At 43.9% G+C, this 144179-nt stretch overlaps 1 non-coding gene across 1 annotated transcript; it reads left to right on the top strand.

Annotated features, from left to right (window-relative positions):
* The first annotated feature begins 67510 nt into the window (after positions 1-67510).
* On the top strand, positions 67511-67583 carry Trnaa-cgc. The gene has a single exon. It is a non-coding gene; the product is annotated as a tRNA-Ala (tRNA).
* The last annotated feature ends 76596 nt before the right edge of the window (positions 67584-144179 follow it).

Below are 144179 nucleotides of genomic sequence, written 5' to 3'. Positions count from 1 at the left end.
TTGAATACTGCTCACTGGTGTGGGACCCGTACCAGATAGGGTTGATAGAAGAGATAAAGAAGATCCAATGGAGAGCAGCGCGCTTCGTTACAGGATCATTTAGTAATCGCGAAAGCGTTACGGAGATGATAGATAAACTCCAGTGGAAGACTCTGCAAGAGAGACGCTCAGTAGCTCGTTAGGGGCTTTTTTTGATGTTCCGAGAACATACCTTCACCGAGGAATCAAGCAGTATATTGCTCCCTCCTACGTATATCTCGCGAGGAGACCATGAGGATAAAATCAGAGAGATAAGAGCCCACGCAGAGGCATACCGACAATCTTTCTTTGCACGAACAATACGAGACTCTAAAAGAAGGGGGAGCCGATGGAGGTACTCAAAGTACCCTCCGCCACACACCGTCAGGTGGCTTGTGGAGTATGGATGTAGATGTAGATGTAGAAACTGAGAAGGACATAGATGAATGTTTTATGTTTATGCATAGCTACAGGCAAGAGAATGGACGTACTAGATTTAGTATTGCTCTTATGGTATGGTGATAGATATCTGATATGTGTGGACTCAAGTAAAGGCGAAACCAGAACATTTGAAAATCTCGTCGCCTCTCCGGTCACATCTAGCCTAACTCAGGACAGGATGGATTGACGTGATCTAACAGTAGAATGTTCGAAGTTTTCCTATTTTTCCCCCTTGAACTGCATCACAGTAATAAAGATTTCACAGGACCACAGACTGGAGTAATTTTGGTTTTATTTTACCAAAAAGTACTTCACCCGTGCCAGGCTCGTTCTTTAGTTTTAATGCTCGCCTGGTGAATGCTGCGCTGGTTCCCAGCCTCTGCCTCAGAAAACACGACACAAAAAAACTTACAATACGATAACACACAGAACAACGGCACGCCAGGGCGGCCGAGCGGTCTGGAACCGCGCGACAACTACGGTCGCAGGTCGGAATCCTGCCTCGGGCATGGATGTGTGTGATGTCCTTCGGTTAGTTAGGTTTAAGTAGTTTTAAGTTCTAGGGGACTGTTGACCTCAGACGTTAAGTCCCATAGAGCTCAGAGCCATTTGAACCATTTTGAACAGAATAACGGATACACAACTTGCATACGGCTTCCATCCCTTGGGTAGACTGAGCGTCAGAAGACAAAGTCAAACTAAAAATTGAATTTGGCAAACTATGAAAACAGCGGACCCCTTAAGGCGTGATAAACGCTAGGAAAGAGAAACAGAGACAGAGGCAGGGAGAGAGAGAGAGAGAGAGAGAGAGAGAGAGAGAGAGAGGCAGGGGCTGGGCAGAAGTCACTAGAAGACTGAACCAGGAAGCAGGAAGACTTTTGTAAAATTTGTCTATCGTACAACTTTGTAATACACAAATAAAATCATTTAAATTCACATAAAATCTCTTTAACACACACAATATTATCACTGTGTTCTCACGTGTAATCGCACAGCCGGGAAGTACGGCGCTGTGAAACCTCCAGCATCTTGCTACACTACACTTTTCTGTATAGCGATTACAGTTATATATACTGATACGTTGACAAACTAGAATCGTAAAGAAAGGGATTAGATTTAGGATGTACGGCAATTAAAGAGACACATTTTGCATAAATGAGCTGGTCAAATTTACGAAACATTTAGTAATACTTATTTCAATTTTGGCGTTCAGTATGGGATCTTGTATAGGCATGTGTATTCAAATATAGAGATATTTAAACATGCAAAATACGGCGCTGCGCTAAGACAAATCTCTGACGCAGTTGTTAGATCGGTTACTGCAGCTACAGTGACAGGTTATCAAGATTTAAATGAGTTTGAACGTGGTGTTATAGTTCGCGCAAAAGCGATGGAACATCTCCGAGGTTGCGATGAAGTGGCGATTTTCCCATACGACCGTTTCAAGACTGTACCGTGAACATCAGGAATCGAGTAAAACATCAAATCTCCGACATCGCTGCGGCTCGAAAAAGATGTTGCAAGAGCGGGACCAACGACGACTGAAAAGAATCGTTCAACGTGACGAAAGTGCAAACCTTCCGAAAACTGCTGCAGATTTCAATGCTGGGCCATCAAAAGCGTCAGCGTGCGAACCATTCAACGAAACATCATCGACATGGGGTTTCGGAGGCGAAAGCCCACTCGTGTACCCTTGATGACTGCACGACGCAAAGCTTTACGCTTCGCCTCGGACCCGCAACACCGACGTTGGACTGTTGATGAAAGGAAACATGTTGCCTGGTCGGACGAGTCTGGTTTCAAATGGTATCGAGCGGATGGTGCGGGCATGGAGGCAACCTCATGAATACATGGGCCCTGCATGTCAGCAGGGGACTCATCGGGCTGGTGGAGGCTCTGTAATGGCAGTTGGAGTGATATGGGACCCCTGAAACCCTAGATACAACTCTGACAGGTGACACGTACGTAAGCATCCTGTCTGATCACCAGCATCCGTTCACGTCCATTGTGCATTGGGCAATTCCAGCAGGACAATCCCCCCCCCCCCCCCCCCCCCCAGGTCTAGAATTGCTACAGAGTCACTCCAGAAACAATCTTCTGAGTTTAAACACTTCCGCTGGCCACCAAAATCTCCAGACATGAACATTATTTGAACATTATTGAGCATATCTGGGATGTCTTGCAACGTGTTGTTCAGAAGAGGTCTCCATCTCCTCGCACTCTTACGGATTTATGGACAGCTTTGCATGCTCGAGGAGGCCCTACACGATATTAGGCAAGTGTACCATCTTTTGGATCTTCAGTGTATTTTGAGTGTCCACTACAGTCAAAGTTGCTAAGATTTCCTGTGAGTCATCAGTCTTCTGAGTGGTTTGATGCGGGCCGCCACGAATTCCTCTCCTGTGCCAATCTCTTCATCTCAGACTTGCAACCTTCTTTCTCAATTATTTTGTATTGCAATCTCTGTCGTCCTCAACAGTTTTTACCCTGTACCGCTCCCTCTAGTACCATGGATGTTATTCCGTGATGACTTAACAGGTGTAGAACCATTGTCTCTTCTTCTTGACACTGTTTTCCGTATATTCCTTTCCTCACCGATTCTCCGGAGAACCTCCTCATTCCTTACCTTATCAATTAATCAAAAACAGTCTTAATCGCATTTATTATTATTATACCGCCAAACTAGTTTCCTGCCGTTATGTAGACAGGAGTGACACCACCAGCAGTCGACCAATGGTGTAAACGCTCAGAAGATGACCCCATACGTCGGGTTGGCACCGGTTGGTCGGTATAATAATAATAAATGCGTTTCAGACTGTTTTTGAATAATTGATTAATCATACTAATCGCTGCTTCATCTCCGCAACCATGTTGTTCAAACACGTTACCTTATCAGTCCATCTAACTTTCAATATTCTTCCGTAACACCACATCTGAAACGCTTCGATTCTCTTCTTTTCTAGTTTTCCCACGGTACATGTTTCACTACCATACAATGTTGTGCTGCAAACGTACATTCCCAAAAATTTCCTCCTCAAATTAAAAACTATGTTTGATACCAGTAAACTTCTCTTGGCCTGGAATCCTCTTTTTGTCCTTCTTGCCCCGTACGTCACTGGTTATTTTGCTGCCTAGGTGACAGAATTCATTAAGTTCATCTGCTTTGTCACCATCAATCTTGATGTTAAGTTTCTCGCTGTTCTCATTTATGCTACTTCTCATCACTTTCGTCTTTCTGCGATTCACTCTCAATCCATATTCTGCAGTCACGTATACACTTGTCTTCCATTGTTCAGAGCAGTGGAGTAGCCCAGCAGTCCTCTCGAACAACTCTATCATTCCTTGCTTTTGCGTCTTCCACAGAAACAGAATGTGTTTACCTCAATGCACTTCTCACGTCTGGGAACACGCTGAAGTCATATGCAACAGGACTTGTATTCTAAGCTTTGTATCCTTTTTAGTTTGGCAGTGATCAGTTATTTTGCTTCAGAAATAGCCAAAATCGAGTAGTGCTTTCAGTGTCTCATTTCATAATCTAATTCCCTCAGTATCACTTGATCTAATGCGACAATATTGCATTACCTCGCTCTACTTTTGTTAATGTTGAACTTATAACTTCTTTGCAAGACACTGTCCATTCCGTTCAATTAATCCTGAAAGTCCTTTGCCACATCTGACAGAATCTGAATGTCCACGGCAGGCATTTTCCAGTCGTGTAAAGAGGGAAATGCGGGTTCGAGTCCTGGCCCACATAAATCTCCATTGGCCGTTATACAGTTGGAGGTGAGTCAGATTCGAAGCATGCGATTCTGTTAAAAGAAATCTTTGCCAAACAAAGATCGCTGTGTTCGTCGTGATATCCAGAGCGCTGTACACAATGGGTTCCAGGTTAACGCCGTATTCCTTTAAGTGCAGAGGACATTCCATACAGTTCCGCGATGTCGTTTAGGGAACAAAATACGGGCTCATCGAGTGTCGTACCATATATGCGATAGGGCTGAGAGCGTCCTAGCACATAGAACTGAACGTGTAGATATTTAACCGAGCGAAATCATTGTACACTACTGGCCATTAAAATTGCTACACGAAGAATAAATGCAGACGATAAACGGGTATTCATTGGACAAATATATTATACAAGAACTGACATGTGATTACATTTGCACGCAGTTTCGGTGCATAGATCCTGAGAAATCAGTACCCAGAACAACCACCTCTGGCCGTAATAACGGCCTTGATACGCCTGGTGATTGCGTCAAACCGATCTTGGATGGCGTGTACAGGTACAGCTGCCCATGCAGCTTCACCACAGTTCATGAAGAGTAGTGACTGGCGTATTGTGACCAGCCAGTTGCTCGGCCAACATTGACCAGACGTTTTCAGTTGGTGAGAGATCTTGAGAATGTGCTGGCCAGGGCAGCAGTCAAACATTTTCTGTATCCAGAAAGGCCCGTACAGGACCTGCAACATGCGGTTGTGCATTATCCTGCTGAAATGTAGGGTTTTGCAGGGATCGAATGAAGGGTAGAGCCACGGGTCGTAACACATCTGAAATGTAAGGTTCACTGTTGAAAGTGCCGTCAATGCGAACAAGAGGTGACCGAGACGTGTAACCTATGGCACCCCATACCACCACGCCGGGTGATACGCCAGTATGGCGATGACAAATACACGCTTCCAATTTGCGTTCACCGCGACGTCGCCAAACACCGATGCAACCATCACGATGCTGTAAACAGAACATCGATTCATCCGAAAAAATGTTTTACCATTCGTGCACCCAGGTTCGTCGTTGAGTACACCATCGCAGACGCTCCGGTCTGTGATGCAGCGTCTAGGGCAACCGCAGCCATGGTCTCCGAGCTGATAGTCCATGCTGCTGCAAACGTCGTCGAACTGTTCGTGCAGATAGTTGTTGTCTTGCAGACGTCCCCATCTGTTGACTCAGGGATCAAGACGTGGCTGCACGCTCCGTTACAGCCATGCGGATAAGATGCCTGTCATCTCGACTGCTAGTGGTACGAGGCCGTTGGGATCCAGCACGGCGTTCCGTATTACCCTCATGAACCCACCGATTCCATATTCTGCTAACAGTCATTGGATCTCGACCAACGCCGAGCAGAAATGTCGCGATATGATAAACCGCAATCGCGATAGGCTACAATCCGACCTTTATCAAAGTCGGAAACGTGATGGTACGCGTTTCTCCTCCTTACACGAGGCATCACAGCAACGTTTCACCAGGCAACGCTGGTCAACTGCTGTTTGTGTATGAGAAATCGGTAGGAAACTTTCCTCATGTCAGCACATTGTAGATGCCGCCACCGGCGCCAACCTTGTGTGAATGCTCTGAAAAGCTTATGATTTGCATATCACATCATTTTCTTCCTGGCGGTTAAATTTCGCGTCTGTAGCACGTCATCTTCGTGGTGTAGAAATTTTAATGGCCAGTAGTGTAATTGTCAGAAAAACAGCTGCTAGGCTGAGATTCGTTGAAAGAATCTTACGAAAATATGTTTCAAGGGCTAAAGGAGTGATTTGCACAAAACGTGCAGGACCGAGCCTAGAGTATTGGACCCTTATCAGTTTGGATTAACAGATGAGATACGGAAGGTCCACCGAAGAGCGGCACGTTTCTTCTCGGGATCGTCTAGTAATTACGAGAGCGTTACGCAGATGCTCAGCAAACTCCCATGGCTATCGTGCAAGAAAAGTGTCATGTATTTCGGAGAGGTTTACTGTTAAAATTTCATCGGTGAGGAGGGCAATATATTACTGCCACATACATCTCGCATAATGACCACGATGGAAAGAAAGAACCAGAGGACTTCGAGCTCATATGGAGGTTAATCAATATTCGTTGTCCCCACGCAGTATTGGCGAATGGGGCAGCTAAGGGCAGAAATGATACTGTCAGCAGAGGTTCTCTCCACCACACACCATAAGGTGGCTTGCGGGGTATAAATGCGAATGTATATGTGATCGGCAGATGTCATTGTCTACATCTACATCTACACGGATACTCTGCAAATCACATTTAAGTGTCTGGCAGAGGGTTCATCGAAACAGCTTCACAATAATTCTGTTATTCCAATCTCGTACAGGGCGCGGCAAAAACGAACACCTATATCTTTCGGTGCGAGTTCTGATTTCCCTTATTTTATTATTGTGATCGTTTCTCCCTATGTAGTTCGGTGTTAACATAATATTTTCGCATTCGGAGGAGAGAGTTGGTGATTGAATTTCCGTGAGAAGGTTCCGCCGTAACGAAAAACGCCTTTGTTTTAATGATGCCCACCCCAAATCCTGTATCATTTCAACGACACTCTCTCCCCAATGTCGCGATACTAAAGAAGGTGCTGCCCTTCTTTAAACTCTGTCTATGTACTCCGTGTTCCGAGCACAGGGCTCACAACCCGAACCACACGCCACTTTTAAGCACTAATGTAGGACTGGGTCGCTTACTTTGATTGCACATAATTCATTAAGGTCAATCCAACACATTTATTTGAAATAACATAAATGAAATTACATTTGAATCTGTCTGACATTAAACAGGAATAAAAAAAAAAAATTTCAATATCAGCTGATCTAGTGCGTGAAGCGCGAGTTAAGCCAATAACCAGATTAACTAAACAATTCTCCGTAATTCAAAGAAAGAGAAAAACCAAATAGAATCAATACACCTCACTAACAAATATCCAAAAAACCTTACAATACTACTCAAAAGAATACACTGAAGTGGGGAGCAGTCATTCACCCGACAGAACACTTCAAAATGAGTCAATAACACAGCTGCGTGCCCCACAAAACTGCTATACATTAAATACACTTCGTTTGACGAATAACAAATACTCATTAACATTACGTCACTCCTGTTTGAACTGCAGTGCCCCAATGAAACAGGCACTTATTCTGAAAAAACAATTTTTTTATGTATGTTTAAATTAAAGCCTTAAGGAATTCCAAAAAATGTCCAATCCCTTTCTAGGCGGAGGCTGAGCCAGAAACACAGAATGCCGCAAAAACACAGTTTTGCTGTGAAATCTTACAGGACACTTGGAAGCAGTAACAGACAAGGGGCACCCACAAATAACACACAGGCTAAGAGTCAGGCTGGGAGCACATACTACGAGAAGTAGTTCACACTATGCTCACCACAAACTGTAGACATTCCGGCCGAACATCCGCTTGCGGTGGCTGCCAGAAGGACGAAGCAACCAACAGGCCCACGCCGTGCTTCTCACACAGGCACCTCAATTTGTACAAACATCTAGGCCAACACCAACTCCGGACTCCCCTCTCACTGCGAGGCTTGGCACAGTTCATATGAAATGCCTTCCAGGCAACCAGTAACCGCCGCAGGAGTTTCACGATTAGTTAACAGACATCACACGTCGTGTGCTTACGCCCGAGCCTCCACTCCGCCAGTCTCACCGGCCGCCCCAAACCGACTGCCTCTCGCCGTCCCGCGCGCCCCAGCCGAAAACGCGAAGATGTTCATGCCCGGGACGCGCCAAAGATAACAAGCCGGTCGCTGATGATCGACCAGCGATCTGGCTCACTCCGTCAATCCTATTTAGTAAGGATCCCACACCGTGCAGCAGTATTCCGAAAGGGGACGGACAAGCGTGCTGTAGGCAGTCTCCTTAGTAGATCTGTTACATTTTCTAAGTGTCCTGCCAATAAAACGCACTCTTTGGTCAGCCTTTCCCCCAACATTTTCTACGTGTTCCTTCCAATTTAAGTTGTTCGTAACTGTAATTCCTATGTATTTAATTGAATTTACGGCCCTTAGATTTGACTAATTTATCGTGTAACCGAAGTTCAACGGACTTCTTTTAGCACTCATGTGGATGACGTCACACTTTTCATTATTTAGGGTCAATTGCCAAATTTCGCAGCATAGATACATTTTTTTCTAAATCGTTTTGAAATTTGTTTTGATCTTTTGATGACTTTATTAGTCGATAAACGAGAGTGTCATCTGCAAACAACCTAAGACGGTTGCTCCGATAGTCTCCTAAATCGTTTGTATAGATAAGGAACAACTAAGGGCCTATAACACTACCCTGGGGAACGCCATAAATCACTTCTGTTTTACTCGATGAGTTTCCGTCAGTTACTACGAACTGTGACCTCTCTGACAGGAAACCACAAATCTAGACACATAACTGAGACGATATTCCATAAGCACGCAATTTCACTACATGCCGCTTGTGTGGTACAGTGTCAAAAGTAATCTGGAAACCTAGAAATATGGAAGCAATTTGAAATCCCTTGTCAATAGCACTCAACGCTTCGTGTTAGTAAAGAGCTAGCTGTCTTCCACAATAAGGATGTTTTCTAAATCCGTATTGACTGTGTGCCAATAGACCGTTTCCTTCGAGGTAATTCTTAATGTTCATTGTTTTTGTTTCTACTCCTTGAATTTTAATACCTTTTCACAATTTCTTCTTTCTTCCCTTTACTGCTTGTCCAGAACAGAGATCGAGTAACAGGTCAGGCAGTAAATACAAATGCGTACCAGTAATGGAGCGATCGTTTGGCATTATTGGCCGAGTTACCCTTTCTGGGTTGTTCAGCCGCCAGCTGCAAGTCTTTCTATTGGACATCACTTCAGAGATTGGCGAGTTCGCAGAAAATGAGACGAATGACTAGGACAACACAAACACTCAGTTCCTAGCCGATAAAAGGCCCTACCCAACCAGGAATCGTACTCGGGGCCCCCGCGGTCTAGAGGCAGCGACGCCACTCAGGTATGTGTAGGAATTTCCGCAAGCTCGTACCATCAGACGGGGAGATTCCAGCTAGCAGAGCTGCACAATGAGGATAACGTACTGTCTTGACTTTCCACCTTGCACAATCGCTGAGCGCTCATTTAAGCTGAGAGGCAGTCATTGGAAGATCGAGCCGCGAAGGCAAAGAGAGGTGTCCGACTGGAACAGCAGATGTGGCGGCCACTCGGTAATTACCGGCGGGGTTCTGTGTAAATTCCCTTCCCGGAAGATCTCGGCGCCTGCAGCCTCGCCGGCCTAAGAAGAAACGCAGTAAGGCTCCGCTTAGCCGGAAACCCTCCCCGGCGGTTTTTCTGGTTCCAGTTTCCCAGCGCTCGCACCCCCTTCTTCCACGTCCCCCCCAAACTCTGCCCTCGTCAATGCGCCCTTCGCTTTACCAGGAACTACAGGTAACCCGCCCTGTCGTTTCCGGAAGGCAGGCGAGCAGCGCAGAAATGAAACGTGCCTTCCCGCTCTGTTCTCACGCTACACAGTATAGCACTCCGTCAACGGCGAGCACATCACAGTACCTCAGATCAACGCATTCTTGGTGCGATGGTTTCCCTGTGTTCTGAGACGCAGTTATATGCGGTAAGAAACGCTGTGCTTCTTGAGCCCGTAAAGGCTTACTCAACATGTCATAGCTGTAAAACCCTTACAGGTTATAGGTTGACCCTTCCATAGAAGATAAAAGCAACCAGCCACTTTTTACAATGCTATTTATTTATTAAAACAGCGCGGTTACCGGTTTCGAACCGACAGGTTCATCTTCAGACGGCTAGTTCGCGTTTTACATTAGCTTTCGCCTTTTGTTTCCCCATGTGACTCATTTCCTTGGGGTGGTGGTGCCGATGAAAAATCCGCGCCCTCATGTTCTAGTGCATACTACGAGCGGCGTTTGAAAAGTCTGTGCAAAAATAAAAACTACTTACCTGTTTGGGGTAAACCTTTTTTATTTTTCGACATAGTCTCCTTTTAGACTTAAATATTTCGTCCAACGCTCTTCTAACTTGTTGATCCCTTCCGAATAATAGGAATTGTCCAATTCTGCAAAATAGCTATTACCTCCTCGTTGGAATAAAATCTGTGTCCCGCCAGCCATTTTTTCAAATTGGAGAACAAATAGTAGTCCGAGGGGGCCAAGTCTGGAGAATAGGGGGGATTTGAAACCTGTTGGAATCCTAATTCCATTAATTTTGCGACCACAACTGCTGAGGTGTGTGCTGGTGCATTGTCGTGAGGGAAAAGGAGTTTTTTGCGGTCCAATCGCCGGCGTTTGTCTGGTAGCTCGGTTTTCAAACGGTCCAATAACGATGAATAATATTCACCTGTAATAGTTTTACCCTTTTCCAGATAGTCGATGAGGTTTATCCCTTGCGAATCCCAAAAGACAGTCGCCATAACCCTTCCGGCCGAAGGTAACCCATTGTTTAGATTGTTGTTTGGCCTCAGGAGTATAGTAATGTATCCATGTTTCATCCACAGTGACGAAACGACGCTTAAAGTCCTGCGGATTCTTCCTGAACAGCTGCAAACCATCCTTGCAACACTTCACACGATTCCGTTTTTGGTCAAGCATGAGCAATCGAGGAACCCATCTTGCGGATAGCTTTCTCATGTCCAAATGTTTATGCAAAATATTATGTACCCGTTCATTCGAGATGCCCACAGCACTAGCAATCTCACGCAGCGTAACTCGGAAGAGTTAACTCACCATATCATGGATTTTATCAATGATTTCTGAAGTCGTAACCTCCACAGGGCGTCCAGAACGTTCAGCATCACTTGTGCCCTTATGCCCACTCCGAAAATTTTGAAACCACTTATAAACTGTTATAATCGAAGGTGCAGAGTCACCGTAATATTTATCAAGCTTCTCTTTAGTCTCCAAAGGCGTCTTGCCTTTCATAAATTAATGTTTAATCACCAAACGAAATTCTTTGTCGTCCATTTTTTGACAGTCACTCGACTTCCTTGATTCACACGAACGCCAAACACAAAGAAATAGTCCAATATGGCTGAAACTTGGTGTGCGTTCTTTCCAAAGATGCTACTAACTAAACCTGTCCTCCATACGCGCCGGTGGTGCCATCTCTCGGACTTTGCACGGACTTTTCAAACGCCCCTCGTACTTATGATCTTGCAGCAGCGAAACTTGTTTGATGCACTTGTTTATGTATATGCATGCACATAATGCAAACGCCACTCACTCCTCACGGGTTTATAGGCGCATGAAATCACAGTGTAAGAACGACTTTCTCTCTGTCTTTCTCAATATCCTGGCGACGTGCAGGAAGGTGAGTCTCTTTAGATGAATCCCTCGACCACCGCAACAAGATTTACCGTGTAATTTAAGGGTAACGAATGCCTCTAGTTCCTGGATGTTCAAGTTCAGAAGAAACCTGATGGCACTCTGCGACACGGAGTGCGCAGGAGATGACGCTGGTGCGCAAAAGGAGGAACATACAGTAGTGGAAATCAGTATAAAGGCATGGTTACTTGCAGGAAAACCAACAGTATCGGTTGGAATAGTTGTGCACAGTGTATGTGCCACTGTGTATGAGATCCAGTATACTGACAAACGGAGTCAACTGGTATCGCATTTGATGTTAGTAGTACGGTACATAACAAGACAGTAAGGATTCAGAGGGTGAAGTTCAGTACAAAGGCAGTTGGCTCTGTGCGGTGTTATCGAGTGCGTATGTCCCTCTACTGCAGACAGAAAACACACATCGTGACTGTGCTTCTTGTGCACATAAACCACGACTGTGACAATGCCACGCAGTAAACTGTTATCATGTAATGAAAAAAGGAAACATCGGTAAGTACAAGGAACTGCTGCTCTCTAATCGCCAAATTGCCAACAGGTTGCCGGCCAGAGTGGCCGAGCGGTTCCAGGCGCTACATTCTGGAACCGCGCGACCGCTACGGTCGCAGGTTCGAATCCTGCCTCGGGCATGGATGTGTGTGATGTCCTTAGGTTAGTTAGGTTTAATTAGTTCTAAGTTCTAGGGGACTGATGACCTCAGATGTTAAGTCCCATAGTGCTCAGAGCAATTTGAACCATTTTGAGCCAACAGGTTGAACTATTCAAGTATAGCGATCGATAATTTCGTTCGACTGACGCACGACATGGACAGAACGGAAAATTATTGGTAAAGTAGAAAATTACTTATGTGCAAAGCAAGGGCCACAAACCGTTATTCTTCTTAACTTGTTGCTGATTTACAGATGCCAGTAATTGGCTGACGTGTGCGACAAATTTCGTCACATGATAGCGACTGCAGAAACCCACTTTAGCACTCAAACATAAACAGGCTAGGGCCGGATGGAAGTTTGCTGAGGAACATATTACACGGGAGAAAGTGATCTTCAGCGATGAGAAAAAGTTTAAATTAGATGTCCAGGGTGGATTTCAATTATGGCGTGTTCTGAGAAAGGAGTAGCAGGTAAGAGTGAGCGTAAATTTCAATGGTGGAAGTCTTGTGACTTCAGCGCTAAAGCTAAGTCACGCATTGCTTGGCTGAACACTGGAAAGAATTCTGAGATGTGCACTGAGTTGGTAGAGACAGGATTAGAATGTATCAGGACTCAGGGGACGAAATTCTACTGTTTCAACAAGATAATGCATCTGCGTATATTTTTGCTACAACAAAAAAGTGGTTTGAAGATAAAGATATCAATGTCTTGCCCTGTCCCGCACGTGGTCCGGATCTGAACTCCGTGGAAAACCTTTGGGGAATACCTGCAAGGTGTTTTTATCGCAATGGAAGGCAATTTTAGGCCGTCTGTGAACGTAAAAGAGCGATACGAGAAACGTGTGCTGCGATTTCAATGCAAGAACTGCAAGCCCTAACAAAATCAATGCGGAGGAGAATTTTTTCGGTATTTAGTTAGAACGGAGGTTGGACATAGTACTTACAATGCAGTAACAAAACAGGAGCTTGAGTGCCTTTGTATCAATTTCCATCCAGGAAATGAATTCAAACGCCTTATTTTGCTTCTAGTGTTAGGAAACAAACTATGTAATTCCGTCATCGCTGTTTATGTCTTATGTGTCTCTAACAGTTCCATAGTAAATTCGATAAATGTATGCTTCAGACATTGTACTATTACTTTCGTGAAACCCTGCCTTTATAGTGATTTCCACTACTTTAAGTGATGATAACAACTTACCGTCAGAGCTGGACCGCCTAAGAACGACTTGTACTTCAATCGGCTAAAGAAACTGCCAACTCTCTGGGCGCACACAGACGCTAGGGCAAGAGAACACAATGAGGAAACAATTAACGAGAACAGAGGATTGCGTTCCAGCGGTGGGCGCTCGTGCAACTTCGGCAGGCACCGACCGAGCTCTGTGGAACATTGCGACTGGCCTACTCCTTATCACCTATTTCGTCCAAATTTATGATGTATGTCGGGTTTCTCCAGAAATAAAAGTGACGGAGCTCGAAATGGCCCAGCGTTTGGAAGAAGTAGCATTTTCAGCGCGGGTCGGGCGCGGTACGTCCCGTACTGCATAGCTTCCAGGCAGTACATTACGGCAGTCGCAAGGTCGTGGACTCGAGTCCCTGTAAAAGGTGTGAAAAGGAAAGGCAAAGGATAACTTGCAAATAAATATCCAGCATGGGATTGTAAGGTGTACACGAGAACTTCCTACACTACTGGCCATTAACATTGCTACACCACGAAGATGACGTGCTAAAGACGCGAAATTTAACCGACAGGAAGAAGATGCTGTGATATGCAAATGATTAGCTTTTCAGAGCATTCACACAACGCTGGCGACGGTGGCGACACCTACAACGTGCTGACATGAGGAAAGTTTCCAATCCATTTCCCATACACAAACAGCAGTTGACCGGCGTTGCCTGGTGAAACGTTGTTGTGATGCCTCGTGGAAGGAGGAGAAAGGCGTACCATCACGTTTCCGACTTTGATAAAGGTCGGATTGTAGCCTATCGCGATTGCGGTTTATATCGTATCGCGACATTGCTGCTCTCGTTGGTCGAGATCCATTGACTTTTAGCAGAATATGGAATCGGTGGGTTTAGGAGGGTAATAAGGAACGCCGTGCTCGATTCCAACGGCCTCGTATCACTAGCAGTAGAGATGACAGGCATCTTATCCGCTTGGCTGTGCAGCCACGTCTCGATCCCTGAGTCAACAGATGGGGACGTTTCCAAGATTTTAAAAATGGTTCAAATTGCTCTGAGCACTATGGGACTTAACTTCTGAGGTCATCGGTCCCCTAGAACTTAGAACTACTTAAACCTAACTAACCTAAGGACATCACACACATCCATGCCCGAGGCAGGATTCGAACCTGCGACCGTAGCGGTCGCGCGGTTCCAGAATGTAGCGCCTAGAACAGCTCGGCCACACCGGCCAGCCGTTTGCAAGACAACAACCATCTGCATGAACAGTTCGACGACGTTTGCAGTAGCATGGACTATCAGCTCGGAGACCATGGCTGTGGTTACTCTTGACGCTGCATCACAGACAGGAGCGCCTGCGATGGTGTACTTAACAACGAACCTGGGTGCACGAATGGCAAAACGTCATTTTTTCGGATGAATCCAGGTTCTATTTACAGCATCATGATGGTCGCATCCGTGTTTGGCGCCATCGCGGTGAACGCATATTGGTAGCGTGTATTCGTCGTCGCCATACTGGCGTATCACCCGGTTTGATGGTATGGGGTGCCATTGGTTACACGTCTCGGTCACCTCTTGTTAACATTGACGGTACTTTGAACAGTGGACGTTACATTTCAGATGGGTTACAACCCGTGGCTCTACCCTTCATTCGATCATTGCGAAACCCTACATTTCAGCAGGATAATGCACGACCGCATGTTGCAGGTCCTGTAGGGGCCTTTCTTGATACAGAAAATATTCGAATGTTGCCCTGGCCAGCACATTCTCAATATCTCTCACCAATTGAAAACCTCTGGTCAATGGTGGCCGAGCAACTGGCTCGTCACAATACGCCAGTCACTGCTCTTGATGAACTGTGGTATCGTGTTGAAGCTGCATGGGCAGCTGTACCTGTACACGCCATCCAAGCTCTGTTTGACTCAATGCCCAGGTGTATCAAGGCCGTTATTACGGCCAGAGGTGGTTGTTCTGGGTACTGATTTCTCACAATCTATGCACCCAAATTTCGTGAAAATGTAATCACATGTCAGTTCTAGTATAATATTTTTGTCCAATGAATACCTGTTTATCATCTGCATTTCTTCTTGGTGTAGCAGTTTTAATGGCCAGTAGTGTATACACTATTAGAAACGTTTATTATTTTGCAGTCGACCATTTACAAGTGCTTGGGTGATATTAATCATAGAAACAGGAGGCGCAGTAATTTTCTCGCCATCTCGTACGCCTTGTAAACACGGCTTTTTAGAGTCATCTGGTTGTTCCCTATAGAAAAACAAACGTAGCTTACATTCACACAACGTTCTCTCTCATCGGACTGTCTGTCAGCAAACTACGCCTAACGAAATCCTGTACATTTGAATTAAAGTCCCGTCTTGGAAAGTTATTTACAGAGTCCTCATGTGCGTTTTAGGTGTATTTCAGTTTTACTCACTGCATTTCAAAATTTCTTCTGTCTTTCCTTTACTGTTTGCTCAGAAGGGAGACCTAGCAACAGGAGGGCAGGTAGTAAATACAAATACGTATTATTTATAGAAAGCAGTTTAACTAACGTAAAAGCTGAAAATTAAAAATAAGTTTCCGACCGTGACTCGACCCCACGACCTTCGGATCGCCGTAGTGTACTCCTCCGCTGCGCCAACCGCTGCCTAGAAAGTACGCTAACATACACGGGTCATACCTCACCCGATCCTCGCCGAAAATCATATTTTTTTTTAAACGCCATCTGGCGCTCTCACTTCTGTTACTTTCATTTCTAGCCAAAACCTGCATAGCCTGGACCAAAATATGGACGAAATCGGTGATGACGAATAGGCGCGGCATCCTTGAAATAGAGATATCAATCCCGTATTCCTTCTGGACAGCGTGGAAGATAACTTCGGATTTGGTAGACCTGGAATTCCGAGCGAATAAGGATAATCTTACATCGAACAAACGTACTGCTGTGTCTCCCTACACTGAAGTGAAAATTACTCGCAACGTAAGACTCTGCCAGGAAAATAAACTCGCTCTGAGTGAGCAATGGTTAACGGGAAAGCACAAGTTCGATTCAAAAAAAGACGTGTGTTATCTGCATAGCGAATGGTTTTCGGTACAGCATCATTAATGATATAATCGAGATACGAGTGTCCACGAATATCATTAACCGAGATAATGATTTTACCCTCAGCGCAGCTTGGCAACCAGCCTTCGAAGTAATAGCACGGGAGAGGCAGCAGTCTGCAGCGCAGAGAAAGAGGTGTTGGATCGCGGACGTGAGTTGGTAGCTCCGTAAACTGGCCTCCGGTTGATAAACTGTTGTTGCGAGATTTAGATGCTAGCCACCAGTAGCTATACAGAATGATTTTGCTAAACGGGGTCGAAGTACAGGCAGCTATACCTGAGAATAGAATGAGCAAAAAAGGACAAATGGACACATGACCGGAAATACGTTCCAAGGCAGGTACACCCATTTCAAAGTTGTCATTGAAGATCATTGACGGTGTACGTTTCACACATGAGAGTACATCAGAGAAGCTGCAATGTTCTGTCTGTACCCGAGCAGCGGCAAGCACTTTGCGTCCCAATTTCATTAACAATTAGAACATATTTTTCATTCTGAAGCTGGTAACAGGGTAATTCGGTATGGAAAATGTTGTTGGTATCATAAAACACGGTCACATACAAAAATCTATCTCAATTTATACTTGACGAGCCCAAATTTGTAGATTTCAAAAAGGCCAACGACTCATTTGATCGTGAATCTCTTTTTCAAATTTTAAAGGAACAAGGGCTAAATAATAAAACTCTAACACCGATTAAGGAAACTTTAACAGATCCTAGCTCTAAAGTTAAGTTCATGGGAGAAGTTTCTGAACCATTTTATATAAAGACTGTTGTTAGACAGGATGATGTACTCTCCCCTTTACTGTTTAACTGCGTTTTGGGCAAGATAATTACAGAATGGAGAGAGCAAAAGCCGAGTCAAAATATAGATCAATCAATCAAGTTAGGTAGAAGTAAGAATAGATTGCCTCGTCTTTGCAGTTGATCTGGCGATTTTAACTGGGGATATTACCACAGTTCAAAAACAAATTTAACTTCTTAAAGAAGTTGCGGAAAAAGAAGGACTATAAATGTCATACGAAAAAACGGAATATATGGCATGCAACTAACAAGCATCAAAGCTTTTGAGCACGAAGTATGAAAAAATAAAAAGGGGTCCTCAATTTAAATACTTGGGGGAAATTATACCACAAAACGGTCCGGAAAAAGCCGTAAACGAATTTCGCCGTCAGGAAATGACAACTGCATTCAAATTAACTCAAAATATTTGTAATAAAAATCACTTTCTAAATTCAGTAAACTTAGGCATTACAGCACAGTAACCTAACCTGAATGCCTTTATGAAGCAGAGACTTCAATTTTAGATAGAAAGAGGGATATTGAAGAAATTCAAAAGAAAGAAAGAAAAACTGATAGGAAACTATTAGGCCCTAAAATTACTGAAGTAGAAACTTACAGGCTGAGAAGTAATAAGGAAATAGAAGAATACACATACGAACATAGTGACACAAGAAAACGAAGACTTAAATTTTATGAGCACAGTAAAGAAATGGTACCCACTAAGTAGACAAAACAAACAGTAGAATTCTGCGTAAACAGAAGTAAGGTCAAATCTGAGCCAATGAAATGGGTCGCTGCAATTGAGGAGGATCTTAAAGTAGTCGGTACAGCTCAAGCAGACGTTACAGATAGGAAAACTTTCAGACAAAAGATATTTGATTGGAAAGTTGCCAGAAGGAAATTAGAAAACGGATTGGAACACTGTGGTCTCATGAAAGAAAGACACTTCATTCTGAAATGTAGAACGAATTTGGACACAAAGGAAGGCCAACCACCAAAAGCGACATTGATTAATTGTACCTCGCGTGGTCCTATTGGGCCCATACGTGAATAATGGATAATAGTAATATAAAACGGTGACTGGCAGTATGGTGGTGTGTGTAAATTGCATATATCTCATTATTAACTCGGTTGCGATTTTCAATGGATTATGAGAGTCTGGAGTGCGTGGAATATACAGACAGAGCGACAGGAAACTCTTCGGCCGTGCAGATCGGTGACCGGTGCACGGGACCCCATCCTGGGAGGCGTAAGATTGTGGGAAGTGGCATCGGACGAGAACTTACACGTGCCAGGAAGCATTGATCTCCCGCAACGACTGCTGATGGCGCAAGTTCCGGCCTCGGGCTTTCGGGAGCCATGGACAGGGTCGGGAGCAAACTCTGGCCACGCTGATGACTTTGGTGGGAGAACGTGCGGTTGGCGTGAAGAAGTGTGACGTCAGTTTGCGGCGTTGAAATGATTGCTTTTCGGTAGTAGTGCAGAGTTTCATATTGTCACTGGAGGCTGGAACATACGCGTTATTTTTGGCGGGGTTCTCTGTTGGAGGGAATCCTCATGGTTGGACCGCAATGGTTTGGCGACTGGACTCGCTTTTGGTGGCGAGGCATATGCAGGGCGTAAGTATGAGCTAAATGAGAAACACTTGCTGATAAGATGTGAAGGTCTCTGCACCCGAGGAGTACTTACGGGAGCCGGCCGAAGTGGCCGTGCGGTTAAAGGCGCTGCAGTCTGGAACCGCAAGACCGCTACGGTCGCAGGTTCGAATCCTGCCTCGGGCATGGATGTTTGTGATGTCCTTAGGTTAGTTAGGTTTAACTAGTTCTAAGTTCTAGGGGACTAATGACCTCAGCAGTTGAGTCCCATAGTGCTCAGAGCCAGTACTTACGGGTAGGATGCGGAAGTGCCCATATCGACTTGGCGTAGCAGTGCGGTAGAGGGGGCTCCCTGTTTTTGAGTCCTGTTCAGGTGGCTGACGATTCTGGCTTCGCGAAGCCAACTGAATGTCTGCAATGCGCAGCTTGGCGCATCTAGTCTTACTTATGGTGAGCGTAACTGGCAGCACAGACAGAGTACTTAAACTGGTTTCACACCTGTGAACTTCAGGACGTTCGTCTGTCTCGTCTCCTTTGCTCTGGTAAAGAATGTATGGTGTTTCGGATTTATAATCACAGACTTTCTTTCACTGTTCTGATCAAGCATTATGGGATTTAATAGTTGTCAGTTATTATCGACAATTGGGAGAGAGTAAATTATTACGAGGGCAAGAAGTAATAACTCAAAGAGGAATGACTCTGCTTTCCATTTAATCTTACATAAATTTTGGTAGAGCTAATTATCAAGGCCAGCTGCGTTGCCACAGCGTAACACCCTTTCCCAAGTGCTGTCGGGCTTGGCTAGCACTTGGATCAGCCACCGTCCAGGTCTGCCAAGTGCTGTTAGTAAGCTGGATGCACTCAGCCAGTTGAGGGACTACTTGATTGAGAAGCAGCGGCTCCAGTGACGAAACTTGACAACAGGTGGGAGAGTCGTGTGCTGACTGCATGCCCCTCAGTATCCGCATCCAGTGATGCCTAAGGGCTGAGGATGACATGGCGATCAGTCAGTACAGTTGGCTCTGCAAGGCATGTTCAGACGTTGTTTCCTTTTTTAATCATCATTTGTTTTGATTATTCATTAATCTAACAAATAAGCTTATGAATAAATGTGAATATTGAGTTAAATCATTGTATCTGTTGGACTCCTTCACATACATTAAATTGTAGGCTTCTAATTTATATCCTGGAAGATATTAGCAATCAGCTCAAAATCATAAGCAACATGTCAGATAGTGTTAGTCATAGTGATTTATTTGTTTTGCAGTCTAAGAGCTATGCCCAGGGCCGTAATTTTCGCTATCCATTTAACTTGCTGCAGAAGCATTTAGAAGTTAGTTCATCAAGAGGTGGCCAGCCCACAGTTACTTTGGGACGGTTCATTTGCGGAGTTTTGCAGATCTCCAGACTCAAGGTGGCACTGAGCTGGAGCACCATTATACAGCAACCACATTCCCTTGTGTTCTGGCGTAAGTTGTCGCCAGTACACCGATTGGCAAAGGTGTAGCACAAAGATCATTTAGTAGGCACTGGATCGAGCGCGCCTATCACGAGAGAGACCAGAGACAGACTTGCAATCAACATGCCACCAACGCCCTCTCGACCGCAAGTATTTAGCCGCTGCCACTGACTGGAGGGCGTCACTAACTCAGTCACTTGGCCATTAGCTCAGTCACTGAGTCACTGACAGACTACCTCACACTCCACTTTGGTGTCTGTCATTCACTGCATCGAAAGGTTTTAGGAAATATTCGGATTCATAAAGGTCCAAATAAAGTAGGATTTGCCAGGATTCCGCATCCTTTTAATGATGCTATTAAGCTGATTTGTAAGGAGCAGCCTATTCCTATTATATCTAATTATTTATTTTATTGTTTTTCTCTTGTTTTTAGTTTAAATATTTCTTTGGCTGTTTGAGTAATTTTTCCCTACTTAACTGACGTGTTCTTTCTCTTATGGTTTTTTTGTTATTTTTATGTTGTACTACATTAGGTGTTTATACTGTTATGATTGCTGGTTGGTCTTCTAATTCAAATTATTCTTTGTTAGGTTCCCTGCGCTCTGTTGCTCAAACAATTTCTTATGTAGTTAGATTGTTTTTATTTTATTATCTTTAATTATTTTGATTGGTAGTTTTAACATGTTTGATTTTATAAATTACCAGCTTTATTGTTGATTTATCATTATTTCTTTCCCTTTAGCTTTGGCTTGTTTTGCTTCTTCTTTGGCTGAAACTAATCGGACCCCTTTTCAATTTGCTGAGGGTGAGTCTGAATTAGTTTCAGGGTTTAATACTGAATGTGGTGCAGGTGCTTTTACTTTAATTTTTTTGGCTGAATATACTAGAATTGTTTTTATGAGAATATTGTTGGCTCTAATTTTTTTAGGTGGTGACTTGTATTCTTTCATATTTTTATTAAGCTTGCTATTATATCCTTTTGGTTTATTTGAGTTCGAGCAACTTTACCACGATTTCGTTATGATAAGTTGATGTACTTGACTTCAAAGAGTTTTTACCTTTATGTCTGAATTTTTATTTTCTTTGTTGGTTTAAGGATTTTATTTATTTCATTTATTTTGTGAAATTTTTTGAGAAAAGTTAATAGAAGAGTTAAACTTCTAGTTTCAAAACATAAGCTTTTCCTAAGCTAATTAACTTATTTATTTTATTCCTTAATTAACTTGTCTCATTGATTAAGAAGTGCATAAAGTAGATAACTGTTAAGATTTTTCCTGTTATAATGTGTGGTTTTTCAGCTGGTCACTTACCAATTCATGTTAGTAAGCATATGACAACTATTATAATTCAGAATAGAATTTGATTAATAGGGTAAAACTGAATACCTCGGAATGGTGTTTTGTTGTAAAATGGTAAATTTATTAAGAGTGTAATTCATAAGAATAGTGCAATAATGCCTCCTAATTTATTAGGAATTGATCGTACAATTGTGCAGGCAAATAGGAAATGTCATTCTGGTTGAATATGAATTGGTGTTACTAATGGTTCAAAATGGCTCTGAGCACTATGGGACTTAACTTCTGAGGTCATCAGTCTCCTAGAACTTAGAACTACTTATACCTAACCAACCTATGGACATCACACACATCCATGCCCGAGGCAGGATTCCAACTTGCGACGGTAGTGGTCGCGCGTTTCCAGACTCTAGCACCTAGAACCGCTTGGCCACTCCTGCCAGTGTTACTAATGGGTTGGTAGGTACAAAATTATCTGGGTCTCCTAGAAGGTAAGGATTAATTAGGCATTAATAATGATGTTATTAATACAAATGTGATAGAATCCTTGAAAGTAAAGTATTGGTGGAATGTAATTTTTTAATATCTCCATTAGCCCTAAAGGGTTATTAGACCCTGTTTGATGAAGAAAGAATAAGTGGATTGCTGCCATAGCTGCAATAATAAATGGTAGTACAAAATGAAATGTAAAGAATCTATTTAATGTCGCATTGTCAACAGCAAACCCTCCTCATACTCATTGAACTAAGTCTGTTCCTACGTATGGAATTTCTGATAATAAATTAGTAATTACTGTTGCACCTAAGAATGATATTTGGTCTCAAGGTAAAACATATCCTATAAATGCAGTTGCTATAATTAGGAATAGAATTACTGTCCCAATTATTCAGGTGTGTACATACATATAATATGCGTAATAGATTCCTCGACCTACATGTAGGTTAATGCAAATAAAAAATATAGGTGTTCCATTTACGTGTCAAATTCGAATGATTCAACCATTATTTACATCCTGGCAGATGTGTACCACACTACTGAATGCTATTTCAATATTTGATGTACAATGTAAAGTTAAAAATAGTCCTACTACGATTTGAATTACTAAACACAGCCCCAATAGGGACCCAAAATTTCATCAAAATTAAATATTTGTTGGTGCAGGTGAATCAACTACGGAATTGTTAACAATTTTAATCAAAGGGTTTCTTAATCATAAGGATTTATTCATTAGTAAATTATCTTACATTACAAATAGGGCCTTTGTTGATATTAGTGATTTTAACTGCTGCTAATGGTACAAAAATAAACAAATTAATATCATTATTGTAATAACAAATGTTGGTCTGTTATATAATTTTTCTAAAGGTACTGTTATTTCTTGATAATTGATTGAGTTATCTATATTTATAGTTTCAGTATTTTTGAAGGAGTCTATAAATAATTATTATGTTTAAAATAATTTGTGTTGATATGATAAAGACCCATATTGTTAATGTGATGATTATAGTAATTGATTTAGGTTGAAATATTTCATTTGATGCAATCCTTGTAATATAAATAAATGGAACTAAATACCACCAAGAAATGTTAAGAATAAAATATATGATAAACAATAATTTTCCGTTATTGTTCCTGTTATTAATCCAACAAGGAAAGTTTGAAGAATAATGAGGATTATTATTGATATTGGGTGTCTTAATTTAATAAAATTACAATTTAATACATTTAATAGTGATATAATTATTATTTTAATCATTTCAGGGGATAGTTTATTTAAAATATCGGTTTTGGGGACTGACGATGGGAGCTTTTTCACCTCTGAAATTTTAAAAGTGGGGTCTAGACTTATTTCCTGTTTACAAGACCAGTGTTTTTTTAAACTATTAAAACTAATGTTTATATTCTCTAGTTTTACTTCTTTATTGGTATATTTTGACGGTGTTTATGTTTTATCTTCTAAATGTAAGCATTTATTAATGGTTCTTCTGAGATTGGAATATATTGTGCTTTCTTTATTTCTATTGATTATTGTTTTTTGTATTGAATTGGATTATGATTATCGTTATCCTGTTATTTTGTTAGTTTTTTCTGTTTGTGAAGGGGCTTTAGGCCTTTCTATTTTGGTTTCAATAATTTGATCTTGTGGTAATGATTTTTTAAATTCTTTTGGTTTGTCTTTATGCTAAAGTATTTATTTATAACTTTTTTGATCCCTCTTTGTTTATTAAATAATTGTTTATGGTTGGTTGATGCTTTAACATTCCTGTCAAGTTTTGTTTTTATGATTTGTGTATATTCATATGCTGATTTGAATATAATTAGATATTATTTTGGTATTGATTATATTTCTTTTAGTTTAATTTTGTTGAGTTTTTGGATTTCTTCTTTAATAATTACTGCTAGAAGTTCAGTTTATTTCAGATCTTATCATTCTAATTTTTTGTTTTTATAGTTTTGATTTTAATAATTATACTTTATTGTTCATTTGCTAGACAAAGTCTTGTTTATTTTTATATATTTTTTAAGCTAGATTGGTTCCTACTTTCCTTTAGATTTTAGGTTGGGGTTATCAACCTGAGTGTTTGCAGGCTAGTGTTTATTTAACTTTTTGTACTTTGGTTACTAGATTGCCTTTGTTGTTAGTTTTGGTTAGGGTTTATGATATTTATAATACTTTGTATTTTCCTTTATTGGTTGATTTCGGTTCTTATTATTTTATATTTTATATTTTTATAATTTTGGCCTTTTTAGTTAAGATGGCAATATTTTTGGTTCATTTATGACTTCCTAAGGCCCATGTAGAGGCCCCTATTTCTGTTAGAATAATTCTTGCTGGTGTCTTATTGAAGCTAGGTGGTTATGGAATTTTTCATATGATAAAGGTTATTTCTTATTTTTGTTTGAATAATTATTTCTGGTTATCTTCGGGCTTATCTGGTGAAGTTATTGTAAGATTTATTTGTTTTCATCAGGTTGATTTAAAGTCTTTAATTGCTTATTCTTCTGTTGCTCATGTAAGAATGGTTATTGGTGGATTAATGACTATGAATTGATGGGGTTGTATAGATTCACTTTCTTTAATAATTGGCCATGGTTTATGTTCTTCTGGTTTGTTTTGCTTGTCTAACATTGCTTATGAATGTTTAGGTAGACAAAGATTATTAATTAATAATTTCATGCCTAGAATGGCTTTGTGGCGATTTCTTTTAAGATCATCAAATATAGCTGCTCATCTATCATTAAATTTGGTAGGTGAGCTTACATTATTAAACAGAATTATGTCTTGATCTTCTTTTTGATTTTTTATCTTTTTTTAGAGCTGTTTATACTTCATATATATATATATATATATATATATATATATATATATATATATATATATATATATATATATATATATATTCTTATTCTCAGAGTGGGAATTATTATTCTGGTGTTTATACTTGTTCTCTTGGTTATTTTTACTTTTGCATTGATTGCCTTTAAACATTCTTTGTTGGTGAGTATTTCTTTGTTTAAATTGCTTAAATATTTTAATTTAAAATATTGTTTTGTGGGATCAATTGTATGAAGCTTTTCATCTTAGGCTGTGAATTTATTTTCTATTTGTTCTTTGAGTTTTTTCTTTGATCTTTTCAGGAACTATGATTTTTATTTGAGGTATCTATCATTAATAATTGATTATAAAGTTTTTGTTGAATGAGAATTTTTTAATTTGAATGGTTCTATGGATGTTATGACTTTAATTTTGGATTGAACATCTCTTATTTTTATATCTTTTATTATTTATATTTCTTCTTTGGTAATTTACTATAGAGAGGATTATATGTTAGGTGAAAAAAATATAAATCGTTTTATTATTATTGGTTTAATATTTATTCTTTCAATAGGGTTTTAATCATGAATCCTAATTTGATTAGAATTTTATTACGATGAGATGGTTTAGGTTTGGTTCCTTATTGTTTAGATATTTATTACCAAAATGTAAAATCTTATAGTGCTGGTATGTTAACTGCTCTTTCTAATCGGATTGGCGTTGTTGCTATTTTAATTTCTATTGCTTGAATGTTAAATTTTGGTGGCTGAAATTATATTTATTATTATGATTTTATTTCTGGCTCTTTTGAAATAAAGCTTATTACTATGTTAATTGTTTTGGCAGCCATAACCAAGAGCACTCAGATTCCTTTTTCTTCTTGACTTCCTGCTGCTATGGCTGCTCCTACTCCTGTTTCTGTTTTAGTGCATTCTTCCACTCTTGTTATAGAGGGGGTTTATTTATTGATTCGTTTCAGACCAATATTAGATACTTATAATTGTGGTTGGTTTTTGCTTTTAATTGGTTGTATAACTATGTTTATGGCTGGATTGGGCACATGTCTCATGCTACAACTGTACATAGCATCACATTATAGCAAGATTACCAATATTATCTGCAAGAGAACTATTATGGATGAGCTTGTAAGGCAATGCATGGATTCCATCAAAGTTAAGTAGCAGCTATTGGTTCACACAAATGAAGAACTCTGTTAATCCGCCTGTGCATATGTGTTGTATAAAGAGGATACTGGCGACCCGTGATAAAATCCTCTCCCTTGCTTCCTTGTGATACAAGACACTACATTGGCGACAAGGATACTTCATCCTTTGTGCCCCTACAGAGACTTCTTCCAGCAAGGGAGCTAGGGTCACCAACAGGAAGTGTGGACACTACTCGCCTATGAGGCCAAACCGGTGCTGATGGTTCACTGACATTATACCATGGGGATTCTTTGTGGCAGCTGCCATGGATAATGTTTCACACAGTCGTCTGGCTGCCCCATGCTGCAGGGCCACTTCTCTTGTCCTGATACTGGAGTCACTGTCAAAGATCTTTTATTTCCACCTTTAATTGAGTGTATCTCCCTTGGAAACTGGCCATATGTCCATATGACTTTTCTTGCTCCTGCATCGTTTCCCGCATCACTCTCCATTTACCAAAATCACCCTGTATAAGGGGATGTACTATGATGCACCAACAGTTCACCAGGAGCTGGAAAGAGAGAGAGAGAAAGTTGTCTTTCCCAGGATTTTATTTCTATGCCTCTTCTTTGCTCATCGCTACTTACTTAGGTTACTTCTGGAGAAGAAGTTATTTTAACACAGTCTTAAGCCAGTGGAGTTTACACTTAGCAGTTATGTGGGAAATGAAGAAGATAAACTATTTGTATCTTATTGCTTCCAGAGTGTTGAGAAGTGCAGACGGTAGTTGTGTAATATGTTGTTAAGCAGAACGAAAGCTATCCTTTCAGTACTTTTCTTCCACTCAGCTGTCTTTGCTGTTTTAATTTATTCGTAGTTGATGCAGTACATTTACAGGATAAACTTGCAGTGATACACATCACATCAATCACACTGCAAAGATGAAGCTATAGTTGCTTCGAAAACGACAGAAAATAAAACACAGTTCATGGGAAGAAAAGCACTAAGAGAACAGCTTTATTCTCAATGAATAAATATGCTTATAGTAACAGTTTTTCACTAAAGTTATGCAGCATATAAACTGGACGCCAAAGTCTGGCACTTAATTTAGCCATGTCGATGCGTCTGCCATCAGTATGGAAACTGAGATGTTTCCCTGCTTCAATATCCACTTTGGCGACATTTCAGTCAAATATTTTTGCTGTTATTTATGTGTTAAACATAGAGCCTGCAGCAAGGGGTACACCTATCCTTTCTTATTGTATTTTGTTGTAAATCATCTAGGACAGTACTCTTTACTATTCATGCTGTGTAGTCCATATACAGCATTGTTTCAGAAGTCAGTATCAAGGGCAGATCATTTATATATATTACAGCTGAGGTATTACAGCGTCCTCCACTGTTCCATCGTACTGTAGCTTTCTGACTGGGATATCGTGGGAGATTGTATCAATGGTTTTCCTTAGGTCCACTAGCTTGGCAAAGCTTATTGACATTCTTTCCCTCCGGATACATAATCCACCCAGGTACTTTCACATATGCAGACACAAGGAAACTTCAATGTGAACTTACTACAGATGTAGCAGAGAGTTAATATAACAGTTACGAGAATGTTGCTATCAAAAGGCCAGTTATATCCATGAGCTGTTTCTGTTTCTGTGTCAATATTGACAATGTTGACAACAGGCGTATTCTGGCAGCCATTAAGTGTACCACGTGTTGTCAAAGATTCGCCATCATAATGGTGAGCTGTTCTGCGAAGGTACGAAGCAAATCATGCAAAAAGGTAGAATGTGAGCTATGTTCTTGTAATCGACTAGTATTAACGATTGAAACGTTGTAGTGATGTGGTAGTAGCAATTAAATTTCTGCAGCCATCATTTGAAAGTGCGAGCAGTTCAACCCATTTTGCAATATCACAGCATAAAGTTACATACTGCGAAGAAACTAGGTGTTGTTAAGCGATCCAATGTGAGTTGCCTTGAACGAACCATCTCGAATTTTGACTAATCTTAGGAGTAGGCCACTGTGAACAAAATGTAAGTAATCCTTTTCATCGTATGTTTTCTAGTAGTTTGTAACAGTTTTGATAATTAGTCCAATGCTTTTCTTTTTTTTTCGAATGCTATATTTCTAATTTAGCCTCCTTGGTTTCGAATACATGTTATTCGGTTTCAGATGGCAACAAAAACTTCTAAAAATAAAAAACATGAAGTGATTATTATTTATTTAGATGTGTGTAGTATTTAACAGTTATAGCACTATAACCCATTTATGGAAATTGTCCGGCCCAATGAAGGAAACCAGTTTTTTTTAAATATTTATTCACAATAAATATTTATGACTTATGTGTCTACTATAGTGACAGATACTGTTACACTGAAAATAAAATATTTTTTACAATATTACGCATTTTCTTTATGTAGTCTGTCTTCAGCAACTGTCCCCTACAAAATTCTCAAATCAGTTCTTAAGACATGTAAGACTCACTAGATGCACATGTGATGTGATTCTATTGAATTCGCTACTTTTGCGGCCAGATCGACTGCTTCAGATGAAAACTGCTCTATAAAGTATATCCTAAAATTCTACGTTGTTTCCTACCTAACACAATAGACACTTCTGACAATTACGCAAAAGTTTTCGAAAGTATCCGTCTCTTTCAGTACCGATCTTCTTACTTATATTTCTTTTATCAGCTTTCTTCTTGTAGTTCAAGTTTTCTTTTTGGTTTGTATTTCAGAAATTATCTGCAACTTTACTAATGTGATACTGGGTGTCAGAAGCATCTCTTTTTCGCAGTGACGTTACATGATTGTGGGGGGGGGGGGACAACTTAGACTGAAAAATCCTGCGAAGCCTGAAATGAGAACTTAATTCATATTAATTCTGACTTTTTTGTTATTCAGAAAATGTTGTGGGAGGAATTGCGGTATTTTATTCGAAGCAGAAGGTCAGAATACCTCGTTTTAATTAACTAGAAGATGATGTTTCAATTAATGTTAATTAATTAAATCAACGATGAAGATACTTTGACAACTCTTGCAATACTTTGCCTAGACGAAATCCAAATACAGTTTCATAATACTCTGATTAAACGGAGACGTTCGATGTACGTACGAATAGCATTCTGTTTGATTTTAGTTTATTCTTGTGTGTCTCTAGTGCGTTTTGTATTGTATTTTTTAACCCTTCCGCCATCTAGCAGTCCCGTTCAAACAGTATGTATTATCAAACAGCTAATTCAGTTCATATAACCCGGTCGCACGTGCAGGCTGCCTATCTACCGGCTTCCAGGTGCAAGAAAATATCAATTTTCAATATTTCACATAATTATTGACCGAATTCAGAAATTTAAAGTGTTGTCACTAGCTACTTATTAAGAGGTACAGGCTTATGTTAAAGGTGTAAACAGGTATTACATTAGAATGTTCGTGTATGTCCTGAGGCAGTGCAACTCACAATGCGCAAATTACCCAGACTATATTCACCCAGTATTGAGAATAAGAGCACTTAGCGACATTCAACGAACTTTAAACATAATTTCAAACCTTTCCTAATTTTTTTCTAGCTGACATGTTTAACGCAAATATTCAACCCATTAATTCATTCGTAAAGTAATCAAAACTCTGAAGCTATTTTCTGCATAAGAGCTCGATTCTTTAGAGTCGTCGTTTGGCCACGAGAATGACGTCAAGAACCATTTGGCGGCGGTAGCAACAGTTTTTATGAGATATTAAGTTGGAGCACATAAAACGTTTTAACAAGTAGAGCTGACTTGCGTATGCTTTCAGTACGGCGCTCTGTTGTTTCTGCTGGGCGTGACTGTAGCAAAATCGATGGGTCGAGTTATTTCAGTGCATCGCACTCATGTTATTGTTTTGCTACTGAAGAGTAATAAACAGATATTAATCGAAGTTTCCATTCGTTATATATAAAGCCAAATTGGCATCATCTGCAACTCCCGACAGCCAACAACTACAACATAAGGATATGCACAGGTGTTGGTTTCGGATTCTGCATTATTAGTGCGCGATCATAGTAGTGCCTTTTCAAACACATTATAGCTTTGTTTCACAAATATGTTTCTCTATTAAAAAGTCGTATAAGGATCTGCATATACAGTAATAAATGACGTGGTTTAAGACAAGCCTTGACACTTCTGGTGAGCACATAGTTCGATTTTACGACTTCCAGTAAAAGGTCCGTAGTTTCGTCATGACGGAGTGGGCACTGTTGCAGTTAGGGGTAGGCCTCGAACGGGGGCGGTACAGCAGCTGTCGGGAATGGCCACGGCTAAAATCGCAACTGGCACATGCCTCTGCTACACTTCGGCTACACTTCTCGCCCTCCTACCACGAGCTACTGTGGAGTGCACGCAAAACGTCTGTGCAGCGTCTGCCTTCAGTTTTAATTCTTATTTCCACTCTGTCCTGAAATGCTCTTTAATGTTGCAAAGGAGTTCTGCTACTGGAATATTGTCGTATTTGCACATTGTCGTGTTGCCTTGAGTTTAATTTTTGGAATTTTTCATCCATATTAATTTTCGTCAACCAACATCCAAAGACTCGATGACCATGAAGATATTTGACTTCACATGTTAGGTGCCGAAAATTGCGTTCAACTATTTGATAAACTGAAATTGCCTTTCTAGTTAGCAGGTTTGTATTAACGATGTAATGCAGAAGATGGAAGACCGACGGGAAGGTTACATTTTCGTTTTCTTTTTCTTTTCGTAAATTTATTCTTAGTTACAAAGTCAGTCAAATTCATCACGTACTGATTACTACGATAAGTGTCCTATAATACTTTACGGATGTAAAACTTCACGTTATTCGTGTACACAAATTTCATTGTTTTTCTGTGATTAGAATTCGAATACAAATAATAAACGCTTCCTCTGAAGATTCCCCCAAAGCCGGTTTTTCTTTTACTTCCTCCGCTATTTGTTTTATACGGTGAACGCGCTACGGTCGCTGACAATATTTACTTTGACGTCAATGACAGCATTTTATCGCTAAATTGTGGACGATACAACGAGCACTGTCGAAGTCTTAAATAGATAACAATTTATTTTCACTTCTTTGCAACACACTCAACTAGGCACAGTGCATTTCTACAGCTCTCGCGTAAGATCGCAGATCTGTTTACAAAAATGGTAAAAAGAACCGATCACAAAAATATTTACCAAAGTCGACTATGACCTTATGGTTCAGACTTCTAGAGCGTGTTCTGATCTCAAACGTTATGACATCCTTGGAAGAAAAGAAATTTCTCTTAAGGAAACAGCACGCCCTAGATAGAATGCCATAGGTTTAAAACACTAGTTATCTCATAGAGTATACAGGGGTTCCATAAGAATATAGAGACACCAAAAACACAAAACACTACCACGCCTAATGAGGTGTAGGAAACCCATTGGCATTCAAAACAGCTTCCAGTCGTCTCGGAGTGGATAAATACTTGTCCTCTATGGGAATCTTACAGGTTCTCCCTAGAAAATAGAGACAAATTCAGATAATGATGATGGAGGTCGATACCGATCACGCAGCCTTCTCTGAAAAGTAGACCACAAAGGCCCAATAATATTGAGATCTGGTGACTGTGGTGGACAGGGGAGATGCGACAGTTCATCGTCGTGTTCACAGATCCACCCCTGGGCGATGAGAGCTGTGTGAACGTGGCCCTGACGTCTTGAAACACAGCATTGCCATTGGGGAGCAAACATTGTATCATGCGATGGACCTGATCAACCACATAATCATCAGTGAAACAATAGTTTGCTGGGATGCGACCTTCCAGGATAACCATGGAGCACATGGAATATCTTGATGGTGCCCAACTCTCACCGAACCCCACCAAGTTTCACTCTTGCGAGGTGACGTCGGCGAGAATTCGGAAACGGTATGCGACGAGACTCATCCGACCGAATGACACTCTCCCATTGTTCCACAGTCCAGGTTTTATGGTTTCGACCCCACGTTTTCCCGTTACGTCTATCTGCATCACTGACGATTGATTCTGGAGCTTCAGCTTGCCCTGCGGTTCCCTACTTACGGAGCACCCTTCGTGTTGTTTCGGTGCTGGTAGTGTTTCAGTTCTGCTGTGACTTTTGCACTGTCGTCCTCTCATTTTTCAACACAGTCCTCTTCCAGGGCTGTCTGTCACGATCACTTAAGAAACACTTTCGTCCACTCTCGCTATATGTGGGTGGAGGGCTGTTCAGCAAAGAATTATCATCATTTTTTGACAACATATCCTTACTCATGCCGCTCGTCCGAGGCGTTTTGTCACGGTCCGTGCGGCTCCCTCCGTCGGAGGTTCGAGTCCTCCTTCGGGCATGGGTCTGTGCGCTGTCCTTAGTGTAAGTTAGTTTCAGTTAGATTAACTAGTGTGTAGGCTTAGGGACCGATGAACCCTGTAGTTTAGTCCCATAAGACCTTACCACAAATTTCCAAAATGTTTCCTTTACTCATCCTCATAATTTTGATGGTCCTTCTCAAAGCAGTCTCCCATGGATGCGAAGCACTTGTCCCAGCGTTTCTGCCAGTCTTCAAATACATGCTCGAAACCATTTTTTCAGAGGTCCTTCAAAATCGCCTCCGCAGCCTTCACCACTGCTTCTGATGATTGATAATGCATCCCACGAAGGCATTTCTTCATGTTACGGAATATAAAAAAGTCACATGGGCCTAAATCCGTACTATAGGGAGGGTGAGAGATCACTTCACGCTGATTTTTGCAAGATATTCAGCAATAACATTAGCAATATGAGGCAGCGCACTATCTTGGTGCAGCATCCAGCCTGCTTCACAGAATGTTGGTCTTTCGCGCCTGATATGGACTTGCAACATTTTCAGGACATCCCTGTAGTAGTATTGCCCAGTTACTGAGGTGTGCAGGAACGACATGCTGATAAACCATTCCATGAATATCAAAGAATGAGATGACTGTAACTTTCCCAGCAGAAGCAACCACTTTTGCTTCTTTGGGGATTAGTGATGAAGGAGATTTCCATACTGAGCTTTGCTGTTTGCTCTCAGGATCAAAATGATGTACCCAAGTTTCATCAGCAGCGATTACATTTGAAAGAAACTCCGAATCTTCTTCTAACATCAACTTTAACTGCATGCAGACTTGCACGCGAATGTCCTTTTGTTCGCGAATGAACGGTCTTAGTACCCAGAATGAGATTTTCACTCTGCAGCGGAGTGTGCGCTGATACGAAACTTCCTGGCAGATTAAAACTGTGTGCCCGACCGAGACTCGAACTCGGGACCTTTGCCTTTCGCGGGCAAGTGCTCTACCATCTGAGCTACCCAAGCACGACTCACGCCCCGTCCTCACAGCTTTACTTCTGCCAGTACCTTGTCTCCTACCTTCCAAACTTTACAGAAGGTCGCAGGAGAACTTCTGTAAAGTTTGGAAGGTAAGAGACAAGCTACTGCTCTCCTGCGAGCTTCTGTAAAGTTTGGAAGGTAGGAGACAAGGAGGACGGGGCGTGAGTCGTGCTTGGGTAGCTCAGATGGTAGAGCACTTGCCTGCGAAAGGCAAAGGTCCCGAGTTCGAGTCTCGGTCCGGCACACAGGTTTAATGGCTTCAAAAATGGCTCTGAGCACTATGGGACTCAACTGCTGAGGTCATTAGTCCCCTTGAACTTAGAACTAGTTAAACCTAACTAACCTAAGGACATCACAAACATCCATGCCCGAGGCAGGATTCGAACCTGCGACCGTAGCGGTCTTGCGGTTCCAGACTGCAGCGCCTTTAACCGCACGGCCACTTCGGCCGACACAGTTTTAATCTGCCAGGAAGTTTCAGTCTTAGTACCCATCGCGCGTAAACATGTGTCATGTGCAGTTTTTCTTTCAACAACGTGGGCTGCCACCCAATGAAATGTTCAGTATTACAGAAAGTGATCTTAAGGTAATGTGTCGCTCCTCTCTCACAATGTCAGTAGCAGTGTTGATGTTTTCTTCCGTAAGAGCAGTAACTGCAGCACCTTCCTTTGAAATTGATTGTCTCCCTTCTTTAAACATTTTAAACCACCCTCGAACTGTGCTGTAGGGAAGAACAGACTCCCATAGGCCTCCTGTAATATTGTATAGGCCTCAGCTGAAGGTCTGTTGAGACGAAAGCAGAATTTCAAAGCCGCATAATGTTCCTCGCGTGTAACCTCCACTGCAGCGGTAGGCGATACTGAACATGTCTGACGTTGCCTGCCTCTCACAGGCGGGAACCAGGAGTCGCAACAATGAAACTACTACGGCGTGTTTGTTGCTCATTAAGCTAACAGAATATCATAAGATTAAATTTTAGTGCGAGAAGCTATGGCCATAAAAATTCATTCTTTATTGAACAGCTCTCCTATAAATCTTCGACACCGTGCCATTTGAAGCACCAAACACTTCGGCTCCGTTGGTTACGGAAGGACCAACGACACCAGCACCAACCATTCACCCACGTCGAAAACACTCAGCTCCGACATAACGCACTCACAACTATACAGAACACTGAGACCTGCAACGTATTGAGGACAATTTAGAGGTGCCGTTCGTGGTCAAATACGACAGAGCCGCCTACATGCTTGCCTAGCATCTGCATCTATGTTCTAGGATGCATCTATCACTGTTTTGCCATATTTTTGTCCGACCTCTGTAACTATCAAACGTGACATGCAGCTGCGTAGCTAGGGTCCGTATTAATAGACTTACGAAAGGCGTTCCACGCTATAGCAGATTGGGGATTACTAACCATCGTAGATAGCATCTTCGCAGATGTGAGCTTTGCTCAATGAATCTATTATGAGCGAACGGCGGATGTTCACCAGAAACATTACACCGGGTGAGTCCCAAGGAAGCGTAATCTCCTCAATTTACTTAACAGACCTGTCAGATACGATCGGAAGCACTATCAGATGTTTCGCTGCTTATGCTTTTAACCGCACGAATGTATCATCGTTGGACGATCATAAGGAAAAGCAGAATGTCTTAGGCAAAATTTACTCTTGGTGTAATCAGTGGTTTAGAGTCCAACATATAGTGTTTTGCAGTGACGTGCGTATGGTGGGAGAATGAATACGTGTCACATCTCATGTAAAACGTGCCGTCCAAGTCGTACTATCTAAGTTACGTGATTTTTATCAGACGTTACATTCTGTGTAAGTCGTATTATCTAAGCTGTGTGGTTTTTATCAGACAGAACATCTGACATCATCTGCCTCGTAGGTGAGGTCGGCAAGCCAAGGATGTCTGTGCACTGCCGCTCGACTCGGAGGTAGACTGTGTAACTAACCTGTTTCTACGGGTTATTACGTTAAGATTAGGGTCGCCACCGACTCTAACCATACAACTAATCAAAGGTTTGGCCGAGTCGGAAAATGAATTAATTTAATCACAGACCAAAAACTCATAAAAATGCATACGTCGTGATTTCGCTCATAGGGGATGCGATGTAATTAATGGTATTGCCCATGCACTGTTCACGAGAATCAAACATTTAAAATAAAATAGAAAATGCATGAACACTGTGCATAAGATCAGTTCCCAGCAACACACCTGAAAATAAGACTTAATCTAAAGCATTTGTTTTAAAATGAAAGGGGAAACTAATCACTGGACCTGTGCGTAAGGAAACGCGTTGGATGTGCTAAGGGGAAAGCTACGATGTGAGTGGCTTAGGTGCAAAAACGTGACCTCGGAACACAAGAGAAAATTGTAGACAAAATCATTTATTCCTAAGATATGAATGTGAGGCATGTACACAATTCCTGATAACATTAATTCCTAAAACATTAAAGAAAAGCATCGATACATTCACCGTTATAATCTACACCTAAAATCATTGGTGTGAATCATTCATACAACTACTGTTGCCTGATAACTGATCACAATAACTCGTGAAACGGTACACGTTTCGCAGTACACCCGCGTGCCCACGTGGTTTGTGGAGACGCAATTTCTAGGTATCGTGGCCAAGTTGCAACAATATCACATCACACAATCATGAACAGTTAACATTCCTTAACACAAACAAGAGATCGGACAGTTAGTGATGACGGTAGCCCAACAAACTCGAATGTTCAACCACGTGGTTGGCTCCCCCCGGACGAAAGACACATAAAGCAAGGAAATTTTACGAGAAGGGGAATCTATTAATATTTAGGAAAATAAAAGCTTATACAGGCACAGCTGAAGGCAAACAGACATTCATGCAGGAGCGGGTGCTCACTTCTTATCGACACCTTTGTGTGGCGCTCTTCCGGCGGATCCAAGTCTGCTACAGAAATTTTCTAAAAGAAAAATCTTCCGAAGTTTTGCATTCCTTGCTGCGGCAAGGCAAAGCAATCTTTCAGAGTTGAAGAGCGAGACCAAAAGCTAACAGCTCTCCTCTCGCCAAGTAACAACGCGCCACGCGGTCAGTCTATCTCACCCTTCTTCGACTGGAGCACTGCTGTGGACGCTTCCCGTACCGGCGGCAGACTGCCTCCCTTTTTCTTCCCCAGCCTCTTCCACACTCCGAGTGGCTCGGAAAACCCAAAGATGCCATTTCCGCTACCAATCTAACGCAGGTGAATTTCTCACAAGTAGCGCTAACCTCTTTGCCTACTTGACCACTACGAGAGTTGGCTATCCTGCACAACTGCTGCTGAATCTATATGACTATCGCAGACTTTGTGCAGCAGACTACGCCACCGTCTAGCAACGTGACACACAACCACATTCATTCAATTACACCACTATGAGAGTTATGAGAAAAGAGAAACAAGGAAAAGAAAGAGAAACGCTAGTGAAAATGGGCTGCCTGACTAATGAAAGGTGGCTACAGGACCCTTTCAACTGGTTCGAATTCTGGAAGATTTTTGCTGCCAGCATTTGAGGGCAAGGGGAGGTGGTGGCGTAAGTTTATTGATCACCAGACATTGCACCAATGCCCTGTATTAAATTCCAAAGTTACACACAGTGTATCACGAAGTGAGGGCAAGTGACGCTGTTGATGGTGATCCGTACGTCGGACGGTGGCGTTAAGCTCGATAGCGCCCTCACTGGTACTCGAGAAGAGCGGGCTATGTCCCGGCACTGGGTGCCATCCTCTCCCTTCTCTTCATCCATAACAACGGAAACCCAACACTACACTATACAAACACTCACCACAGCTTCGACCATAAATATAAGACTGGCCCTGACGTCATTTTCGTGATTCCAACATCCCTGCGCTGAAGTCACGTGAATGTTGGCAAAACGTGGTTGTTTCGTGTTGCGCTTATGGCTGTACTCAGCGTTTTGTCGGGGGAAATTGCATTACATTTCATCTGTAAGTGTTTCTATGGTAGTGCAGATGCGTTTATTGAAATCTGCTGAAGTGACTTTTATATGTTTTTTACACTTGAAATAGGGTATCACGTAAATTAAAGTGTTGAAAGTGATGCCCGTAAAGTTAGACTCATTTTACATTTTGGAAAGTATCTGTGATAATTCGGTTACAGAAGTAAGTATAATTGTTTCTCGAATGAGATTTTCACTCTGCAGCGGAGTGTGCGCTGATATGAAACTTCCTGGCAGATTAAAACTGTGTGCCCGACCGAGACTCGAACTCGGGACCTTTGCCTTTCGCGGGCAAGTGCTCTACCATCTGAGCTACCGATGCACGACTCACGCCCGGTACTCACAGCTTTACTTCTGCCAGTATCTCGTCTCCTACCTTCCAAACTTTACAGAAGAGCTTCTGTAAAGTTTGGAAGGTAGGAGACGAGATACTGGCAGAAGTAAAGCTGTGAGTATCGGGCGTGAGTCGTGCATCGGTAGCTCCGATGGTAGAGCACTTGCCCGCGAAAGGCAAAGGTCCAGAGTTCGAGTCTCGGTCGGGCACACAGTTTTAATCTGCCTGGAAGTTTCATAATTGTTTCTCGTTCCTACTCATAGGTTCCCTAAGGATGAAAACCGAAGGCAGCTTTGGATACAGGCCCTGAGACGGAAAAACCTTAAGCCATCTGCACATACGCGCCTTTGCTGGAAGCACTTTGCGGAGAAGTGTTTTGATAGGTTAGTTATTATTTACAATGTAATTTTACAGTGCTGTCATTTTTAAACCTAGGCTCCAAAATTATTTTCTGAAACTTCAAAGTCTCACCTTTCATCTAAAATATCATTTTTTTAAACTGATAGTTTAAACTTTTGTAAAAATAGTGGGAACTGAACCTTTGAAGTGCACCTAAAATTGATACTCAAAAATGGACCTGCTCCTAAAGTCGACAATTTTGGCACCTATAGTTGACATAATTCCCATATCCCATTTTCTTTTATGACTAGAGCTCAAAACGCGGCGAATCCAACGTTTAAAGTTTTGACACGAGCCCACTCTTAGTGTTTAAAAGAATTTTAACGACATTTTACTTTAATTGATAGTTTATAGTAATTTCGTCCCGCTGCCCACCAGAGTGGCGTTCGATGTATTTGTTAGATTTTATACACGGTACTGCGAACAAATCCAGGTCAAATGTAGTTCTGGCATAATTTTTCGCAAATAAAAAAGTAATTTTTGTTGGAAGCGTTTGGCAGTCAATTGAGAAATGTGGGTAAAATACGATATAAACATAGGATGGCAGACCGCTGATTTGAAATCCCGCCACGTTTTGCCAACAGTCACGTGGTTTATGTGGGAGCCGCACCAGCCCTATAGCTTCTGCACAGCAAGGCCAGTCTACTAGTGTCTATGGTCGAAGCATCACAGTCATCCACACGACAAAGATACACATCGACACTTCAAGACATGGCGGACAAAGGCAACAGAAAACTACCTCCACATGAACGACGATGCGGCGTTTCTGCATCTTCTCCCCTGCACACATTTCCCGAGTACGCGACCACTTTGAAGTTTCACATGCGTGTGCGATGTATTCGTTCTCTCAAGAGAAGTCGCTAAAAAACATCACACGTTGGGCTCTGTGACAGAGCTCTCGTCACAATCTAAAAATATTGTCCTCTCTGAAATGTACACGTTCATAATATCACTGTGTCACACTTGACAGGAGAAGCCTCATTTACTAATGTATGTGTTACAGCTGTGACAGACTTGTGTAGTTTTGTAATGTGAAGAACAAATGACAGCCATATATATGTATATATCGTGTCTACTGTGTACAGATCAGCTTTTTTAAAATGTTTCGTGTCCATTTCATTACTACGAGGGCCGTTCAGAAAGTAGCCTCCGGTTGATTTAAAAAAATACACCAAGTTAAATAAAAATATTTTAATATATACATCTTACAACTACATCTTTGCACTATTTTTCTACATAGTCTCCATAGCGATTGAGGCACTTATCGTATCTCTTCACAAGCTTTGAAATTCCTTCTGCATAAAAATCACCCGCTTGTGCCTGGAGCCAGCCTGTGACCGCATCTTTGAGCTCTTCGTCGTCATCAAACCGCTGTGACCCGAGCCATTTCTTCAAATGCATGAAGAGGTGATAATCACTTGGCGCCAGGTCTGGGCTGTAAGGTGGATGGTTGATAACGTCACACTTGAAGGACTCAAGAAGGGCCGTTGTTCTGCGAGCAGAGTGAGGACAGGCGTTATCGTGCAAAAAAACGATACCGGAAGTCAACATACCACGGCGTTTGTTCTGTATAGTCCGTTGTAACTTTTTTATTGTTTCACAGTACACGTCTTGATTAATGGTCGTACCACGTTCCATGAATTCAACCAACAACACCCCTTTGGCATCCCAAAACACCGTTGCCATCAGTTTTCTGGCAGAAAAATCTTGCGAGGCTTTTCTTGGTTTGGTAGGCGAATTTGAATGTGCCCACATCTTTGATTGTTCTTTTGTCTCAGGGTTCACGTACTTAATCCAGGTTTCGTCACTGGTCACGATTCTGTTTAACAATGGTTCTCCTTCGTCCTCATAACGTGACAGAAAGTCTAATGCAGAGGCCATTCTTTGAGTTTTGTGGTGGTCGGTAAGAATTTTGGGCACCCATCGTGCACAGAACTTACGGTAACCCAATCTTGCTATCACTATTTCGTACAAGAGAGTCTTAGAAATCTGTGGAAAACCAGTAGACAACTCCGACATTGAGAAACGTCGATTTTCACGAACTTTTGCATCAACTGTCTGAACGAGTTTGTCAGTCACCAATGATGGTCTACCACTCCTCTCTTCATCATGAACGTTTTCTCCTCCACTTTTAAATAAACGTACCCATTCATGGACAACTCCTTCACTCATAACTCTTGGTCCGTACACGGCACAAAGCTCACGATGAATAGCTGCTGCAGAATATCCTTTGGCTGTAAAAAACCTTATGACAGCACGCACTTCACATTTGGCGGGGTTTTCCACTGCAGCACACATTTCAAACTGCCACAAAAACTAAACTAGCGCAGGTACGACGTTCACTCGACCACGGGTTGATGCCGACTGACCTGTTGAGTGCGTGAACGCACAGATGGCGTCGCTACTCCCCCCACAACCCGCACTGTGACCAATCGGAGGTTACTTTCTGAACCGCCCTCGTATTATGGATTGTAAGTGTGTAGCCGATTGAATTTTCGTTTCCATACATATGGGGTGTAGTCCATACACATGCCTATCTTCGAACAGTTATTTTTTCCGGGTTTGATGTACATTTTCTTGGGCAGGACAACTGTTTAGTTGATACGTTTTTACCTATCCTATCAAGATGCTTTTATTACACTATTGGCATCCCGCTCCGGCTTTGCATGAAAAGTTCTAGGGATCTATGGCCAGACAAACTGTCTGCTGCAGCGATAATTTTGTTTACGGCTAAGGTGTAGAGTTATGATTAAAATTTAGAGAACAACGTTCTAGCCACCAGACTCCACCGTCTGTACAACGCGAGCTACAGCTTCCGTGTGACCTTTTCCCAGGTTTCTCTCTCCACTTTCTCTCCTTAAACATTAACTTTATACCAAGAAGAAGCTGTTCTTACCGGCTTAATACCTGATACGTCCTACATCACGGGTTCAAGGAGTTCTGCCATTCACTGTTAGATGCCATATTTCTAAATATTTCTAAATTATATACGCAATCGTTCGTTGTGATTCAGTGTATCTATTACTGAAAACCGTACAAAATATCCTACAGTAATTCCTGGGATTAGTTCAAACGTAAAGAGAGAAATTGCGGCAGGGAACTTTAATTTATATTTGTATAAAAGATAGATAGGTAAGACAGATAGACGAAGAAGAGACAGATGAAGAAGACTGAGACAGATATTTTTACGTGATTACATATAAGCAGGTTTCTGTACTTTAGTATTATAAATGTCATTTATATAAAAATAATTGTCACTTCCAAGTTTTCTTGTAGTATTTCATCGTTTTTAGTCGACTTGAAAATATAACTTCTCACTAAAACTAACTAGCTTTATTCATTAAAAGCACCGTAAGAAGAATACCAGTAATATTGTTGTTTGAAGGATCCTGAATGCGAGCGTCTTCGAAACGATACAACCACTACCACACTGGAGTTAAGCCCTCATCAGAATAGTTGTCAGTGAGAAGTTGGCTCCCTATCAAAGTATACTGTCTGAAACGGCGAGAATACTGCTCGCTTTACCACCTGAGCGACGTTAGATAAACAACGATGATTATATTTTAATATATTCACACATATGTGCTTGTTTCATATAGACAGTATCGGTAGATAGGCAGTGTATGTTCTAGATTTAAAGGGACACGATTTAAAGGAGCATGATTTAAAGGGACAGTAGGTAAGAAGTGTGAGTTCTAGCACAGAACAGTCTGATGATGTCACTTCCAGTGTTAGAGTACACAACTGCTCTAGGATTCTGGACCGTATTCCGGTACCTTGTTACATGGGCATACTTCTGGCGTCAGGTTACACTTTACCTTGGGAGAGGATATCAGGTTACAAATAAGGTGCTAAGTATATTCATGATAATCCCTCACTTATCACATATAGTGTCTCAAACCAATGACCAAATGATCTCTGGGTGGGAAAATGAAGGCCAACCTCTGAACCAATCGGATTAAAGTTCCACCCCTCCTCCTCCTCTCCTGCTTTTATAATTACGGCACCTGAATGGGTGGCCTGATTCTAGTGCTGGAAACCATGTGGAGAGGATGTGGTTTGTTATAAATAATAATTTTCTCTCTGTATAGAAAAGGTTAGGAAATAGTAACAACGTTGTAGTAAATTGACTTATAGTTTATTAACAATTTTTGTCATTCAATTTGTTATCAATAATTTATCTACAATTCTTTCTCAATCTCTGTATACAATACTCATATTTTAATCATATCCTTGAGATCATATTTATACTTATAAAATGTGGGGGATATTACTAGCAGCAGCAGGCGAAGAAAAAACCAGTGCTGGAAACAATGTGGAGAGGATGTGGTTTGTTATAAATAATAATTTTCTCTCTGTACAGAAAAGGTTAGGAAATAATGACAATGTTGTAGTAAATTAACTTTATACAAATGTATACAATATTTACAAGGACACTAACACATGTGAAGCGATTTATCCAACTATACTGCACACATATCCGCAGTAAACTAAGCAGTCATACACTCATTCACTCAATGAATAGTATGAGAATGGGAGGTTGCCGATCCCATCCCCACAGATGAACCGTTAGTCATCAAGAAGTGACAGCCTGATTTCCAGCTGCAGTGCTGTGTATACCTCATGCATTTATCTCGCTTTTAACCATTTTTTAAATTATTCTCTCAGTATCAGCTGTGGAAAATATACTACTTTTGACACGAATACAAATGACTGTTTTAGAGGAGTATTAACACACACAGAAGACAGAGGAATCCAAGATACTATCAGCTCAGTTGCTGCTCATACCTCTAATTGCTGCGGTGATGAATGTTGAGCCTGCCTCTGATGATTCGTCAGGTTCACTCAGTATCGTTATCTGCCTGCCAGCGAGGTTCAGTCATCACTCTATGGTTTTTAATGTTTAACTTTTAACTGTCAGTCATTATTGTTTGAAAGAAGAAAAGCTATTACACTCTTGCTATAATGTGTATCTGCATGGTGTTAAACATGATTTTCCTGCATTAGTATGCAGTCTGGTGTGTTGAGTAACAATATGCATGCAATAAAACTACATCTGACCTACACCTGCCCTGGCTATCCATGTTGCAGCAGATTCGCACACAAAAACAGTGTAATTGCATCCACTCATAGTTGACATGCTCGAAAATGCTGACATCTGGGCTATTTACTCAGGGGTTTGTGCTACCAATACAAATATTCGATTAAATTGTGTTTCACAGGTTACAGTCTGATATAAAATTTCATTTGCCTGTCTGTAACTTTAATTATTTAATGTGGAAATAGTTTACACAAAATCATGCTGTTGGTTGACTGATTTGGTGGAGGGGACCAAACAGCGAGGTCATCAGCCCCATCAGATTAGGGAAGGAAGGCGAAGGAAGTCGGCCACGCCCTTTCGGAGGAACCACCCCACCATTTGCCTGAAGCGATTTAGGGAAATCATGGAAAGTCTAAATCAGGATGGCCATAAACGGGTTTCAGTCATGCTGATGATGAACTCATATAAAATACCACAAAATGATATGTAAGCACTTTGTGTCGAGTGTTATTGGTAAAAACATTCGGGTTTGTATCACATTTTGTAAACACAGGCGAGAGACTAGTAACAGCTTGATACAGACGTTTGGCTGTCTCTGCAGATAGCACCTGCAGGTCCATGCGCATGCTCGAAATTATAGCGACTGCCTGCTGCTGCCCGATACTGCACAACTCTAATGCATTGTCTCTCTGGTGGAGCAAAAACTTATTCTCACTACCTTCCATTATTATAATTGCAGAAGCAGCATGTACCATGAAAGCTACTGGACTGTGAGCGACACCTGATGCTTACGTCAATGACCTTAACATTAGCAAACACCTGCAGAATATGCTTGGTAGTCTCTGAACAGAGATTGTAGATGAACCCAGATGCACATCTGTTCATAAACATCTTTGGGAATCTCTAGATAATATGCTTGGGCACATACTTTCTCGATCTTGAATTCTATTTCAGTGGGCCAGGGCTTTCGTGGGATTCAAAGTTGAGAAGAACAAGTCTAGACATCGTGCTGGTAAGCCCGGACAACTCAGTCAGTTCATCCTGGGAAAAACCCCTTGAATCCTACCATTTCTGAACTGTACATCACACGAACATTTTAAGGAAGTGCCTTTGGAGATACGTTTTTCTCTGGTGGAACGCTGTCATCATATTCAGACCAACCATGCTTCTACTGCTGAGTTCAATGCGAACCGGTTAAATAACAGAACTGCTAGAAACCATATTCGTTTGATCCAGACAGTTATTCAAATATTAGTCGTTCAGAAAGATGTTAACCGTTTACTCCACAAATAATAAATGCTTCCTCTGAAGATTCCCCCAATCATTATAAATTATTATAAATATCACATGTAACGAAAGTACCTCTCCTTTGTGGTACATCATAAAAACAGCACGTAAAGGGTTGCTGTGATTTACAGAGGTGGTGAAGCTCCAACATTTCAAGTTCCACATTGCATCATGTGGTACTGAAAAATTCAACATGGGCATAAAATCAAGTATGACAACTAAGTGCAACGTAGTGTGTTCATTATTTGTACGCTGGATGTTAATTCAAATTAAGTCTGCATATAACGTCACACAATTGTATTTTACTGGAGATTTTTAGTACAAACGAGGCTCATTTAAATTCAGTACAAAAAATATATAAACTCAGTAGGTACATTTAAGAAAAAGATTGGAGATATCTCGTTAAACGCACGTAAGAAAAATTGGTGTAGTGAATGGCAGCTGTCTTTAACCCTTTCAGACCCGATTTTTTTTCTGTACGAAGGGAAACTTTTCTTAGCGCTGCTATGTTCTTAGGTGTTTTTTTTATTTATTTTAGAGGCAGGATTTTTGCAAAACTATGCACCTGTTTTCAGAAGTATACATTTTACTCTTAACTTCTTTTGATGAACCAAAATAACTAATTTTGAAATATTCACTGTTGTAATAAATAAACCGATCATTCACTGCTTATCACGCCAAATAACAATAACAATATTTAATTATAAAGTCGACTATAATTAACAAACCACTTCTGTGTATTCTGGCAGTCACACTGCTACATTGACTAGTTGATATTTCTATAGTGATCCCCAACAGCTGGCAGCACTTTTGTATAATGAAAAGATTGAAATTCACGAACGTGTATATGAGATTTCCATTGGGGAAATATATTTTTGCTGAAGCTGAGCCACAGTAAAAGTTAATGTAAACAACTGTAGCCAATCGATCTGAAACTCTTACATACGAGAAACGCAAGGTATTTGCACACAGCGTCGTGCGTCTTAAAGCGCCCTCCCGGGCCGGGGAGGTGCGCCAACCCGGGGGGGAATCCGCCCAGCGGATTAACGACGAGGCTCGGTGTATGGCCCAGCCTGGATGTGATCTTTAGGCGGTTTTCCACATCCCATTAGGTTAACACTGGGTTAGTACCCATGTCCGGCATCATTTACAAGACCCACAAATATTTCGAAAGCTTTTGATCACTATCACACGAATAACACTGCATGCAGACAGTTGTGGTACATATATTCCGTCCTGGGATAGGGAGGGGGGAGGGGGGGAATGAAGTGGGGACAGAAAAGAGGCACATGCCCACCCCTTAAATTAACCATGACAGACCTAGAACTGACCATGCCGAGCCTGTACCAATGCGGGAAAAGGCACAAGAAGAAGAAGAGAAGGTATTGCTCATAACATATAGAAAGAAGCCAATCATACGGAAGTACAGTATTAATCGTGAATATATGGAGCACGTCACATTGTTTAAATATATACACTACTGGCCATTAAATTTGCTACACCACGAAGATAATTTAACGGACAGGAAGAAGATGCTGTGATATGCAAATGATTAGCTTTCAGAGCATTCACACAAGGATGGCGCCGGTGGCGACACTTACAACGTGCTGACATGAGGAAAGTTTCCGACCGATTTCTCATACACAAACAGCAGTTGACCAGCATTGCCTGGTGACACGTTATTGTGATGCCTTGCGTAAGAAGGAGAAATGCGTACCATCACGTTCCCGACTTTGATAAAGGTCGGATTGTAGCTTATCGCGACTGCGGTTTATCGTATCGCGACACTGCTGCTCGCGTTGGTCGAGATCCAATGACTGTTAGCACAATATGGAATCGGTGGGTTCAGGAGGGTAATACGGAACGCCGTGCTGGATCCCAACGGCCACGTATCACTAGCAGTCGAGATGAGAGTCTTCTTATCCCTGTAACGGATCGTGCAGCCACGTCTCGATCCCTGAGTCATCAGATGGGGATGTATGCAAGACAACAACCATCTGCACGAACAGTTCGACGACGTTTGCAGCAGCATGGACTATCAGCTCGGATACCATGGCTGCGGTTACCCTTGACGCTGAATAACAGGCAGGAGCGCCTGTGATGGTGTACTCAGCGACGAACCTGGGTGCACGATAGGCAAAACGTCATTTTCTCAGATGAATCCAGGTTCTGTCTACAGCATCATGATGGTCACATCCGTTTTTGGCGAAATCCCGGTGAACGCACATTGGAAGCGTGTATTCATCATCGCCATACTGGCGTATCAATCGGCGTGGTGGTATGGGGTGCCATTGGTTACACGTCTCGGTCACCTCTTGTTCGCATTGATGGCACTTTGAACAGTGGACGTTACATTTCAGGTGTGTTACGAACCGTGGCTCTACCCTTCAGTCCGCAGCTCGTGGTCGTGCGGTAGCGTTCTCGCTTCCCACGCCCGGGTTCCCGGGTTCGATTCCCGGCGGGGTCAGGGATTTTCTCTGCCTCTTGATGACTGGGTGTTGTGTGATGTCCTTAGGTTAGTTCGGTTTAAGTAGTTCTAAGTTCTAGGGGGCTGATGACCATAGATGTTAAGTCCCATAGTGCTCAGAGCCATTTTAACCAATCTACCCTTCATTCGATCCCTGCGAAACCCTACATTTCAGCAGGATAATGCACGACCGCATGTTGCAGGAGCTGTACAGGCCTAACTGGATACAGAAAATGTTCGACTGCTGCCCTGGGCAGCACATTCTCCACATCTCTCACCAATTGAAAACCTCTGGTCAATGGTGGCCGATCAACTGGCTCGTCACAATACGCCAGTCACTACTCTTGATGAACTGTGGTATCGTGTAGACGCTGCATGGGCAGCTGTTCCTATACACGCCATCCAAGTTCTGTTGACTCAATGCCCAGGCGTATCAAGGCCGTTATTATGGCCAGATGTGGTTGTTCTGGGTACTGATTTCGCAGGATCTATGCACCCAAATTGCGTGAAAATGTAATCACATGTCAGTTCTAGTATAATATATTTGTCCAATGAACCCGTTTATCATCTGCATTTCTTCTTGGTGTAGCAATTCTAATGGCCAGTAGTGCAGGTGTACTACAGTGTGTATGAAAAAGAATCACCCGATTATAAACAAATTGCAACTATTTTGTTGTTTGAGATATCTGCGTTTTACCATTGTTCCCACTATATAGTAGCAGTGTGCGCCCACTTGCTTTCAAGTAAAAATGGTGTCAGGACAACAGAAAGCTTTTTGTGATCTACGTTTTGCGCAATGCGAGTCAGTAATAACTGTTCAGCGTGACTTTCGTACTAGATATGGCATGGATACCCCTTCAGCACAGAGCATTAGACGATGGCATGAAAAATTTCGAGAAACAGGTTGTTTGTGTTAAGGCAAATCACCGGGCCATCCCCGAGTGTCTGACACGGACGTCTAACACATCCGCCATAGTTTCACAAGCAGTTCACAGAAATCCGTTCGCCGTGCAGCTCGACAGCTCAACATGCCCCCGATGTCCGTCTCGCGTGTATTGCGTCGACATTTACACGTGAAACCGTACAAAATTCAGCTACTGCAAGCTCTTCGTGAAGGTGACAAACAACAACGTGTGGAGTTCTGTAATTTCGTTCTTGGCAAGATGGGGAATGACAGTTTTCTTCCATGCTTAGTGTTTAGTGACGAAGGAACTGCCCATTTAAATGGAAAGGTGAACCGTCATAATGTGAGAATATGAGGTACGAAACAACCACATGAAGTTGTACAACATGAAAGGGACTCTCCAGAATTTAATTTGCTTTGTGCAGCTTCACAGGAAAAGGTGTATGGTCCATTTTTCTTTGTCCAGATCACTGTTATAGGGAGCACGTATCTCGATATGCTAGAGAACTTTCTTTCCCCACAGTTGGAGACTGACTCGAACGACTTCATTTACCAACAGGACGGGGACCGCCACACTGGCATCTAGAAGTGGGGGAATTTTTAATCAAAGGATTACTGAACGATGGATCAGTCGCACTGGACCAAATGATTCAGCTTTACATTAGTGGCCTCCAAGGTCACCGGACCTGACTGTATGTGACTATTTCTTGTGGGGGTTTATAAAAGACTCTGTTTATGTGCCTCCATTACCAACAATAAATGAACTGAGACACTGCATAACAAGTGCTGTGGAAGTCGTAACTCAAGACATGCTCGCTGCAGTGTGGGAACAATTTGTATACCGCACTGACATATGCTGTGCGTCTCAATGCGGGCATATTGAACTTCTATGAAAAGGTATGAAAAAAAAACTTTTTGAGTTTCCTGTTCATCAATAAACAAAATTCATTGTATATGTTTATTAGTTTCAGAAATATAAAAGTGCCAGATCGGATGATTCTTTTTGATACACTCTGCTCAACACTGTCTGGTAGAAGTGAAATGCGAAGAGCAAGAGATGTGACCACAATGAGATGTATTCCACCGATTAAGGACATTACACAAATGTTTAGCACCAGAGACACGTACATGCGGCGTGACTGTGGAAATTCAGTATGGAGTAGCGCCACCACATGTTGCAATGAGAGCCAATAACGTCTTGCCGTGAAGAGCACCTGGATATGCTGCTCGGGAGTGCTCTGCCACGCGATTTGTAGGCGCGTCCACAAAGCGTGAACTGTGGCTGGAGGAGGATCTGGACAAACAACCTGTCAACTGGCCATATCCCAGACTTGTTGGATATGCGACACGTCAGGCGAAAGGGTAGACCAGGGAAGCAGTGGTACCCGTCGTTCTTCAAACAAGGCTTGCTCTTTCCTCTCCACACTCGGCCGTGCGTTGTCCTGTTGAAATATGGCGTATGAAACGGCCGGCAGGAAGGGCAGTGGCCGGCCGAGGTGGCCGAGCGGCTCTAGGCGCTACAGTCTGGAACCGCGCGACCGCTAGGGTCACAGGTTCGAATCCTGCCTCGGGCATGGATGTGTGTGTTGTCCTTAGGTTAGTTAGGTTGAAGTAGTTCTAAGTTCTAGGGGACTGATGACCTTAGAAGCCAAGTCCCATAGTGCTCAGAGCCATTTGAACCATTTGAAGGGCAGTGCCTCGGGTTGTAAAACATCTCTGATCTAGCGGTAGCTGATCAGATTGCCCTCATGACATAGGAGGCGAGATCGCGTATTATAGGCAATGACCCCCCAAACCAAACCATCACACTTGGCGTTTGTCGGCTTTGCCACACAGCGATACAGCCTGCCCGACAGCGGTCAACATGGAGACATAGGACGCGTATACGGCCGTCACTGTAGGACAAACTGAAGCGAGACTTGTCCGAAAACACTTCATTTTGCCACTCAGCACGCCAGTGTTGGAGTTCACGTGCCCGCTGCAGTCTGCGGGGTTGGTATAGTGTGGCAATGGGAACCGTCGATGCAGACTTGTCCACGCGCATTTCAGTGCTCTAACGTAGCGGTAACACTGGATGAAGCTTTTCTGCCCATTACGGCCAAGCGGACAAGATGGTGGTCCAGAATGAGATTTTCACTCTGCTGCGGAGTGTGCGCTGACATGCAACTTCCTGGCAGATTAAAACTGTGTGCCGGACCGAGACTCGAACTCGGGAGCTTTGCCTTTCGCGGGCGAGTGCTCTACCACCTGAGCTACCCAAGCACGATTCTCGCCCCGTCCTCACAGCTCGCCCGCGAAAGGCAAAGGTCCCGAGTTCGAGTTTCGGTCTGGCACACAGTTTTAATCTGCCAGGAAGTTTCAAGATGGCGGTCATCTCGTACTGTGATCACATTGTGTCATCAGCTGTGTACAGCCATCTTCTCTCCACTGGCTGGTCATGGAAGACGCACTCGCCTCCCAGAGACAATCATTCTGCCCCTTTCGAACGCACTCCAACCTATGATGTCGGCGACCAATAGTGGCACTTGGTTACACGTTTCCACTTCGTATGACAGCTCCTCACTGACTGAGCATTGCGTGACACTGACCTGTCCAGTCACACAAAAGAGGGCACTGTTGGACCTCTGTCCACTCCACCTCTCTGTCATTTAAATCGCTTATTGTCGTTCTGCTGTTCTACACGTCCTCTTATCGTTGCTTGTTACAGACCTTTGCTTCTGAGTGTTTTACAAACAGTAGTGAAACGTAGTGTGAAGTGAGACGATTAATGGAAACTCCAGGTGGTAAAGAGGTTGCGAGAAGGTCGATAATAGACGCTGGAGCAGGTGACCCTATCAGGAGAGAGGCCAAAGATGGACTCGCAAGAAACGCCCCTCCAACACCCTCTCGGCCGCCAGTATTTAGATCGCTGTCACGGGCCGGAGGACCCAGTCAGTCATCCAGTGAGTCAACGAGTCGAGACATCAGTCGCAGTCCAGTGGGAGTCGCTGTCGCAGTTAGCTCAGCTTCTAGCTCAGAGTCAGTCAGTACCTGCGACCAGAGTAGTGTATGTAGCGGACTTGTACTTCACCTGCAGTGGGGCTAACATGGTTATTACGGAAGAAAAAAATGGTTCAAATGGCTCTGAGCACTATGGGACTTAACATCTGAGGTCATCAGTCCCCTAGAACTTAGAACTACTTAAACCTAACTAACCTAAGGACATCACACACATCCACCCCCGGGGCAGGATTCGAACCTGTGACCGTAGCAGTCGCGCGGTTCCAGACTGTAGCACCTAGAACCGCTCGGCCACCCCGGCCGGCTATTACAGAAGAGCTTGTACCACAACATCTGCACTGTCTTCAGTTAAGTAACTTTTCGTTCTTATGAATGAAGAACTCTGTTAATATATGCATGCAGTTTGTGATATAGAAGAAGATACCGGCCACCAAACAACATCCTCTCCTGGCCTCCATGGAACAAGCCTAGCCGGCCGGAGTGGCAGAGTGGTTCTAGCCGCTACAGTCTGGAAGGGCGCGACCGCTACGGTCGCAGGTTCGAATCCTGCCTCGGGCATGGATGTGTGTGATGTCCTTAAGTTAGTTAGGTTCATGTAGTTCTAAGTTCTAGGGGACTGATGACCTCAGAAGTTAAGTCCCATAGTGCTCAGAGCCATTTGAACAAGCCTACAGTGACAACGAGACGACACAAAGGAAACCACAGCAAGAGAAAGGACTTGAAAGACTGTGTCGTGGGGAAGTGCTGCCTATATGTAAGGCAAACCTAATACAAGGCACAAGAGCGGCCAGTCCCACAACACTGTTCCTGCGTTTAGAATCCTAATCTCGAGTAGACGTGAGAACAGACATCCAGTGAATGGACAGTCACAGCTCGGTGTAAGTCCTCATCAAAGTGTAACACACATACACGGGGAACATGAACGGGAAATCCTTTGCAGAAAAAAAAATTGTTAGGTAAATTTACCGAAACAGTATTCAAGGAAGACTGCGACAGTTCTTCTGCCACCACTGTCATCTTGCGTTAGGATCATGACAGTAAAGTAGGGGAGATTACGCCAGTGACAGAACCACGTAAACAGTCATTTTTACCGAAACTTCCTGGCAGATTAAAACTGTGTGCCCGACCGAGACTCGAGTCTCGGTCGGGCACACAGTTTTAATCTGCCAGGAAGTTTCATATCAGCGCACACTCCGCTGCAGAGTGAAAATCTCATTCTGGAAGTCATTTTTACCATTCCTCAACGGGGGAATACAGTATGACAGAAGACCGTTAATACTGGTACGCATTGCCCTTCACAAAACACTGCTTGCAGAGTATGTGTGTGTGTGTGTGTGTGTGTGTGTGTGTGTGTGTGTGTGTGTGCGTGCGTGCCGTTATAGAATACGCGTCCTATGTCATAATTATCGCACTACCTTGCTCGATAAACATCTGCCGGCAGACACTGACGCAAATGCTGGAGGCAGTCTTCATATGTGAGCGTAGTCACAGTCAAAGAATTTCTCGTGGGTATTTAAATGCATGCCGGCCGGTGTGGCCGAGCGGTTCTAGGCGCTTCAGTCTGGAACCGCGCTACCGCTACGGTCGCAGGTTCGAATCCTGCCTCGGGCATGGATGTGTGTGATGGCCTTAGGTTAGTTAGGTTTAAGTGGTTCTAAGTTCTAGGGGGCTGATGACCTCAGATGTTGAGTCCCATAGTGCTTAGAGCCATTTGACCCATTTAAATGCATTGCCAATGTGTAACACACTCCGAAGCTCCGGCCACTGTTGCAAATGGCCTTCCTCAGGGTGTTTCTGCTAACTGGCAAGTCCGAGAATTTTACACATTGACAATGCGGTCACATGCCCAGAAGAATCTTTTTGTGTTTCAAGTTTGTGAGGATGAATATCAAGCCTGTACTTACATTAGGACAATAATGGTTTCACGTTTGCTTCCTTAAAAACATGGTTACTAAGAACTGGTCCATTGCAGCACTGAAGTCTGTGAAGTAGGTGAATATCGCGAAGAAGAGCAAGTGTACATGACAGCAATGAAACAGGTGTTACACAACGTGAGGAAACAACAGACTGTAACACTCATTAGTTACTTGTCATATTGCTGTCCTTATCACCAAGGTCGTCTCGCAGTTATGAGTAGATTTGTGACTGTGTTACTCCACGTAAATACATTGCAAACACGTGCTGTGTACCTGTCTCACGTCTCTCTCCGTAACAACCAAGCTCTGTGGTGTAGAAAAACGTGACGCGGTAATTTTATCAGACAAGACTCGTGGGGAGCAGTACAAAGATGTCGATACGAGCACCAACAGTGACAAGCACTGTCGTACTGCTGAAAGGTGCTTAACGTCACTCACTGAGAAATACGGATGAAGTAGCTTTCCCAGACGCATTCATTTTTCCTGAAATGTGACAACTTCCTCATCAGCCTACTTACGAAACTGCATCAACCAGGAAAGAGTTTCGAGCTGGTCGTAACTATTTTGGTGCTTTTGTGGCTCGTACAGCATCTAATAATACTATTTGTTCAAATTTCCTCGGCTGGTTGACGTCCTTCCATAAATACGAAGCAGGTGCCACTCGAGGAGACGGTTCACCTACAGTGTTCCCAGAAATCTTTGTTGAATGATAAATTTTTTTCGCGACTTGTTGGAAAGAAAGGAAAGTATAAACAAAACCAGAAAAGCATTAGAAATCTTAATGCTATAACGATGTACTTTCGAGTGACGAGCATGGTCGATGGTTGCCAATTATATCCGATACAGAAGTGACTTTATAATAAAATCGGCGTGTTCGTTTTTCAAATGGCTCTGAGCACTATGGGACTTAACATCTGAGGTCATCAGTCCCCTAGAACTACTTAAACCTGACTAACCTAAGGACATCACACACACCCATGCCCGAGGCAGGATTCGAACCTGCGACCGTAACGGTCGCGCGGTTCCAGACTGTAGCGCCTAGAACCGCTCGGCCATCCCGGCCGGCATTTCGTTTTTCTCAATTTATTTCTCACAGATATTTGACTCCTGTGTCCTCTGTTTTATTGAGAAAGTATCGTTTGAATCATTAATGTCTTTCCTCCATACCGGAATGGTAATATATGGCAGCCCACTAAACATTTTACGCTTTTGGTGTGTGTGGTAAAATAAAATGCTTATCACACAGGCAAAATTAAAAATTCGTTTTACTGTCAGCGATTTGCGAAATTATTCATCTGCCGAACGTAATTTTCATAATGCTACAAACAGGACACCACAAATAAAATTTGTGCTATTATACCCTGAAAACGAGACTGAACGCTTCATTTGAATGCCAGTGTGGTCTAAATGTGTTCCACGCACTAATTGAGTTAAGGCGTTTATACTTCTATCAGTGACAGAATTTATCTTCTTCTTCCTTTTCTCCTTCTTCTTCTTCTTCTTCTTCTTCACTTCACGGAGGAGGCGCACATTCTGTTACAGCTTTACTGAAGCCATCTTGGTTTATAATTGATTACTTATTTAACCAATCCCTTTTCCCCATTCTGCTGACATAATGTTTGTATTTTATGCATCCTTTCTCGTATTTTTCTGTTTTTTAGTATATATTAAGTTTTTCTCTCATATCCTTAAAATTTCATTTCAGGCTACTCTGTTCTTCTTTTGTCTTTGTTAGTTAATGCCTAAGATTAGCTTCTCGTTGCTAGGAAAGCTTTAGCCATTACTTTGTAAGATTTTAGTTTATTTTAGCTTTGTATCCTTCCTTGTCTAGCCAGCAAGTGTTCTGTGTATTGTGTCACGTATCATTTGAAACTCTTTTAAATTTATTACTGATGTCGCTTTCATATTCGTAACTAACGTCACAACCAAACAGCTGAAAATGCCATACCTATTCTAGTGATTACTAAACTAGTACTGTTGGGGAGCGTACTGGAAGCTTCCATATGAAGGTAATTACTTGTTTTTGCTGAAATATTTAGGTGATCAATGTGACAGCTTGTTTAACTTCCCGTTTCCACTGCCTACGATTTTAAAAATGCCATCTTTGTAAGTAAATATTTGTGTGCCTGAAATACACACATCAACAAAAGTTTTGCATCACCCCGACAAGTGTACAGGTTTGTTGGTATTGGCTGGCCTGTGTGGCCGTGCGGTTCTAGGCGCTTCAGTCTGGAACCGCGTGACCGCTATGGTAGCAGGTTCGAATCCTGCCTCGGGCATGGATGTGTGTGATGTCCTTAGGTTAGTTAGGTTTAAGTAGTTCTAAGTTCTAGTTGACTGATGATCACAGCTGTTGAGTACCATAGTGCTCAGAGCCATTTGAACCATTTTTTGTTGGTATTGTGACTTGTCTGAACTACTCGGAAGGTTACGCCTGACGTTGTGAACATACGCACAGTTACCATCAGCGCTACCTCCGGGTTGAACGTCACACTCAAATGAATTGCAGCATTTCAGTCGAAAGTAAGGCACCAGGAGGGACGTCTGGAAGAACTTTTTCTTCCTGATTTCCAAGACATTCTGACACCAAATAACAATAATAATACTGTTGTGTCTAGGAATCCTGCGTACTCGTTTCGCTAGACAAACAAGTGTTAATGAATTTTATTACAACAAGACAAGTACAAATACTTAACTTTGATCTGAGAATTGTTGTAGTCCTTTATGCATGATCATCCACAAGTGCAATTACACAGATGTGATGCAAGCAAAGGGCTACATACAAAATAATCAGCGTTCTTCAGAACAGACCGACACAAGTAACACTTCTGGTCCTAGCGACCGCTACTAACAAAAAGTCTGTCAACTGAACTGCAGTGACTGCTGATCTCTAACTGAGCTACATAGAGATTGCTATGATAGAGGCTACGATGCGTCGGCTAACGAAGTGGCTATCGACGTGGGCTGCCACTAGTCGGTCGCAGCGTTTCACCTAGGGACCGCTGCTGTTGCGTTGTCGTCCTGGAGGGCGGTCAGTCAGCGTGCGATTGGCTGACCTCTTCTCACAGCCTTCTCTTCTCTGTCGTTCCCGAATGGCGTGCCGGCGCTGACTTTACGCCATAACAAATACATATTCATCTTACAGCATAATTTTTTCTGCTTGCCATGTAACAACTACGGCATTCTGTATGTTATATAAAAAAAAATTAATTACATAGTAAATGTTCCACTCTTTTCTTTACCTTTTGTATGACTTTTAATCCATATTGCATTTATATTGCCAGTATAAAAACACTCCTGCACCTAGTAAAATTTACTTAAATACGAGTATGATATATGTACTAGTAATATTTGTATTATTCCGGGCGCAAAGGAGCGCCTGGTCCCCTGGTCGAGGTCCGGTGAACCGGCCAGTCTGTGGTTGGTTTTTAGGCGGCTTTTCATCTGCCTCGGTGAATGCGGGCTGGTTGCCCTTATTCCGCCTCAGTTACACTATGTCGGCGATTGCTGCGCAAACAAGTTCTCCACATTCGCGTACACCACCATTACTCTACCACGCAGACATAGGTATTACACTCGTCTGGTGTGAGACATTCCCTGGGGGGTGGGGTCCACCAGGGGCCGAACAGCACAATAACCCTGGGTTCGGTCTGGGGCGGCGGAGAGGTGAAGTGGACTGCGGTAGTCGTCGTGGGGTTGTGGACCACTGCGGCTGCGGCGGGGACGGAGCCTCTACGTCGTTTCTAGGTCCCCGCTTAACATACAGTAAAATACAATATTTGTACTGAAATACATTGTGTCTGATGCCAAAGACTATGATAGAGTTAAGTGTAATATCTAACACATCCATATTTTTTATAAAAACATCAAGTGTTTACTTTCTGTAAATCAGTGTAAAACCGAGTGCAGCTAAGTACTGTGTATGTCTGTGTGCATACCTTGATAAAGTACGTTAGAGGTACAAATTTGATGTGGATACCACAGGCCAGTGCGCTGTAAGTACCGTACCTAAAACATAACAAATTTTCGATTTCATAACCGTTTCGCCGCCGTTTACTAAATGGTTCAAATGGCTGTGAGCACTATGGGACTTAACATCTGAGGTCATCACTCCTGTAGAACTTAGATCTACTTTAACCTAACTAACCTAAGGTACATCACACACATCCATGCCCGAGGCAGGATTCGAACCTGCGACCGTAGCGGTCGCGCTGTTCTAGACTGAACCGCCCAGAACCGCTCGGCCACACCGGCCGGTGATTACTAAACCTCCGTCATTTCCGCCAGCAGCATCAGCATTGCACCTAGATACACTTGGTCCACAACATAATGGTCTTGTCACACCTCCATCTGACGATGAGCCTGCAGTGGTACGCAAACATGTTTACAGCACAATAAATGGCATCAAAAAATTTAAAAAAAAAAAGTGGCTGGTAGCCAATTTTTCAGCAGGTAAATCGGCTATTTAAATCGCAGTCGCAGCTCGTTATCCACACAGTGTGACAGACTGCTTGTAGTCTCGGATGAATCAACAGGAAATGGATATCAATTCCTATGTTTTCCAGTCGAATTGTGAAATTTGGAAATTTATGGTAAGTTCCTATGGGACCAAACTGCTGAAGTCACCGGTCCCTAGGCTTACACACTACATAATCTATCTTAAACTAACTTACGCCATGGACAACACACACACCCATGCCCGAGGGAGGACTCGAATCTCCTCCGACGAGGCGAGCCGCGCGAACCGTGGCAAGGCGCCCCAGACCTCGCAGCTACCCGCGTGGCTCACATTCTGAAACAGGAGAAAGAGTAGCATTGCTCACGTGACGTGCAATTCAAAAGTATCTAGCGTGGATAAATCTAAAAACAACGTAACAGATAATTAAGCAAAAGCCGAGCAAGGTAGCAACTATCTCACGAAAATCCTGGACGATGTCACTCCGACGGGCGCCTCTCAACATCGGAAGAGATATGTCTATATTAAATAGTTCGACACACTTAATCAGCAGGCAGGCAGACCATGTTCACGGCAGCTGGCGGAAGAGAGAAGTGCTGCCAATGTGTAAACGCGATGCGGTCCCTCTCTAGCCGATGTCCACGCTAAGCAGTACTACTTGCTGACCAGCCTTAAAGTTTAAGTAACGTGCCCGAAACATGCCTTCTCAGTTAACTACCAAAGATAAAACTACTCCGACAGAAGGAAGACTATATGTTCTCTGAGAGGTGTATGTGCTTATCGATATGCCTACAGATACCTATTATGAAAGCCGCCTATAGCAGATGGCTTTCAAATTCTACACTAAAATATTGCGGAGAGAGTTCTACATTGAGGAAAACTTTAATTCTTGCTCGAAAGAAAGAAACCGTCTGACTGAGACACTTGTAAACTGCGGGCCTCGTACTGCTCAAATTCAATGATGAAATTAATGATCCACTTCAGCTGGTTACTGCTGACACTAGCTTGGTAGTGAAGGATACTATATGCAGCATTGGGTAAGTTTCAAATAATGCGGTTCATGATATAACACTAAATCACAGTAAGAATTTACAGTTTCTAACAAATGGTTCAAATGGCTCTGAGCACTATGGGGGGACTTAACTTCTAAGGTCATCGGTCCCCTAGAACTTAGAACTAATTAAACCTAACTAAGCTAAGGACATCACACGCATCCATGCCGAGACAGGATTCGAGCCTGCGACCGTAGCGGTCGCGCGGTTCCAGACTGGCCGGCTTCTAACATATAATTCACAGAATGGGCATATGATTAGTGAAACTGAAACGGTCAGATTACTAGGTGTCCAGAAGCCCACGTTCAGGATCTTGTTCATAGACTTAATGCTGCCATTTCTGCTATTCGAACGGTATGTGAAGTACGTGATCGTCGACACGAAAATTAAGCTATTTTGCTAATTTTCATTCGCTTACGTCGTACCTCTAAATATATATATGTTCTTTACTGTCGTTTCTTGTGAACAATATCAGCTTATTCCCAAGAGTTAGCAGCTTTCACTCAGTTAATACTAGGCAGAAATCCAGTCTGCATTTGGATAGCACTTCCTTAACTCTTGTGCAGAAAGGTGTGCAGTATACTGCTGCATCCATTTTCAATACGCTACCACGCGCTTTCAAATTGAAATTGAAGTGCCCGCATCTCGTGGTCGTGCGGTAGCGTTCTCGCTTCTCACGCCCGGGTTCCCGGGTTCGATTCCCGGCGGGGTTAGGGATTTTCTCTGCCTCGTGATGGCTGGGTGTTGTGTGCTGTGCTTAGGTTAGTTAGGCTTAAGTAGTTCTAAGTTCTAGGGGACTGATGACCATAGATGTTAAGTCACATAGTGCTCAGAGCCATTTGAACCATTTTTTTGAAATTGAAGAGTTTCCTCTTGGGTCACTCCTTTTATTCTGTTGGAGAGTTCCTTGAAAAATGAAGCTGATTGCTACGTTATTTGCTACGTTTACTTAAACTTATGGCTCGACTTTTTTTAGGTTCATAAAAATTTTATTTTATCTGTCATTACTTTTATGTTGTAATTTCATGTACTGACACATTCCATGACCTTGGACATTTCCTCCCAATTTGGTCCTACGGAACTAGACTTATAAATAAATAAATAAAAAGACTTCCACGATTAAAGTACTGCAAGGAAAGACAACCTTCGCCAGCGTCGGCTGACTTTTGCTCAGTAGGGAGTGATTTACACACCCCTCAAACTACATGATAAGCTACTCAAGGGAAAAAAGGTGCCCAACGTAACCTGTGGCAAGAAGACATTAGCAACGAACTGTTTCCTCCTAAAACAGCGTCTTCAACAACAGCGGAGTAATGGCAACGAACACTGGCGATTGTACAAAATTTATTTGTGAAAATCGTCGGAGAAGAAATGGGAAGAACCCGAACGGTTGTGCAGCAAAATTATTTTAAAATTAGTTGGCTGCATAACTTACCTCCTGAAGACGTATTAGAAAGAGTAGGTACAGAATATCCTTTCCAGAAGAAGAGACGGGCCAATGGATTATCAGCTGCTACCCCCGAAAATAGTGAAATCGAAACTGTACCGAAGAATAGAAGGACAAAGAAAACTGGAGAAGCAGACACCTGTTCTCGCGAGTATGTAGTGACGAAAAGATTAAGCCATGACAGGAGGAGATGAAAAGAACAAGTGCTCCATATTAAAAGCCAGTTGACAGCTTCCTGAACAAACATCACTTATGAACAAAGTGGGTCGTGTTACCATGACTGGAAACATCCGTCTCTGTTGTTATGGAACAGTTTTTAGCTACAAGAAACATATTCCTACACCTTGTGATCGACAGTACCAAAATAATCCCATGATAATGTAACAGCCAAAGTCCATTGGCGACACGATCAATGTGATGGTGTGTAATAGGAATGCTACAAGAGAGCATATATAATTATAACCTCTCTACCTGTGACGAGCGCTTCACTCTCAACACTAACAACGCCATTAGCTGTTACGTTTCCTGGGAAACGCGAGGTAATCGTTCTCCGAAACCTACTCTGAAATCAGGTCTCAATGAGGCACTTTGTGCTGTACCAAGAAGCTCACATTCCATAAACAATCAGCCGAGGAGCCCCATTAGGGATTCTGGGAGTTCAGTACTCGGCTGGTAGTTTTCCTCCTCCCTCCTTTCCCCTCTTCGCCCCGCTTTCTCACCTTCTCCCTCTAATCGTTGCTCGGGACACCATTCATTCAGCATTGACGATCGCGCAGTGATCGTTCACGATTCTTTATTCTCGTTTTTGAACAGCAACTAGGTACTCACAATGTCTTCATGGCACTCTTCCGAGGTTTTTACAACTAAATCCACACGACCTTTAAGCTCTCACCATCAGAAAAGTAAGACACTTAAATACTACCAACTGAAAATTCGATATGTGAACACTTGCGGATTCGTAGAAGATGTCAACACAAACAGGAAAGTAGTAATGTAAACAAAACACACGAATAAAATGTGGAACTGTGAAGATTACAGTGACAACAACAAAAACAATAATAATAATAATAATAATAATAATAATAATAATAATATAAATAATTATCATTATTACAAAATGAGACAGGAGTCGAATGTAAAACAAGGCAAAATTTATTTGTTAACAATAAGCCATTAGAATCCTCCGGTTTTACATTAACTGATTTCTGACGATCTCTCTTTCTCATGTGTTTATCCTGTAGTACACGGTCCACTGGTTTCACGAGTTGGTAAGTTTGTTCTTAATTTTCAACTTTGTGACCAGATGATTTTCCTATTGGCACAGCAGTCAGTTAACCTAATGGAAGGAAGACGAGCATATCATTTGTCTGCGGCTTGTCTGTCGTGGTTTCTGCGGCGGAGGCAGGAGGACAGTCCAGTATTTGCCTAAATCAGCATGGTGGTAAACCGTCTAAAAACCACAGCTGTGCTGGCTGGGTACCAGACCGAAGGCTGTGCAGACGCGATCTGAGTCTGGTTCACCTCCGTGTTTAGGAAGCAAAAGCGCCGGGCGCTAAACTTCTTTCTTACTATCTTCCCCTGCACACAACCCTTCTAGCCTGCTCTTTCCTTCTCCAATTAGGCCTTTATCGGTGAGCTCCTCCGCTGTATTTTTGATTTCAACAGAATAAATTTCGGTATGTACTAAAAGTTGCATCAGACCAGTCTTCGTAGTTCTTAGAAATGAGATTAATAAACTAAAGGAATAATTATTCGTGAAATAAATTAAAAAATACAAAACGCTCCTTCTTGTTAGACTTGTAAGTCTAATAAGAAGCAGCTCTGTCTCCAAGCAAAATAAAGTTTTACTTCCTCGTTGTGAATGAATTAATTTTCTCTGTCGCTCTCTCTCTCTCTCACTCTCTCTCTCTCTTCTTTCTTTTTCCTTCTTCCATTAAAAATATACGTACGTGCGGAATTCTGATCGATTTCTGGCGATAAACAACCACGTAGCGAATGCGAATCTAAAAGCGTGACCATTGGCTAATGTTTTGGGGCTGAACAGTTTTACAATAACCAGTCGTATAAAAACAGCAAACTATCATGAGAAAGTACTCCTAGATAAATCCAGCCAATCACAGTGCTTATTGACATAACAATTCCAAAATCAACAATGCATACAAAAAACTTGCAAATAATAAATACAAAGAACTGATGCAACCATTACAGAAACAGAGGCAAGTTCGTACATTACCAGCAATCATTTGAAGTACACGTTTCGTATTTTACATGTTGCATGTAGCTAAACTGTAACACAGGAACAAAACAAAAAAAAAAAAAACAGAAACGACACATCACGAAAAAATTATCCGAAATTGACGGAAGTCGGTAGATGTGAGCCGGCTGATGTGACCGAGCGGTTCTAGTAGCTTCAGTATGGAACCGCGCGAACGCTACGGTCGCAGGTTCGAATCCTGCCACGGGCATGGATGTGTGTGATTTCCTTAGGTTAGTTAGGTTTAAATAGTTCTAAGTTCTAGGGGACTGATGACCTCAGATGTTAAGTCCCATAGTGCTCAGAGCTATTTGAACCAGGTGCGCGCTCTGCCGTTGCGCAACCGGAATTGAGTTTTTCTGCAACACGGATCAAGTAAATATATGGAACGCTCAAGCACAACAATCGTCCAACAATGCACTAACGCATATTTTAGACATGTACACAAACGTGCAACTGATTACAGGTTCAGAAAAACCAGATGATATATTCACGATAAAGAGCTTCACAACTGAGGAAGTCAATAACGCGTTGGTCCACATCTGCGCTTTTGGAAGCAGTCATTTCGCTTGGCATAGATGTCCTCCTGACGGATAGCGTGCCAGATTCTCTTAAATTTGCGCATTAGATGGTCGAAATGTCGAGAAGCTAAGAGGCCCCAGTTGTGATGCTCCAAACGTTCACAATCGAAATAGCGATCTGGTGACGTTGCCGGCGAAGGTAGGGTTGCACAAGCTCGATGACAAGCAATAGAAATTCCCTCCGTGTACGGGCGGATGTTATCTTGATGAAATGTAAGTCCTAGATGGCTTGCCGTGAAGCGGAAAGTAGAATATTGTCGAAGTATCGTGAAGTAACGCGAATTCTTTACAGAAGAATGGAAAAACTGGTAGAAGCGGACCTCGGGGAAGATCAGTTTGGATTCCGTAGAAATGTTGGAACACGTGAGGCAATACTAACCTCACGACTTATCTTAGAAGAAAGATTAAGAAAAGGCAAACCTACGTTTCTAGCATTTGTAGACTTAGAGAAAGCTTTTGACAACGTTAACTGGAATACTCTCTTGCAAATTCTAAAGGTGGCAGGGGTAAAATACAGGGAGCGAAAGGCTATTTACAATTTGTACAGAAACCAGATGGCAGTTATAAGAGTTGAGGGGCATGAAAGAAAAGCAGTGGTTGGGAAAGGAGTGAGACAGGGTTGTAGTCTCTCCCCGATGTTATTCAATCTGTATATTGAGCAAGCAGTAAAGGAAACAAAAGAAAAATTCGGAGTAGGTATTAAAATTCATGGAGAAGAAGTAAAAACTTTGAGGTTCGCCGATAACATTGTAATTCTGTCAGAGACAGCAAAGGACTTGGAAGAGCAGTTGAACGGAATGGACAGTGTCTTGAATGGAGGATATAAGATGAACATCAACAAAAGCAAAACGAGGATAATGGAATGTAGTCAAATTAAATCGGGTGATGCTGAGGGGATTAGATTAGGAAATGAGACACTTAAAGTAGTAAAGGAGTTTTGCTATTTAGGGAGAAAAATAACTGATGATGGTCGAAGTAGAGAGGATATAAAATGTAGACTGGCAATGGCAAGGAAATCGTTTCTGAAGATGAGAAATATGTTAACATCGAGTATAGATTTAAGTGTCAGGAAGTCGTTTCTGAAAGTATTTGTATGGAGTGTAGCCATGTATGGAAGTGAAACATGGACGATAACCAGTTTGGACAAGAAGAGAATAGAAGCTTTCGAAATGTGGTGCTACAGAAGGATGCTGAAGATAAGGTGGGTAGATCACGTAACTAATGAGGAGGTATTGAATAGGATTGGGGAGAAGAGAAGTTTGTGGCACAACTTGACTAGAAGAAGGGATCGGTTGGTAGGACATGTTTTGAGGCATCAAGGGATCACCAATTTAGCATTGGAGGGCAGCGTGGAGGGTAAAAACCGTAGAGGGAGACCAAGAGATGAATACACTAAGCAGATTCAGAAGGATGTAGGTTGCAGTAGGTACTGGGAGATGAAGAAGCTTGCACAGGATAGAGTAGCATGGAGAGCTGCATCAAACCAATCTCAGGACTGAAGACCACAACAACAACAACAATCGCTGTGTGTGCGAGGCTGCCGCAGATGAGAGTCTGAGGGGTAATGCTCTGAAAAGAAATGGCACCCCAGACCCTTACTCCTGGTTGTTGGGCCGTATGGCAGGCGACAGACTGGTATTTGTCTGCTGTCTAGGGCGTCTGCAGTCACATCCTCACTGATCGTCAGAGCTCAGTTCGAATAGGGACTTTGCAAAGTTGTCGGGTATCCGACCAGGTAGCGTCGTAATTTCTCCACAATATTTCGGCAGACGTACACGCTACCATCTTCAGGTGGTTCCTGACGAATGCTGTGTTGTTCCTCTCGGCGCCCTATACATACCCCCTCCACCGTTCCTCTCCTGGTGTCTTCGGTGCGGCCGGCGCGGCGGCAGCTGGGGGTGGTGGGGGAAGCGGCGCCTGGGTCTGAACTGGGGTCTGCAGTCTCCCTGCTGCCGCTGTCGGGGGCGGTCCTCTATCTCTGGGACCGCATCTTTCTATGCAGGCTGAGTGCAGGGTTCCAAGCCTGACTAAGTTGAAGGCCGCTGTTTTTATTAGTTACATCGTCCTGTAGTCGGATTTCTATGGCCTCTTTAGTAACGCAGTGCCAGAAGTAGGAGGATTGACAATTTTTCTTTTTTCATAGTCCATAGTATGGCCAGTCTTTATACAATGGTCAGCCACGGCTGATTTAGTGGCCTGGCGTAATTCGGTATGGCGCTTGTGTTCGCGGCACCTCTCTTCTACAGTGCGGACTGTCTCCCCAATGTATGATTTTTCACACTGACAGGGAATTTGATAAACGCCTGGTTTTCGAAGGCCTAGGTCATCTTACTGAAACTGTAAGCATGTTCACTGTACAACGATCTGCAGCAAACTGCGATGTGACCGCAGGCAGCAGTGGTCATCAGCGCACGCAACGCTCTGTCGCATTGTGTCAGTTTGGGAGGATTCGGTCCTGTTACCTGCTTACCTACCTGGTTTCAGGAAGATTCGGGGCTGCGTCCGGCTGGTGGGTGATGACAGCAGGGATTCTGGATGGATTCTGGCCGCAGCAGATTGCCCAGCAGTCCAGTATGGAGCACGCACAGGTGCACAGCATCACACCATTCTCCCAGGAAAAATGAGATGGCTCATAGCAGCAACAGTGTCTGCCCACATGAGCACGTACAGGCAGCGAAACCAGTAGATTGGCTCTGAGCACTATGGGACTTAACATCTATGGTCATCAGTCAAATGGCTCTAAGCACTATGGGACTTAACATCTATGGTCATCAGTCCCCTAGAACTTAGAACTACTTAAACCTAACTAACCTAAGGACAGCACACAACACCCAGCCATCACGAGGCAGAGAAAATCCCTGACCCCGCCGGGAATCGAACCCGGGAACCCGGGCGTTGGAAGCGAGAACGCTACCGCACGACCACGAGATGCGGGCGGTCATCAGTCCCCTAGAACTTAGAACTACTTAAACCTAACTAACCTAAGGACATCACACAACACCCAGCCATCACGAGGCAGAGAAAATCCCTGACCCCGCCGGGAATCGAACCCGGGAACCCGGGCGTGAAACCAGTAGGGTAAAGTCAGTGTGAGCGAACTTTAAATATCAAACTGATGTGCAAATTAATGAAATTGTGACAGCTGATTAATTTATGGCCTTAACCTATTCTTCTGTTAAGTTGTTTATGAACCTCTGTGGGTTTATGACCACCTGGCGACAATCTGTCCTTCCAAGAAAGCCCCCAGCCCTCCCTCCTATCCCTCACTGATAACGGCACACTATCAGGTCTGAGTTATTAGAATAGCCCCCTCGCACTCTGTCAGTTTGATTGACTAATTAATTAAATCAGTAAATCGTAGCTGCTTCTGGTTGCAGCACCTACACAGTCTGTGCCCAAACAAACACCTTCCTTACCAGGACAGTGGAAACAGTTACTCTATGTACTCACCCTGCTGTGCCGATACTGACTGAGTTAGTTCACAATACTACCGGCAGAAGACGCTGGGAGAAGTTTCTCCCTCCACTTCTCTCCTCTCCTCCCCTCCACTGCTCCAGTTACTTCCAGTTAGACAAAGCATCAGACGATGGCAACTTTTTCATACAGGTGGCGACTCATCTTTCATATCGATGCCTGGGAAATTTCTCTCAAAGCATATGCTCTCTCTTTCTCTCTCTCTTCTCTCTCTCTCTCTCTCTCTCTCTCTCTCTCAGGTGGCTACTTCCTGCCGAGAGAGATATGCCACACTAACCACTCCTTTGTCATGAACAAAGTAGTGGATAGCTGGTAAATCGCCAGCAGTGGACGTCTTGGAAATATTCCCTCTATCAGACTGATTGACTAAATAATTAATTAAATCGATACTCTTTGTGTATGAGCAATTTTTCTTTGTGTGCTGTTCGTGTATACTAGGACTGGCGCATGTTGAGGATTTCAATCTCCTGACTGCCCGGTTTCCAAACCTTTCTGGATCCTTTTTTACCTTGCATCCTGTTGGTGGATAATGGCACTGTTAGGTCGTTTGCGAGGAGATCCATTACACTGATTTCATCTCAGTTGCTTGCTATGTCCTTAAAACAATATGCAGAGGGGTCCATTGATGTGTGTGCTCTCAGTACCACTATTGGAAACAATAAACTGACCAGTTGGGGATTTGACGTCTCAACTGGAAATGGTGCTGTACAAAATGATAGCTGGAATTTCAAATTTTGGCGTCAATTTATAACGTCACGGTTGTTGAATTGCTGAACACTACCGGTCTGCTAAGTGTATTTTGTAGAGCGCTATAGAATTCCTAAGTTTTTTCTCTCAGCAACACCAGGATCAAGATGGAAGAGGAAAGGGTCTGCCACATGATAGGATAGTAGCAACAACAAATACCACTACAAGGCAATGCAGTGAGAAGCCCTAAACCACAGTCCTAGTATTTGTCATTGCTAGAAGCCTGAGATCAATGAAAACTTATACATACAGCCCACTCACCTCCCCCCCCCCCCTCCCCCGCTTTCCCAGAATCCCACATGCAGTGCGCCCATCCCCTTGTAGACCACCAGCACCAACACTCAAAGGTCAGAGAAAACTGCCGCAAAGATTTTTCACTGTAATTGTAATAAAATATTTGGACTGAAGCCCCAGTCTGGTGACATTTGACAACGAGCAAAGTAATGGAAATTCCTCCTCCTAACGCCTGAGGCTCTGGGACGAATCTCACGTTGAAATATCAATATCTATACCTACCTTATGACTGTACATAATTTTCCACATAAAATCTTTCATCACCCTAGACGGCTAACGATGAGTTGAAATCGCAGTCTTCTATGTCAAATCCATACCTCTCTTAGGACACAATATATAGTCATTTTCTTAGTATCGCTAACTTTTTTGACCATCAATCTTGATGTTAAGTTTCTCGCTGTTCTCATTTCTGCTACTTCTCATTACTTTCGTCTTTCTTCGATTTGGCGAGGTGGCGCAGTGGTTAGCACACTGGACTCGCATTCGGGAGGACGACGGTTCAATCCCGTCTCCGGCCATCCTGATTTAGGTTTTCCGTGATTTCCCTAAATCGCTTCAGGCAAATGCCGGGATGGTTCGTTTGAAAGGGCACGGCCGATTTCCTTCCCCATCCTTCCCTCACCCGAGCTTGCGCTCCGTCTCTAATGACCTCGTTGTCGACGGGACGTTAAACCCTAATATCCTCCTCCTCCTTTCTTCGATTTACTCTCAGTTCCATATTCTGTACACATTAGACTGTTCATTCCAGTCAGCACATCATGTAATACTTCTTCACTTTCACTGAAGGTAGCAATGTCATCAACCAATCATATCACCTTGAATTTTAATCCTACTCCAGGACCTTTCTTTTATTTCCATTACTGCTTCTTCAATGTACAGATTGAACAGTAGGGGCGAAACACTACATCGCTGTCTTACACGCTCTTTAATCTGAACACTTCGTTCCTGGCCGTCCGCTCATATTATTCCCTCTTGGCTCTTGAACATGTTGTATATTACCCTTCTCTCGCCACAGCTTACCCCTATTTTTCTCAGGTATTTTCGAACATCTTGCACCAGGTTACGCTTTTTCCAGGTCGACAAATCCCATGAAGCCGCGCGGGGTAGCCGCGCGGTCTTGGGAGCGTTGCACGGTCCGTGCGGCTGCCCCCGTCGGAGTTTCGAGTGCCCCCTCAGGCACGGGTGTGTGGATTGTACTTTGCGTAAGTTAGTTTAAGTTAGATTAAGTAGTGTGTAAGCTCAGGGACCGATGACCTCAGCAGTTTGGTCCCATAGAGCTTGCCACAAATTCCAAATCCTATGAACGTGTCTTGATTTTTCTTTACTCTTGCCTCCATTATCAAACGCAACGTCAGAAAAGGTCGGTGTGTGTGTGTGTTTGAGGTTTACGGGCGCTAAACAGCGGGGTCATCAGCGCCCAAACGCATAAAAACAGGAACACATGCAGTGAAGGGACTAAGACGAGCAGCGAACAAGGGGAACAGCTAAAAGACACAGACCTGACGCAGTTCCAAATCCTCACATACAGAGGCAAAACAACAGGAGAAGGAGTGCACTAAAAAAGGAAAGGAAACACAAGGAAGGGAGGACATAAACCGAAGGGAAACAAGGAGGTATTCGTGACTGGCGGACCTCTTACCTAAAATCTGGGTGAGCCAGTCATCCAGCAGCACATTAAAACCCTCTCCCTAAAATCCGAGGCAACAAATTGGACAGGACACAAAACCGTAAGACCTTAACCACAGACGTTGCGTCGTCTTGCAAAATAGAGGGCAAATCCGGTGGCAAAGAAACCACCGCCCTCTGGTCAGAGAATAAAAGACAGTCAAGTAAAATGTGGCGGACAGTAATCTGGACGCCACAAGCACTGCAGATTGGGGGGGTCCTCCCGCCGGAGTAAAAAACCATGTGTGAAGGGACTGTGCCCGATGCGGAGGCGAGTGAGGAGAACCTCATCCCGCCTGCATGACTGGTAGGACGTACGCCATGGCCGCGTGGTGGCCTTGACCAGGGGACGCAGCTTATTTTCGCCGACTGCCAGCCACTCCTTTTCCCACTGACGCATAACGCGAAAACGCAGGAGGGAGGTAACAGCATGGAGGGGGACGGCACATTCAACAACGTGAGGGAGGGAACACGCATCTTTGGCAGCCACATCCGCCAGTTCGTTTCCCCTCAGAAAACGTCGGACCTCGACACTAATCCGCCGGGCGGATTCTTGCCGGGGAGTGGCACACCTTGCCGCTCGGGAGGCAGCGCGGTAGGCCACGCAGCTAGCTGGACAGGCAGGCATCATTGATATTACAACACAGGTCCCCCAGCTGGCCCAGTGATGTTTTGAGCGTGTGGGTTGCTATTCTGTCGTTCTGCGCAACGGATTAGTCCGAGATGTACCCTTTACCCTGTGGCTCCTGCAAGACGCAATTTCCACCCCCACACTACTACAGAAGTCAGACAGACGCTCCTAACGTACTACAGAGAAATACCTGAAAAACGTTCACCAATAAATATCTTCTGGAGTCATCTGCTGTAAGGAAATGACACAAAAATTCACAAAATTTCTTCCATAACTAGTGGGATACTCGGGTACTGGAGTAGTGCTAGTTAGTGTAAGAAAAACATGAAACTAACGAAAATTATTATTTATGTTGCAAAAATTCTGAGAAATCACAATGGCACTTTTAGTTATGAACTGAATACGTTATTTCTGGGTTCTCTTCGGAATGTGAAGTTACCTCTTAAGGATAGGATTCGCTAATGAAATTTCTATACAAAGTTTAAGATTGTTATTGACTTGGCAGAATGGCTGACAGCCACGCCTACCCAACTCGAATAATTATCCGTTAGAATGTTGCTAGGTACGGTCGAGGCTGTCGTGTGTGAAATGCAGTGAAGTGTACTGTTGTGCAGGAAATATGGGGCTCGCAAGAGCTGTAGCGCACAATACCGTAAGCTGCTGCGATGACTGCTGTCTGTGCCGCTCGCTGCTGACAAATAAGATAACTCTCGTTCTATCTGGATTGACCTTCGCCAATCAAACTCTCCCTATGCCTTGATGAAGTCAAGGACTCCTCTTCGCCCCTAGTGTAACTATTGGCGTGGTACACTGGTCAGATAACCAGTACACTGCGATGCCACTCAAAAACTCGCTCGCAGGCGTTTAACTATAACTCTGACCGTTCACACCGCACAATAAGTGTGGCGGCCAACACAGTGAACAACCCTTAATCGCATAGACTCAATATAGAGTCGCACTCAGATTCGTTCTCGACAGAGGTGCTCTCCCAGTGAAGTATTGAGGAGAGACTTGTTCCTCGCTCTTTGAGTACACGTACGAGCGCACATGCTCTCGTTACGTGTTCTCGCTCGAAGACAACAACGGAACGGCCCCTCTCGACGCCAGATGTGAAGGGGTATATCTTTCGGTCTCTTCCAGTACTCCTTCAGCTCAAGGCGTCAGAAATGTCGTCTGCCAATCAGCATTGCTCTTCTAAAATGGGAGAATGATGGTTCGTTTAAGGCCACCAATCCGGAAATCTGTAGCATCGCCGTTTGGCGTTTGCTGCCTCCCTGTGAAAATCTCTGAAACTGCGTGCTATATTTGTAAAGAATGCGTAAGCTGGGAGCTCCCACACAATGTAGCGGAATTTTCTTTTAAGTCGAACACGGGGTCGTTCTTCCTTTCACTCAGGCAAATGCTGTCTGCTCCACGGGCGGTCGAGGTTGACTCGTCCTCTGTAGGGACCGGCCTCCCGGCGTGCGGTCTGCCTCTCTCGAACTAAAAGCTCCTGTGACCATTGTGTCTGGAATGTATGTGTGTACACCAGCCTCGAGTATTTCAACCCCGGTTCGCTTACTTGTTATTTGCGTATCATTTACATGAATTCATACAACATTGGCTTTATCTTATCAAGTTTGGGTTCGAATGAAGAGTCTTGATGTGCGGAATATGATTGTGAGGGCGGAATATGTAAGCAATGAAGGCCAAGAGACCACGACGTCTTACAATGTGGTGATTGCCTGACTCCAGTCTTACTTCTTCCCATGGCTTCTTGCATTAGCCGTGGCAGGTGTCTCAGTTTTACTAAGTTGTGCCCAGTAAATTATTTGCAGTACACCATTTAGTACAATTTTTCGTTACATGTTCTATTTATCATTTACACACTTACTACTCAAATGGTGCTCGAACCAAATAGTTTGCAGGCTATGTATACATTACTTATTTGTGTCTATCTCTGTATCCTCACCCAGTACAGAGAATTAGTTAACACATTGTTATAGTTGTCTTCAGTCCACGGAGTAGCTCTTTGCGCTGCTGTAGCCTGTGGAAGCCTCTTTATCCCTGGATAACCGCTGGCACCTGTATCCACATGAACCTCCTTATTGCAGTGAAGCCGTAAAGCTCCCAATACAATCTTTACCCTTCCCCACCACTTCATACCCTCCAGTACCAAACTAAGGACGGCACACACACACACCCACACACACACACACATGCCCGAGGGAGGATTCGAACCTCCTACGGGAGGAGCTCCGTGAACCGTGACAAGCCGCCCCAGACCGCGTCGCTATCCCACGCGGCGACGCACTAGGAGTGTCCTATCAGCCTATGCCTTCTTTTAGTCAATTTTTTGCAAACATTTCTTTTCTCCCCAAATCGATTTAGTACCTCTTCGTTGGTCGTTCCGTCAAGTCATCTTCAGAATCTTTCTTTAGCACCACATTTCAGAAGATCCCATTTTCTTATCTAAACTGGTTTTACTTCCTTCTGAACGTTTCCTTACAAGCTTACACTCCAGACAAATTCATTAAAAAAAGTCAGTTATATTCGATGTTAACTAATTTTTGTCTTTCAGGGACGCTTTTCTTGCTATTGCCAGTCTTCATTTTATATTCTCACTACTTTGGCCATCCCCAAGTTTTCTTCCTCCAAACAGCGAAATTTATCTTCTACTTTTACTGTTTCATTTTATTAGCTGCACTTCTGTTGTACCATTTTCTAAGTTGCACTGACAGAAATGAAAAGTTTTAGACCATGAAGCTCCAGTCAGACGTTCGTCAAACTTCGAGGAGACGTTCATGACATAACAGGTATTGAATGATTAACCATCATTCCCCTCGCAACTGGTGGCTATCATCAACATCAGCATTAAGTGTGACCCTCACGAGCATGAATACTCACTTATACGCGTTGTGCCGCGGAAGCAATCAACCACCGAATGTCGCTAGAGGACTATTTTGCTATGCGTGAAGCACCTGCTGTGTCAGTTCATGAAGATTTCTGACTACATACTGGTATGGAACTATTCGTCTTGCTGCTTACTGGCGATTATTCAGCCGCACTTTAAAAATAAATGGGTCATGTTGTTATGTCCAGTAGCTTTCCACACCATGACTCGAAGAGATGGAGAGGTTGCTCCCCGTGCCCTTGCTCCAAATCGTCTACGGAGACACTGGAGTCAATCTGACCACCACTAACAAAAGAGAAGCTCACCGCTAGACGCCACAGAATTTTCACTTAATGTCCGAACTGCCCTTGACTCTACACCATGTAGGTTTCTGTTGTCTCTTATGCGATGTCACCGGTAAAAAAACGCACAGCAACCCAGCTTCCAGTAATCTGTTCTCGACCGTTCGTTGTGACGTCTGTCAGGAATTGAGCTGTTGTCATCGATCTGTTCGTTAGAGCCCATCGAACATTTGTACAGTCTTCTCGTGAAGTAGTCCTCATGGAGGGGATCCAGCGGTGCAGTATTCCCACGTCCCTCATGCCTATGGTTCGACCTTTCCCAGAGAGCGAAAGATGGCAATAAGGAGCAAGTGGATGTCCACTGGGCTCGCTGTGTTGCATAATTCGAGGAACGCAGCGATCGTTTACTCACGCCAGCCTTCATCTACAGGAATGCCTTTCTTGTGCTGAAAATAACCTCTAATAAGGCTGAAATTTGAATATACGTATCCCATAGGCACAGGAATAATGGAGTATCGTTTTTGGTAGCTTTTAGTCAGCTGCCTAATTCCTTTCAACGTAATTCTCTGAGCCACGCCTGATTTAATTCCACTGCATCCCACTGCTCTTGTTCCAGCTTATAATCACTTTTAAAGATACCATCCGCTTCGTTCACCTCATCTTGCAGGTGCTTTGCCGTCGTTGACAGAATTGCAGTGTCATCGGCAAACGTCTTTTCTATTTTTTTTTGTTATTTTTATTATTTTTTTTACTTCTTCTCCCTGTACGTTGATCCCTATTCCTAACTTTTCCTTGGTTTCTTTTTCTGCTTCCCCAACACATACGTTCAACATGAAGGATATGCCGCAGCTGTGTCTCACTCCCTTTTCCACTACTGCCACCTTTTTGTGTCTTTCGACCCTGATTTCGGCAGTTCGGTTTATTGAATCATTTATTAACAAATGTGTCACAGTTGCAGTTGGTTCAAAACTAGTCGTCAATTATATGTACTGCAACTGTGACAGATTGGTTAATAAATGCTTCATGAAATATTAAAAAAGGTTGCTTGTCCTGGATCAACAAAGTGTTGTAACCAGGAAAAAAGGTTTGCTTTATGCATAACTTGTAGATAACCTTCCGCTCCTGTATTTGATCCCATCTACCCTCAGAATGACAGAGTGTATTCCAATCAACATTGTCAAAAGATTTCTCTAAATTTAAAAATGCTGTAACCGTAGGTTTCCTTTCTTTCCGCCATCTAAGCGACATCGCAAGGTCAGTATTCCCTCACATGTTCCTATATTTCTCAAGAATCCAAACTGAACTTTTTCCAAATCAGCCTCCACCAGTCTTGCCATTCTTCTCCAAATAATTCTTTTCAGTATATTCCAACTGTAACTTACTAATATGACTGTTTTGTAATTTTCACACCTGTAATCATCTGCCTACTTTGTCTTGATAATGGATGACATATTGAACAGAAGGATACCACCACCGAAAACTTTTAAAACTGTATTGTCAGTCTCAACTGTAGATATGATAAATAGCTCCGATATCTTGAAAGTCTCTTCGGGTTTGCTGCCGGGTCCTTAAGTCGACTCGATACGATATTTCGGCGATCCAACTGGTCGCCTTCTTCAGGAGACTTTCAAGATTTATTAGGCAGTGAAAGCCTACGGTAGCTCCGATATGATTAACCACGAGTTGTAAACAGCTTAGTTACACTCCTGGAAATTGAAATAAGAACACCGTGATTTCATTGTCCCAGGAAGGGGAAACTTTATTGACACATTCCTGGGGTCAGATACATCACATGATCACACTGACAGAACCACAGGCACATAGACACAGACAACAGAGCATGCACAATGTCGGCGCTAGTACAGTGTATATCCACCTTTCGCAGCAATGCAGGCTGCTATTCTCCCATGGAGACGATCGTAGAGATGCTGGATGTAGTCCTGTGGAACGGCTTGCCATGCCATTTCCACCTGGCGCCTCAGTTGGACCAGCGTTCGTGCTGGACGTGCAGACCGCGTGAGACGACGCTTCATCCAGTCCCAAACATGCTCAATGGGGGACAGATCCGGAGATCTTGCTGGCCAGGGTAGTTGACTTACACCTTCTAGAGCACGTTGGGTGGCACGGGATACATGCGGACGTGCATTGTCCTGTTGGAACAGCAAGTTCCCTTGCCGGTCTAGGAATGGTAGAACGATGGGTTCGATGACGGTTTGGATGTACCGTGCACTATTCAGTGTCCCCTCGGCGATCACCAGTGGTGTACGGCCAGTGTAGGAGATCGTTCCCCACACCATGATGCCGGGTGTTGGCCCTGTGTGCCTCGGTCGTATGCAGTCCTGATTGTGGCGCTCACCTGCACGGCGCCAAACACGCATACGACCATCATTGGCACCAAGGCAGAAGCGACTCTCATCGCTGAAGACGACACGTCTCCATTCGTCCCTCCATTCACGCCTGTCGCGACACCGTTGGAGGCGGGCTGCACGATGTTGGGGCGTGAGCGGAAGACGGCCTAACGGTGTGCGGGACCGTAGCCCAGCTTCATGGAGACGGTTGCGAATGGTCCTCGCCGATACCCCAGGAGCAACAGTGTCCCTAATTAGCTGGGAAGTGGCGGTGCGCTCCCCTACGGCACTGCGTAGGATCCTACGGTCTTGGCGTGCATCCGTGCGTCGCTGCGGTCCGGTCCCAGGTCGACGGGCACGTGCACCTTCCGCCGACAACTGGCGACAACATCGATGTACTGTGGAGACCTCACGCCCCACGTGTTGAGCAATTCGGCGGTACGTCCACCCGGCCTCCCGCATGCCCACTATACGCCCTCGCTCAAAGTCCGTCAACTACACACACGGTTCACGTCCACGCTGTCGCGGCATGCTACCAGTGTTAAAAGACTGCGATGGAGCTCCGTATGCCACGGCAAACTGGCTGACACTGACGGCGACGGTGCACAAATGCTGCGCAGCTAGCGCCATTCGACGGCCAACACCGCGGTTCCTGGTGTGTCCGCTGTGCCGTGCGTGTGATCATTGCTTGTACAACCCTCTCGCAGTGTCCGGAGCAAGTATAGTGGGTCTGACACACCGGTGTCAATGTGTTCTTTTTTCCATTTCCAGGAGTGTATTTATTTATTTATTGTTTTAATAGACAACACTCATAAGTGAAGTAAGTACAGCACTTGAAACAACGTTCAGTGGCATCCAGCATTTTGCCAGGTCCACTCTTCTTGAAGTCTGAGGGTATTTCACCTGACTCGTACACATGATGATCCAGCTGCCCCTAAAGCCGTCGTTTTATGCATCATAGCCCTCACAAACGACGCACGAGATTTTCATATTCTCTCGCTTGCTACGGGAAAACTGTTGGTCCTACAGAAAAAATGAGCAAGACATTTCTGTAAGAAATTAAATGTAGTAAAATTTTGTACTGAGATCGTTTTCGCTGGAGGTCTTGGTTTCTGAGTTAGTCAAGGAAAACACCGAAAAGTGACCTTCAAGAGTACCTCCACCCACCTCACACGCAGCCCCCACCAGTCAAGATTTCTAGCATGTGCTTCGTGGCAGTCCCTCCTACAATTGTACAAAAATTTCCGACTACACCAACTATTCCCGATATTCGACCTTTTTTGATCTCTTCTGACTGGGCTATTACGCCACCAGCACAGTCGGCTACTCTGTTAATAATATTAACTTAAATGTGCCCGTGAGGATAAAGACTGAAAACCTGAATTTTGTAAACGTTACGCAAAAACTAATTACATCGACAATTCGATCCAAATTAAAGTTATTTAGTTAGTTACGTGTTCCACTGATCAATCTCACAGCAACCGTTATGATCTGGGACGTGTCAAGTGCATAAGAATTGCACACATGAATGGTTCTTTTTTCCTAAAAAAAAAACCCTTGAAATTTTTGTTACCTATCCCATTTCCTTAAATGGCACAAAATGTATACATTATACCTATATATTTATTTATTCCTGTTCAAGAATTCATCTATGGTATGGAAGGAGTTGTCAAGGAGATAAGATTTCAGTATATTTTTAAAACTGTTACTGCTGTCTGTCAGACATTTTATTTCGTCTGGTAATTTATCGGAAAATTCTGAGGCAGCATATTTTACCCCTTTCTGTGCCAAAGATCGGTTGAGCAAATGATAGTGTAAGTCTTTCTTTTTTCTGGTATTATAATCACGAATGTCACTGTTGTATTTAAACTGGTCCGTGTTGTTGAGAGCAAATTTCATTACTGAGTAAATGTACTGTGAGGTTGTTGTAAGAATTCCTAATCTTTTAAAGAGATGCGTACAAAATGTGCAACTGTGAGCCCCACACATTATTCTAACCGCTTTCTTTTGAGTAGTGAGTACTTTTTGCCTACGTGTTGAGTTACCCCAAAATATTATTCCTTATGACATCAGAGAGTGAAAGTGTGCAATGTATGTTAGCTTGCTAATGTCTGTATCCTCAAAATTCTGATTGCAAAAGTTGCTGAACCTAGTCGCTTTATTAGATCCAAAATATGAATTTCCCAATCAAGATTTTCATCTACATGTACACCCAAAAACTTAGTATGCACTACCCTGGCTACTGAATTCCGCTTATGTGTTATATTTATTGAAGGAACTGTACTCCTTGCAGTAGAAAATTGGATGTACTGTGTTTTTTCAAAGTTGAGAGCAAGCCCATTCGCAGAAAACCAATTATTATTAATATCGTATGCAACAATTACAGTAATACACATTCAGCAAAACAAAGAAATATATATATATATATATATATATATACGAACATGTGAAATTATATACAGTACACAAGTCTTAAAACGGCTCAGACTACACTCGGATGTTGATGGACTCGATCCAGCGGAGTGCCCCGTGGGATGCTTGATGGAGCTTCTCCATGCCACCAGGGAAGCGTCTGATTGGACATTCATTCGCAATGTGGCTCATTGTTTGGTTGTCACCACAGTCACACACACTGTCACTTGAAAAGCCCCACTTGTGCATGTTGTATTTGCACCTACCCTCTCCAGTCCGATATCTGTTTAACTGCACCCACACCTCCCTTGGTTGGTGGAAGCCTGGAACTGGAACTGTTAGAATGTCTACAAGTTCGTGGTTTGGGGTTCTTGTAGCTTGCCACTCATGTTTCCACTCTGCGTCCCGGTCGAATCCTGTGGATAGCATTTGGACTCCCATTTCATATGCTGGTCCTCTAGATTTGAGGCGTTTCTTGGGCAGTGATAGCAAATCGTCACGAAGAGGGATGGAGTTGTTTTCAGAAACGTGCTGACAGAGGTTGTAAAGAGCAGCCTTTCGACGGAGGTCTGCTGGACAGATGTTTGACAGCACTGGTAGCCAGCAAGTAGGTGTTGACCGGACTGTACCACTAATTACTCTCATAACTGAGTTCATCTGGACGTCTACTTTCACTACGTGGGCGCTTCGGAGCCGAACTGGTGCACAGTATTCTGCTGCTTCTTCTCCAAAGACATTATTTGTATCATTTTCTATTATAAGCACAGCTGTTTCGTAGTCAGAAGGCCTGTTGAATACAATGATGTAATTGTTTATTTATGCTGTCAAAATTCACAAAACCGTTATCTAAAATTTACAAAAACGTCGAGTGTACAATTTCCAAGTGCTCGTCCGAGCCGGTGACGTTAGGAGGCCAGTCATCGAAGACCATAAAAGTTCGCATGTGGGAAATAATTTATGTAGTCTCAGACATATGCACAGTGGTAGGAAGGAGTATTGTGAACAACATACGAGAAATCATGAGCGGTGCCGTCTGTGTATGGGGATGAGCGTGCGTTTGAAGGTCACTTTTGTACATTTTGAATAGCTCGAAAATTACCGCCTCTAGGGAAATCGTCATTGCACACAGCGAGCGAGGAAATATGAAAAATCTCAAGCCCGACTTATGGAGGCCAGCTACAACATTGCAAGTTGCATAAAACGACAGTGGTAGCAGCACCTAAATCACTCTCCTTATTGCCCGTCTCAGTTATCACATATCTTTAGATACTTTCTCAAATTCTACTCGCAGTATCAGATCACCCATCTCATCTTCATCTCCTCCTTCCTCCGTTTCCATAGTACTGTCATCAAGTTCGTTCTCTTCCTGTAGTTCTATATATTCCTTCCACCTTTTAAACTTTCCCTCTTTTCTTAGTACTGAGTTCTCCTTTCTCCAAAGGTTTCTTTAATTTTCCTTTAAGTGACGTCGGTATCTCCCAGTCATGTATACTCCAACTGCTTTGCAGTTACCTTCTAGCCATCGTTGCTTTATCATTTTCCACTTTCTGACAGTCTCACTCTTAGACGTCGTATTTCCTTTTGCCTGCTTCACTTGCTGACTTTTTACGAGGGCGGCTGAAAAGCAATGCCTTGGAATTTTGTATGTGGAAACGCTTAAAGCTTTTTAAATAAAACAAATTTTTTAACGTTCTACCTCTCTATTCTTCATGTCTGCATACTAATCTCTCAAGGTAGTCATCCTCGCGACGAACACATTTCTCCCAACGAGAGACCAGTTTGTTGCTACCATCACTGCAGAATGTTTGACTTCACTGACAGAGACACAACTTCACCTGTGCTTGCACCGCTTCGTCACTTCCGAAGGTGTTCTTTAAGTTTCGGAACCAGATGAAAGTCGGATGGGGCCGTATGAAGACTGCAAGGAAGATGATGGATGAGAGAGAACCCAAGACGTCGTATTGTTGCAGATGTTACAGAGCTCGTGTGTGGTCTCGCATTGTCATACTGGAAGCGGGGATGCTCTGTGTGTGGTCTGACACTCTTCGAGTTATTCGTGCTTTCAGTTTTCTCGCCCATGGACATAGTTACGCTACACAAGCTACGTCACACGCCACAATTTGGAGCCCTCTGGTGGCAGAGGGTTGCAACTTGCTCAGCGATGCCGGAAAGTCGACCAAGAAATATACATGACATCGAGATCAGGATAAAAATTTCGGAGGTATTACTTTTCAGCATTTCAGTTAAATTCAGTATCTCGTATTTTATCCAAAGAATTTCTTCTGGGCCTTGTATTTTTGCCTATTTCATCACATTCTGCCTACACTACAGTGTACCTTTCACCTGTTTCAGTCAACCGCTGCATAATACCGTCTTTGAAAGTCCAAACAACCTCTGGTGCTTTCAAATTACCCAGCTCCCCACCTCTTACTTTACAGCAATTCCTTCGGTGTTAAACGGCAGTTCATGAACAACACCCAGTGGTCGGAATCCTAGATTTATTCTGCAGTTTAAAATCTGGTATCGTAATCTTTGTCTTATCTTTACACAATCTACTGCAAATCTTCGAGTGCCTCCAGGTCTCTTCCAAGTACACAACATTCTTACACATTTCTTAAACCAAGTGTTAGCAATGATTAAATTAGGCCCGGTGCAAAATTGTATCAGGCATCGTATCGTTTCATACCTTTCCTCCTGCTACGGTCGCAGGTTCGAATCCTGCCTCGGGCATGGATGTGTGTGATTTCCTTAGGTTAGTTAGGTTTAACTAGTTCTAAGTCTGGGAGACTGGTGACCTCAGGTGTTAAGTCCCATAGTGCTTAGAGCCATTTGAACCATTTTTGAATACCTTTCCTCCGGTCCATGTTCTCCTACAATTTTTCCTTCTGTCCTTTTTCCTGCTCTCGAATTCCAGTCATCTATCGCAGTTTTTCGTCTTATTTAAGGATCTGAATAATTCATTTCAGCTCATCATAATTCTTTAAGCCTCCTCGTCATCCGTGGAGCTAGTAGGCATACAAACTTGTACTATTATAGTGAGTGCTGGCTATGCGTTGAACACGCAGCTCATAATAGATCATTCGCATTCGTATTTTCTTATTCATTATTAGACCTACTCCGGCGTTATCTCTATTTGATTTTGTATTTATAACCCTGTCTGCGCCTGACGTAAAGTCTTTTCTTGATGCCACCGCACTTGGCTAGTTCCCACCACATCTGACTTCAATCTAACCTTTCCCCCTTTTAAATTGTCTCACCTACTTATGCTATTAAGGGATCTACCGACCTGCAGAACGCCAGGTTTTTTCTCCTGATGACGACATCCTCCTCAGTAGTCCCTCGGATATCTGAATGGTGGACTATTTTACCACTGAAGATTTCAGCATCATTAAACTTATCAGTAGAGATCTATGTCCTCGGCAAACACGGATTTAATTTCCTCCTTCTTTCAGCCGTTCGCAGCACCAGTATGTTGGCTGATGGTACAAGACCAGGTCATTCAATCATCCAGAGTGTTGCACCGTCAGCTACCTCTGTGCACTAAAAATGTAAAGTCGTGTGTCATGATTTGCTGGAAGACCCCTGAAGTAAGGTTGTACCTGAACATGACACAAACTGTTCGAATAGTTTACGTCACAGTTGCGAAATCTCTGATTTTGTTCGATCTTTTGATTAGCCTGCTATCTAGTGACTATTGTTGGTACTATCACAACGATCTATATTAGCGTTTTTAATGAGCTCTGGATTTTAATGATAAAACAAACTGTGAAACACAGAATGAAATTGAAATGCCTGTGGTAGCAGGATAGAGCGGATTAGGTTGTGGAAAGGGGCCAAAATGGATTCCTGTCAGTTGCACTCAACATACAAACTTTATTTATCAACACTCCGTATTACAACAAGGACGCAAAACACTCAAAATTTTAATCGACCTCCTTTGATTAACTTTAGATCGGCTGAAGGCTACATTCAAAATCCAAGACACAAGGCTTCAGCTAAATTTAAGTACAAGGTTCAAGGACGCAAAACACTCAAAATTTTAATCGACCTCCTTTGATTAACTTTAGATCGGCTGAAGGCTACATTCAAAATCCAAGACACAAGGCTTCAGCTAAATTTAAGAACAAGGTTCTTCTGGAGGTTTCAACCAAGAATATTTTCTAAATCTTCAATCTAATCGGCTGAAGGCCTTAGCAATTTAATTTTAATGGAACTAGACTGGAGGTCACATATTAAACAATAAGAGGAGTTTCAGTCAAAAGGCAGAAGGCCTTATCTTAAAACATTTCATGCAACTTGGGCTGAAGGCCCCATTCAAAAGCATAACAATCTTGTGACTTAAGGCAAGAGAAGAAGATTAGTTTAAGAGGTATTAAAACTCGGCTAAAGGCCGCTCACCAACAAATAATTTAACGGCTTAAGCCCTAGAAGAAGAGTTTCAATTTTAAAGGGCAGAAGGCTGTGTCTTAAAACATTTCATATAAAATAAAGAATATCAATCTCATGCCTTAAGGGCAAGATAAGGACATTAATTAATACTCGGCTGAAGGGCACGTCACAACAAAATATGTTTAACGGCTTAACGCCTAGAAAGAGTTTCAATCTAAAAGGCAGAAGGCCTTATCTTAAAACCTCTCCAGTAAAATTCGGCTGAAGGCCCCATATAAAAATATAACAATCTCATGCCTTAAGGGCAAGACAAGAACATTAATTAAAGAGATATTGATACTTCGCTGAGAGCCACTCATCAACAAAATAACTAAAATCCAAACAGGGAAATTACTACATAACACACGAGGAACGGCGCTCAGAATATTCGAAGGGTCGGCCTGGTATTGTAACACTAACGCCCGTTTAGGTGAGACAGGCAGCCTGTCCAACGACTTCTTAATCTGGAGGCAACCCAGCCGACCGACCAATCACCCAAATCAGTTCCGCTCCACGCAACCAGCAAAACGACCACAAGATTTCAATAAATGACACACAGAATATTGGCGCCCACAACGACCAACACCTCAGCTGTCGAACTACACGCCACGCTTGACAGGAACAACACGGCGAGTAAACTACCCTGCCTAAAATTATGTCAACGACCAGGGCAGGTAACCCGAACGTCAACGGCCACAAGGCAAAAGGTACCGCTGGTGAACTTCCATAACAGGGAGTAAATTAAGTTAAATTTCACAAGAAGACAGCTGGAATCTTAGCTGACTTAAATACACACACGTTGTTGCTCGCGGGAATGTCCAAAAAGCGACAACCAGGATCAAACGATGAAATGTAAACAGTTGAGGCTGGATACTAAGTTAAGTGAGGACTCAACTTTCATGTCCAAGATCGGTGGGTGACGAACTTCTTAGCACTCGCAAGCAGCACCTCACAATCCAACCGCGCGTGCACGCCGCCAGTGGCTCCAGCACGACTTTGCACGACGGGGGCCTGCTCGGTGCTCCATGCCAACCGACCGACTGGACTGCTGGTCCGTCCTCGACTGCTGCTCCGTCGCGACTGCACTGCTAGTGCGTCTCCCACTCATTCCTTACGCGACACGCGACGACCCGGAAATACTATCGGTCGCTCCAGAGATGGTAAGACAGTGCGCTTATCGATACGCGCTGCTGCTGCCACTCACGGGCAAGTAAGGCAGGAAGTTAGTGACGCCAGTAAATGTAATAAGAAAATGAGGCGGCCCTACCGAGAAGTCGTATTGTAAATTTGTTCAAACACAGTAAGAGTTTGTGCTATGGTGGAATTTACTGCTATTTTCTCCGTTGTTTCACGAAATTATCAAATTTTAAGCACAGAGCCGTAACTTATGGTTGTGGCTCGTTAGCAGTTTCATGTGTATCCCTCACACTCGCGCCTCGCGAGTCAAATGTCACTCACTTGTTCGAACAAGCTCGATATTGCATCGAACGCTGTGGCGTATCAGGAAATCTTGAGCCTGTTCGAAAGCAAGTATCGTTTGTCCAGCCCTAACCCGAAGGGCAGGTGCAGCCACCTAATTGAAAAGGTTTCTTTTATTCTTGGTTAACAATGGCACCTTTCCTTCGAAAAGTGTGAAAATTATGCGTTTAAGTATATCTGGTAAGTGTAGCTGATTGAATGAGCGTGTGTAGTGTGGTGTTACGTTCGTGTTGTATGATGATGATGAAAGAAGGGAGAAGGTGAAACCTGTTGCCAGCAGATTGACTACTCCTATCGAAAAGCACAAGGTGGCTACTGAGCTCAAAGTCCCCATCCAACGTACTGACATCGTCAACAATGTCACATGTCCTCATTTTATAATAGTCTGTGGAGAGGATTGGAATTTAATCCAGGACAGTGACGAAAAGTTTAGTGATCAATAACTTTGAGCCACCACCTGTTCTCTCCTTTGCGAAAGGAAAAGCATCTAACAGCATATGGGGTACCCAAGCGGTTACCTATCCAAGTACTGGCCACAGTCAAAGTTGTTTAGCTTCAGTGGTCTGACGAGAACCGGTGCATTCAACGAGGCAAGGCCACAGGCCCCTCCAATGTCTTTGCGCCACAGACACCCCCCCCCCCTTCTCCCCCCTGTTGCAATTTCCATGGTTGGGTCGAGGGGAGTATAACCAAGTATATAACTGGGCCGAATATAGCACAATGAAATAGCTGAACAGCCACTGGGGTGGGCATTCAGGGTATTGGAAACAATCTGATCTCCTTTAGGGATAATGGTTGCGGAAAACTTGTGAACCACTCTTGTACACATTTGAAGCTAACTAAAAATGCTTGTGTGCATGACGTCTGGAACATCCGTCTGTTTGACTATGTCAGTCTCTCGTACGCACATATATGAATGCTGCAACCACACAAGCTACATGACTATCCTATTCTCTCAACTGAAGACATAAAGTCTGAGTAAGAGTCCGCGATCATTAATCACACTGTATGTTGCATGAAGATCATAACCTTAATTGCATCAGCAACAAGTGAGCACTTGTGTATGGGATGTACATGTGTCAGCATATGACGTATCTGAAGAAACACACATTAAGTTGAAACTAATGATAGTAATAGATGAAACTACTTATTAATGAGATAAAATTGAGGTTTTGAAGGAACATTGTAATAAAAAACCCTACTTTATCAGAGCCCGAATGTACACGCCAGTCAGTAACAGTAGGGTAAAAGAGCTACAAAGCCATTTTGCTACTGCAGATGGCCTACATTAGGGGCAAGCATACATTCAGGGGCAAGCTATTGTTCTCTTTTGATTGACAGGTCCTTAACCTATTGTTCTGCTAAGTGGATTATCATCCCCTGGGGATAATCCCTCCTTCTGATATCTGTAGAGATGTAGCACTGTCGAAAATAATGTACAAGTGGTTGAAAGATGTTTGGGTGATAGAAATGAATGCACCCTGACGGATTCAGATCTCCTCCAGACTGCAGTACTTGAATGTAGTTCGGAAACGCACCGCAGTGCAGTAGCAAAATCCTTGTCCTTCTTCCAGTTGCCATATGATGTAGCGTTCTCCTAATTTTTCCAATAAGAAACACCAGTGTAACTGCTCGTACTGTCTTTTCTACTACCTCGTGTTGCAGGAGGAAGTTTCGCTTACCACTGGCCTTCCACAATGCAAACAGTTAACAGAGCTATCACAATATGTTCTTATTTCCACTGAGTGGTCAAAATGTGCTCCTATCGCATTAATTCAGCTCACCGTGTTTCCCCATGGGATGCAGGAGGTCTTAGATATAGAGCTCTCCAACTTCCGCTCAGTTCTGACTTAAATTGGACTGAAACTTCCTGCCAGATTAAAACTGTGTGCCGAACCGGGGCTCGAACTCGGGACATTTGTCTTTCGCGGGTAAGTGCTCTACCAACTGAACTACCCAAGCACGACTCACGCCCCGTCCTCACAGCTTTACTTCTGCCAGTGTCTCGTCTCCTACTTTCCAAACTTAACAGAAGCTCTCCTGCGAACCTAGCAGAACTAGCACTCCTGAAAGAAAGGATATTGCGGAGGCATGACTTAGCCACAGCTAGGGGATGTTTCCAGAATGAGAATTTCACTCTGCAGCGGAGTGTGCGCTGACATGAAACTTCCTGGCAGATTAAAACTGTGTGCCAGACCGAGACTCGAACTCGGGACATTTGCCTTTCGTGGGCAAGTGATCTAACCAACTGAGCTACCCAAGCACGACTCACGCCCCGTCCTCACAGCTTTACTTCTGCCAGTACCTCTTCTCCTACCTTCAAAACTTTACAGAAGCTCTCCTGCGAATCTTGCAGAACTAGCACTCCTGAAAGAAAGCATATTGCGGAGACATGGCTTAGCCACAGCCTAGGGGATGTTTCCAGAATGATAAAATCACTCTGCAGCGGAGTGTGCGCTGATATGAAACTTCCTCTCAGATTAAAACTGTGTGCCGGACCGAGACTCCGGCTAAGCCATGTCTCCGCAATACCCTTTCTTCCGGGAGTGCTAGTTCTGCAATGTTCACAAGAGAGAAAAAATGGTTCAAATGGCTCTGAGCACTATGGGACTTAACTTCTAAGGTCATCAGTCCCCTAGAACTTACAACTACAGAAACCTAACTAACCTAAGGACATCACACACATCCATGCCCGGGGCAGGATTCGAACCTGCGACCGTAGCGGTCTCGCGGTTCCAGACTGTAGCGCCTTTAACCGCTTGGCCACCCCGGCCGGCTCACAGGAGAGCTCCTGTAAAGTTTGGAAGGTAGGAGACGAGGTACTGGCAGAAGTAAAGCTGTGAGGACGGGGCGTGAGTCGTGCTTGGGTAGCTCAGTTGGTTGGAGCACTTGCCCGCGAAAGGCAAAGGTCCCGAGTTCGAGTCTCGGTCCGGCACACAGTTTTACTCCGCCAGGAAGTTTCATATCAGCGCACACTCCGCTGCAGAGTGAAATTCTCATTCTGTAAATTGGACTGATCACATGGACAAATCTGCAGGAAGGGCGAGACAGAGACTGAGGAAGAGTTACAAGATGCAGAGGGACTGTTTCAATCCATGGCAGATAGGTTTGGAAAAGGTGACTCGCTTCCAGTAATGAGAGTACCACAAATATGATTCATCGGTGGCTGTAAGAGTAAGTTTACAGACGACTTTTTTAGCACTGAAGTTTCTGTTCCTTGGTAAATGAACAGGATATAAAATGTATTCTAATAAATAATAAACAAAATAATACTGCCGTACTCTCTTCAGCTTCTTTTCTGTCGCCTCGTTGTCTCTGTAGAGCTGTACCATGAGAAGCAAGGAGAGGATGTTGGTTGGTGGCCGGTATCCTCGTCCTATAACACAAGCTGCACGCAATTAATAACTGGGTTCCATATTCATAAACAAAGAGCTACTTAACTTAAGTTTCCATGTGCTGTGGTACAAGCTCTCTTCTGTATTGCCCACGTAGCCTCCATGCAGTTGAAGTAGAAGTCCGCTATGTTCACTACGAGGTCGCTACGCGCTGCCTGTCTCTGTTCTGAGGGCTGTATGCGGCTCAGTCTCAGTGCCACGCTGAAACTCCACGGCGTACAAAATCAGGCTAACCGACGTAACAGGCTCAAACTAACTGGCTAAGTGACTGGCTAACTGGCCCTCCGGTCCGCTGCCGCGATCGTAAGTACTGGCGGCTGAGAGGACGTTGGAGTCGTTTCCAGCGAGTCTTGTCGTTGGCCTCTGTCAACACTCACGTAACCGCTGTGCCGCATACTGCGCTGGCGCCAGCGTATGCCAGCACAAATGCACACCACATTCGTTTTTCTCCGACACAATTTTCAGTGTCAGGAACAAGTTTTTACACATCTCCTCCCAACATTGCTTGTTTCTATCCGACTGCTACAATCCAAAACTTCCAAATTAGGAGGACGATGTTTTACTTCAATAATGAAATGATCTACGTCGAAACTCATTATTGCAACAGCAAAGAGCACTAAAGTCTTTGGAATGACGCAGAAAATGCACATGATTCGACAATCACAAAGCGCTAACAGACGACAATTGCAGCACAGTAGAGATGGGCAAACTGAAACACGTAACTGTTTCGAAACAAATGAAACAGTACAATGTAATGTTTCGATACGCTGTGTCGAAACAGTGAAACAGTTTGTGTTTTGTAATCTAATAAACCTAGACATTTTATCATCTTGAATGTCTACTGTATAGGTATGTCCATATAAACACAAACGAGGTGCGAGAGCGCTAATCATATCGCAGAAAGTATGAAACTATCACTTAGGCGTCTTGGCAGTTTCGTATTTCATGCAGCAAATGCGCTGCTTTCGTGTCGTGTGACTTTCATACTTTTCAATTGGCTGAGGACAGCCATAGCTGAAGACAGAAGAACCATCACGAACGGAACTGGAGGTGGGAGCGAACTGCAGAAACAACGGATATGGTACTGGGATTCCCACATTCCGCTAGTGTGGGAATATACCCATCCTGCTAATTCCCATGCACACAAAGGGAATCATTGTGGATAATAGGCACAGTGACTATAGACTCACAAATAACGCCAAATAATTCGAATAAATAACAAAATATAACAGAAAAATTTTTGTCTTTCAAGGTGTTTCGAACCGTAACTATAAATTCACCATGCTTCCCAGCCCTTCCCGTTCACCATTACACTATCAGTGATATGTCAAACAGATTTATACCTACATTAAAGTTATGTATATGTATAATAACTGTCACTCTACGCCTTTTTTTTATTCAAAATGTTCTAGGCTTACTTGCGTTTCTTAATATGATTACTGTACTTGAACAGAGAAACGTATGTTATAAAAAAAAGTGTAATTTAACTGAATGATTTTCACATATTTATTATTTTGAATGTGAATAGTATGCGTTGTTTTATTGTTTGGTTAATGTTTATAAAGCAAATGTTACGCCATTTCGGAATAGGACAGTCATCTAGAAACGAAGCTTTATTTTCGGATATCTTAAGCTTCATGCTACTGCTTCTCAAAACGATTTCGACACTCTTGAAAGTGTTTCACGAAGTGGTATGTTGTGTTTCAGTACCTGTGTCGAGCCCGAATCTCGTCCGACACAGAGCAGAATGAAACATCACTGTTTCGATACAATCAGTACGTTCCAAGCACAGGTGGACTGAAACAGTTTTATTTTGAAACAACGATACAGTTTCTGTGTCTGGCTCGAGATCGAATCTGGTCCGGATATCCGAGACAGGGGCGGAATGAAACACCACTGTTTCGAAACAGTGAACCACAGCCGTTCCGAAACACTGAAACAGTTCCACGTATCGACACACTGTATCGAAACATAGAAACAGTGGCCAAGTCTACAGCACAGCCACGCTAGGCGGCAATGTTCACCCCTGCCCTCTGCAACCACGCTGCCAGATCGCCACGTGTGGAAAGGGACGAACGCGGATGAATCGCCGCGGCCAGACGCGGGGTACCGGTGGATGTGTGCACAACGGTCAGATCACCAGTGTGTAAGAACTTGTGGGAACTCCGTGTTATGAAGAGCGCGACTGCGCCGCCAGGCCGATTCGTACGATTAAATCGCCAGTGTGTGAGCGCGTTCACAGTGGCACCGACAACTGGTGCCGGACGCCGTCGCCAGAGATCGTCCGATAATATCGCCCGACAGTGCATCCGACCTGCTTTGACAGTTTTCGGCGGCGTCAAGAAGGTTAGGTTATGTTAAAATCTATTCTACCTCTTAAGGCGAAACGCATACCACGACGAATCTGACACTGGAGGTAGTGCTGCATTGCGTATTTTTCTATTAAAATAATGCCGAATTGATGCGAACGAGCTACACCTGTCTTGAAAATAACGATCGAGTACTGCACACTCTGTTCTCAGTTATCGTAACAACCAGAAAAGTTCTATGGATATGACTCGTGGTGACCTTGAAAAAATGGTTCAAATGGCTCTGAGCACTATGGGACTTAACATCTGTGGTCATCAGTCCCCTAGAACTTAGAACTACTTAAACCTAACTAACCTAAGGACATCACACACATCCATGCCCGAGGCAGGATGGTGACCTTGAAAAGCAAGTCACAAACACTATGTTTCGTTGTATGTATTTAAAGTGCTGCACAATTACGTTAATTAGCCATCAATGACTGTCACATTATACGTGTTAAAGACGAGAGTAAGGCTTAGCATAAGATACTCTGAACACCTAAAACACAGAAGAGTGGAAGTACATACCACACACCACATTTGCAGACTACCTCATGTAGCAGAATCAGCACCCCACTGGCATTAAAACGCCATTAAGCAGTAAATAAATTGTAGACAGCTAATGTCAAACTACCACAACCCAAAAAAGCTCCACTACAGTGACTATAATCATAAATACGCCACCCTTCTCACTTGCACAGATTATTTTTTGACGTTATAATTTACGCCTAAAATTTCCAATAAAGATTTTGCCAACTTGTGGTTTCGAATTAACGTGCGTTTTCAGTCTATATATTCCGAACTATATGCCGATCACGATATTTCCTGCCTCAGGCTTGCATAAACTTATTCTTTCCTGGAACAAATTTATCAGTTTCTCGCGTCCATATTTCGTGGGTGAGAACGTCGGGCGGTTTGACCGAAGAAAACAGACTGATTAGAATTTCAGCGATCGTCGTCCGAAGTCTCTACGTTCGGGCGATGGGATCGGCTACAGCGTGGCCTCGCACGTAATGCCGTGCTGATTTGGCAAGATCGCCCGTCTTCGGCCGATGTCTGTCGTCGGCGGAATCCACCGATATCGGTCGAGTCGGTATATGGATGCCGGTGTTGAAGAAGATATGTACCACCCGTCCACTACTGGGTGATGGCAACGGCGATCGACGGCGACGGACAGCGGCCAATTGCACTGACGTTTTCAAAACACGTGACGTCACGCCTCGGCGCGGGAGCACGCGGACACGGAATTTGGCCACAGTCAGTAGCGAGCCAGTGGTTGTGTCGGACCTTCGATCGAGCTACAGACCCCCTTGAAGATGTCCCCCCAGACGTGGGCGAAACGTTGGGAATTGATACAGAATTCATCAACCGAGCACGGCATAACAGCCCGGATTATTATACTGGACATTACATTTCCGGCCGTGAAAGTCTACATTTTAGTATAAGTGATTTAAGTTGCTTCACTATTCCGAGGATATCTGCTTCTAAGTTACTAATGTTGGCAGCTGTTCATGATTGCCGGCCGGTGTGGCCGTGCGGTTAAAGGCGCTTCAGTCTGGAACCGCGTGACCGCTACGGTCGCAGGTTCGAATCCTGCCTCGGGCATGGATGTGTGTGATGTCCTTAGGTTAGTTAGGTTTAATTAGTTCTAAGTTCTAGGCGACTGATGACCTCAGAAGTTAAGTCGCATAGTGCTCAGAGCCATTTGAACCATTTTGTTCATGATTAGAATTCTGCAATATTTACTTCGTCTTCTTTTGTGAAGGCATTTCGGAAGGCTGTGTTAAGCAAGTCTGCTTTCGCAGCACCGTCTTCGATAGTATCTCCATTGCTATCGCGCAGATCGTAGTAAACTGTGACACCCCGCTCCTCTTTATCGAGCATCGAACACTGGATTCCTAATTATTTTCTGCCATAATGGCTATGTTTGTGAACCGTGACTGTGTGGGATAATTATTTATTTCAAGTTTCTGCTACCAGTAACTTTTTATTTTATGGTTAGTCTAACATAACGCAACGCGTTTCGAACATGTCCTGTTCATCTTCAGGAGTTTATACATATATATATACGTACATACATAGATACACAGAGAAATGTTACTTAAAAATAAACAGTCAAACTAGATTAATCTAGAACACTTTGTCCATTGTTTTTACTGTACCTATGGTGTAGCATTTGGGGGGAAGGAGGGGGGCAGTTATGGCTAGAAATCGTAATCAGTGATGTCTTCTGCTGGTTTTCTTCTTTGTGGTTGACTATGTATATCACATCCTGTATAGGATGCATATAGATTTGCATCAGCTACGTGTTACGAAAATAGAGTGATCAACTGTCATACAAAGGCCTTTCACACTATTTTCGCCGGCCGCGGTGGTCTCGCGGTTCTAGGCGCGCAGTTCGGAACCGCGCGGCTGCTACGTCGCAGGCTCGAATGCTGCCTCGGGCATGGATGTGTGTGATGTCCTTAGGTTAGTTAGGTTTAAGTAGTTCTAAGTTCTAGGGGACTGATGACCACAGATGTAAAGTCCCATAGTGCTCAGAGCCATTTGAACCATTTTTGAACACTATTTTCGTAACACATAACTGATGCAGATCTACACTCCTGGAAATTGAAATAAGAACACCGTGAATTCATTGTCCCAGGAAGGGGAAACTTTATTGACACATTCCTGGGGTCAGATACATCACATGATCACACTGACAGAACCACAGGCACATAGACACAGGCAACAGAGCATGCACAATGTCGGCACTAGTACAGTGTATATCCATCCACCTTTCGCAGCAATGCAGGCTGCTATTCTCCTATGGAGACGATCGTAGAGATGCTGGATGTAGTCCTGTGGAACGGCTTGCCTTGCCATTTCCACCTGGCGCCTCAGTTGGACCAGCGTTCGTGCTGGACGTGCAGACCGCATGAGACGACGCTTCATCCAGTCCCAAACATGCTCAATGGGGGACAGATCCGGAGATCTTGCTGGCCAGGGTAGTTGACTTACACCTTCTAGAGCACGTTGGTGGCACGGGATACATGCGGACGTGCATTGTCCTGTTGGAACAGCAAGTTCCCTTGCCGGTCTAGGAATGGTAGAACGATGGGTTCGATGACGGTTTGGATGTACCGTGCACTATTCAGTGTCCCCTCGACGATCACCAGTGGTGTACGGCCAGTGTAGGAGATCGCTCCCCACACCATGATGCCGGGTGTTGGCCCTATGTGCCTCGGTCGTATGCAGTCCTGATTGTGGCGCTCACCTGCACGGCGCCAAACACGCATACGACCATCATTGGCACCAAGGCAGAAGCGACTCTCATCGCTGAAGACGACACGTCTCCATTCGTCCCTCCATTCACGCCTGTCGCGACACCACTGGAGGCGGGCTGCAAGATGTTGGGGCGTGAGCGGAAGACGGCGTAACGGTGTGCGGGACCGCAGCCCAGCTTCATGGAGACGGTTGCGAATGGTCCTCGCCGATACCCCAGGAGCAAAAGTGTCCCTAATTTGCTGGGAAGTGGCTGTGCGGTCCCCTACGGCACTGCGTAGGATCCTACGGTCTTGGCGTGCATCCGTGCGTCGCTGCGGTCCGGTCCCAGGTCGACGGCCACGTGCACCTTCCGCCGACCACTGGCGACAACATCGATGTACTGTGGAGACCTCACGCCTCACGTGTTGAGCAATTCGGCGGTACGTCCACCCGGCCTCCCGCATGCCCACTATACGCCCTCGCTCAAAGTCCGTCAACTGCACATACGGTCCACGTCCACGCTGTCGCGGCATGCTACCAGTGTTAAAGACTGCGATGGAGCTCCGTATGCCACGGCAAACTGGCTGACACTGACGGCGGCGGTGCACAAATGCTGCGCAGCTAGCGCCATTCGACGGCCAACACCGCGGTTCCTGGTGTGTCCGCTGTGCCGTGCGTGTGATCATTGCTTGTACAGCCCTCTCGCAGTGTCCGGAGCAAGTATGGTGGGTCTGACACACCGGTGTCAATGTGTTCTTTTTTCCATTTCCAGGAGTGTATATGCATCCTATGCAGGCTGTGATATACATCGTCAACCAAAAAGAAGAAAACCAGTAGAAGACATAACTGATTTCGATTTCTAGCCATACACTGCTCCCCTCCTTCCCCTCAAATGCCACACCACAGGTACAGTAAAAACAATGGACAAAGTGTCTAGATAAATCTAGTTTAAGACTGTTTATTTTTAAGTAACATTTCTCTATGTATATATGTATGTATAAACTCCTGAAGATGAACAGAACATGTTCGAAACGCTTTGCGTTATGTTAGATTGCGCATAGAATAAAAAGTGACTGGTAGCAGAAACTTGAAATAAATAATCAGTGGAATCCTGTCTGAGCCACATGAGGCCACCGATCCCATAAAGTGCACCCCACGAATCTTATCCTCGAATAGCCCGGAAAGTTCGTTAGTGGGGTTCGCGCAGAGCGCCTTCCTAACTCGGAGTCGCCGACTCGGCGAGGGCGCCGACGCAGCTACGGACGCCGGCAGCACAGCCGCCTCGGGCGTCGCGCGGGTATTACGGCGGAGCGCCGTCGGCGGGGAGGCGGCAAGGGGGCAGTGGCCCGGCGCGTGGTGGGGGGGCGGCCGGCGCGGGAATCGAGCTCGCCTCCGCCGCAGCTGTGAGCGGCAGCCGCCGCCGGCAGGCCCTCAGTGCCACACCAGCGGCCGAGCAGCCGACACAACGAAGTGCGCCGCGCTCCGCGACTGAGATAACAACAGACCGCGTGTCGCCGTCGAACCGTGCAGTCTGAACGCGCGCGAGTGCCGCGACCGTGAACCGTTTCCTCCGGCGGACTATGCAAAGCTTCGTGAATGCTTCACGCAATAACTAACTTGGATATACCAGAACGCTGTGAGTAAAAACAGTAGTCACAAAACCTAGCACCGCCTTCTCACATGCCGGCGTGAACACAACACACGAAACCGAGCCTTACGAGGTCGCCTTGACGAGGCGAGGTGCCCGTCAAAGTAACCGCCACTTAACCGCTTCCCACCCGATGACAAATAATAGTCTAGCGCACACTGTTTACAAACACGGACGAAATTTGTACACACACAGTGGTATATGTCACCCCGCTAAGAATAGAAACATCGTCCAGAAACTGAGTATATCTGAAATTCGGATGTACTACTCCTCAATCGATCACACCTTGAAATAGGTCCTTTTTCTTCTGTATTGCAGATATTGTTTTACGCTAAAACTTGTGAGAAGGACTGACAGCAAGTCTGCTCCGAGGAAGTTTATGGAATAAAACTCATAAAACACGCCGGGATGATCGAGTGTGAACTGGTATGTTGACCAACGTTTGTAATTTAGTATAACGAATGTACATTTCACTTATTTGTTTAACAGACCTCTTTTCGAATAGCCAACGCATTACTAGCGAACAGACCGTTCTTTTCATTCAAGTTTTACTTTTACGCTAGTAAAAGTAATAAAACTGTCAAAGTTGTGTAACCAATACCCATATTAGAAAGAGCCATATAAATTTCTGTTGTTCGCATGACCGCAAAAGTAAGTTAAGTACATTCGCTGTGCTGTCTTTATTGAGGGACGGGATTGAGGTATTCATTCAGTGTCAATCGTCTACAAATGAAATCTTTTTTCTATTTTTCTACTTCTTCACATTAAATTTGATGCACTTGCTTGACTCGCTTATAGAACCTGCAGTCCTGTGGACGAATAATACTTTTTTTAAAAAAGAAGATATGAGTGCCCCTACAATTCACGTTTTCATTTCCACCTTTTAAACTGTTCTAGAATCACTAGAGTCACAATAATTTAAAGCTACTAAGTTCTCCAAGATTCTTGAGCAGTATGAGCTTCTTTGTACACCAGTCGCTTGTGTTTTGATTCATAACACGGATCTTTACTGGTCAGCTGTTTGGCATCGTAGTTTACAAACACTGATTTCACGCTAAGGCAGGAAACAGAGCATCTTCCACCAAAACAAACAACCATAAAGTAGCAACTTACTCTATTTATTAATTCTCATAATTTGATTTTATATACTTATTAAGGCATGCATATTGTTTACAGTTTTGTTTGTATATTTTGCTTTTTTAGTTTTTTTTTTCTTTCCACATGATTCTCCAACGTGTGCGGAAGTCATTTCATCCGTTAACAGATGGTGTTAACTCTCCTATTTCTTTCTGCTTTCGCAATAATTTTGCCTTTGCCTGAGGAACTATACGATGGAGATAATAACTGTCAACTTGTTTACGGGCAATCCTAGCTAGGCCACTTTGTTTGCAAAATACTTCAGCTGACATCAGCAGTCTGTCTACAGTTGAAATGTGTTGTTTTCCCTCTCGTACGCCGAGTATTGGTTTCTTGATTAATTGCTCTCCACGCTCGTAAAACTAAGAATGGGGTCACGTGTCACGATGGACGCTATTTAAAGCTCGACAACTACGGTTAGTAAACAACATGCCGTCAGCTAACCTCCACTCAAGTTTTCAAAAGACTTGAAACAAATACGCGTTGTACGAAGTGATAAGCACATATGTACCGCACAAGGGGATACTACGAGAGAAAAAAAAATATTTAAATTTTTTACAGCTTCTTCAGACAGTCGTTCTATTATTTACGTGTCTACCAGTCCACCAGCACTGTAAGCTATTTCCGTGACTGACTGTTTAAAATATAAATAAAACACTGCATAAACATTGCATTTAAGCTTAACGTATTCACTGTTTACAAACTTCCATTGGAAGCACTGGCTGTGTTAAGCTCGAATGCAGTGCTCTCGAAGAAAATACCTGCAGGCTTCCCAGTTACAGCGTACTGGAGTTAAACACAGTTGCCCCCACCTGATGATGGAGCAAAATCTCCGAAACTTACTGTAAATAAAAAAATCTTAAAAGCAACTATTTGTGTTATTTGTATCTACTAGTCTAGTTCCGCTTGGCAGACGGTTTCTTAAATCGTGATACTTCTTTATGTAAATCACCTATGTACTTGATTTGTGATTGTATTCTTGACTTTTGAGAAACCGCTGTATGCACTTCATACTTTTAGGGGAATTTACTGCAAAGTCTCTTATGAATGGTGGGCTCCATGTGATTCCCAAGTCGTGCAGCGACCGTAAACCATAAAATTACCAAATATGCAGCAACCAGTCGCAAAATCATGTTCTATTTATTCACTTTTGCAAATCGATTTCAACTGTTTAACAGCCCTTAACTAATACCTGAGTACTAGTCAGGGCACATATTGGTTGAAAGCACCGATGATGGCTGTTAATCAGTTGAAATCGATTTACAAAAGTGCATGATTTTGCGACTGGTTGCTGCATATTTGGTATTTTTTTTTTTTTTTTCTTTTTGCAAAGTCTCTGTCAACATGTGATGCAGCGGTCAGCGAAACTGTGTTCAGGAGTGACGTTACACAGTAGCTGAAAGTCCAGCAGTACACATGACTGAGAGGCTAACAGATATACTGTCAAGTCTCCGTATGTCCATCTTTGTAGAGATGGTTGCGAGTCTCGGCTGTTCGATATCGATAGAGGATGTCAAGTTGAACACCTTTCATCCGTCAAGTTCCAAGACTTATTTTATTTGGCAACCAGTTTCAGCATTTAACTACGACATCTTCTGGCCCCTGACCGACGTGTAGGAAGAATACACCTCAGCTTTGATCAAAACAAGTTGGCGGTGAAAGTGATCACTATAGCAAAATATTGCTGGCCCCTGTTTTGATGACAGCCGAGGTATATTCTTCCTACACAGCGGTCAAGGGCCTAAAGATGGCGTAGTAAAACGCTGACACTGGTTGCCAAATAAAATAAGGTTGGAAACTTGGCGGATGAAAGGTGTTTAGACATCCACTGTACTGTCGTACAGAGGAGTCATTTACGCACAATATGGAGTTTTGAAAACATTCACCTACAAGACCCAGTAAATTTATTTATTTATTTATTGCCAAATTATAGACCTGTTACCTGATGTTTAAAACAGGTCGTACATCTTACAATTTTCGTTTTTCGTCTTTTTACAGTTTTCTTTCCTTTTGTTTTATCTACGACATTTACAAAGAATGATACTTTTCAAAATAACAATAATTTAAGGCTGAAATATAAATAAAATTTTGTTGTTTTTTAAGAAGAACATAAAAAGAAGATAGGATAGATGAGAGATTTGTTAGTACCATCACCGAGTGTGACTGACGGTGAATACCTCGGAATGGTTTCTTCGAGCCGTTGACCGCCAATCTCTCTCTCACACACACACAAATGGTTATTAGTAGATAAATAATGTTGCTTATCCTATTTATTACTAATCTTATGTATTAACTACTTTAGGTACCCATCCATGTACAGCATTTGGTGTTTTCTTGGCTAGATTGCCAACACTTTTGCTTACTTACTATCACATCTCAGCTTCCTCCTCCTGTTTCTCCTCATTGTCACTATTTTCGTTGTCATTGTGGGTATCGCTGCCCATCCTCTGCAGGTTGCTGTTACGCTGCACATAGGCATGTCTGTAATGTCGTGTCCGCGTATACTCATCATGTGCTGTTGTTGAAATACTGTTTGTCACTGCGTTTAATTGTCTCAATTAATTAAGACCTAGTAAAGCGATGTGAACACAGTACAGACACACAAGACGTCGTCAGAGTTGCGACTCGCATTCGGGAGGACGACGGTTCAATCCCGCGTCCGGCCGTCCTGATTTAGGTTTTCCGTGATTTCCCTAAATCGCTCCAGGCACATGCTGGGATGGTTCCTTTGAAAGGGCACGGCCGAATTCCTTCCCCGTCCTTCCCTAATCCGATAAGACTGATGACCTCGCTATTTGGTCTCCTACCCCAAGCAACCCAACCCAACCAACTCAGAATGATTAGAAATTTAACGACGTTTTAATAAGGAAGGCTTCGCGCTTTGATTTGAAAGCGTTGCTAAGCATACAACGTATTGTGGAATTGGTTTATCACTGGTTTCTGTACCGGTCTTTATTGTAAAGCCAAACTGTAAGTAGCTACCATCATACTCGTCGTCAGGCGTTGGTTTACGTTTTGTAAATGCGTCCTTAGAAGGATCTTCCTGTCTTAAAAATCGTTTCACCGTTGATTTAAAACACGATCACGTTTAAATCTTGTGGCTAGGGCCTCCCTTCGGGTAGACCGTTCGCCTGATGCAAGTCTTTTGAGTTGACGTCACTTCGGCGACTTGCGTGTCGATGGGGATGGGATGATGATGACAACACGACACCCAGTCCCTGGGCGGAGAAAATCTCCGACCCAGCCCAGAATCGATTCCGGGCCCCTTGGCATGACATCCATCGCCCTGACCACTCATCTACCGGGGCGGACACGTATAAGTTAAGTTCCACAATACGGTTAAACTTCACAATTGTGGTAATCAGTAATCATTTTCGTAATACGCACACTCAGGTTCCAGACGCAACCTTTCTTCGTATCAGGGGCCATTAACGACCTTGACTTCCGGAAGGCGTTCGATACAGTTCCGCACTGTCGCCTGATAAACAAAGTAAGAGCCTACAGAATATCAGACCAGCTGTGTGGCTGGATTGAAGAGTTTTTAGCAAACAGAACACTGCATGTTGTTGTCAATGGAGAGACGTCTACAGACGTTAAAGTAACCTCTGGTGTGCCACAGGGGAGTGTTATGGGACCATTGCTTTTCACAATATATATAAATGACCTAGTAGATAGTGTCGGAAGTTCCATGCGGCTTTTCACGGATGATGCTGTAGTATACAGAGAAGTTGCAGCATTAGAAAATTGTAGCGAAATGCAGGAAGATCTGCAGCGGATAGGCACTTGGTGCAGGGAGTGACAACTGACCCTTAACATAGACAAATGTAATGTATTGCGAATACATAGAAAGAAGGATCCTTTATTGTATGACTATATGATAGCGGAACAAACACTGGTAGCAGTTACTTCTGTAAAATATCTGGGAGTATGCGTGCGGAACGATTTGAAGTGGAATGATCATATAAAATTAATTGTTGGTAAGGCGGGTACCAGGTTGAGATTCATTGGGAGAGTGCTTAGAAAATGTAGTCCATCAACAAAGGAGGTGGCTTACAAAACACTCGTTCGACCTATACTTGAGTATTGCTCATCAGTGTGGGATCCGTACCAGATCGGTCTGACGGAGGAGATAGAGAAGATCCAAAGAAGAGCGGCGCGTTTCGTCACAGGGTTATTTGGTAACCGTGATAGCGTTACGGAGATGTTTAGCAAACTCAAGTGGCAGACTGCAAGAGAGGCGCTCTGCATCGCGGTGTAGCTAGATATCCAGGTTTCGAGAGGGTGCGTTTCTGGATGAGGCACCGAATATATTGCTTCCCCCTACTTATACATCCCGAGGAGATCACGAATGTAAACTTAGAGAGATTCGAGGGCGCACGGAGGCTTTCCGGCAGTCGCTCTTCTCGCGAACCGTAAACCACTGGAACAGGAAAGGGAGTAATGACAGTGGCACGTAAAGTGCCCTCTGCCACACACCGTTGGGTGGCTTGCGGAGTATAAATGTAGATGTAGATGTAAAGTAACAATAAGTGTAATAAATCACTCACAGAGTAATGACTACCGCAGCACCGCACACTGATACACCGCGTACGTTTTCAGCAGTTGCAAAGCGGCAGGAAAACGCGAATAGCCACCGAGAAGACACGATCTAAATATCGCCAACGTCAAAAGCGTGCGAAACATTTCCGCCCAAAGCAGCGTCGCCTAATGAAGAGACGCGCGGTGAGGAGGGGGAGGGGCGGGTGAAATCCAATTTGCCTGTCTCCTCTTTACAGTCCGAAACATGCTACGGCAACTCCATGCGATTTTTATCAATGACTTTTCTATCATTTCACGTTAAAAATAAAGTAGCCTGAGAGAATTTAATTTATATCAGTACGTGTTTAAGCATGCCAGCTGTCCTTGAGAAACACCTGTGGTACGCATACCACCGTCTGGGAAACCCTTCAATAGACCGTCTCGTGATGCAGCGTCTGCGAGTAGAGTTTACCGAGTTGCGACACGAAAGGAACAGAAAAATTAAAAGGCGTTATCAGTGGGGTGGACTCGCAAATCCTATTTTGTACAGGTCGTGCTTTCCAGGCTGCGCTATCCGAGAAGACGTTCAGCAGCAGCAGCCAGCCAATAGCCGACACTGCGTTGTCGGCACTACCCGCCCAGCTGTATCTGTGCTGCAACACAATGCAAATAAAGCTGTAGCAAAAACGAGAGAGGCGAAACAAGAAAACACCTTGTTTTTCTCGCACCTCGAGTCGCTTCTCGGAAGGGAAAGATTAACGGACACACCGGCTTGCCCGGTTTCGATTAAAGTAAATTCCCGGAACGCGCGCGGAGCTTACGTAACAGTTCCGCCTCGTCCCGGCTGCACGCACGTGTGCGGCAGCCGGGACCAGTTTGTACGCGCGCCGCGCCGCGCCGCCGGCCTTGCGCTGCGGTCAGATTTCGGTGCGAAGAGGTGACAGGGCAGAATCGACACGGCGCCGACCGGACCACGCGCTGGCTGTGGTTATACCTGGGCGTACCGAGGGCGCTCGGCCGCGCCGACGGTACCGTTTTTGACGGAGCAGCTCCGCTCGCTCGCTACCTGCATTCTTGTCTCTCTCTCTCTCTCTCTCTCTCTCTCTCTCTCTCTCTTTCTCTTCTCCCCTCCCCCCATACTTGCCCGCTGCAGTCTCAACACCGTTCTCGTCGTCGCGGTGCTGTTGGCATTCCCGGTATTGTGTTTTCCAGAAATTGCCTGTCAGCGTGTTTCCAGGTATTTCTGAGGTCGCGGTCCTGGTGTGGGACGGCAGGGGGGGGGGGGGGAAGGGGAGAGCACTCGGCCCCCTCGGCGGTACGCTCTCCGCGGCTTTCTGGAGCGACTGCCGCCTCGCGCAGAATTCAGTTTGCTTTGGTGCTCATAGGCCGCCTGACGACAAAGTGGAGGGCGCATGAGGTAATGGCATCACTGTGTTTGTGGAAAGACGGCCTCCTCCGAGTTGCCACTGACGGACGCTTTCCGTCACAGCATCATTACTATTCTTCGATGTTTACATGTACATCCATACTCCGCAAGCCACCTGACGGTGTGCGGCGGAGGGTTTCTTGAGTACCTCTATCGGTTCTCCCTTCTATTTCAGTCTCGTATTGTTCGTGGAAAGAAAGACTGTCGGTATGCCTCTGTGTGGGCTCTAATCTCTCTGATTTTATCCTCATGGTCTCTTCGCGAGATATACGTAGCTGCGAGCAATATACTTTTTTTAACAAATCAAATCAAATTTTATTGTCGTTAAACAACTTGGTGTTGTAATAGACAGCGTCAAAAAATACAAGGAAAGGTACCAAAACACAATACAATACATACATGTTCTTGTTGTTGTGGTCTTCAGTCCTGAGACTGCTTTGATGCAGCTCTCCATGCTACTTTATCCTGTGCAAGCTTCTTCATCTCCCAGTACCTACTGCAACCTACATCCTTCTGAATCTGCTTAGTGTATTCATCTCTTGGTCTCCCTCAACGATTTTTACCCTCCACCCTGCCCTCCAATGCTACACTTGTGATCCCTTGATGCCTCAGAACACGTCCTACCAACCGGTCCCTTCTTCTTGTCAAGTTGTGACACAAACTCGTCCTCTCCCCAATTCTATTCAATACCTCCTCATTAGTTATGTGATCTACCCATCTAATCTTCAGCATTCTTCTGTAGCACCACGTTTCGAAAGCTTCTATTCTCTTCTTGTCCAAAGTATTTATCGTCCATGTTCCACTTCCATACATGGCTACACTCCATACAAATACTTTCAGAAACGACTTCCTGACACTTAAATCTATACTCGATGTTAACAAATTTCTCTTCTTCAGAAACGTTTCCTTGCCATTACCAGTCTACATTTTATATCCTCTCTACTTCGACCATCATCAGTTATTTTGCGCCCCAAATAGCAGAACTCCTTCACTACTTTAAGTATCTCATTTCCTAATCCAATTCCCTCAGCATCACCCGACTTAATTCGACTACATTACATTATCCACGTTTTGCTTTTGTTGATGTTCATCTTATATCCTCCTTTCAAGACATACACGTTCCTTTTTTAAAGGTACCAATTAGTTTTTAAAAAGTATCCAGAAAACAAAAATATTTGCAGTTATACATCTCCTTGGATCAAATTTGCCACAGAATATGATACCGCCTATATTTTCACTACATGCTATAATCATCATTCATTCTGGAGGCGTCTCAAGTTTTCTTCGAATTCCAGAATGTTGTAGGTTGTATTCAGAATCAGCCAATTTTTTGGTTTCTTCCCTAGTTGCTGTACTGGCATTTCCCTCAGTGTTATAGGCAGGTTGTTGAATAGCTTAATCCCCATGTAGTTATGGCAGTTTTGGGTTTTCTTTAGCCTTACCTGGGGCGTGTCAATGTAATGTTTATTTCTTGTGTTGTGTGAATGTACCTCCCCCCCCTTACTGTGAAGTTACTCTGGTTTTCTTTGATGTCTATCAGACAGTGGTATATGAATATTGCAGAGAGAGTCATTATTTTCAGCTCCCTGAATACTGGTCTGCGTGATTCATTGTCGGGTAAGCCCTTTATACCCCCTAACTGCCCTCTTCTGCCACTTAAAAACTTCGTGAGCCCCAGAAGAGTCCCCGCAAAGTATTATGCCATAGACCAGGTGCGAGTGTAAAAAGGCATAGTATGCCTCTAACATTTGGCTCTTACTGACACAAGTCCTAAGTTTGCGCAATAAAAAAATTACTCTGGGCAGTTTCTTGCATAGTTGTTGGGTATGTTCGCCCCAGTTCAAATTCGGGTCTAAATAAATTCCTAGCAGTTTGACAGATGTGTTTATCGTCCCTTCTGGTTTCAACTTACTCAAATGAAAATATATTGTCCCTGTTTTGTTGCCATTTAAGACCAATTTATTGCTTTGCAACCATGCGGTGGAGTTTTCTACCATGTCTGTGTTTTTTCCCTGTAAAGTTTCCAGATTTCCGTCTGATGTTATTAAGGTAAAGTCGTCAGTATATATAACTGATTTGTCTGGCAAGTTATGTGGGAGGTTATTGATATACACTAGAAAGAAAAATGGACCAATTACTGATCCTTGAATAACTCCGGTTTCATGTCTGATAGTTGGTTCTCGATTATGACCATTTGTTGTTTGTTATCAAGATACGATTCTATTAGCGATAAATGTGAACCCTTTATTCCGTATAGTTTTAACTTAGAAAATAAGATCTCATGGGAAATAGTGTCGAAAGCTTGATTCCTCGGTGAAGGTATCACATGTTAGTTTGGCCTCTTTCCACAGATACCTGTCCGATGTGGTACTTGCTCGCTGCTACAGTACGGCTGTCTGTGTCATAGAGGCATACAAGTCACTCGACCGCGGGAAAGTGCTTTTTTCCCAAATTAAGAGTAGCAGCATTAAGAAATATTACAGTTCACTACAAATTAAGAGGAGCATAGCTTTTGTTGTTGTGATTACTTTGGAGGTCAGTTAAATGCAGTACATTCTTTTGTGAGGTTTCTGTCTGACACGAAGAACTTTAAGATGACACGTATCAATGTTGTAATTTATTTTGCAGCACTACAATGTTGACATTTGGTCTGCTTATACTGAAAAATCAATTTGAAAATAACAACACTATACACAAGGTCATATGGTTCAAATGGCTCTGAGCACTATGGGACTCAACATCTGAGGTCATCAGTCCCCTAGAGCTTAGAACTGCTTAAACCTAACTAACCTAAGGACATCACACACATCCATGCCCGAGGCAGTATTCGAACATGCGACTAGATTGAAGCACCTAGAATCGCTCGACCACACCGGTCGACTACACAAGGTCAAAAAGGGCGTAGGCCACGTAATTGTTGAGCAAATACAAAAGAAGAGAGTTAATGGACATCTTGACTGAGAACGAAAAATTGTTGCGACTGAACGAAAAGCCAGTTTTTGTGACAGAGTTGTGTGTAGCGTCACGATTTAAATTTTTTTGGCTTTTAGGACGTGGCCATACAGCCATCTCAGCAGTGGAATGGCAGTTGTGACGATACGAACGTAAGAGCAACACAACATACAGTCCCCGTGCGGAGAAAGTCTCCGACCCGGATGGGAATCGAACCCGCGCCCCTTCCGCTGGCAATGCGCCGCGCAGCTACCGAGGCGGACACGATTTAAACATCACCAGCGTCAGCTACGGTTGGCTTCCGACGTAATGTCGAACTTTACTGTAGTCTGGTGAACTATTAAAAATACCATCTCTTTAAGGGACCGTTTTGAGCTGTGGGCCGCTGTCGCTACACGTAAACGGTGTAGAAGCTACGAAAACACATCTGCTTCTCATTTACGGAGAACCGAACATCGTTAGTAAACTCCCGGTAGTGCGATATGGAACAGTATCAGAGCACTCGGGGATGAAAGGTTCGCGGTAAAGCTGGAGCAGCTTGTGTGTGTGTGTGTGTGTGTGTGTGTGTGTGTGTGTGTGTGCTCGCGCGTTATGATAAGGAGGCGGCGACTCGGGTCTGATAAATATGATAATGCGGACGGCGTGCTTCTGCGAAGCGACCGCAGCGCCGCGCGGGTGTGTGGCCACCACGTGCGTGACGGGAGATGCTCTCGCTCGACAAAAGGAGCGCAGTCCCACGGCAAAACTTAGCATTGTGCGTTCATAGCACGCACCACGGACGGCAGATTGACCGGTCAGTGTCTATTCTGTATCTACAGGGTCCGTCACGGGAATTACATGGTTTTCAAATAGGATGTACTCGGTCAGTTTTGTTTAAAATATTTTTTATTTATGACAATACATGGTTTATGTGGCCTCCCCCCCTTCCCGAGTACATTTGTATATCCCTCCTCTGCCTTTCCCCACTCCCTGTCGCGTCTGCCCAGCACCTCCCCCCTCTTATGGGCCCCCCTTCCCCCCACCTAGTTTTTTCCTCTCTTCCCCCCCCCCCCTTTTCACTTCCCGTCATCTGTCCGGGTTCCCCCCACCTGCCCTGGGCTGTGATGTATCATATTTGTGCCAATTTTTTAGTGCAGTGATGAAGTGAATGTTCAGTGTTGTTCGTCTTTCCAAAGTGTTGCGAACAGAAAACATGCTGTCGCTGAGTGTGAATTTTATATCTCTTGCGAAAAGAAACCAGACTGTCGCCGTGTTTTTTTAATTGTCTGCCTATTATTTTACCTGTCTGCTTCATATGTATTTTATTAGCATCATCAACCCTTTGTTCTATGCTTTAAATTCCGCGATTTTCCGCCATGGTACCATTTAAGTCTCCGATTTTATCGCCTGTTTTTATTATTTATTATCTTCATCTTTGTAAAACAAATTCTGTAGGCTGAAGAGCGGCATACTACGATGCTGCCAGCCCACCCCCTGCGGGGGGAATCGAAACCCAATAACGAAAAAAAAAAATACGTTGGCAATTTCATTGTTTCATTATGTCTTGTAGATCAGGTCGCTCAGATGTTAGCTGTTTACGTTCATGCATGATCCTGAAAACTCAAGAGTAGTGTCAGCCGACATCTGGCGTGGGATACGAACGATTTCCTCCTCGGTTGTCATCCTTCTATCTTCAAGGCGATATGGCTAGTTAATATATACTCGGTACTTGAGATATAACCACAAAAAGAAATTAGATAAGATTAGATCGGGGGAGCGAGGAGGCCAATGTAGATTGCCACCTTCTCTTTCTTATTTGATTAAAAATGAAACTTCTCCAGCTGTACTTAAGATTTCAGATTTATTTCATTTTCAATAAAAATTATTCCAGCTAATGTCCCACCAGCATCCAATTTAAATATGGATGTACAAAGATTCTCCTTCTTAGATCAGGCTGATTAGCAGCAGTTCGCCATCCATTTCTCTCTTTGGCCTTCCTTTTGAGAGCGGAGTAGGTGATGCAGCTGGTATCCTCTACGATCTGGCCTTTGTATTCTAGTCTCAGCCTGCCTCTTCTATTCTTAGCTTTACTGTCCCTTCAATGATACTTTTAATGATACCACCATGTCTCAGCAGTTGGCCGACACATGCGTCCCTTCTGTGTTCGATTACCTCCAGGAGACAAGGCACTCCGTGGAGCAGTTCTTCGTTTGATATCTTGTATACCCAGGAAATCTGGAGCATTCTGTGGCAGCACCACATCTCGAAAGCTGTTTTTTATGTTTTTCTGCTTATCCGAGTGTCCATGTTTCACTTTCGTACTGCAGGACACTCCAAACAAACGCGTTTATGAGGCTTTTCCTGGGATGCTTGTCCATGCTGCTGGACGTGAAAACGTATCTTCTCTTGTTAAAAGCAACTTTTGCCTGGTGTATTCGGCTTTCAGTATCCTTCCTTCACCTTCCGTCTGATGTAATTTTACTCCATAGGTAGGCAAAGGATTCCACGGTCTCCAGTCCATAGTTAAGTGAGCACTGGGCTACGGTGCTTTGTCTGCTCACCACTAGGACTTGTTTTGTCTTTATTGTTTTAGTATTACAGTACGACCTGAGAGTGGTTCCCATCTGGCCCAGCGTCGCTTCTAGTTGTTCTGCATCTTCACTCAACACTTCACGCAAATCGACATGCGCAAATATTTGAGCAGTGGTACGAACGAATGCTGATTTGTGTATAGTCAGCTGCGCTCTACTTCGAAGGCGGTCGCTACTAAATCGACATAATTACTTGTTATTGCATGAGAGCTGTAGACTAAAGACTGAAATATGGTTCGATGCTGACCTCAAAGTTACTCTATCCAGAGCGGATCTCTTCAACTCTACACAGCCACTGAAACTTGAAATCGTTTCAACCAGCTTAAATGAATTCAAGGCACAGCCTCCATCTGCAATGTTTATCCTTCAGACTTACCCCCATTATAACTGTGAATACTATTCCTAGCTATTATGTTATCTTTCTTCTGCCTCATCTGCTAACCTTTCCCTACTGTTTCTCGCTCTTCCATGCACCAGTCAACTTCTTCACCAAATAATGATTCTCTCCGTACTGCTCTTGCTGCTGATACTCATATTCGACAATAACTGAATGGCCAAATTATTTACCACAATGTTAATAAGCTAACATTTCTGAAACGCCATTCCGATCGAAGCTATGCGGACACACATTAGTGAACATTACCCTTGGCTTTTATCACTGCTTGAACTCTGCTGGGGAGATTTCCAATGAGATTTTTGCATGTATGTGGAGGAGCTCCCTCAAGAACAGAAATCACAAAGACAGGGATATTGGACGCTGGGATCTGTAACGAAGTCCATGTTCTAATACGTCTCACAGGTGTTCCATTGGCCTCACGTTGGGATTCCTGGCAGGCCACTCCATTTCAGGGATGTTATTGTCCACAAACCACTGCCTCACTGATGCTGCGCTGTGAGAGGGTGCATTGTCGCGTTCATGCTGTGAGGGGTCCACTTATACATGGAGCCCCAGTTTGTAATACATTACATGACATTTTTCATGAAATATATTACAAATTCGGGCTCCATGTACGAGTGGACCCCTCACATAAAAAAAACAAAAAGAGTGTAACGTTATTGCATTTTTTTTTTTCATCAGTCTACTGACTGGTTTGATGCGGCCCACCACGAATTCCTTTCCTGTGCTAACCTCTTCATCTCAGAGTAGCACTTGCAACCTACGTCCTCAATTATTTGCTTGACGTATTCCAATCTCTGTCTTCCTCTACAGTTTTTGCCCTCTACAGCTCCCTCTAGTACCATGGAAGTCATTCCCTCATGTCTTAGCTGATGTCCTATCATCCTGTCCCTTCGCCTTATCAGTGTTTTCCACATATTCCTTTCCTCTCCGATTCTGCGTAGAACCTCCTCATTCCTTACCTTATCAGTCCACCCAATTTTCAACATTCGTCTATAGCACCACATCTCAAATGATTCGATTCTCTTCTGTTCCGGTTTTCCCACAGTCCATGTTTCACTACCATACAATGCTGTACTCCAGACGTACATCCTCAAATTTCTTCCTCAAATTAAGGCCGGTATTTGATATTAGTAGACTTCTCTTGGCCAGAAATGCCTTTTTTGCCATAGCGAGTCTGCTTTTGATGTCCTCCTTGCTCCGTCCGTCATTGGTTATTTTACTGCCTAGGTAGCAGAATTCCTTAACTTCATTGACTTCGTGACCATCAATCCTGATGTTAAGTTTCTCGCTGTTCTCATTCCTACTACTTCTCATTACCTTCGTCTTTCTCCGATTTACTCTCAAACCATACTGTGTACTCATTAGACTGTTCATTCCGTTCAGCAGATCATTTAATTCTTTTTCACTTTCACTCAGGATAGCAATGTCATCAGCGAATCGTATCATTGATATCCTTTCACCTTGTGTTTTAATTCCACTCCTGAACCTTTCTTTTATTTCCATCATCGCTTCCTCGATGTACAGATTGAAGAGTAGGGGCGAAAGGCTACAGCCTTGTCTTACACCCTTCTTAATACGGTCACTTCGTTCTTGATCGTCCACTCTTATTATTCCCTCTTGGTTGTTGTACATATTGTGTATGACTTGTCTCTCCCTATAGCTTACCCCTACTTTTTTCAGAATCTCGAACAGCTTGCACCATTTTATATTGTCGAACGCTTTTTCCAGGTCGACAAATCCTGTGAAAGTGTCTTGATTTTTCTTTAGCCTTGCTTCCATTATTAGCCGTAACGTCAGAATTGCCTCTCTCGTTGCATTGCATTAAAATATTATTATTTGTGTTTGTTAATGGATATGCAATGCGTAATATTTGTCTTACGGAAAGTTACTGTGTAATGTGTTGTTGAGCAAATGGTGTGCTTAATCAGTTGCACTGTAATCCAAAAACAAATTGAACAGCTTAATTTGGAAAACCAGTATGTAATGCCTATAATTATGTCAGTCCCTCTGAAATTTACTCAGTCTGATGACCAGCGAATTCTATGGCTTTGTGCAATAAACTGATAAAATTCCCTATGCAAATAAACAATGAAAGACATTTTCCTTAGCTCTTGAGTCGCAACGGATGTAATCTTGGTATTCTGTTCTCTCCACAGTAGGCATAGAAAATATTCAGTCTTGGCTCATCGAAGTGCAATGCTGGCCATAAAATGGCTTCATACAAATAATGTAAGTAGATTAGTTGATAAATGAATAACCTTGCAAATGCTCAGTGAAGATTTTGGATATTGTCTCAGTGCTGTGCAATGTCACCCACACTAAAGCTATTACAAACATTAATACTGTTCTGATTCTGGCACAGTCAATATTTTTTACTCGATTGAAAAATCATTTCTTTCAAAAAAAATATCTTTAGATTTAATTAAATACGACGTGGAAGAGGATGAGGTACTGAGAAGGGGTATCCTAAGACCTAAAACTTTAGTTCGAAAATTGTATTCAAAATAAAGTTTCTCCTTCATAAAATGTAATATGAAACATTTTATATTAACTTAAAAATCAGTGAACTTCTCAATTGTTCTACAATTCTCACTTACTGACGTAGTTAACAATACTTGTATTGTTACATGACAAAAGGTCTGACATCGTTTGACAAAACAGATTCCAAAATTTAACTTCCTTGTATCAGGTGTACAAAATACACAAAATATTACCAATGGGGTATACCTAATCAACCTATATATTAAATCTGATGGAAGATACTTGGTTCCTGCATTCAAGCAGAAGTTGTAAATACCGCTTCAGTTGTAAATTTCTTTATTTTCGCTCGACCGGTTTCGGACTGTTATAAGCCCATCCTCAGGTGCCATAGCTGTGCTGTGGTCGCCGAGCGCCGCGTGTACCAAGCGCGGTGTGCTTCCCTGTTCTGCGCTCATTGGCAGTTTCTAAGTAGAATAATTACATTTATTAAGAACAATTAAAGTAACATTTACACCCATAGTTAATTCGTATGATAACGCCAGAATGTGTGAAATTTGTAAACGTTATTGATATTTTGAAGGATGCTACTTAGTATGTTGGTACCGTGGCGTGAACAGCACAGGTTGCGCAGGTCTCAGACACGTGTTGCTTGGAGACTTTTCCTTCGGAGCAGTGCTGGCGTGCAGTCATAAATGGAACAAAGTGACGTCTATCTTTTAACAGTCGGTCTTTTCTTCTTTGCCGATACACGTGCAAACATTTTAATAACTCATGGTTTAACGCAAAAACTGGCAAAGAAATGAACGGTTACGTCATCCGCATTCGCCTGCTGTCCAAGGGAAACCTGCAGAAGACCTTTATCTGGCTGGGGAACTGGAACTAATGTAAGTTTGTTTTTGGGACGAAGTCCATTATCGAGACAAAAATTAAAATTTTGTGTATGTGTGTGTGTGTGTGTGTGTGTGAGTGCCAAAGGCCTTGAGCAGTGGTAACACCGGTTCCTGTCAGATCACCTAAGCTAGGGGCTATCGGGCTGGGGACTTGGATGAGTAACCATCCGGTCTGCCGAGCGCTGTTGGCAAGCCCTTGTGAGGCAAACTGAGGCGCCACTTGATTGAGAAGTAGCGGCTCCGGTCTCGTAAACTGGCATACAGCCAGAAGAGCGGTGTGCTGACCACATGCCCCTACATATCCGCATCCAGTGACGCCTGTGGGCTGAGGATGACACGGGGGCCGGTCGGACCGTTGGGTCTTCCAAGGCCTGTTCGGACCGAATGTGTGTGAGTGCGTGTGAGAGCGTATTAACGTCTATTAACGTCTTTATAAGTTTAAGTCATTTCTTTTGTGTGTCATTTGTCCTTCTAAATTTACGAGTCTTACCATTGGTTGACAACAAACTTCATCAGAGAGTGAATGTTCTGTCAGGCGATGCGGTGGTAAGTTCCTATGGGACCAAACTGCTGAGGTCATCGGTGCTAGGCTTACACACTACTTAATCTGACTTAAACTAACTTACGCTAAGGAGAGGACATACACCCATGCCCGAAGGAGGACTCAGGACTCGGTTGTATAAAGACCTGTTTACCAGAGGTACTAGAGCGGACGCCATATGTTATCCTTATTGCACACTCTTGACGTGCAAGCGAACACTTTATTCTTCAGCAACGAATTACCCCACGATATGATGCCACAGGACATGCTGACTAGAACAACTCATTCGCAAATCCGCAGACAAAGTACGTCGTCCGAAAGGGAGACTGTACTAGAAAATAAGAGCACTTCCTTACCTAAAAAAATTGTTCAAATGGCTCTGAGCACTATGGGACTAAACTTCTGAGGTCATCAGTACCCTAGACTTAGAACTACTGAAACCTAACTAACCTAAGGACATCACACACATCCATGCCCTATGCAGGATTCGAACCTGCGACTGTAGCGGTCGCGCGGTTCCAGACTGTAGCGCCTAGAACTGCTCTGCCACCCCGGCTGGCGCTTACCTAAAAACTCTGTTTTTCACAGCAAGCCCAAAAAGTTTTCACTTCGTCCTCGTGTTAGTTGCGAAGTATGTGACGATCGAAAAGCTCACACTTCAACGGACACGACGTTTTGCCACCGAGAGGAGGGGATAATTTACAGCAGAATACGCTGCGCTTGTACAACACCTGATGCACCTGTCCTACACAGGCGGCATTACAAGTGTTTCGAAACACGGCGGAGTTTTCTACGAACAGCTCAGAACTAGTCTCTGCTTGCCCTTGTTGCGGGTTGGATTCCTGCGCTCTCGCAGTTGCGAAATAGCTTTCCTGGAAGCTTATTAGCCTTTTTTTCATATCAGGATCTATCCGACGCTACATGATTTGCGGAGAAACATTCACTGCTTTTATCTTTGCTGACAGGCACTGCGAGACCTTGTGGGTAGTAAATGACTCTTGTCGATTGGGTAATGTCTCATTCGATCTTGCATACGTTAATGCAATTTCGACTTATTATCGTGCTGTAAACTTTTAACGTGTATCATTTATCCAAATCTTTTAATCAGCTGTGAATATGGCTCCTGAAATTTTCATTTCTTCTGCACCTTTAAATTTCCAGTAGTCTCTTATGCCGAGTGCCCGGAAGTTGTAAATTATCATACCTTTCGCGATAAGATATCTGTTACACTGATCACGTTGGGCAAACAGTGTTGCATTGAGATGAACTAGGTAGATAAATCCAACTTGACGTTTCTATCTTTCTCGTGACGTGTATCCGCTTTCGAAGCCGCCGACTGACGCTAATGTGGCTGCGTTCGGGTCAGAGGTAGTCGGTTCGAATTCTTGCTCTGAACAATTTTCACCACCATTACTTTCATGACAGGAAGGAAGAGGACGGGAGCGTGGGGAAGGCGAAAATAGTGGCGTGCAGTTCCTGATCTCGAGACCTTGCTGCCGAGTCCAGTGTTACGTCCCAAATCAGTTGGCAAAATCTCTGAATGTGAAAGCATGTGATACCAAAGATCCATCCGTGAGATGGCAATGTTAAGGTCGATTACCTTTTCTGATGTATTCGAGTTATCCAGAGCTCATTCTGGACTGGGTTTGACCCTCCGGCTTGCTTTTCATTCAATAAAGGCCATACTGACCGACATATTTTAGACTAGCATTTGTAAATTTAGAGAAAGCTTTCAACGATGTCGTCTGGAACACGCTTTCTGAAATTCCGAAAGATGCAGGCATAAGTTGTTGTTGTGTTTTGTGGTCTTCGGTCCTGAGACTGGGTTGATGCAGCTCTCCATGCTACTCTATCCTGTACAAGCTTCTTCATCTCCCAGTACCTACTGCAACCTATATCGTTCTGAATCTGCTTAGTGTATTCATTTCTTGGTCTCCCTCTACGATTTTTACCCTCCACGATGCCATCCAATACTAAATTGGTGATCCCTTGATGCCTCAGAACATGTCCTACTAACCAATCCCTTCTTCAAGTTGTGCCACAAGGCATAAGTAGAGAGAGTGAAAAGTTATTTACAATTGTACAGAGACCAAGCTGCGGTTGTAAGAGTCGTAGGGGACGGAACGACAGCGTCAGTTGGGAAAGGGGTGAGGCTTGGTAGAGGCATCTCCCCGACGTTATTCGTTGCGTACATTAAACTAGCAGTAAAGGAAATCACGGAGATATTTGGAAAGGGAGGAGAAGAAATAAAAACCTTGAGCTTTGCCGACGGCAAAAGATTTGCAAGACCTGTTAAAATGGATAGCGCCTTGGAAAGATATTATGAGATGAATATCGACCAAACGTAAAATAATGGTAATGGAATGTAGTCGAACCGAAAAAGGTGACGCGAACGCCAGTCTGATTACACTATTTGCTCACGTATCGACTTTAATACATGCAAGCAAACACAAATAACATCTCCGAACAAAATAGGCCTATTTCATATCTTTTTGTCAGCATCCTTGTAACAAGCAACAGTTGTATAGCACATTTTGGATGCTGTCAGAGTATCGCTATCACAGTGCAAATGCATGCAGATTGTGTAAAAGTGTGTGAAGTGATGTATCAACTGGCCATCAAAATGAAAACAGGCAGATGGACACTAACAGAAACGAGCCACCCATACTGTAGCAGTAAGTACAAAACTGAAAAGGTTCGAAAACCGGTTCACGGAATACCAAATAACAATTCAAAAAAAGAGACTGGTTGAACTTTTGTGTATTTACATCCAGTTAAAAGTCACTGTTTCTAAAATATTCGTAGGATAATGTGGAGTCTTGTGCACTCGTCCCATCTAGGGTACCTAAGGGCTGCTGCATTCTCGGAATGCTACACAAAAATTCAAGCCGGCCGGTGTGGCCGTGCGGTTCTAGGCGCGTCAGTCTGGAACCGCGTGACTGCTACGGTCGCAGGTTCGAATCCTGCCTCGGGCATGGATGTGTGTGATGTCCTTAGGTTAGTTAGGTTTAAGTAGTTCTAAGTTCTAGGGGACTGATGACCACAGATGATGAGTCCCATAGTACTCAGAGCCATTTGAACCATTTGAACAAAAATTCAAGCAACTAACATTAGTAGTTTTATTTCAATAAAGCAGATTGACAATACTTTTCTTTGAAATGTAAATGGTGTCGCAAGCAATGGGCGACATGCAACATAAATCCGCGTCCTTTGTTATACAGGATGGTCCAGTGATCGTGACCGGGCCAAATATGTCACGAAATAAGCGTCAAACGAAAAAACTACAAAGAACGAAACTTGTCTAGCTTGAAGGGGGAAACCAGATGGCGCTATGGTTGGACCGCTAGATGGCGCTGCCATAGGTCAAACGAGTATCAATTGCGTTTTTTTAAAATAGGCACCCCCATTTTTTATTACATATTCGTGTTGTACGTAAAGAATTATGAATGTTTTAGTAGGATCAGTTTGTGATAGATGGCGCCGTAATAAACATATGGCTCACAATTTTAGACGAACAGTTGGTGACAGGTAGGTTTTTTAAATTAAAATACAGAACGTAGGTACGTTGGAACATTTTATTTCGGTTGTTCCAATGTGATACATGTACCTTTGCGAACTTATCATTTCGGAGAACGCATGCTGTTACAGCCTGATTACCTGTAAATACCACATTAATGCAATAACTGCTCAAAATGATGTCCGTCAATCTCAATGCATTTGGCAATATGTGTAACGACATTCCTCTCAACAGTGAGTAGTTCGCCTTCCGCAATGTTCGCACATGCATTGACAGTGCGCTGACGCATGTCGTCAGGCGTTGTCGGTGGATCACGATAGCGAATATCGTTCAACGTTTCCCACAGAAGGAAATCCGGGGACGTCAGATCCGGTGAACGTGTGGGCCATGGTATGGTGTTTCGACGACCAATCCACCTGTCATGAAATATGCTATTCAATACCGCTTCAACTGCACGCGAGCTATGTGCCGGACATCGTCATGTTGGAAGTACATCGCTATTCTGTCATGTAGTGAAACGTCTTGTAGTAACATCGGTAGAACATTGCGTAGGAAATCAGCATACATTGCACCATTTAGATTGCCATCGATAAAATGGGGCCAATTAATCCTTCCTCCCATAATGCCTTACCATACATTAACCCGCCAAGGTCGCTGATGTTCCACTTCGTGGATTTTCCGTTGCCCAATAGTGCATATTATGCCGATTTACGTTACCGCTGTTGGTGAATGACGCTTCGTCGCTAAATAGAACGTGTGCAAAAAATCTGTCATCGTCCCGTAATTTCTCTTGTGCCCAGTGGCGGAACTGTACACGACGTTCAAAGTCGTCGCCATGCAATTCGTGGTGCGTAGAAATATGGTACGGGTGCACTCGATGTTGATGTAGCATTTCCAACACCGACGATATTGAGATTCCCGATTGTCGCGCAATTTGTCTGCTACTGATGTGCGGATTAGTCGCGACAGCAGCTAAAACACCTACTTGGGCATCATCATTTGTTGCAGGTGTGGTTGTTTCCTTAAATAACTTAACTACCCGGCGAACGGTCCGGACACTTGGATGATGTCGTCCAGGATAGCGAGCAGCACACATAGCACACGCCCGTTGGGCATTTTGAACACAATAGCCATACATCAACACGATATCGACCTTTTCCGCAATTGGTGAACGGTCAATTTTAACACGGGTAATGCATCACGAAGCAAATAACGTCCGCACTGGCGGAATGTTACGTGATACCACGTACTTACACGTTTGTGACTATTACAGCGCCATGTATCACAAAGCGAAAAAAGTGGTCCAACTGAAACATTCATATTTCTTTACGTACTACACGAATATGTAATAAAAATGGGGGTTCATATTTTAAAAAAACGCGGTTGATATCCGTTTGACCCATGACAGCGCCATCTAGCGGGCCAACCATAGCACCATCTGGTTTCCCCCTTCAAGCTGGACGAATTTCGTTCTCTGTAGTTTTTCATTTGACGCTTATTTCGTGAGATATTTGGCCCGGTCAGTATCAATGGACCACCTTGTATATAACGTTCATGCAAGTTTGACACACGGTTTGTGGATCACTGCTAACTGTTCTCGTAGCACTCTCTGCTGGGCCGTGCTAATACTCTACGAATACTGTCCACTGATGTCCGGGCGAGGCTGGCAGATTCGGCGCTTATATTCACTTCTTGCAGAGGTCGCTCTTGTCGTGGCGCAGGCTATTGGCTGGCTTCGCCTCCCCGCCTTCTCCGGTCTTGCGTTCTTCCTCGTCGTTCCTGCGCTTGTGGTTACGCCAGAACAGATAAGCTTAACAGTACGGAATATCCAGAAAGACAATAAACACTGTAAACAACGGGCGCCGCCACGTAAACAAGGATGACTGCTGCCAGAAATTATCAATAGTGGACAGTAACTACAGGCCAGTGAGCAAGTAACATTAACTCTGTTCCTATGTTGTTTGATGAAGGAGAGGGCACAATTCAGAGCGAAATTTAAACATATACCTGCATCTATATTTACAAGCTCACTTTCTAATTTAATCTCAACTGCATCCTTAATGACCGTATCCCAACAGGCGGAACTGCACGCCGCGATCACCGCGCTCTCATATTCCATAGAACGAGGCAATGTTTGGCCACAGTGGATTTCCTCAGCTGTAAAAAGAGTATGTGACCTTTGCTCTGTTCACCGGTCCTCCACGGTCCTGATGGCCTAACCAACCTATGAATGACATGCCACAGCTGCATGGCATATGATAGACAAACCAAGACCATTCTTACAGATTCTAAAAGAGCCCTAATCTTAGATATTGGTTCAAAAACATATTTCATTCCATGTTTACGTAATACACACACAGACACACACACACGCGCACACACATTACTAGCATAAATAGGACCTTCACAAATTTTAACAAATTACGAATGTTAAATTTGTTCAAGGGTAGGTTCCGCCTTGAGCAGACACAATTTTTTATCCTTCTTCTCTAGCCAGACAAAATTTCGTCGAAGCTACGGTACTGTCAACGCGGTTTTTATTTTTCAATTTCTTTTAAACAACAGGAAAATTACTCTTTACTACCTGTACATGACTAACTACAGTTTTTTAAGAAACGTATTCACAAATTCGATAACAGACAAAAAAATTTCTATATTCTTTGATAACACATGCTGTGGCTTTTTGCGGCATACAGTATTTTGTGTTATAGCTGTTTTCCTTTCTCAGTTTTTCATTTGCAGTCACAACGAGCTTAATGTGGAAAATAATTTACACCGAAAATTTACGACTTGGAATATTAGACTGTTGTGGTTAACATTTATTGTATGTGAAGTGCTGTGTGTTTTTGTGTGAAAGAAAATAAAAAAAATCATTGATCATGCTGTAACTTCAGAGAAACATGCTTCGTAGAAGAGAAGAGAAAAAATGTGTTTGCTCAAGGCGGTACCTATCAGAAGAGAAATTATTTTGAAGCAAACACGGACACAATAGTGTGCTTGAACTTCAATATGCTGCATATATAAGAATATACAGCCTACAGTTGCAGGTTAACTTTATCGTTTACCTAGGTTTCAACGGTAGTAATAACGTCTTCTTCAGAACATAAAATATTATTTAAATGTTTGCCTAAAACAAGCCATGTCCTTAGTCAACTTTATAAAACTTGATGCATAACCATAAGGTTTTGTCACTTCTATTAAACAAGCTGTTGCAAATTCACTTTAAGCCCGTTGTATGGGCAAACATTTAAATAATATTTTATGTTCTGAAGAAGACGTTATTACTAACGTTGAAACCTAGGTAAACGATAAAGTTAACCTGCAACTGTAGGCTGTATATTCTTATATAAACAATATCAGTTGCTGTCGCTGCATAAAAATGTTAAAAATTATCAATATGCTGTCCCTTAACATAACTATTCGAACAGTGATTTCCCTAAATCGCTTCAGGCAAATGCCGGGAAAGTTCCTTTGAAAGGGCATGGCCGATTTCCTTCCCCATCCTTCCCTTATCCTATGGGACCGATGACTTCGCTGTTTGGTCCCTTCCCCCAAACCAACCAACCGTCGAACAATATGGTTTATCAGTCATCCGATAGAAGGGATTAATGTCAGTCCAGGAAGTTACATACCGTCGTGTTTGTGTCATCAGGAACTTCAGCAGACAGTAAATATTACCATTTCTGAATCCGTGTGACTAAAGGCACGTTTCAGCTGAAGCGCAGGTGAGCAAGTTCATCCAGAACACCCGGCGTTGAAGACAGAGATCATCAGCCAGAAAGCAAGGGACTAAGATACAAAAGGAGTCTTCTCCCAGCTACTACTCGTAGACTTTCGCACCAGCAACACGGTCAGTAAAAGTTGCAGTTTCGTAATGTATGGATGCCCAGCCCCCCTTTTTCAAGAATCGCGGACCTTGCGTAAGTAGGGTAGGGTGGCTTGCGCGTCTCAACGAATACATAGCCCTACCATAAACACATCGTAGGCTACCTGCGCAGAGGTCAGATTGACGTCGCATTGTTACTTAAAGGGGGTACGACGTCAAATGGGCCGACTTCGACCAGGATAGGCAACATAGCACATTTTAATTTCCACTGTCTATATTTTTGCAAATAAATTCATAAAACTCTGTCAGCATGACTAGGAAGGATTCAGCATTCACACTCGTAGCAGTGGAAGTTCAAAAACATAACAAAATAAAAATTTTGCTTGGGAAGTTTCATCATTTTCTCACTTACTATTGGCTACATTTGTTGCTACAGGCTTTCCTTTATAAGTAAGAGAGATTCTCCGAAGAATTTTGCACAGCAAACAAACCATACTTACAGGTGTATGAAACTCTAGAATTTTCCAAAGCTATAAAAAAACTGTGGAAAAAATTGAGATAATTAACTATAAGATTTGAGTTTTTCTAAACATGAAGTTTAAAATGTAACAGCTTATTCATTTTTTCATAAATTAAGTAAATTCTAGGAGTATGGATTGTATGCTGTGCAAAATTCTTCGAAGAATCTCTCTTACTTACGAAGAAAAGTCTACCTACAGCAACAAATGAAGCCAATAGTAAGTGAAAAGATGATGAAATTTCGCATGTAAAAAATTATTTTGTTATGTTTTTGAACTTTCACTGCTATGAATGTGAATCCTGAATCCTTCCTGGTCATGCTGACAAAGTTTTATGAATTTATTTGTAAAAGTATGGACAGTGAAAATTAAAATGTGCTGTGGTGCCTCTCCTGCCCCAAGTCGGCCCATTTGTCGCCCTACTCCCCTTAAGAGAGCCAGCAGTCTTTTCAGTGGTTGCAAGGGCAACAGTCTGTACGACTGACTGGCTTTGTAACATTAACCAACATGGCGAAGGGAAAACGACAGTCGTTATTTTTTTCCGATGATGCACGTCTACCGTGCATGGAGAATTCCATCATACCAGTCTTCGGGCTGAGGACCACAACAACGAGCCGTGTGCACGATTTACTTTCAACGCTTGGTGACAAAGACGTCACTGCCACCACAATTTCTAAAACCAGCACCCTAACTTTTATTCCTCATTCCTACCGTCTGTGAAGCGATTCGATGGCATACCTTGCCTTATTTACTTGTATGACGTTGCGAACGCGTGACTGTGGCGTCATCGATACAAGAAATATCGTGTGATCGAACGTTCGAGAGAACGGCCCGAAGCGTGACCAATACTGTTACTCGCTTCGCTGAGCGCGAATGATGTCACTCGCCAGAGTCCACGGCCGCCAGCGAACTGGCGCCAGCTGAGGAACACTTGGCGGTGTGCACTCGGCGGACCACGCCAGCTAGCTATCCTCTAACCTCCTTTGATGCACGAATTCACTGGTCCCTGTATCGTGGCTTCCCAAGGAAGAAGTAGCATTTCATTTCTTTTATTGTGTTTGTGTTTTGAGATGTGCACAGGGACGAGAGTATTCAAGGTGCGTTTCCGGTCGGTAATTCCTTTCTAGCATTCATTCTCACAAGGGAACCTCCCCATCGCACCCCCCTCAGATTTAGTTGTAAGTTGGCACAGTGGCTAGGCCTTGAATAACTGAACACAGATCAATCGAGAAAACAGGAAGAAGTTGCGTGGAACTACGAAAAAATAAGCAAAATATACAAACTGAGTAGTCCATGTGCAACATAGGCAACATCTAGGCTAACGTAAGCCAAGGACCGCCCTGGTCCCGTGGTTAGCGTGAGCAGCTGCGGAGCGAAAGGTCCTTGGTTCAAGTTTTCCCTCCAGTGAAAAGTTTAATTTTTTATTTTCAGTTTATGTGACAAACTCATGTTTTCATCACTTTTTGGGAGTGATTATCACATCCACAAGAAAACCGAATTCGGGTAAGGTAAAAGAATATTTTTACCCATTCGCTAAGCGTACAAGTTAGGTGGGTTGACAACATATTCCTGTCATGTGACGCACATGCCGTCACCCCTGTCGTTTAGAATATATCAGACGCGTTTTCCTGTGGAGGAATCGGTTGACCTATGACCTTGCGATCAAATGTTTTCGGTTCCCATTGGAGAGGCACGTCCTTTCGTCTACTAATCGCACGGTTTACCGGTGCGGTCGCAAAACACAGACACTAAACTTATTACAGTGAACAGAGACGTCAATGAACGAACGGACAGATCATAACTTTGCGAAAATAAAGAAATTAAACTTTTCACTGGAGGGAAGACTTGAACCAAGGACCTCTCGCTCCGCAGCTGCTCACGCTAACCACGGGACCACGGCACTCCTCAGCTCATGTTAGCCTAGATGTTGCATATGTTACACATGGACTACTCAGTTTGTATATTTTGCTTATTTTTTCGTAGTTCCACACAACTTCTTCCTGTTTTCTCGATTGATCTGTGTTGAGTTCTTCAAGGCCTATCCAGTGTGCCAACTTATATCTAAATCTGAGGGGGGTGCGATGGGGAGGTTCCCTTGTCAGTGTTTAATGTTGGCGTATTTCGTGCTTATGGTAGAAATGAACGACGGAATACGATAAACGCTTCGGGAGTAATTCTGTACTGCCTTTCATGTAACACTCGAACCCGGCTCCGTAGCAGAGATTGACAACGCGCAAATGCGTGTCGGTGTTCCACTCGGAGGCGGTCAGTTCGATTTCTGGTGGTGGAAGAATTTATTGCCAGCAGTATTTGGCCGGTAACACCGAGGTAGGTGGCGCAGTGGTTAGCATAATTTGCTTGCATTCGGGACGACGAACAAAGCGGGCTGGGTTTCACACGATCGTTGTTTGCGAGGTTCATGTTGATACCTACAGAGATGTTGAGTTATCAAAAAGGTAACAAAGCGCGAGTATAAAGCGTGTACGGAAATGTTACAACAGACTGACGTCTGCGTGCGTAGGTTGAATCCTTTCCCAAAGTAGGAATAACCTACGCGCTTTATAAGCATTTAAAACACTTCGTTGTTCCTGCGATGTTTGACAGAGTGCTGATACTCAACTCCGATTGCTACAAAACTGCATTATTACAGGGAGGCAATTATTTAACTATATGACATAAAATCGTGATACCTTCCGAACGGTTTGCGTTAGGGCGTTCAAACCGCAAGGTTGGCAGCGGGGCATGATGGAAATTAGTAAGCACACGAAAGTTTGGTTTATCGACGAAGGCCACTTTTGAAACTTCCTGGCAGATTAAAAGTGTCTGCCGGACTGAGACTCGAACTCGGGACCTTTGCCTTACGCGGGCAAGCGCTCTACCATCTGAGTTACCCAAGCAAGACTCACGCCCCATCCTCACAGCTTTACTTCCGCCAGCACCTCGTCTCCTAACTTCCAAACTTTACAGAAGCTCTCCTGCGAACCTTGCAGGAGTAGCACTTCTGAAAGAAGGCCACTTTTATTTGGATGGGTTCGTCAATAAGTAAAACTGACGCATTTGGGCGACTGTAAATACGCATTTCGCGATAGAGAAGTCTCTTCACTCTCAACGGGTGACTGTGTGGTGTGCAGTGTCCAGTCACGTCATAATCGGCGCGATATTCCTTGATGGCACGGTGGCTACCGAACGGTACTCGAAGGTTTTGGAAGATGATTTCATCCCCATTATCCAAAGTCACGCTGATTTCGACAATATGTGGTTCATGCAAGACGGTGCTCGACCCCATCGAATCAGGAGAGTGTTTCATGTCATAGAGGACCACTTTCGGGATCGCACTCTGGCTCTGGGGTACCCAGAGGCCACTGGCATGGGCCTCGATTGGCCGCTATATTCTCCGTATCTGAACACGTGCGACTCCTTTTTGTAGAGCTATATTTAAAGACAAGGTGTACAGCAATAGCTCCAAAACCACTGCTGAGCTTAAAACAGCCATTCAGGAGGTCATCGGCAACATCGATGTTGCGGCACTTCAGCAGGTCATGCAGGTTTTCGCTATTCGTCTGCGCCACATCGTCGCCAATAATGGAAGGTATATCGAACATGTCGTAACCTAAATCCGAAAATCTGTAGTGACGATTACATGTTGAATAAAGTGTATGCACGCCGTAGTTTGTAACTAATTTAAATTTTCTTCTATATACTTCAATAATTGTCATCCTGTGAATACTCACGTACTGCAGCAAAGAAAGTACGTACCAATTCTGATATAACTGTGTGTAATCTTGACACTGCAGAAGAAGAGTGTGACGTGTGTGCCCCCATACGGCACTCCTCACTAAGTCGTGATAACAGTTTTTTAAGTATTTCTCTTGGCCTGCACTAAAGCTTTTTGAGTCACCAGACTTCTGGCTGATTTGTTGCTTCCATAACTTTCTCTTTTGTGCCAACCTCTTCATCTCAGAGTAGCACTTGCAGCCAACATTGTCAATTACTTGTTGCACGCCGGCCGGAGTGGCCATGCGGTTCTAGGCGCTACAGTCCGGAACCGAGCGACCGCTACGGTCGCAGGTTCGAATCCTGCCTCGGGCATGGATGTGTGTGATGTCCTTAGGTTAGTTAGGTTTAAGTAGTCCTAAGTTCTAGGCGACTGATGAAAAATGGTTCAAATGGCTCTGAGCACTATGGGACTCAACAGCTATGGTCATCAGTCCCCTAGAACTTAGAACTACTTAAACCTAACTAACCTAAGGACATCACACAACACCCAGTCATCACGAGGCAGAGAAGGCGACTGATGGCCTCAGAAGTTAAGTCGCATAGTGCTCAGAGCCAACCAACTTGTTGCACATATTCCAGTCCTTGTGGTTCCCTACAGTTTTTGTCCTCCACGGTTCCTCTGGTACCACGGAAGTCCTTCTGCGATGTCTTAACGCGCTCTGTCATCCTGTCCCAGTCTCCTCTGCAATGTTTCCCTTTTTCGCCGATCCAGCGGAGAACCTCGTCATTCCTTATTTTATCAATCCGCCTAATTTTCAACACCCTTCTATAGCAGCGCATCTCAAATCCTTCGATTCTTCTCTTTTGTATTTTTTCCACCGCCCACGATTCACTATCACACAATGCACTGAAGATTTTACGTCAAAAATAACAATTTTTTTTATTTCTTAACAAGAAAACAATACTTTTCTTTGAAGGATGCATTAATAAAAGTTCCGTCCGTTCTTTGTAATTTCATATTTCCTCTAACTTAAATCTAGTTCCACATGAGTGGGTCAAGTAAAATGTTTGCTAGGCCCTATCTGCGAGCACTAACGTAATACTGCGGTTCTGACCAACAGAGATGGCGATGAAGCCACAGATGGCGCATCCAGTTCCAGGAAAAACAGTACCTCCTTGCTAGTATCTGTGTAACATGAAATATACTGTCAGGTGGAATTGACTTAATTGAATTTACTATTTATTAATATGACCAGGTAAGCCCTTAAAGTCCACTCTTACAACGAGCCAGGAACAACACAGACCAAAAAAATTACAAAATATTCTCAGTTACTCTCCGTAGTCCTGATTCGATTATGTTCAAAAATGTTCAACTGTCTGTTATATCTTATGGGACTTAACTGCTAAGGTCATCAGTCCCTAAGCTTCCACACAACCTAAATTATCCTAAGGACAAACACACACACATACATGCCGAGGGAGGACTCGAACCTCCGCCGGGACCAGCCGCACAGTCCATGACTACAGCGCCCTAGACAGCTCGGCTAATCCCGCGTGGCTTCGATTATGTACATTTGAGAAACAGTTACGAGACTAGTCATCATTACGAACAGAAATGACAACAGCGAATAGGAATAGTAATTGACATTAATAATACGTGTGGTTAGGGTCTCTCGTCGGGTAGACCGGTGCCTGCTGCAAGTCTTTTCAACTGACACCATTTCGGCGACTTGCGTTTCGATCACGGTTAAGCATGGAGGTGGGAGTGTGATGGTGTGGGCAGCCATATCACGATATTCTACTGGTCCCATCATTACTCTCAAAGACCGTGTTACAGCCAACGATTATGTGAACATTTTAGGTTATCAGGTGTACCCCACGATTCGAATGTTGTTCCCCAACAATGATGCCATTTTTCAGGACGATAATGCAGTCATTCACTCAGCCAGAACATTATAGTCGTGGTATGAGGAGCATGCAAGTGAACTGTAGCGTCTTCCCTGGCCAGAACAGTCCCCGGACTTCAACATTATGGAACCCTTGTGGTCGGTATTGGGGAGCACACTCCGGAGCAGGTTTCCGCCTCCCTCGTCACTACAGGAGTTATAAGAGGTTTTGATTGAAGAGGGTCACCGCAAGGCACCACACTTGCTAGGTTGTAGGCTTCAAATCGGCCGCGGTCCGTCAGCACACATCGGACCCGAGAGTCGCCACTGTCGACGCTAGCAGACCGAGCGCCGCCACTCGGCTGGTCTCGCGAGACCAGCAAGCGCACTGCCCAGTTCTACAGCCTACTTTAATAGGAATGGTTCACTTGTTGTAGCTTCAGAGATCTCACTTACAGAGACGCTAGTTAGCATAGCCTTCAGCTAAGTCAGTAGCTACGACCTAGCCAGGCCCCACATACAGTTTATGCACTGACAATTGATCTATATGTGTGAAGTAATCAAAATTACAAAGAAGTATTCGCAGTTCAGTCTGTAACTGCACTAGTAAATGTCATTGTACAAAGTCAAGATCGACGTTCACCGCTGATGCTGAATTAAAGCTAAGTATTTAATTGTAATCCTGTCTACTAAGTTTCTAACAACGTAAGATGTTCCAGATACATCCCGTCAAGTGTAGTTCATTGATCCTCACGTCAACCTACGTGATCAACACGTGCAATTAATGGCCACACCTCGTGATCAGGCAAAGAGTCAAATTGCGTGACTCAGCGGGGTCACCCTTTTATTCATGAGGCCCATACTTCCGCCTCATACATAACACATTCCACTGGAGACTATACAGTCACTACATGCCAGTATTCCAAGAAGAATCGCAGCTGTATTACGGGAAAATGGAGGTTCAAAAAATGGTTCAAATGGCTCTGAGCACTATGGGACTTAACTGCTGAGGTCATCAGTCCCCTAGAACTTAGAACTAGTTAAACCTAACTAACCTAAGGACACCACACACATCCATGCCCCAGGCAGGATCCGAACCTGCCAACGTAGCGGTCGCGCGGTTCCAGATTGTAGCGCCTAGAACCGCTCGGCCACGAAAATGGAAGTCCAATTCCTTATTAATAAACCATTCCCAAGTAAGTACAGGTGTTCACATTATTTTGGCTATCCCCTGCAATTGTTCGTTGGGAAGAGTGATACAGATGAAACAACAAACGTCACAAATGAATAGCAGACAAGCGTTCATCACTAGCTACGGTTGGTGTGAAGAATAGAATATCCTAATCAGCTACGAGGAGTGTTAGTGGTTCTACGACTTTCTTTTCGAGCTCGAATATTTTGGGATGGATCAAACGACCAGGTTTCTTCTCGACGAGCACACTACTGTCCATTAAAATTGCTACACCAAGAAGAAATGCAGATGATAATCGGGTATTCATTGGACAAATATATTATACTAAAACTGACATGCGATTACATTTTCACGCAATTTGGGTGCATAGATCCTGAGAAATCAGTACCCAGAACAACCACCTCTGGCCGTAATAACGGCCTTGATACGCCTGGGCATTGACTCAGAGCTTGGATAGGGTGTACAGTTACAGCTGCCCATGCAGCTTCAACACGATACCACAGTTCATCAAGAGTAGTGACTGGCGTATTGTGATGAGCCAGCTGCTCGGCCACCATTGACCAGACGTTTTCAATTGGCGAGAGATCTAGAGAATGTGCTGGCCAGGGCAGCAGTCGAACTTTTTCTGTATCCAGGAACATGCGGTCGTGCATTATCCTGCAGAAATGTAGGGTTTTGAAAGTGCCGTCAATGTGAACAAGAGATGACCGAGACGTGTAACCAATGGCACCCCATACCATCACGCCGGGTTATACGCCAGTATGGCGATGACGAATACACGCTTCCAATGTGCGTTCACCGCGATGTCGCCAAACACGGATACGACCATCATGATGTTGTAAACAGAACCTGGATTCATCCGAAAAAATGGCGTTTTGCGATTCGTGCAGCCAGGTTCGTCGTTGAGTACACCATCGCAGGCGCTCCTGTCTGTGATGCAGCGTCAAGGGTAACCGCAGCCACGGTCTCGGAGCTGATAGTCTATGCTGCTGCAAACGTCGTCGAACTTTCGTGCAGATGGTTGTTGTCTTGCAAATGGCCCCATCTGTTGACTCAGGGATCGAGACGTGGCTGCACGATCCGTCACAGCCATGCGGATAAGATGCCAGCCATCTCGACTGCTAGTGATACGAGGCCGTTGGGATCCAGCACGGCGTTCCGTATTACCCTCCTGAACCCAGCGATTCCATATTCTGCTGACAGTCATTGGAACTCGACCAACGCTAGCAGCAATGTCGCGATACGATAAACCACAATCGTTTATCAAAGTCGGAAACGTAATGGTACGCATTTCTCCTCCTTACACGAGGCATCACAACAACGTTTCACCAGGCAACACCGGTCAACTGCAGTTCGTGTATGAGAAATCGGTTGGAAACTTTCCTCATTTCAGCTCGTTATAGGTGTCACCACCGGCGCCAACCTTGTGTGAATGCTGTGGAAAGCTAATCATTTGCATATCACAGCATCTTCCTCCTGTCGTTTAAATTTCACGTCTGTAACACGTCATCTTCGTGGTGTAGCAAATTTAATGGCCAGTAGTGTATATATTTAAACACTGTGACGTGCTCCATATATCCACGATTAATACTGTTATTTCGTATGATTGGCTTCTTTCTGTATGTTATGAGCATTATCTTCTCTTATTCTTCTTGTGCCTTTTCCCGCATTGGCACAGGGTCGGCATGGTTAGTTACAGGTCTGCCATGGTTAATTTAAGGAGTGGGCATGTGCCTCTTTTCTGTCCCCACCTCAGTGCGCCCCCTCCCCCCCCCCCCCCCCACTCCCTCCCCATCCCAGGACGGAATATGTGTACCACAACTGTCTGTGTGCAGTGTCATTCGTGCGATAGTGAGCAAAAGCTTTCCAAATATTTGTGGGTCTTGTAACTGATGCAGGACATGGGTACTAACCCAGTGTTAACCAATTGGGATGTGGGAAACCGCCTAAAGATCACATCCAGGCTGGGCCATACACCGAGCCTCCTCGTTAATCCGCTGGGCGGATTTGCCTCCAGGTTGGCGCACCTTCCTTTCTCGGAAGGGCGCCTTAACACGCACGCCTCTGCGTGCAATACCTAGCGTTTATCGCATGTAAGGGTTTCAGATCGACTGGCTACAGTTGTTTACATTAACTTTTACTGTGGCTCAGCTTCAACAAAAATATTTTTCCCCAATGGAATACTCATATACACGTTCGTGAATTTTCAATCTTTTCACCGAGCGAGGTGGCGCAGTGGTTAGCACACTGGACTCGCATTCGGGAGGACGACGGTTCAATCCCGCGTCCGGCCATCCTGATTTAGGTTTTCCGTGATTTCCCTAGATCACTCCAGGCAAATGCCGGGATGGTTCCTTTCAAAGGGCACGACCGACTTCCTTCCCTAATCCGAGCTTGTGCTCCGTCTCTAATGACCTCGTTGTCGACGGGACGTTAAACACCAATATCCTCCTCCTCCTCAATCTTTTCATTATACAAAAGTGCTGCCAACTGTTGGGCATCACTATAGAAATATCAACTAGTCAATGTAGCAATGTGACTGTCAGGATACACAGAAGTGGTTTGTTAATTATAGTCCACTTTATGATTAGATATTGTGATAAGCAGTGATCACGGGATCTACTTCCTGTCGGTTAAATTTCGCTTGTGTAGCACGTCATCTTGGTGGTGTAGCAATTGTAATGGCCAGTAGTGTATTTTTCGAAAGCTGCGAGAAAGCCGGGGACGTAGGCAATGGCATCAGTTGCAAGAAGGTCTTCTCCGAAGTAGTGCTTGGCAGTGCGATCAGAATAGCGGTGATGCTATCCGTCTCATCATCTGCTCCTCGTCGTCTTGTTTTCAGAGGGAAACCTGAGCCAGGCGGTACGTGACCAGCACTCTCGACTGCAGATTGCTCGTTATGCAAGGGGCGGCCTAGCGCTAGCGCGCGCGCGCGCGAGGCGTTTCCTTTTCGTGGAACGTGTCGTGTCGACAGCCGCGCGCCGCCGTGTATTCACAGCCGGCGAGGGCGGCGAAGCGGACCGCCGGGCGGGCGGGTTCGCGCCGTTCCAGGAATAGTCGGCGCGGACCGGAGTGGACTGTTACTGCACGCTGCCTGCAGTGGCGGCGGGGCGGTGCAGCGCTGCAGTCGGCTGCGGGACGCGGGGACGGCGCGTCGGGCTCCGATATCGATTGCGGCTGCCTGCGCGCCTCCACCCCCGCTGCCCCCCCTGCCGCGTGTCTCCGCCCCCACTCCCACATTAGCTACCGCCCCCGCCGCTGCTGTTGGCGCCGCCGGCTTCGAGGCCGACCATGCCGCTAAGGGGGCTGGAGGGAAAGTGTTCGCCTAGGCCGAGACAGACGGATCGCGTGCCCGAAACCTCGTGCGCCCCGAATGCGAGACGTGTTGGCAGGGTCAGGAAGGCGGCCCACCGAAATAGCACGCCGATGTCTGGTGCACGATCTGCCCTCCCTGGCACACTCAAGACATAGTACGTCGGCGCACTAAAGAGCGAGCATGCGGCGGGTTCCCACTCTCTTTACCCAGCTGCGTCATTGGCGAAAGAGTGGATTCGATACAGCATACCGCGGTGTGTGTGTGGGGGGAGGGGGGGGGCTGACCACAGTTTCACAGTTTTTTTTGTCTCTCTCGCCCCAAATATGACTGAGTTTGTGACGCTTGTGCTAAGTGACAGTTGCGCGGGAGTGGAATGTGTCGCCATTTCAGCGGATGTAAAGATACTCTGCTGCTCTTTTGCTTTCACATACATTAGCTTCGCCAGCTCACAACCCAACACTCACATTGCAATCTAATCGCATTAGTCTGTCACCATAACTTCGTTAGTTGTCATCTTGTGAATGTTGCAATTCTTCTTATTTCCGTGCCTGCTAACAAAAACTGCAGAAGAATTGCGCTTTACACAAGACACAGTCTTGCAGTTTTGTTTACATCCAGGCGTGTTGCAGCACTTTTCGTGCTATTGTCAGTGCATTTATTTGTTTGCATTCGTTCCGAAAACTTTTTGTTACATGTTAATCTGTAAAGAAACTTCTGGTACAAAATATTTACCTTTGTGAAATGACCGATTGTTGTCATATTGTCAAATTCTAATCAATTCTGGACATCGGATCGCCGGCCGAAGTGGCCGAGCGGTTATAGGCGCTACAGTCTGGAACCGCGCGACCGCTACGGTCGCAGGTTCGAATCCTGCCTCGGGCATGGATGTGTGTGATGTCCTTAGATTAGTTAGGTTTAAGTAGTTCTAAGTTCTAGGGGACTTATGACCTCAGCAGTTGAGTCCCATAGTGCTCAGAGCCATTTGAAACATTTTTTTGGACATCGGATCAGCCTGTCTCCACAGCTTCCTCATTTGTCATTATGTGAATGTTGTAGCTCGCTTTTCCGTGCTTTGTAAGAAAGATTGGAGAAGAATTGAAGGGCTTATTTCAGTAGTGGTACAAGTCCATTTTTGTTAATTTAGAGATACAGAGTCCTAAAGTTAAATGCGCGCTGAAAAATCTGTAGTTGAGATACCAGAAATATTCAAGCATATGGCTTCTTGCTATAGATGAAACTTTCTTTCTGTTTGTTTAGATCATTAATTTCAGAAGCGTTATAGGTAGAAAAGTGGAGGTAATGGACTTGTACCACTATTGAAATAAGCCCTTCAATTACTCTTCATACAAGAAACCATTTTGCAGATTTGTTTTTAAGCGGACATTCTGCAGCACTGTTTGTGCTATCTTCAGGTGGTTTATTTGTTTATTTCTTTCTCTACAAAATTGTTGTTACGCGTTAATCTTTAAACAATATTTTGGTACAAAATATTTACATTTGTGAAAAGAGCGATTAACGTCAAATACACTCCTGGAAATTGAAATAAGAACACCGTGAATTCATTGTCCCAGGAAGGGGAAACTTTATTGACACATTCCTGGGGTCAGATACATCACACTCACAGAACCACAGGCACATAGACACAGGCAACACAGCACGCACAATGTCGGCACTAGTACAGTGTACATCCACCTTTCGCAGCAATGCAGGCTGCTATTCTCCCATGGAGACGATCGTAGAGATGCTGGATGTAGTCCTGTGGAACGGCTTGCCATGCCATTTCCACCTGACGCCCCAGTTGGACCAGCGTTCGTGCTGGACGTGCAGACCGCGTGAGACGACGCTTCATCCAGTCCCAAACATGCTCAATGGGGGACAGATCCGGAGCTCTTGCTGGCCAGGGTAGTTGACTTACACCTTCTAGAGCACGTTGGGTGGCACGGGATAAATGCGGACGTGCATTGTCCTGTTGGAACAGCAAGTTCCCTTGCCGGTCTAGGAATGGTAGAACGATGGGTGCGATGACGGTTTGGATGTACCGTGCACTATTCAGTGTCCCCTCGACGATCACCAGTGGTGTACGGCCAGTGTAGGAGATCGCTCCCCACACCATGATGCCGGGTGTTGGCCCTGTGTGCCTCGGTCGTATGCAGTCCTGATTGTGGCGCTCACCTGCACTGCGCCAAACACCCATACGACCATCATTGGCACCAAGGCAGAAGCGACTCTCATCGCTGAAGACGACACGTCTCCATTCGTCCCTCCATTCACCCTTGTCGCGACACCACTGGAGGCGGGCTGCACGATGTTGGGGCGTGAGCGGAAGACGGCCTAACGGTGTGCGGGACCGTAGCCCAGCTTCATGGACACGGTTGCGAATGGTCCTCGCCGATACCCCAGGAGCAACAGTGTCCCTAATTTGCTGGGAATTGGCGGTGCGGTCCCCTACGGCACTGCGTAGGATCCTACGGTCTTGGCGTGCATCCGTGCGTCGCTGCGGTCCGGTCCCAGGTCGACGGGCACGTGCACCTTCCGCCGACCACTGGCGACAACATCGATGTACTGTGGAGACCTCACGCCCCACGTGTTGAGCAATTCGGCGGTACGTCCAACCGGCCTCCCGCATGCCCACTATACGCCCTCGCTCAAAGTCCGTCAACTGCACATACGGTTCACGTCCACGCTGTCGCGGCATGCTACCAGTGTTAAAGACTGCGATGGAGCTCCGTATGCCACGGCAAACTGGCTGACACTGACGGCGGCGGTGCACAAATGCTGCGCAGCTAGCGCCATTCGACGGCCAACACCGCGGTTCCTGGTGTGTCCGCTGTGCCGTGCGTGTGATTATTGCTTGTACAGCCCTCTCGCAGTGTCCGGAGCAAGTATGGTGGGTCTGACACACCGGTGTCAATGTGTCCTTTTTTCCATTTCCAGGAGTGTATTTCACATTAGTTTGCGTACAGTACAGAGCTGAGACATGTATCACTGGGATGAGGCATTCTGTGGTGTTCGTTCACGATTTGTTTACAGGTTCAATTGTCATACTAAATTTGGAAACAACGCGGATGTATATAATAACTGTTTTCATACTTCAGAAGTTATTGGTTGTCCATGCTGGTAGCTTTAGATCTACTACACAATCTAGAGCTTGTCATCTGCAAACATCTGAAGTATTTTTTTATTTTTCTCTTTATCATGCATCTCCGACTGAGAATCGATATATATCGGGTTATTTAGCGTTTTACTTACAGTTTTTGTTGTTGTGGTGTTTTTTTCCTTTGTGCTGCCGGTGCACAAAGATTTTATAACATTTTTTTTCCCGAGAACAGAGCTTCCGCCGCCATTACGTGTTATTATAGCTGTGTGTTGTTCATTTGTTTCGTGGCATGTTTGTCTGGGATGTTGTTGATGTTTAGCCTGTGTGTGTGTGTGTGTGTGTGTGTGTGTGTGAGAGAGAGAGAGAGAGAGAGAGAGAGAGAGAGAGAGAGAGACATAGGGTGTTATGGATAATCAACTCGAGTGAGATAGAGTGTTATGGATAATCAGCTGAATAGTGGGATGCGGATGCGGATAGGAGGGGCGTGGGGTCAGCACACCGCTCTCCCGGTCGTTATGATGGTATTCTTGACCGAAGCCGCTACTTGGTCGAGTAGCTCCTCAATTGGCATCACGGGGGTGAGTGCACTCGAAAAATGGCAACAGCGCATGGCGGCCTGGATGGTCACCCATCCAAGTGCCGACCACGCCCGACAGCGGTTAACTTCGGTGATCTCGCGGGAACCGGTATATCCACTGCGGGAAGGCCGTTCCTCGGGAGATTAGAAGAAACTTCGTGATTATAGTGACAGGCAGATAATTGGAATGCTTGAAATTCAGTCTGTAACATCAGCAAATGAAATTAGTAAAACTGTAAGGAAACGTGTGAAATAATTATATCTACCTGGCAAGGATGTAATCAGGTAATTAACGTAAAACGTTTTCTTACATTTTGTTATAATTTGGTGAAATTCGCACGCATTTCTTGGAAGTCTTACTAGTCGTTGCAGATATATGATTTATTTTTCGAAATGAAAACTTTGTCCCAGAGTGCTATGTAATTCACGAATCTCCACCACATTTTAAAATTAATAAACTAGGCAGTGACAAAAAGAATTCTCCGTTGACCGTGCTAAGCCAATAACTGCCCTTGCATAGGCCTATTAAAATTGTTTTGTGTTAAAAGACTCCTTGAAAAATTGAATTTGAGGTATGATATGCACAAAGGCGAATTGAAAACATACACCCGATGTGATAAAAGTCACGGTATACCTCCCAATATGGCGTCGGACCTCCTTTTGCCTGCCGTAGTGCAGTAACTCGACGCAGCATGGACTCAACAAGTCGCTGGAAGTCCCCTGCAGAAATACTGAGCTGTGCTGCATCTATAGCCGTACATAATTGCGAAAGTGTTGCCGGTGCAGGATTTTGTGCACGAACTGACCTCTCCCTTATGTCCCATAAAAGTTCTATGGGATTCATGCCGGCAGGTCTGAATGACCAAATCATTCGACTGAATTGACCAGGAAGTTTTTCAAACCAATGGCGAACAATTGTAGCCCAGTGATATGGCGCATTGCCATCCATAAACATTTCATCCATGAACGGCTGCAAACGGTTTCCCACGAGCCGAACATAATCATTTCCAGTCGATGACCAGTTGCACCAGAGAACCCATTCCGTTCCATGTAAACACAGCCCACTCCATTATGGAGCCATCAGAAGCTGGCACAGTGCCTTGCTGACGACTTGGGCCCACGGCTTCTTGGAGATTGCGCCAAACTCGAACCCTACCTTTAGCTCTTACCAACTGAAATCGGGACCCACCAGACCATGGTTTTCCAGTCCTCTAGGGTCCAACCGATGTATGGTCACGAGCCCAGACGAGACACTGCAGGCGTTGTCACGCTGTTAGCAAAGGCAAAAATGTCGGTCATCTGGTGCCATGGCCCATTAATGCCAAATTTCGCAGCACTGTCCTACGTATACGTTCGTCGTAAGTCCCACGTTGATCTCTGCGGACATCTCACGCCGTGTTGCTTATCTGTCAGTACTGCCAACTCTACGCAAACACCGCTGCTCTCGGTCGTGAGCCAGTGCGTTGTCCGTGGTGAGAGGTAACACCTCAAAAAAATGGTTCAAATGGCTCTGAGCACTATGGGACTCAACTGCTGAGGTCATTAGTCCCCTAGAACTTAGAACTAGTTAAACCTAACTAACCTAAGGACATCACACACATCCATGCCCGAGGCAGGATTCGAACCTGCGACCGTAGCGGTCTTGCGGTTCCAGACTGCAGCGCCTTTAACCGCACGGCCACTTCGGCCGGCTGGTAACACCTCAAATGAGGTATTTTCGATACACTGTTGACACTGTGGGTATAGGAATGCTGAATTCCCAGACGATCGTGTCAAACTGAATGTCCCATGCGTCTAGCTCCCAACTACCATTCCGTGTTCAGAATCTGTTAATTCCTGTTGGTGCGGCCATAATCGCCTTAGTACAAATGACACCTCCGCCAATGCACTGTCGTATTTCACCTTGAGTACCCTATGCTGCCACCATCCGTATATGTGGATATCGCTATACCATGACTTGTCACCTCGGTGTGAACAGTGCACTGCAGTCATGGGCTATGCGGCTGGTCCCAGCGGAGGTTCGAGTCCTCCCTAGGGCATGGGTGTGTGTGTGTCTGTCCTTAGGATAATTTGGGTTAAGTAGTGTGTAAACTTAGGGACTGATGACCTTAGCAGTCAAGTCCCATAAGATTTCACAAAGATTTGAACATTTTTTTGGACAGTGCACACTAGCGCCTTGTGTCTGGTTCATGAGGCCCCGCAACGTCTGAATGGAGAATGTTGTCAAATTGTCAATACTCGACCTCATACGTTCAGTATGTATTGACAATAGTGAGAATATTTTGACGGCCATCAATACAGTTCATCAGTGTTTCTAGTACTGAAAATATGTCAAAAGGCGCCCTGAGACGGTCAAAATCTTGACGGTTTGACAATATTATGGAACGTGCGAGGGCTTAAGCCGTCGGCACACGGACCGTGCATCCGAACGTTGAGCGTTTAGCTTGCCGAGTTTCTGACGTCATAGAGTGGAATAGCACGTTGGGAAGTGTTTCCGAACGTACAGGGCAATATGTAGCATGTCAGGTATTCTGAACGTGCGGTTGAACGTTGACCAATGAGATGGCCGAACACCACCTACCTCACAAGCACGCTATTTCCCTTCGGTGCAGATTTTTGAGGCGTCATGTTGCTTTCCATTTGTAGCCCGTATGTGTACACGCCGTTTCCGAGCACCAGCAAACTGGGGAGCTCTCGAAAACCCTCCGTTATTTGTACCATTCGTTGTAATAAAATAACAAGAAATGTCATATTCGTGGTTGTTGTTGTTGTGGTCTTCAGTCCTGAGACTGGTTTGATGCAGCTCTCCATGCTACTCTATCCTGTGCAAGCTTCTTCATCTCCCAGTACCTACTGCAACCTACATCCTTCTGAATCTGCTTAGTGTATTCATCTCTTGGTCTCCCTCTACGATTTTTACCCTCCACGCTGCCCTTCAATACTAAATTGGTGATCCCTTGATGCCTCAGAACATGTCCTACCAACCGATCCCTTCTTCTGGTCAAGTTGTGCCACAAACTTCTCTTCTCCACAATCCTATTCAATACTTCCTCATTAGTTATGTGATCTTCCCATCAAATCTTCAGCATTCTTCTGTAGCACCACATTTCGAAAGCTTCTATTCTCTTCTTGTCCAAACTATCTATCGTCCATGTTTCACTTCCATACATGGATACACTCCATACAAATACTTTCAGAAATGACTTCCTGACACTTAAATCTATACTCGATGTTAACAAATTTCTCTTCTTCAGAAACGCTTTCCTTGCCATTGCCAGTCTACATTTTATATCCTCTCTACTTCGACCATCATCATTTAGTTTGCTCCCCAAATAGCAAAACTCCTTTACTACTTTACGTGTCTCATTTCCTAATCTAATTCCCTCAGCATCACCCGACTTAATTCGACTACATTTGTCATCAGCGAACCTCAAAGTTTCGTGGTAAAAGAAAAAAATTGTTCAAATGTGTGTGAAATCTTATCGGACTTAACTGCTAAGGTCATCAGTCCCTAAGCTTACACACTACTTAACCTAAAGTATCCTAAGGAGAAACACACACACCCATGCCCGAGGGAGGACTCGAACCTCCGCCGGGACCAGCCGCACAGTCCATGAATGCAGCGCCCTAGGCCGCTCGGCTAATCCCGCGCGGCGGTGGTAAAAGAATTATTGTCACTTGCGTATTATGAGAGTAGGCCATTTGAAATCAAGAACATGTTGAGGAGCGATTAAAAACGCACTGGTCTTCGTACAATTTGTTATAATTAAATTTTAGTTAGTAATATAGCTACAATTAAAGGTTTCATGACAGGGTAGCTAACTAGATATGATCTGTAAAGACTCTGAAAGGTCTCTGTTGGATTCCTTTCATGTTGATTTCTTAAATATGTTGTCATTTACGGCATAAATTCCTCTTATAAATTTACTGTGGCGTTTCTGACTATCTGGGAGGAGACTGTGTAGTGGAACGTGTTACTTTTACACATAAACAAGAACGATCTGTCACACTACTACACTTTAAAACACAGTTTATATGTAATTCATGTCACACAGTCTCATACGGAACCTAGAGCCGCTTTCTTTTATATACTGTATACGATAAGATACTGTCATCCCCTTTCCCTTCTGTGTGAAAGAATGAATGAGCAAATCTATTTCTAGTTGCATGCTGGATGGTATAGAGAACAGTAGGACCAACGTCGGAACAGGTAGCTACGCTTTCTAAAAGCAAAGAGGTTTCTATCCTTAGTATGGTCCTGTCCGTCCCTTGTCATGTTGGTATAGGAAGCTGCCTCTCTGGTCACTTCCGTTTTGTATACGGAAGCACCCTTTGTAGGAGACCAGGTCAGTCTGTCCGCGGCGAGCGTCTGAAGTGGTAAGATCTCCGGCTAAGCGCGTGTCTGCTAAGTCCGTAGGACAATGGATTTCTTAAGTTCAGTCTAACTGAAAATTTAATCACCTTTATTTCAGGTTTAGCTCTAGAATATCTTATGTTATCTTAAATTGCAACGCAGTGTAATTCGCGTGTGAAGTTCAGAATATCTTCCGGTAGTTGCTTTGTCACTACTTTGTGAGTAAAGTGGAACCACGTGTTGATCAGTAACTCTAAGATCATCAATCTTAAATGCGAATGCTCGTGTGATTATAACGTCGCGTCTTGACAATATTTTTTTAATATAGCAACTTTTCATTATGTTCAACCCACGTGGGGTGTACTTTATGAGACCAGAACTACGTGCTTATACAACTGTTTGACCCATCAGGTTAATAGTAAGACGATAGTAACCAGTTCGAGGTTTTTCTTTAGTAAATTGCGTTTCGATCTAATTTATTTTAATTATCAAAATTATTGTGGAGTTACACTCTTTGTGTAAATCAAGTTGACCACGTGAAGCATGTGGTGAAAGCATCAAAGTAGCCCTCAGCTATTCTTTTTGGGAAGATTTCTCAGAGAGTTAGTATGAATTTAGTATACCAGTGCGTGGTAATTACATGACGGACAGAATTGCGCTACGAACGTAACTTCTTTGGGTGAAAATTGAATCGGTTGGTTGTGGTTAATTTCCTCTTGCATATGTTTCAACGTTCTTTGTGTGTTATTTTATGAATGCAGTGTTGTATGTAGTCTCCCAATCTTGGCTCCCTATTTGATGTGTTCCGTAAGATTACAAACTCACTTTTTTACAGTCCTAAATAAGGCACCAGCTTAGTTATGACTCAAGTTTAATATGCTGAAATTTCAATGAACAAGGTTAAAATAAATTTCCAAATATAAACTCATTTATTTCTTTTCATTTAAATTCTCTGTTTTATATATATATCACCGGTTGTCGCATGACGATTAAAAGATTATAATTAATGTTAGTCTGGTTGGGAATTTGGTAGGCTAGACTGGATACCTGGTGAAACAGTTGCTCAGTAATGCAAGGTTGACTTCCCCAGACAGCTCACAGCTTTTAAACCTCTTTTATTGTCTATCAGCACCGCTTTCATAGAAAATTAAAGCAACAACATTACAACTCATGGTCGCGGTAGCGCAATGAGTACCGGCGCGGTAGCTCTGCGTGTTCGTTCACAGGGTTAGCCATCCTCTGCAATAAAAAAACTGTGTGAACGGATCAACGAAGAACCTTAAGGGGTGTCATCGGACATCCGCCCCGAACAAAATAGAACAAAAGGAGATAAAAAAAAAGCGCGTTCGGTCAGAGAGCTGGCTAGTTTCTGAAAAAAAAAAAAGAAAACTGACTGAAGGGATCAACAACGAATTTCAACGGATGTCATGTGACGTCCGCTAGTACCAAACACAGCGAACAATAACGAACAAAATGGAAAAAAAAGAGTAGCGTCACTGTTTCGCAGTGAAATTTTGTGGTTGTCATCCCACTACACACAAATTTTTTTTTCTTCTAACTTTCGCTTTTTTAATAGGCTCTAATTCTTTCTTGTTAGTTTAATATGAGTATATGTTATAATATTCGACGTTATGTGAATATAACGGCGCCCTTTTTGAGGGATGAGTTTGTTGGATTGGCTTCATTACAGGGCACCAGGCACTACTAGCACTAGGATAATTTGCCCTTATTTTTGTAATTCACGTGCAGAGATTTTGCCACTGGGCAGGAACAGTGATCAAGTAAGAATGACCTTAGGGCATTACTAAAAGGAGAGTATGATGAAATAATTTTTATCTTATGTGGGGAACTATTGTAAATTTTATCGCGCTGCTTTTAATGGAACGAGATGTTAAGTCCCATAGTGCTCAGAGCCATTTTTTTTTTTTTAATGGAACGTTTGTAAGCCGATGTCCTTATTGGCTGGACATGGTACTTCCATTTTTGTCTTACAATATTTTCACGGAAGCTAATGCAGTGAGCGTTCAGCTACGATCTACTCTCTTTTGCAAGAACGAAGTCAGTACCAAGACTAAGTTATCTGTGCACCGTTCAATCTTTCGACCAACTTTGTTGTATGGGAGCGAAAGCTTGGTGCATTCAGGTTACCTTATCAATAAGGTTGAGGTTACGAATATGAAAGTAGCTAGGATGATTGCAGGTACTAGTAGATGGGAACAATGGCAGGAGGGTGTGCACAATGAAGAAATCAAGGGAAAACTGGGAATGAACTCTGTAGATGTAGCAGTCAGGGCGAACAGGCTTAGATGGTGGGGTCATGTCACACGCATTCGAGAAGCAGGGTTACCCAAGAGACTCGTGGGTTCAGCAGCAGACGGTTGGAGGAGTCGGAGTAGCCCAAGGAGAAGGTACCTGGATTCGGTTAAGAATGATTTTGAAGTAATAGGCTTAACATCAGAAGAGGCACCAATGTTAGCACTGAATAGGGAATCATGGAGGAATTTTATAAGGGGGACTATGCTCTAGACCAGGGGTCTCCAAACTTTTTAGCCTGCGGGCCACATTGACTCCTCCACGAAGTCATAAGGGCCAACATCTACCTAGTGGGATTAAAGCACCCTAGCACTCCATAATCACCGTAACGTAAGGCTCGAGGAAAGATGAAATCGCAAAAATCTAAGGTTGTGGGAATAGCTAGCACTGAAACGAACTACGATTTTTATTTAGTTACATAATTTTGATTGGTGGACGTACCTGACCGAAATTCTGGCGTATTTTATTCTGGCGAATTTCACCGACAAAAAAGTATGTCACTGCACATTCTTCACGAAAGCGTCCTGTAAAGTTAACGAAATCTCAAAATAATTGTTAGCAACACTATTACTGCAAGACGTAACAGAGGTAGAGTATGTCAACGCGTTGTTATTTCAAGCGGCCCAACAATAAGTTTAGTTATGTAGTCTTGTAGCGAGTAGCAGAGCCAGAGCATATATTTGGTAGTTCTGCTGCGTGATTGTGTCTATGTTGCTAGTGTTTCACGAGTTTTTTTAGTGTTTTATGCGCTGTACTAGTAGGTGAGACGACGAAGTGTAGGACAATTCAAAGTTTAAAATCGAAGAGACAAGGAAAATATGAAAACCGAAATACGTATAGCACGACTGAGTATTTTTTCACTGGATTTTTTAATGGAACTACAGTGTAATTGTGAGTATTTAATTTAGTAATTACAGTACCTTAGGCAGACTACTCCCTAGTTTTATTAGTATTAAATAGCACAATTTTATTTTCAGGTTACAATCTTTTGTGAAGTTCTGTACAAATATGGAAAAGAAACGAAAGGTTGACAGTGAATGTAGAATTTTTAAAGAGAGAGGCCTCGAAACTCAACTGTTGGCAGTAGAGGTGCCACCCCAAGTATTTGGCGGGCCGGTTTGCCGGCCCTCGCGGGCTGGTTTCGACCCGCGGGCCGTAGCTTGGAGACCCCTGCTCTAGACTGAACGCTGAAAGGCATAATCAGTCTTAAATGATGATGATGATGATGATATTTCCACGGATAAGCAGTATATTGCTCCCTCCTACGTATGTCTCGCGAAGAGACCATGAGGATAAAATCAGAGACATTGGAGCCCACACGGAAGCATAGCGACAATCCTTTCCACGAACAATACGAGACTGGAATAGAAGGGAGAACCGATAGAGGTACTCAAGGTACCCTCCGCCACACGCCGTCAGGTGGCTTGCGGAGTATGGATGTAGATGTAGATATTAGAGTTTTTATTTATGTATACTACAGGCAGAACAACCTGACTAGAGTATGGTGGACAAGGGAGAAAAAAGTGCTTTTTAATAGAGCTAATATGGGAATTTTATGCCCGTCCATTCTGTAAACAGTGTGATTTACGAGCCGGATACAGCCGACAACTGCGAGTGGAGCGCGTTGCCATCGCGTATATCACATTGGAGCCGACGTACCATACGCACAAATGGCATCGTATCTGAACGTTCAGCAGCACGTTGAACTCGAGACGCTCAATGTTGACGTGTCCGTGTGCCGACGGCTTTACCACGTGCCCGGCTCGTAGGCGAAATCATGCTGACGCTTTTCGCTGGTGCGAACAGTTTTGCCACTTGTGGAGGTCCGCGGCTTCGGCCGAGGTGGAAATCGTGCGAAGACAGAGTCGCGCAATGGACAGCGGCTGGCAGACTTGGCGAAGGTCTGCGCGAGGGACTGCGACCTTCCGGGAACTGGCCGGCGGTCATCCGGAGGGACAAAAAGGAGCGCCGCTGCCCGCCGCCCGCCGCCGCCACCCCCTCATCCACCCACCCGTTGCGCCTTCGCCGAACTGCCGGGCCCCTGAGTCGCGGCCTCCGCCTCTCCTCTCACTCACTGTGGCTGCGAAGACGCGGCCGACAGCGTTGCCAGACTTCCAGCAGCAGAAGTCGCTCCGGCGCCCGTCTTTCTCTCTCGGACACAAAAGGTCGGCGTGAGTGGGGGAGGAGGGGCGGGGCGGGGTGCCGGGCGCCAACCGCAGGAGTGCAGCTCATAGCAGCGGCGCATTCCTGGGGCCGGAGTTTCTTGCGCAGCGGCGGATGGCCCAGCCTGCGGGCAGTGGCCGCTGCCGCCGCCGTGCACCCAGCCGGGTCGGGTCGTGGCTCTGACCTTCCCCACCGCTGACACGTGCGTGGGCGGCCGCCGCTGCTGGCTCGGCAGCAGCCGCGGAGGGCGCACGGATTCCGTCACCGTCTCTCCCATTCGGAACAAGCTCTGGTCATCGCGTAAAGAGAAGACGAACTCTGCCATCGGGACCAGAGTACCACACACCTGTCTAGGGACAACACACCTCGTTGCCCACAAGGTGCTCTCGTCTGGCCTCGTGTCTGCAGCTGTGAATCTACAACTACATGGATACTCTGCAAATCACATTCAAGTGCCTGGCAGAGGGTTCATCGAACCACCTTGTAACCTCCCAACAGATAAAAAATATAATTATATAATTCACTTTCACCGTAACCTACCAATAAATTCTGTAACCTTATCAGTGTGTGGGTGCTATTCTGTCATTCTGCGCAACGGATTAATCGGAGATGTACCATTTACCCTGTGGCTCCTGCAAGATGCAATTTCCACCCCCACACTACTAAAGAGGTCAGACAGACGCTCCTAACGTTCTAAAGAGAAATGCCTGCAAAACTTTCAGTCTTCTGGAGTCGTCCGCTGTAAAGAAATGACACAAAAATATACAAAATTTCTTACGTAACTAGTACTACGTACTACTTATGGAAATGGAAGAGGATCTAGATGAAGATGAAATGGGAAATACGATACTGCGTGATGAGTTTGACAGAGCACTGAGGGACCTGAGTCGAAACAAGGCCCCGGGAGTAGACAACATTCCAACTACTGACGGCCTTGGGAGAGCCAGTCCTAACAAAACTCTACCATCTAGTGAGCAAGATATAAGAGACAGGGGAAATTTCCTCAGACTTCAAGAACAGTGTAATAATTCCAATCCCAAAGAAAGCAGACGTTGACAGATGTGCAGATTACCGAACTATCAGTTTTACAAGTCACAGCTGCAAAATACTAACGCGAATTCTTTACAGACGAATGGAAAAACTGGTAGAAGCCGACCTCAGGGAAGATCTGTTTGGATTCCGTAGAAATGTTGGAACACGTGAGACAATACTGAACTTACGACTTATCTTAGACGAAAGATTAAGGAAAGGCAAACCTACGTTTCTAGCATTTGTAGACTTAGAGAAAGCTTTTGACAATGTTGACTGGAATACTCTCTTTCATATTCTAAAGGTGGCAGGGGTAAAATACAGGGTGCGAAAGGCTATTTACAATATGTACAGAAACCAGAGGGGCATGAAAGGGAAGCAGTGGTTGGGAAGCGAGTGAGACAGGATTGTAGCCTCTTCCCAATGTTATTCAATCTGTATACTGAGCAAGCAGTAAAGGAAACAAAAGATAAAATCGGAATAGGAATTAAAATCCTTGGAGAAGAAATAAAAACTTTGAAGTTCGCCGATGACATTGTAATTCTGTCAGAGACAGCAAAGGACTTGGAAGAGCAGTTGAACGGAATGGATAGTGTCTTGAAAGGGGGATATAAGATGAACATCAACAAAAGCAAAACCAGGATAATGGAATGCAGTCGAATTAAATCGGGTGATGCTGAGGGAATTAGATTAGGAAATGAGACACTTAAAGTAGTAAACGAGTTTTGCTATTTGGGGAGCAAAATAACTGATGATGGTCGAAGTGGAGATGATATCAAATGTAGACTGGCAATGGCAAGGAAAGCATTTCTGAAGAAGAGAAATTTGTTAACATCGAGTATAGATTTAAGTGTCAGGAAGTCGTTTCTGAAAGTATTTGTATGGCGTGTAGCCATGTATGGAAGTGAAACATGGACGATAAATAGTTTGGACAAGAAGAGAATAGAAGCTTGCGAAATGTGGTGCTACAGAAGAATGCTGAAGATTCGATGGGTAGATCACATAACTAATGAGGAGGTATTGAATAGGATTGGGGAAAAGAGAAGTTTGTGGCACAACTTGACTAGAAGAAGGGATCAGTTGGTAGGACATGTTCTGAGGCATCAAGGCATCACCAATTTAGTACTGGAGGGCAGCATGGAGGGTAAAAATCGTAGAGGGAGACCAAGAGATGAATACACTAAGCAGATTCAGAAGGATGTAGGTTGCAGTAGGTACTGGGAGATGAAGAAGCTTGCACAGGATAGAGTAGCATGGAGAGCTGCATCAAACCAGTCTCAGGACTGAAGACCACAACAACAACAATTCACTTTCAGCATAACCTACCAACAGATAAATTCTGTAACCTTGTCTGCATGTGGGTGCTATTCTGTCATTCTGCGCAACGGATTAATCTGAGATGTACCCTTTACCCTGTGGCTCCTGCAAGATGCAATTTCCACCCCACACTACTACAGAAGTCAGACAGACGCTCCTAACGTTCTAAAGAGAAATTCCTGAGAAACTTTCAGCAATATATATCTTCTGGAGTCGTCCACTGTAAGGAGATGGCACAAAAATTCACAAAATTTCTTACGTAACTAGTGGGATACTTGGGTACTGGAGTAGTGCTAGTTAGTGTAAGAAAAACATGAAACTAACGAAAATTATTATGTATGTTGCAAAAATTCTGAGAAATCACAATGGAACTTTTAGTTATGAACTGAACACGTTATTTCCTGGTTCTTTTCGGAATGTGAAGTTACCTCTCAAGGTAGGATTCGCTAATGAAATTTCTATACAAAGTTAAAGATTTTTATTGACTTGGCAGAATGGCTGAGAGCCACGCCTACTCAACTTGAATAATTATCCGTTAGAATGTTGCTAGGTACGGTCGAGACTGTCGCGTGTGAAATGCAGTGAAGTTTACTGTTGTGGAGG

The sequence above is a fragment of the Schistocerca piceifrons genome, chromosome 6 (assembly GCF_021461385.2).
Source record: "Schistocerca piceifrons isolate TAMUIC-IGC-003096 chromosome 6, iqSchPice1.1, whole genome shotgun sequence".
NCBI classification, from domain to species: domain Eukaryota; kingdom Metazoa; phylum Arthropoda; class Insecta; order Orthoptera; family Acrididae; genus Schistocerca; species Schistocerca piceifrons.
The sequence above is the reverse complement of the archived record's forward strand: the minus strand, read 5'-3'. Positions and strand labels throughout refer to the sequence as shown.